Here is a 144,179-nt window from a genome sequence, read left to right as displayed (position 1 = left end):
ACAGTTTGACTGTATAAAGGGCTAAATGTTATACGTGTTCCATTCAGCGTGTGCAAGGAGAAAAATTACAAGAGCAACCTTTGACTTGCGCAGCACTACTGCTGCATAAGCTGTGGCTCTTCTACTTTCTAACCCCTGAGGGGGGGTTAAAGGTGACTTTTGAAATCGGTTCAATTAGGCTTCGGCCTACACTCTGCTCCACCTGCAGAGCCCGGGCTCCAACAACGCTAGTTGCTGTCCGGAAGTGCTGGCTGCACAGAGCCAAACACCTCGCCAATGTGTCAGTGGGGTCCAGCACCGCCAGCTGTTCCCCTGCTGTGTAGCCGGCAACGTGTCCTGCAAAAGCCACGCAGACACAACACACCCAAAGCTGCCGCCTGTGCAGGCTTCGGCCTACACTCCCCTCCCCCTGCTCCTCCTCCTCCTGCTCCTCCTCCTGCTGTCCCTGGGCTCTAACACACCGCCAGTTTTTGCCCAGATGTGCTAGCTGCACAGAGAAAAACACCAGCCAATGTGTCAGTGGGGTCCAGCACCGCCAGCTGTTCCCCTGCTGTGCAGCCGGCAACGTGTCCTGCAAAAGCCACGCAGACACAAGAACTGAAATTGAAGGGAACCTGTCCCCCCTCCCCCAGGCGTTTTTACGTTATCCAGCCACCTTGTACAGCGGTAATGCTGCATGTGTGCAAGGTGGCTCATAAACGTATTCTCCTCGCACATGTGGAACTGAAAACACGTCTGAAATGTGTCCTCTGTGTGACCATTTAACCGTCCCGGGGGTGTGACTTTCCTTTGTAATGACACGCTGCAACCCCCTTGGTAGCGCTGCCCGTCTTCTGGCATCATTGTTTGGCTGGCTGCGCCTCTGCGGCCGCCCTGACCCACACAACGCCCCTCGGTGTCTTATTTATTGGGACTGCGAGGGTGTGATTGATGGGCAGGATCAGTGCATCAGTTCGCCTGTCCCTCCTCTCCTTCCGCCTTCTTCGGACTGTGCGGCTTCATGGCCGTGGCATGCGATAAGGGATCAGATGACGCCGCACAGTCTGAAGCGGGTGTAAGGACCCGCGTGTGAGAGGCGAACATATGTGCTGCGCCAGGCCCTGAATCCCAGCCCCGCAGTGTTTTAACAATGTTAAGACACTGCGGGGCTGGGATTCATGGTCATCGCGAACCGCAACGGCCGACATTAAATGATGTCAGAAGATGGGCAGCGCTAACGGCGCTAGGCCAGGGGATAACACGACAGCGCAGACTCCTGTACAGCAAATAACAACGCTCAGGAGGCTGCACCCAGCACCAAGGTGGGATTCTTGACATCTGTGCTGCGTCTCATTACAAAGGGAACTCTCGCCTCCATTACACAGTTTGACTGTATAAAGGGCTAAATGTTATACGTGTTCCATTCAGCGTGTGCAAGGAGAAAAATTACAAGAGCAACCTTTGACTTGCGCAGCACTACTGCTGCATAAGCTGTGGCTCTTCTACTTTCTAACCCCTGAGGGGGGGTTAAAGGTGACTTTTGAAATCGGTTCAATTAGGCTTCGGCCTACACTCTGCTCCACCTGCAGAGCCCGGGCTCCAACAACGCTAGTTGCTGTCCGGAAGTGCTGGCTGCACAGAGCCAAACACCTCGCCAATGTGTCAGTGGGGTCCAGCACCGCCAGCTGTTCCCCTGCTGTGTAGCCGGCAACGTGTCCTGCAAAAGCCACGCAGACACAACACACCCAAAGCTGCCGCCTGTGCAGGCTTCGGCCTACACTCCCCTCCCCCTGCTCCTCCTCCTCCTGCTCCTCCTCCTGCTGTCCCTGGGCTCTAACACACCGCCAGTTTTTGCCCAGATGTGCTAGCTGCACAGAGAAAAACACCAGCCAATGTGTCAGTGGGGTCCAGCACCGCCAGCTGTTCCCCTGCTGTGCAGCCGGCAACGTGTCCTGCAAAAGCCACGCAGACACAAGAACTGAAATTGAAGGGAACCTGTCCCCCCTCCCCCAGGCGTTTTTACGTTATCCAGCCACCTTGTACAGCGGTAATGCTGCATGTGTGCAAGGTGGCTCATAAACGTATTCTCCTCGCACATGTGGAACTGAAAACACGTCTGAAATGTGTCCTCTGTGTGACCATTTAACCGTCCCGGGGGTGTGACTTTCCTTTGTAATGACACGCTGCAACCCCCTTGGTAGCGCTGCCCGTCTTCTGGCATCATTGTTTGGCTGGCTGCGCCTCTGCGGCCGCCCTGACCCACACAACGCCCCTCGGTGTCTTATTTATTGGGACTGCGAGGGTGTGATTGATGGGCAGGATCAGTGCATCAGTTCGCCTGTCCCTCCTCTCCTTCCGCCTTCTTCGGACTGTGCGGCTTCATGGCCGTGGCATGCGATAAGGGATCAGATGACGCCGCACAGTCTGAAGCGGGTGTAAGGACCCGCGTGTGAGAGGCGAACATATGTGCTGCGCCAGGCCCTGAATCCCAGCCCCGCAGTGTTTTAACAATGTTAAGACACTGCGGGGCTGGGATTCATGGTCATCGCGAACCGCAACGGCCGACATTAAATGATGTCAGAAGATGGGCAGCGCTAACGGCGCTAGGCCAGGGGATAACACGACAGCGCAGACTCCTGTACAGCAAATAACAACGCTCAGGAGGCTGCACCCAGCACCAAGGTGGGATTCTTGACATCTGTGCTGCGTCTCATTACAAAGGGAACTCTCGCCTCCATTACACAGTTTGACTGTATAAAGGGCTAAATGTTATACGTGTTCCATTCAGCGTGTGCAAGGAGAAAAATTACAAGAGCAACCTTTGACTTGCGCAGCACTACTGCTGCATAAGCTGTGGCTCTTCTACTTTCTAACCCCTGAGGGGGGGTTAAAGGTTACCTTTGAAATTGGTTCAAGTAGGCTTCGGCCTACACTCTGCTCCCCCTGCAGAGCCCGGGCTACAACACCGCTCGTTGCTGTCCGGAAGTGCTGGCTGCACAGAGCCAAACACCTCGCCAATGTGTCAGTGGGGTCCAGCACCGCCAGCTGTTCCCCTGCTGTGTAGCCGGCAACGTGTCCTGCGACCGCCACGCAGACACAACACACCCAAAGCTGCCGCCAGTGCAGGCTTCGGCCTACACTCCCCTCCCCCTGCTCCTGCTCCTCCTCCTTCTCCTGCTGTCCCTGGGCTCTAACACACCGCCAGTTGGGGCCCAGATGTGCTAGCTGCACAGAGAAAAACACCAGCCAATGTGTCAGTGGGGTTCAGCACCGCCAGCTGTTCCCCTGCTGTGCAGCCGGCATCGTGTCCTGCAAAAGCCACGCAGACACTTGCTCTTGTACCTTCTGCTCCCCATCCTGGTTCCAGTACCGTCAGCTGGTTCCGGGCAGAGCCTTTGGCTTAGGTGCCTCCCTTTGGTATCCGAGTTCCACCAACGTCAGGTGGTCCTTGGTAGTGCTTTCAGGCACGGGTACCTCCTGCTTAGTAACCGGGTTCCAGTAACGTCAGCTGGTCCTCGGTAGTTCCATTGGCTCTTGGACCTTCGGCTACCCATCCGGGTTCCAGCACCGTCAGCTGGTTCTCGGCAGTGTCTTTTGCTCTTGTACCTTCTGCTCCCCATCCTGGTTCCAGTACCGTCAGCTGGTTCCGGGCAGAGCCTTTGGCTTAGGTGCCTCCCTCTGGGTATCTGAGTTCCACCAACGTCAGGTGGTCCTTGGTAGTGCTTTCAGCACGGGTACCTCCTGCTTAGTAACCGGGTTCCAGTAACGTCAGCTGGTCCTCGGTCGTTCCATTGGCTCTTGGACCTTCGGGTAGCCATCTGAGCTCCAGTTCCATCAGCTGGTTCTCGGCATTCTCTCAGCCTTCTTGTACCTTCTGCTGCATTTCCAAGTTCAAGAGACTAAACACGATGACCCGGAAGACCACCCCTAAGATGACGACGACACCAGAGACGACAACCACCGTGATGACGACGACCCTGGAGACGATGACCCTGAAGACCACCCCGATGACGACGACCCCGGAGACGACCCCGATGACGACGACCCCGGAGACGACGACCCTGGAGACGACGACGACCTGGAAGACCGAGAAGCAGAAGAACAAGAGGCTGCAGAACAAAGAGCAGAAGGACATTAAGCATAACACAAAATATCAGAGCAAAAAATATTATGTAAATTATAAGCAGAAGAAGACTAAGCAGTGTATGGGGGTGAGTCCGTTCCTCCTCGTGGTGCCCCTGGATAAAGCCTGATGCTGCAGGCCAAACTGAACGCGGACAAATGTAACTGTTTTGTGACAGGCAGAACGGAAGGTGTAATCTTCAAACTTTTATAGATAACAACTACGGGAATGCCTGTCACAAATAAGAATATGATGAAGAAGTAGAATATGATGAAGATAATAGTAAAATAAAAAGAATATGAACAATGTAACCCAAAAAATAATAGGTAGAAGATGAAGAAGAAGATGAAGAAGGTGAAGAAGTTGATGTCAAAGAAGCTGATGATGAGGATAATGAAGAAGAAAGCGTGGGAGAAGTAAAAAAGAAGGTGAAGGGCGTGGAAGTAGTGAAACATCAATATCTGACATAAAAAAAAAAAATAACATAGTCAAATTCTTTCTAACGCCGAACGTCATAAAAAAAAAAAAAAAATCCTGCTATTCTATTAGATTGGGCTAAACCTCTGTGCCTTTAATGTCTCCGCCACGTCCCCCAATACATCCTACATTATTCTTAGTTGTTTTCCTTCATGTAGAATGAACCTACAAGTGTATAAAGGGTTTATTTTAATTCCGATATTTTCGTCCCATTGACTTGCATTGGGATCGGGTATCGGTATCGGATTGGATTCCGATACTGTGACGGTATCGGCCGATACTTTCCGATTCCGATACTTTCCGATATCGGAAAGTATCGCTCAACACTAGTATTGATTCTACACCTTTGGCTTGTAATAAACCACAGTTCTGGACGCAAGTGACTATGCGTATGACTCCAGACCATCAGGAGGTGATTCGCTTCCTTGTGTTGTACAATTTACATGATGTTTTGGTGCTTGGATTACCATGGTTACAGTCTCATAACCCAGTCCTTGACTGGAAAGCTATGTCTGTGTTAAGCTGGGGATGTCGGGGGGCTCATGGGGACACTCCTATGGTGTCCATTTCGTCATCTATTCCATCTGAGATTCCGGCATTTTTGTCTGATTATCGTGATATTTTTGAAGAGCCTAAGATTGGTTCACTCCCTCCCCACAGAGATTGTGATTGCGCCATAGATCTGATTCCTGGCAGTAAATTTCCAAAGGGTCGTTTGTTTAACCTATCTGTACCTGAACATGCTGCTATGCGCGAGTATATTAAGGTGTCCCTGGAAAAGGGACATATTCGTCCTTCTTCATCACCTCAAGGAGCCAGTTTTTACTTTGTCTCTAAAAAGGATGGCTCTCTGAGGCCTTGTATTGATTATCGACTCCTGAATAAAATTACAGTCAAATATCAGTATCCGTTGCCTTTGCTGACTGATTTGTTTGCTCGCATAAGGGGGGCTAAGTGGTTCTCTAAGATAGATCTTCGCGGTGCGTATAATCTTGTGCGGATAAAGCAGGGTGATGAGTGGAAAACCGCATTTAATACGCCTGAGGGCCATTTTGAGTATTTGGTAATGCCTTTCAGCCTTTCTAATGCACCTTCTGTCTTTCAGTCCTTAATGCATGATATTTTCCGTGAATATTTGGATAAATTTATGATTGTGTACTTGGATGATATTTTGATTTTTTCTGATGACTGGGAGTCTCATGTTCAGCAGGTCAGGAGGGTTTTTCAGGTTTTGCGGGAGAATTCTTTGTGTGTAAAGGGTTCAAAGTGTGTTTTTGGGGTTCAAAAAATTTCATTTTTGGGGTATATTTTTTCCCCTTCTTCTATTGAGATGGACCCTGTCAAGGTTCGGGCTATTTACGACTGGACGCAGCCTACTTCTCTGAAGAGTCTCCAGAAATTCTTGGGCTTTGCTAATTTTTATCGTCGATTTATAGCTGGTTTTTCTAGCGTTGCTAAACCTCTGACGGATTTGACTAAAAAGGGTGCTGATGTTGCCAATTGGTCCCCTGCTGCCGTGGAGGCCTTTCGGGAGCTTAAGCGCCGCTTTTTGTCTGCCCCTGTGTTGCGCCAGCCTGATGTTTCTCTTCCCTTTCAGGTTGAGGTCGATGCTTCCGAGATCGGAGCGGGGGCGGTTTTGTCGCAGAAAAGTTCCGACTGCTCAGTGATGAGACCTTGTGCGTTCTTTTCGCGAAAATTTCCGGCCGCCGAGCGAAACTATGATGTTGGTAATCGGGAGCTTTTGGCCATGAAGTGGGCATTTGAGGAGTGGCGTCATTGGCTTGAGGGTGCCAGACATCAGGTGGTAGTTTTGACTGATCACAAGAATTTAATTTATTTGGAGTCTGCCAGGCGCCTGAATCCTAGACAGGCACGTTGGTCGTTGTTCTTTTCCCGGTTTAATTTTGTGGTCTCGTACTTACCGGGTTCTAGGAATGTGAAAGCAGATGCTCTTTCTAGGAGTTTTGAGCCTGACTCTCCTGGGAATTCTGAACCTGCTGGTGTCCTTAAGGATGGAGTGGTTTTGTCTGCTGTCTCTCCAGATTTGCGACGTGCTTTGCAAGAATTTCAGGCGGATAGACCTGATCGTTGTCCGTCTGGTAGACTGTTTGTTCCTGACGAGTGGACCACTAGAGTCATCTCGGAAGTTCATTCTTCTACTCTGGCAGGTCATCCGGGAATTTTTGGCACCAGAGATTTGGTGGCTAGATCCTTCTGGTGGCCTTCCCTGTCTCGAGATGTGCGTGTTTTTGTGCAGTCTTGCGATGTGTGTGCTCGGGCCAAGCCTTGTTGTTCTAGGGCTAGTGGGTTGTTGTTGCCCTTGCCTATTCCGAAGAGGCCTTGGACGCACATCTCTATGGACTTTATCTCGGACCTCCCTGTTTCTCAGAAGATGTCTGTCATCTGGGTGGTGTGTGACCGTTTTTCTAAAATGGTTCATTTGGTGCCATTGCCTAAGTTGCCTTCCTCATCTGAGTTGGTCCCTCTGTTTTTTCAAAATGTGGTTCGCTTGCATGGTATTCCGGAAAACATCGTTTCTGACAGGGGTACCCAGTTCGTGTCTAGATTTTGGCGGGCAGTCTGTGCCAGGTTGGGCATTGATTTGTCTTTTTCGTCTGCATTCCATCCTCAGACCAATGGCCAGACGGAACGAACTAATCAAACTTTGGAGACTTATTTGAGGTGTTTTGTGTCTGCGGATCAGGATGATTGGGTTGCCTTTCTGCCGTTGGCGGAGTTTGCTCTTAATAATCGGGCAAGTTCTGCCACTTTGGTTTCTCCTTTCTTTTGCAATTCTGTCATGATTCTCAATGGCGAGAGAACATAGCCCAGCATATATGAGAACTAGCTCTTGGAAGATGGAAACTATACTGACCATGAACTAAACCTGCCGCACAACTAGAAGTGGCCGGGTAGCATGCCTACGTTTTTTAACCCTAGATGCCCAGCGCCAGCCGGAGAACTACCTAATCCTAGCAGAGGAAAAGACAGTCCTGGCTCACCTCTAGAGAAATTTTCCCAAAAGGCAGACAGAGGCCCCCACATATATTGGCGGTGATTTTAGATGAAATGACAAACGTAGTATGAAAATAGGTTTAGCAAAATCGAGGTCCGCTTTCTAGATAGCAGGAAGACAGAAAGGACACTTTCATGGTCAGCAGAAAACCCTATCAAAACACCATCCAGAAATTCCTTTAAGACTCTAGCATTAACTCATAACACCAGAGTGGCAATTTCCGATCACAAGAGCTTTCCAGACACAGTAACGAAACAGCAGCTGTGAACAGGAACAAAATGCAAAAACACACAAGGACAAAAGTCCAACTTAGCTGGGAGTTGTCTAGTAGCAGGAACAAGCACAGAAGGCTTCTGATTACATTGTTGACCGGCAAGAAACTGACAGAGGAGCAAGGTTATATAGCGACTCCCACATCCTGATAGGAGCAGGTGAACAGAGGGGATGATGCACACAAGTTCAATTCCACAAGTGGCCACCGGGGGAGCCCAGAATCCAATTTCACAACAGTACCCCCCCCTCAAGGAGGGGGCACCGAACCCTCACCAGAACCACCAGGGCGATCAGGATGAGCCCTATGAAAGGCACGGACAAGATCGGAGGCATGAACATCAGAGGCAGTGACCCAAGAATTATCCTCCTGACCGTATCCCTTCCATTTGACCAGATACTGGAGTCTCCGTCTGGAAACACGAGAGTCTAAGATCTTTTCCACAACGTACTCCAACTCACCCTCAACCAACACCGGAGCAGGAGGCTCAACGGAAGGCACAACCGGTACCTCATACCTGCGCAACAATGACCGATGAAAAACATTATGAATCGAAAAGGATGCAGGGAGGTCCAAACGGAAGGACACAGGGTTAAGAATCTCCAATATCTTGTACGGGCCGATGAACCGAGGCTTAAACTTAGGAGAAGAAACCCTCATAGGGACAAAACGAGAAGACAACCACACCAAGTCCCCAACACAAAGCCGAGGACCAACACGACGACGGCGGTTGGCAAAAAGCTGAGTCTTCTCCTGGGACAACTTCAAATTGTCCACCACCTGCCCCCAAATCTGATGCAACCTCTCCACCACAGCATCCACTCCAGGACAATCCGAAGATTCCACTTGACCGGAGGAAAATCGAGGATGAAACCCCAAATTACAGAAAAACGGGGACACCAAGGTGGCAGAGCTGGCCCGATTATTGAGGGCGAACTCCGCCAAAGGCAAAAAAGCAACCCAATCATCCTGATCCGCAGACACAAAACACCTCAAATATGTCTCCAAGGTCTGATTAGTCCGCTCGGTCTGGCCATTAGTCTGAGGATGGAAAGCAGACGAAAAAGACAAATCTATGCCCATCCTAGCACAGAATGCCCGCCAAAATCTAGACACGAATTGGGTCCCTCTGTCAGAAACGATATTCTCAGGAATACCATGCAAACGAACAACATTTTGAAAAAACAGAGGAACCAACTCGGAAGAAGAAGGCAACTTAGGCAAGGGAACCAGATGGACCATCTTAGAGAAACGGTCACACACCACCCAGATGACAGACATCTTCTGAGAAACAGGCAGATCCGAAATAAAATCCATCGAGATGTGCGTCCAAGGCCTCTTCGGGATAGGCAAGGGCAACAACAATCCACTAGTCCGAGAACAACAAGGCTTGGCCCGAGCACAAACGTCACAAGACTGCACAAAGCCTCGCACATCTCGTGACAGGGAAGGCCACCAGAAGGACCTTGCCACCAATTCCCTGGTACCAAAGATTCCAGGATGACCTGCCAACGCAGAAGAATGAACCTCAGAGATGACTCTACTGGTCCAATCATCAGGAACAAACAGTCTACCAGGTGGGCAACGATCAGGTCTATCCGCCTGAAACTCCTGCAAGGCCCGCCGCAGGTCTGGAGAAACGGCAGACAATATCACTCCATCTTTAAGGATACCTGTGGGCTCAGAATTACCAGGGGAGTCAGGCTCAAAACTCCTAGAAAGGGCATCCGCCTTAACATTCTTAGAACCCGGTAGGTACGACACCACAAAATTAAACCGAGAGAAAAACAACGACCAGCGCGCCTGTCTAGGATTCAGGCGCCTGGCAGACTCAAGGTAAATTAAATTTTTGTGGTCAGTCAATACCACCACCTGATGTCTGGCCCCCTCAAGCCAGTGACGCCACTCCTCAAAAGCCCACTTCATGGCCAAAAGCTCCCGATTCCCAATATCATAATTCCGCTCGGCGGGCGAAAATTTACGGGAAAAAAAAGCACAAGGTCTCATCACGGAGCAGTCGGAACTTCTCTGCGACAACACCGCCCCAGCTCCGATTTCAGAAGCGTCGACCTCAACCTGAAAAGGAAGAGCAACATCAGGCTGACGCAACACTGGGGCGGAAGAAAAGCGGCGCTTGAGCTCCCGAAAGGCCTCCACAGCATCAGGGGACCAATCAGCAACATCAGCACCCTTCTTAGTCAAATCAGTCAATGGTTTTACAACATCAGAAAAACCAGCAATAAATCGACGATAAAAGTTAGCAAAGCCCAAAAATTTCTGAAGACTCTTAAGAGAAGAGGGTTGCGTCCAATCACCAATAGCCTGAACCTTGACAGGATCCATCTCGATGGAAGAGGGGGAAAAAATGTATCCCAAGAAAGAAATCTTTTGAACCCCAAAAACACACTTAGAACCCTTCACACACAAGGAATTAGACCGCAAAACCTGAAAAACCCTCCTGACCTGCTGGACATGAGAGTCCCAGTCATCCGAAAAAATCAGAATATCATCCAGATACACAATCATAAATTTATCCAAATAATCGCGGAAAATGTCATGCATAAAGGACTGGAAGACTGAAGGGGCATTTGAAAGACCAAAAGGCATCACCAAATACTCAAAATGGCCCTCGGGCGTATTAAATGCGGTTTTCCACTCATCCCCCTGCTTGATTCGCACCAAATTATACGCCCCACGGAGATCAATCTTAGAGAACCACTTGGCCCCCTTTATACGAGCAAACAAATCAGTAAGCAGTGGTAACGGATATTGATATTTAACCGTGATTTTATTCAAAAGTCGATAATCAATACACGGCCTCAAAGAGCCGTCTTTCTTAGACACAAAGAAAAAACCGGCTCCTAAGGGAGATGACGAAGGACGAATATGTCCCTTTTCCAAGGACTCCTTTATATATTCTCGCATAGCAGCGTGTTCAGGCACAGACAGATTAAATAAACGACCCTTAGGGTATTTACTACCCGGAATCAAGTCTATGGCACAATCGCACTCCCGGTGCGGAGGTAGTGAACCAACCTTGGGTTCTTCAAAAACGTCACGAAAGTCAGACAAGAATTCAGGAATCTCAGAGGGAATAGATGATGAAATGGAAACCAAAGGTACGTCCCCATGAGTTCCTTTACATCCCCAGCTTAACACAGACATAGCTCTCCAGTCGAGGACTGGGTTATGAGATTGCAGCCATGGCAATCCCAGCACCAAAACATCATGTAGATTATACAGCACCAGAAAGCGAATAACCTCCTGGTGATCCGGATTAACACGCATAGTCACTTGTGTCCAGTATTGTGGTTTATTACTAGCCAATGGGGTGGAGTCAATCCCTTTCAGAGGTATCGGAGCCTCCAGTGGCTCCAAATCATACCCACAGCGTTTGGCAAAGGACCAATCCATAAGACTCAAAGCAGCGCCAGAGTCGACATAGGCGTCCGCGGTAATAGATGACAAAGAACAAATCAGGGTCACAGATAGAATAAACTTAGACTGTAAGGTGCTAATTGAAACAGACTTGTCAGGCTTCTTAGTACGCTTAAAGCATGCTGATATAACATGAGTTGAATCACCACAATAGAAGCACAACCCATTTTTTCGTCTAAAATTCTGCCGCTCGCTTCTGGACAGAATTCTATCACATTGCATATTTTCTGGCATTTTCTCAGTAGACACCGCCAAATGGTGCACAGGCCTGCGCTCCCGCAGACGCCTATCGATCTGAATAGCCATCGTCATGGACTCATTCAGACTCGCAGGCACAGGGAACCCCACCATAACATCCTTAATGGCATCAGAGAGACCTTCTCTGAAAATCGCCGCCAGGGCGCACTCATTCCACTGAGTAAGCACAGACCATTTGCGGAATTTTTGGCAGTATATTTCAGCTTCATCTTGCCCCTGAGACAAGGACATCAAGGTCTTTTCCGCCTGAAGCTCTAAATGAGGTTCCTCATAAAGCAACCCCAAGGCCAGAAAAAACGCATCCACATTGAGCAACGCAGGATCCCCTGGTGCCAATGCAAAAGCCCAGTCTTGAGGGTCGCCCCGGAGCAAGGAAATTACAATCCTGACCTGCTGTGCAGGGTCTCCGGCAGAGCGAGACTTCAGGGACAAAAACAATTTGCAATTATTTTTAAAATTTTGAAAGTGAGATCTATTCCCCGAGAAGAATTCAGGCAAAGGAATTCTAGGCTCAGACATAGGTGCATGAACAACAAAATCTTGCAAATTTTGTACCTTTGTGGCGAGATTATTCAAACCTGTAGCTACACTCTGAAGATCCATTTGAAACAGGTAAACACAGAGCCATTCAAGGATTAGAAGGAGAGAAAGAGAGGAAGGCTGCAGTATAGGCAGACTAGCAAGTGATTCAATTAAGAGCACACTCAGAACTAGAGGAAAAAAAAAAAAAATTGTAGCAGACTTCTTTTTTCTCTCCTTTCTCAGCCAGTAATTTAACCCTTTTTTTGGGCCGGTCAAACTGTCATGATTCTCAATGGCGAGAGAACATAGCCCAGCATATATGAGAACTAGCTCTTGGAAGATGGAAACTATACTGACCATGAACTAAACCTGCCGCACAACTAGAAGTGGCCGGGTAGCATGCCTACGTTTTTTAACCCTAGATGCCCAGCGCCAGCCAGAGAACTACCTAATCCTAGCAGAGGAAAAGACAGTCCTGGCTCACCTCTAGAGAAATTTTCCCAAAAGGCAGACAGAGGCCCCCACATATATTGGCGGTGATTTTAGATGAAATGACAAACGTAGTATGAAAATAGGTTTAGCAAAATCGAGGTCCGCTTTCTAGATAGCAGGAAGACAGAAAGGACACTTTCATGGTCAGCAGAAAACCCTATCAAAACACCATCCAGAAATTCCTTTAAGACTCTAGCATTAACTCATAACACCAGAGTGGCAATTTCCGATCACAAGAGCTTTCCAGACACAGTAACGAAACAGCAGCTGTGAACAGGAACAAAATGCAAAAACACACAAGGACAAAAGTCCAACTTAGCTGGGAGTTGTCTAGTAGCAGGAACAAGCACAGAAGGCTTCTGATTACATTGTTGACCGGCAAGAAACTGACAGAGGAGCAAGGTTATATAGCGACTCCCACATCCTGATAGGAGCAGGTGAACAGAGGGGATGATGCACACAAGTTCAATTCCACAAGTGGCCACCGGGGGAGCCCAGAATCCAATTTCACAACACAATTCAGGGTTTCATCCGCGTTTTTCATCTGGTCAGGTTGAATCTTCGGATTGTCCTGGAGTGGATGCGGTAGCGGATCGGTTGCATCAGATTTCGGGACAAGTGGTGGATAATTTGGAATTGTCCCAGGAGAGGACTCAGCAGTTTGCTAATCGCCGTCGTCGTGTTGGCCCCCACCTTCGTGTTGGGGACTTGGTGTGGTTGTCTTCCCGTTTTGTCCCTATGAGTGTTTCTTCTCCTAAATTTAAGCCTCGGTTCATCGGTCCTTATAGGATTTTGGAGATTCTTAACCCTGTTTCCTTTCGTTTGGACCTCCCGGCATCTTTCGCTATCCATAATGTGTTCCATCGGTCGTTGTTGCGGAGATATGAGGCACCGGTGGTTCCTTCTACTGAACCTCCTGCTCCTGTGCTGGTGGAGGGTGAATTGGAGTACGTGGTGGAAAAGATCTTGGACTCCCGTATTTCCAGACGGAGACTTCAATATCTGGTTAAATGGAAGGGCTATGGTCAGGAAGATAATTCTTGGGTAACTGCCTCTGATGTTCATGCCTCGGATTTGGTTCGTGCCTTTCATAGGGCTCATCCAGATCGCCCTGGCAGTTCTCGTGAGGGTTCGGTGCCCCCTCCTTAAGGGGGGGTACTGTTGTGAATCCGCTTTTGGGCTCCCCTGGTGGTTGCTGGTGGTACTGCTGATCAGCTAAGTGGACTTTGTCCTTTTGTTTTGTATCTTTTGTCCAGTTTGCAGTTTTTGTTACTCTCTGTAGCTGGAAGCTCTTGCGGGCTGAAATTGCCACTCCTGTGTCATGAGTTGACACAGGAGTCTTAAAGTAATTTCAGGATGGTTTTTGAAAGGGTTTTCAGTTGACCGTGAAGTCCTCTTTTGTATCTTTCTGCTATCTAGTAAGTGGACCTCTCTTTGCTAAATCTACTTTCATACTGTGTATGTCTTTTTCCTCTTAACTCACCGTTAGTACATGTGGGGGGCTGCTATCATCTTTCGGGGTATTTCCCTAGAGGTAAGCCAGGTCTGTTCCTTCCTCTACCAGGCGTAGTTAGTCCTCCGGCTGGCGCGTGGCATCTAGGAAGCCGTAGGTATGCTCCCTGGCTACTGTTAGTTGTGTGGTAGATTTAGCTCACGGTCAGCTTTAGATTCCATCACCCAGGGCTCGTCCGTTATTTTTGTGTTCTGATGTTTCCCTGCCATTGGGAACCATGACAGGCAGTGCTGTATACTGCTGTGTGGGCAGTGCTGTATACTACTGTGTGGGCAGTGCTGTATTCTACTGTGTGGGCAGTGCTGTATACTGCTGTGTTGTATACTACTGTGTGGGCTGTGCTGTATACTACTGTGTGGGCTGTGCCGTATACTACTGTGCGGGCAGTGCCGTATACTACTGTGCGGGCAGTGCCGTATACTACTGTGCGGGCAGTGCCGTATACTACTGTGCGGGCAGTGCCATATACTACTGTGTGGGCAGTGCCGTATACTGCTGTGTGGGCTGTGCTGTATACTACTGTGTGGGCAGTGTGTATACTACTGTGTGGGCAGTGCTGTATACTACTGTGTTGGCAGTACTGTATACTGCTTTGTATACTACTGTGTGGGCTGTGCTGAATACTACTGTGTGGGCAGTGCTGTATACTGCTGTGTGGGCAGTGCTGTATACTACTGTGTGGGCAGTGCTGTATTCTACTGTGTGGGCAGTGCTGTATACTGCTGTGTTGTATACTACTGTGTGGGCTGTGTTGTATACTACTGTGCGGGCAGTGCCGTATACTACTGTGCGGGCAGTGCCGTATACTACTGTGCGGGCAGTGCCGTATACTACTGTGCGGGCAGTGCCGTATACTACTGTGCGGGCAGTGCCGTATACTACTGTGTGGGCAGTGCCGTATACTACTGTGTGGGCAGTGCTGTATACTACTGTGTGGACAGTGCTGTATACTACTGTGTGGGCAGTGCTGTATACTACTGTGTGGGCAGTGTTGTATACTACTGTGTGGGCTGTGCTGTATACTACTGTGTGGGCTGTGCTATATACACTGTGTTCCAAATTATTATGCAAATAATATTTCCTCATATTTTCTCTAAATTACCTATCTGAATTGCAGTCATTGTTATTTTCCAGTCATCTACTATTCTAGTATAATTGCAATGTTTTGGAACAAACTGCCTATGAAAACAGTATCTTTAAAAAAAAAAAATAAACACTCAAAATGCATGTTCCAAATTATTATGCACAGCAGAGTTTTCAACCTTTGTTTTTTAATTTTGAACAAAAAAATGATCAATTGTGAAGTTATAAGCATTATCAGCTTATTACAAAATGAAATCAAACAGTTTTCAAGTGAAAACTTTATTCTAGGTGATGTTACATTTGCACATAGGACCCCTTGTTCGAAAGAAGCTTCTGAACTCTCTCGTCCATTGAATTTGTCAGTTTTTGGATGGTTTCTGCTTCAATTGTTTTGCATGTGGACAGAATACCCTCCCAGAGCTGTTGCTTAGATGTGAACTGCCTCCCACCATCATAGACACTCCTTTTTATGATGCTCCAGAGGTTCTCAATGGGGTTGAGGGCAGGGGAAGATGGTGGCCACACCATAAGTTTGTCATCTTTTATGCCCATAGCAGCCAGAGATGCAGATGTGTTTTTTGCAGCATGAGACGGTGCATTATCATGCATGAAAATGATCTTGCTGCGGAAAGCACGGTTCTTCCTCTAGAACCATGGCAGGAAGTGTTGTTTTAGAAACTCCACATAGATTATGGAGTTTATCTTTACCCGTTCAGGGATCATAAAGGGGCTGACAATCTCTCTCCCCATGATTCCAGCCCAAAACATTACTCCACCTCCTTCTTGTTGGCGCCTTAGCCGTGTTTTCATGGGGTGTGCATCAACCAGCCATCATCCACTCCATCCATCTGGACCATCAAGCGTTGCATGGCACTCATCGGTGAACAAGACAGTTTGGAAGTCAATCTTCATGTATCGTTTGGCCCACTGGAGCCGTTTCTGCTTGTGTGCAGTGGATAGAGGTGGTCGACAGGATGGCTTACGCACAGCTGCAAACCTCTGAAGGACCCTGTATCTTGTTGTTCTGGGGACGTTGGAGGCACCAGCAGCTTCAAAAACTTGTCTGCTGCTATGACAAGGCATTTTTGCAGCTGCTCTTTTAACCTTATGCAACTGCCTGTTGGAAAGAGTCCTCAATTTTTCCTTATCAGCACGCACACGTGTGTGCTGGGAATCAGCTACGTACTTCTTGATTGTGCGATGATCACGATGAAGTGTCTTGGCAATGTTGTTTGTAGTCATGCCTCGTCCTAAATACTCCACAATTTGTTGCTTCTCAGCAGCCGACACATCCTTTTTCTTTCCCATTTTGGCAAAAAATGTAGGCTGCTTAATAATGTGGAACAGCCTTCTTAAGTAGTCTTGCCTTTATTTGGACACACCTGCCAAACTAATTTGCACAGGTATCTGCAATTGCTTTCAGTGATATAAAGAGCCCTGACACACATCACCATCAATGAGTTTAAATGACAAACAAAAAAATTCTAACCTTATCACTCCTAAACTCTTTGTGCATAATAATTTGGAACAGTGTACTACTGTGTGGGCTGTGCTATAAACTACGTGGCTGTGCTATATACTACTATGTGGGCTGTGTGATATACTACTATGTGGGCTGTGCTATATACTATGGGGGTATATTATATTCTATGGGGGAGGCTGTGTTATATACTATGTGGCTGTTATATATTGGGGGTACATTGTACATTATATTCTATGGAGGAGGCTGTTATATACTGTGGGGGGCGTTATTAGATTTTATGAGGGATGATTGCATCATACTCTTTGATGATTATATTCTATGGGGAGGTGGACTGTATTATATCCTGTTCAGGGCTACATTATATTCTATGGAGGGGCTGTATTATATTTATATTCTATGAGGGGTGATTGCATCATACTATATGAGGGGGCTACATTATACTATATGGGGGGGCTGTATTATATTCTATGGGGAGGATACATTATACTCTGTGGGGGGTTACATTATACTCTGTGGGGTGGCTGTATTATACTCTGTGGGGTGGTGGCTGCATTATAATATATGTGGGCTGAATTATACTGTATCGAGGACTATGGGGAATACATTATACTATATGAAGAACTATGGGGTGCATTATACTATGGAAAGTGAATTGTACTACATGGATGACTATGGTGGTGCATTATACTATATGGAGCACTGTGAGGAGTATTATGCTATATGGAGGACTGAGGAGTATATTTTAATATATGGAGGACTATGAGGAGTGTATTATACTATATGGAGGACTATGAAGTGTATAATACTATATGGAGGACTATGAGCAGTGTAGTATACTATATGGAGGACACCACTGTTTTTCTTGTGAAATTCTCAATAAGTTTGATGTGTCACATGACTCTCTTCCCATTGAAAAAATAAAGTTGGATCCAAAATGGTCGACTTCAAAATGGCCGCCATGATCACCACCCATCTTGAAAAGTTTTACCCCTCCCATATACTAATGTGCCACAAACAGGAAGTTGATATCACCAACCATTCCCATTTTATTGAGGTGCATCCATATAAATGGCCCACCCTGTAGAGTCATTACACACAGAGTGATCTATTTCATGCATTTATTTCTGTTAATGTTGATGATTATGGCTTACAGCCAATGAAAACCCAAAAGTCATTATCTCAGTAAATTAAAATACTTTATAACACCAGCTTGAAAAATGATTTTAAAATCTGAAATGTTGGCCGACTGAAATGTACGTTCAGTAAATGCACTCAATACTTGGTCGGGGCTCCTTTTGCATTAATTACTGCATCAATGCGACGTGGCATGGAGGCGATCAGCCTGTGGCACTGCTGAGGTGTTATGGAAGCACAGGTTGCTTTGATAGCAGCCTTCAGCTTGTCTGCATTGTTGAGTCTGGTATCTCATCTTCCTCTTGACAATACCCCAGTAGCGTAGCTACTGGAGAGGCAGAGGGTGCTGTGGCCCCGTGCTCTGAGGGGGCCCACCCAGAGCTACGCTATGTAACTGTATCAGCATGCACATTGCACCGATACAGTTACATTATGCGGCAGAACAGGGAGAATCGATCTCCCTGCTATGCCGCCTGGCCGCTATGGGACCCCTGAGGAGGCGGTGGGGGGCCCTGTGCCAGCAGTGGGCCCCCTGCTCATCATCGCAGGGTCAACTGTATTGGCTGGATGCAGATACAGCTGACCGCAATGATAAGAGAGGGAGCGTTATGCTCCCTCTCCCATCATCTCCCTGTAAGCGTCTGACGTCACCGATGCTGACACTGACAGGGGGTTGCAATGATGTCACGTCCCGGCACCCGCTGTCTGGAGATGAATGGGTGCTCGAAGCAGCGCGGGCACAACAAGGAGGAAGAGAGGTGAGTATTGGATTTATTTATTTTTATCGGGGTGCATTACATTATACTGTCTGCCTAATAGGGGTGCATTATACTGTACTGGCTGCCTAATAGGGGTGCATTATACTATTCAGTCTGCCTAATGGGGGTGCATTATATTATACTGGCAGCCTATGGGGGTGCATTTTACTGTCCTGGCTGCCTAATGGGGACGCATTATACTGTACTGGCTGCCTATGGAGGTGTATTATACTATAGAGTCTGCCTATGGGAGTGCATTATACTTTACAGGCCTATCAGGGTGCATTATACTATACAGGCCTATGGGGAGTGCAATATACTATACAGGCCTATGGGGAATGCATTATACTATACAGGCCTATGGGGAGTTTATTATACTATACAGGCCTATGATAAATGCATTATACTATACAGGCCTATGGGGGTGCATTATACTATACTGGCTGCCTATGAGGGTGCATTATGCTGTACTGGCTGCCAATGGGGGTGCATTATGCTATACAGGCTGCCTATGAGGGTGCATTATACTATACTGGCTGCCTATGGTGAATGCATTATACTACACAGGCCTATAGGGAGTGAATTATACTATACAGGCCTATGGGGAGTGCATTATACTATATTGAGGACTATCTGGCACATTATACTATATGGAGGCTATCTAGCGGGCCATACAGTGTGGGGATTACAGTGAAGGGGCCATCACACAGAGTTGAGGTCATCAAGCAGTTTGGGGGCTACTAAGGGGTCAGTATACTGTGTGGGGGTACATTACAGTGAGGAGGCATCATGTTATGTATAAGAGAGCATCATGCTGTGTATAGGGGAGCAGTACAGGGGGAGACTCGGGACATTATTCAATGTTGTGGGCACTTATTGTTATAGGAGAACTCGGGTTACTGTGACTATCAAAGGGGCACACAGGTCACTATTACTTTATAGGGGGGAAAATGTGAGCACTGTTTTCTAGGGCACTTGCACCCGGCATTACTATATTCTAGAGGGGGTGCTTTAGACTTAAGAGGGCACAGAGAACCACGCAGTAGGTGCAGTAATAGAGTCACATACGGCAGCAGCATTGGGGTATCAGCAGGATGAGGAGTTTGTGCAGGTTGGGAATAGATGGTGATGGGGCTGAAAATATGAGAAGTGAAACGTGTCTTTGTTGTAATCTCTGCAGACGAGTCCTGGGAGGAAGAAGTTGTGTCGGTCTGGGCCAGATGGAAAAGACAGGAAAAGTGAACAAGTCCATCAGAAAGGACATCAGCTGTAAGTTATTATCTATAACTGTGCTGCGATCTCTTATATGTTCTGCAGGACCGGTATTTACCACTGACCATATGGCGGTAATATCAATATTTGTCTTTATATAGGGATTATTTTCAGCAACAGCGCGGTCATCTGCTGAGGTTCTCCTCCACTATTAGGATGCGTCACCCAGTTGTAATCAAGGTTACCTGGTTAGGGGCCCACTCAGAAGCTTTGCCTCCCCTGATCCAAAACCCTAGCTACGCCTCTGCAATCCCCCATAGATTCTCTATGGGGTTAAGGTCAGGCGAGTTTGCTGGCCAATCAAGCACAGTGATACTGTTGTTTGTAAACCAGGTATTTGTACTTTTGTCAGTGTGGACAGGTGCCAATTCCTGCTGGAGAATGAAATTTCCATCTCCAAAAAGCTTGTCAGCAGAGGGAAGCATGAAGTGCTCTAAAATTTCCTGGTAGACGGCTGCGCTGACTTTGGTCTTGATAAAACAAAAAGTGGATCTACACCAGCAGACGACATGGGTCCCCGAACAATCACTGATTGTGGAAACTGCACACTAGACCTCAAGCAGCTTGGATTGTGGCCTCTCCACTCTTCTTCCAGACTCTGGGACCTTGATTTCCAAATGAATTACAAAATTTACTTTCATCTGAAAACAACACCTTGGACCACTGAGCAACAGTCCAGTTCTTTATCTCCTTGTTCTTATCTCGTCTCTGTAAGACGCTTCTGGTGTTGACTATTGGTCATGAGTGGCTTGACACAAGGAATGTGACACTTGTAGCCCATGTCCTGGATACGTCTGTGTGTGGTGACTCTTGAAGCAATGACTCCAGCAGCAGTCCACTCCTTGTGAATCTCCCCCAAATTTTTGGGCACTCAGATCGGAGCGTGCGGCCGCATAGCAATACATGCAGCCACACACTACGCTCCTGAGTGCCGGGTGCAGTGTCGGGTATTGGTGTGCGAGACTCATCCGAGTTTCTCGGATGTGAGTATGAGCCCTTAGAGTACGATCACTCTGGCTTATTTTCTCATATGCGAGAGAATCTGTCAGAGTTTGATCCGAGCGTCACCTTAGTGTGATCCGATTCGCTCACAGGAGAGAATCGCAGCACAAGTGCGGATAAGACGGAAAACTTACGGTAGTTTCTCCATCTTCTCTGTGTGCACACCACAAACTGCAATTGGATGACATCCGATTGCAGTCCGATGTTCTACACACACACACCAATAGACTTGTATGGATGTGTATGATCTGAATTTCAGAGCCACTTGTAGCATGCTATGATTATTTTATCATGATGAATCGGCATGAGAAAATAATGGTAGATCTGATCTGCCCCATAGTATAACATTGAAAACATGGCATAGCACTCCACCATGTTATATGGCAGTGTAAGAAAAGCCTTAATGCGGGGTCACAGTGGTCAGACCTCTAACACTCTTAACGTGATGGTATATCACTTTATAAAATCGCAGTACATTATAGGGCTGACTCATCAATGCTTATACGCCTTTGTCTAGTTTCATGTGTTTTCGAATTCGTTGCTAATCGCAGTATGCAGAGATATTTTTTCTCATGCCGACTCGGTATAAGAAAATAGACGCTAGTCTGCACTGGTCCACAGTATACCATTGGAGAGAGTGCCATCTGATGAACCAAGTTATAGGCTGGCCTCTGTGAGCATACCCTAAAAGTAGTGTCGATTTTAATGAATTTATCGGGCCGGATTTGTCACGCCCTATGCTGCTCAAGTTTCACCCACTTGGTAAAGCTGGCCTGGACTAGCGTAAAAACTCTCAAAGTTGCAAATATTTTTGCGCAATGTCGAGTTGCGTCAACATTTCAAAAGTTTTTTTAGGCCAAAAAACTGGTAAAAACACCTTGTTGGACTGTGCCCATCTTGGTGAACTTGCACATGATGAATGAAGCCCAGTGTGGATGAGGAGGCCTCAGACTTCCCAATCTGGGCGCTGTTTTTATAATAACAGACTCGGGTTTCTGCCAAGCCAAATATTTTGTGTTATAAGTCGTTCATGTGCAATACCGCATATACAGAGCTGCGTGGAGTATTGTGATCTCGGCCAGGTTATCTAAGGATAATGATTCATGGGATGTGGAATTTACCTTCTGTAATACTAATATAAATACCATTATCCCCGGTAAGCATCGTCATTGAGCATTGTCTTCTGGAGGTTCATCAGATATCATTTGGGGTCAGGTCAAAGCGGCGATTATTACTGGGCTACTGCTTTGATGATATACTGGAATGAAGGGTGACTACATAGTTTCTGCCCACCAGCCAGGACCAGCGTCTCCTGTCTGAAGTGTTAGGGTCCCCCAGCAGGCTAATTGGCTTGTATAGGATCAGGCGGCCACCAGCGCCTATTACTTGTACAAAGGACCGCTTTCTGTATAGTATACAGGACTCAGAGCTGTCCTCCTCCCCCAACAGGGTATAGACATATTGTAAATGCCTGAACGCATCCTGGTGGCAAGAGCTAATTACTAAAAACTAGTCAAGGCAATTAAGAAGTAGCCACATGTCACGGTCACAATGTGCAGCCTTTCACGGGTAATAAAATTGGTATAAGAATGAATAAAGATTCAGCATTGTGCTCCCTGACTTGCTCGCTTACCCCCTGCATGGTAATTCAGATGGCTATTCTATCATGTCTGGAGCCTACAGCGGGGCTTAACCCCAAATCCTATTAACACTGAGTTGCCAAACTCCTCTGATGAAAGTGCTGGTGTAAAATGCCCCATCTATCACCGTGCCCATCTGGGGGATACATGTAGCGCATCATTATACACTTTTCTCTATATTTACACCAGTTCTTTGTCGGGTTATTTTTGACCATTTTATTGCCACAAATTTGGGGGCAACTTGGTGCGTCACAAGCCAATGTTCGGTTATTTGAATACCAAATACTAAAGAAGTGGCCGGGAATAGGAGACAGAAATAGAAAGATGCCCCTGAGAAAAGGTACGAGCAACGAGAAATCAAAAGTGACCATGAGAAATGGAAGTTGTGAAAAGGATCCAGGAACAAGGATAAGGCCACGATCCATTGTTGACTATTTAGTTTTTGGTTTTTTTTGCATCAGTATTTATAAGTCAAAACCATTTTAATTTTTCATTTTTACATACATTTTTTGTGCGTTTTTATAGGGGACTTGTCACGTGAAAAAATTCTATTAATCTGCGGATGTGGGGTTAATATGCAGATTAAAGACCCCACTGCTGGGAGGAAATGAACGTTATTCTTCCTGGTAGCATTTTCTTTTTAGGCATGGGGGTGGCGCTGATGCGGGTTCTATCACCGCTCTGTGAATAAAGAGTAATGGCTGTAACCGCTCCCCTGGCACTGACTGACAGTAGCCTAGCATTAGAACTTGCTATCAGTCTATACAGAGAGCGGTGACTGAACCTGCGCAGGCGCCGCTGCTGTGATTGCAGTCTGAACGCTGCCAGGAAGACTAAAGTTAATTTTCTCCCGGCAGCGGGGCTCTCAGTGCCGCACCGAGCAAGTTCAGAACACTATTAACGTGCAGAATTACCCCAGAGCCAGATACTAATAGCTTCTCTCTTTGCTACTTTCAATGGGACATTGGAAAACGGAGAGACACAGAAAGAGAAAGTGGTTGGCACATGACTAGGAATGGGTGGACCGGTGGAAGTTCGGGGTCTGGTGCCTGATCCAAACTTTTTAAAAGTTTGGTTCGGGTACCAGAACAGTACCTGAAGTTTCACCAGAACCTGAATCCTATTGAATATAATGGATTCCCGAACTGCTAAGATAAAAAAAATCTCTCTCTCTCCTCCATGCCACCATGGACTTACCCTGACCTTCAGCAGACAGTCCGTATTCAGCATTCAGGCCCAAACTGTACCTGTCCGGTACGAAGGTTGATCATTTGTCTTTGGGTTCGCCTATCTCTACACATGACTGCAAGTATGGAAACTGCCTATGAGCAGCCACGTGATGACACCTCTCTCATGCGAGAGAATCAGGTCGATTATGTTAATGTCACTCGGCTCAAACTGTATCGGAGTTTATACAATTGTCAACTTTTTGTGCAAAACATGCAATTTTTTTTAACGTGGTCATGATCAGATATTGATATTTGTTCCAAGCCAGATTTATGTATTATGACTAGTGATGAGTGAAAGTGCTGGGATAAGGTGTTATCTGAGCATGCTCGGGTGCTATCTGAGTATCTTGGGCATGCTCGAATAATATATTTGAGTCCCCGCGGCTGCATGTCTCACAGCTGTTTGCCAGCCGCAACACATGAGGGGATTGTCCAACAAACAATGAGACATGCAGCCGCGAGGACTCAAACATATTATTCAAGAACGCCAAAGACAATCAGTTAGCACCCAAGCATGCTCAGATAACACCTCATCCGAACACGTTTGCTCATCACGAATTGTGACTTAAAATATAAAGACTTGCATATAAAATATAAAGACTCCAGCAAAGGATTAGTTAAAGGTGAAGTAACATTTCTAGACAGAAGTGAAATACTGTTGTATCTTAAAGGGGTTGTCTCAAATTCATAAATAGGTAAATTAAAAATCCTCTGTGCTCTCAAGAACGGAGGGTATTTTACATTTTACAGTGTAGACTACTGCAGTCACCTAGGCAAGGAGTGCAGCACAAGTTCTAGGCTCCATTCTTTACAGCCTGCGTGCGCCACTCCGAAGGTCGGATTGCTGGATGTCGCCAGATTCGGTCCCACTGCGCTGGTCTGAACTATGAATCTTCAGCAGTGCATCCCTCCTGACACTGCATCCTGAGACAACCCCTTTAAGATGCACCAGGATGATCAAACAACGTGCGACACTTTGATAAATTTGATGCAAATAATTCTTGCAACCATCAGGAACAAAGGCTTAAAATAGTCGTCTCATAGTAATTTCCCCCATAACTTTCTGCAGTCTGGAGCACAGGCTGGATTAGTAAATCGGCCCAATGTGGCGTCTTTAGAGTCAGCAGTGGTTTTTTTATATAAATGTAGCATCATCCTGGTGGGTATAATGCTTTTTTTCCCAGCAGGAGTTGATTTTTTTTTCTATAGCACTTGAAAAAACACATAAAAAATAACAATACTAAAAAAAAAAAAATCACCACTTAAAAAATTAATGGAAAAATACTGAAAAATAAATCTGCAGACCCCCAAAATGTTACAAAAGCGAAAACACTGGATACGTCTCTTTATCAATATATCACACTGGATATGAAACCAGCGATAGAAGGGAATAAAAGGGTATTGCAGAGGTGTATGGGGGTGCAAAGGGGCAGGACAGCTCCCACAACTAAGAAATAGAGCAACATTGAGCTGTCACCTTGTATTCATATCAGCTGCGATCACATTTTACAAGTTGTACCTATCTCTGGGCTTTTTGCCCCCCTCAGCCATCTTGCACATCCTCCACTACCTTCTTTGTTTATTGCCTACGCTGAGCTCCCGCGCTGGCCGTAGACATGCACTGCGCATGCGCACACTGTCCTGAGCGTTCTGTCCACATCAACTGGACGGTCCCTGTGTTGTTATTCAGTTTGTCCCACGTAGGCTTCCGTACGGTTTCCCGGAAGTGTAACCATGGAGATTCTGGGAAGTTTATGCCGGGGGGCTACAAGATGGAGAAATACCAGAAAATCCGGGTGGTCGGCAGAGGAGCCTTCGGGTGAGATTCCTGAGCTGCTCAAGCGGTTTTGATCTATTCAGTCGTAGTAGTTGTGTCCGGCTCCTCCCTGCACGTGTGTCACGTGGTCCGGGCCCGTTCTATCCCGTGCTGCTCTGTTCTTAGACCGCATTACCATATACACACTGTTCAGGAGCAGCTGACTATTGTGTGTCACTAGCACCCCAGTCACCACTGGTGACAGGTAACAAGTGCACTCCTAATTAAAGGGGATTTCCATCCTAGGGGGATAATTCTTCGTTTTTGTGTAAATTCTTGTACTTCCTGCCCAAAATTAAATTTTTTTGTAAATTTAGTTTCATTATAAATGTTGCATCACTTGCCCCCTGCAGCCTGTGTGCGGTACTGTCTGCTGCTGGGTGCACAGGGAGGTAACCGAGCACCTGTCAGTGATGGAGAGTCTGCGTCTTCTGTCTTTTTTACTGCGCTTGTAAAAGCTAAACAGTGCAACAGCTGTAATTTCTAAAATAACTTCTTGCTCCAAATGCCTGCATATAAAGAGAACCTGTCATCGCTATTTAATCTGTTAATGTCAAGGTATGGCCATATTGGCGCTGTTACTGTTGTAAAAGAAACCCGCAGCCTGGTTCTTGTTTAATCTACCATAGAAATCGACATCTCCGCATTGCGCACATTCATGTCCTGGCGTTCTCCAGCAAAATGGCGCCGGAGGTGGCTCATGCTCAAATTCTCCTCCGGCGGTCTCCAGCAAACTGCTTGGATTGAGAGAACCGAGATCTCAATCTGCACATTGGGTTAATCTGAGCATCCACCGCCTCCAGCGCCATTTTACTGGAGAACGCCAAGACATGAATGTGGGCAAGCGCCGCCTGCGTCAAGAGCTGCACTAGTGCGAAATGTAAAAATGGAGGCTCCTACAAATGCGGAGGGACCCTACCCACAGACCCGCACCGATGCACGAAGAGGATATTGCACCAAAACTTCTAAGGTGAATTAAACAAGAACCAGATGCGGATTTCTTCTTTACAGGTATGTATTATATCAGTATAACCGCGCCATTATGTCCGTACCTTTACTTTAGCAAGTTATATATTGATGACAGGTTCTGTTTAAGTAAGAAAAGAAAAAAGTATCCCCAAAGAAGTACAGCCCCTTACTGTCTAGGTCTACCTATGTTTTATTTGTTCTGATGCATTGTAAATGAGAAATAACGTAACTTGGCAGTTGTCTTGAATAAACGTTTCCTATTGTTTTATATATCCCACAGCTCCTATGCAGGCTTAAGTGTTTCCATGGTAACAATCTACAGACAAACCTCTGTAGTCTCATGCAGCAATCATTCTCCCTCATGTTTCCTCTCCTATAGGCTCCTTATTACAGGCTGATCATCAGCTGGAGGAATGTTCTCTCCCATGCCTTTTATGTGGACAGTAAAATCATTGTTTGTCGGCAGCGTGTTTATCGCTGTGCGTTCAGTGCTGCGTACTTTTCTGCAGCTTTTCCTTTGTACATTCCCCTAGCGCGTAGACATGAGCGGATTATCTTTACTGCTGTATGTAGATGAAAAAGCCATTTTACTTAAATCTGTGTTTTATGTCAGAAAAAATGAGCCAACATGATTAATTCCTTAAAGGGAATTTGTCAGCAGGTTTTTTGCTACGTAGTCTGAGAGCAGCATAAGGACAGAGAAAAGACCCTGATTGCTTCCATGTGTCACTTACTTTGCTGTTTTACTGTTTCAATACAATCAGTGTTTTATCAGCAGTAGATTATCACTACAGGACAACTGTCCTCCTGCCAGCTAGTCCAACCACGGCCCCCGCTCTGTCACTATGCAATGTACACAGAAATCTGTGGTGTGGGTTGTGTGGTTATACACTGTTCAACAACTGAGCTCTGCTCGATCCACAGCAGGAAAGCCTGTGACTGTCATAACTGCTGCACCCAGAAAACTAAAACACATCGCTGGAATCAGGTTCTCTGCCTCAACATCATGCTCCTATCAGATTACATAGCAAGAACCTGCTGACAGATTCCTTTTAACGACCTCCCATAGTGTAGCTATGGCCGGTGGTTTGTATCCCAAATGTTCTGCGTTAACTTAAGCAGGAAAGGTCCTAAGATCAGAGACAGCCAGGAATCCTGAGGGTTATCACCGCTTCTGTCTTCTCTCTTTCAGTCTTCATAGCGCTCAGTGAAACCACAGACTAGATCCCCTAAATAAACTCAGAACTTGAAAATAAATAAAGGCACCCTAAGAAAATCCGGACTTCAGACTAGATGCCACAATTAAATGTGAACCCCAGATCAGATGCCTGCAATAGAAATATACCCCAAACCAGACCCCTCATTGTAAACCTCAGATCAGACATCTGAGATGAGTATAGACCATGAGACATGCAGACTCCCTCCCGTCCTTTTCTAAAGAAACTTCAGACCAAACATTGGAAATATAGACTCCAAGATACCCTAAAGAAATTCTGATTGCACTTTAAAGGGAACCTGTCACCCCCAAAATCGAAGATGAGCTAAGCCCACCAACATCAGGGGCTTATCTACAGCATTCTGTAATACTGTAGATAAGCCCCCGATGTATCCTGAAAGATGAGAAAAAGAGGTTAGATTATACTCACCTGGGTGGGCGGTCCGGTCCGATGGGTGTCGCGGTCCGGGGCCTCCCATCTTCATAGGATGACGTCCTCTTCTTGTAGTCACGCTGCGGCTCCGGCGCAGGCGTACTTTGTCTGACCTGTTGAGGGCAGAGCAAAGTACTGCAGTGCGCAGTGCCGAAAAAGGTCAGAGAGGCCCGACGCCTGCGCACTGCAGTACTTTGCTCGGCCCTCAACAGGGCAGATAAGTACGCCTGCGCCGGAGCCTCAGCGTGAAGACAAGAAGAGGACGTCATCGTAAGAAGATAGGAGGCCCCGGACCGGACCGCGACGCCCATCGGACCGGACCGGGACCACCCTGGGTGAGTATAATCTAACCTCTTTTTCTCATCTTTCAGAGCACATTTCAGAATGCTGTAGATAAGCCCCTGATGACGGTGGGCTTAGCTCATCTTCGGTTTTGGGGGTAACAGGTTCCCTTTAACCAGCCCCCCCCCCCCCCCCCCGCCATTTAAAATGACTTATGGTCACGTTCCCATGGATACAAATCCCCTTTTAAATAGGTTCCCAATTTTTGTATCCTCAGACCAGAAGCACTGTACTTACTCCAGATCAGACCCCCATCTTTACAGCCCCCTGTATTTACAGATCCTATACTAGACTCCAAGTTATACAGACCCCAGACCAAACATACAAATACTCCATTTGCTTTCGCACTTCTTATTCTCTTACACCACTGCAGACAACATGCCAGCACCAGGACATTTTCTGCAAAAGCCCCCAGGAATGAAGAGAGTAGAAGCCATAAGTGGGGAGTTTAATTGTAAGAACGTGCATCACCTGAGATATTTGCCCCTTCTCCCTGGAGTCTCGGAAATTTCTCCTTTATTGACAAATTATTTTTATTGAGATTTTACAACATTTTTAATATTAGGAGTGATGCAAGGGAAGAGGGAAGGATAATTGGGAGGGGGTAAATAGGAGACAATAATTGGGGAATACACCAAGCAAACAGCATAAATAAGTCACTAAGAAGTAATGTTTTCATAATGAGAATGTAAAAGATGCTTTGGAGTATTATAATTGTTACTTGGATATTATTAATCTCTCCAGACATTCAGGTAGAGTTGACCAGTATGAATTAATGCAGGATTGAGACTCAGTATGTGACGTATTCTGGTCTTTCCACAGGATCGTGCACTTGTGCTCGAGAAAAGCCGACCAAAAATTAGTGATCATCAAGCAGATCCCCGTGGAGCAGATGACTAAAGATGAGCGCCTTGCAGCACAAAACGAATGTCAAGTTTTAAAGCTCTTAAATCACCCAAACATCATTGAATACTATGAGAACTTCCTGGAAGACAAGGCCCTTATGATTGCTATGGAGTACGCTCCAGGTCAGTACCACAGGTGGCTGCAGTGGCCACGTGCCCGAGTGATGGAAAATCACTGTAGGATTTCCTAAATTCTTCATTTACACATGGAATCCTTGTTATAAAATACAGCAGTATCTCCATACATAAGAAGAGAGCGCTTACTATATGTACATGCATACGTCTGCTTATGTATCAAAGATTACGTCTACTGTACTTATAGATAATCCTCAAAAATGTAAAATATGTAGTGCGGCTCCTGCCCTAGACAACCCCTTTAATTCTATATCTATGCAGGATTTTGACCTCCAACTGAAATAAATTTATATTAACGTTACCACTGAATATTCCACCTAAAAACACCATGTTTAAATGTGGAGGTTCATTATAAGCCTTACTGATTAGTTATAAGGAAACAGAGGTTACCCTGGATCTCAGCAAACCCAAAATCCCCACTGCTGCTTAAAGCAACAATAGCAGTGCAATAAATGGGAAAACACGGCTCAGGGGGTGAAACCAAGTTTTGCATCTTTGCCCTCATGGGTTCCACTTCAGGCCTAATTCACACGTCTGTGGTTTTTTGCATTTTTTTGCATACAACAAAAAACAGACCACTTTTATATCAGTGCATGAGCCAACTTTCATCTGTTTTTTCTCCATATTTCAGTTTTTAGCATCAGTATGGCATCCATTTCCCTTGCAAGCAAAAGGCAATTTCAAAAATGCTAAATAATGGACAGCACTCAGGTGTCGCACAGATTCGGTCAGTATCTATCTCGCCTGACTGTCCCATACTCAGGAACGCTCCCTCTGTCGGGTACCTCTGTGTTCTCTATGACAAAGCCACTTACAGACGACTCTAACGACTTATCTCCAGGAGAACAAAAGGATCGACGGTCCGAAATCGAATATAGATGATGTCAGGGAAAAGTCGGTGGAGGGGGACGCATACACATTAGTTTGTCAGCCAGACCTGTCGCTATCGGCGGGTCCTGCCCAAGTTAATGTAATGTATATAGGGGCCTTTAGTCTCTGCTGAGAGGCAGCTTAATTTGCCCCTTTAAACTTTTTATGGGCTCGACTTTTTCTGGAAGCAGTAAGTGTCATAGTGCTCTCTGTTTTGCGTAGTTATTGCTTGTAATCTGATAAAATGACCGAAACCAGTTGCTTATGTAAATCCAGGTCAGAAACCAGAATGACTCATATTATTGACAGAGGGAAGGACATTGTTTTGGAAGACAAATGCCGCAATAATTGCAGGAATGTGGCTTCATCTGTTCTCATAATGACAGCTCGGCATAAATGATCTTTTTCTTATGGACATTGTAACCCATGAAACTATTCTTTTCTATACATTACATTATAATGACCTTTTCACTCATCTATCCATCAATATAATGCATATAATACTACACACATAGTAGACTTTCTGCATTTTATAGTACAGTATTTCGCAGGTTTACTATGGTTCACACATAGTTATGGTGATTGCTTTTTTTTTCACATTAATGGGGTTGGCATCAGAGACGAGCTATAGAGAGCCCAGCCGCTGTCATATACACAGACAGAAAAGGTTCCCTGTGTAGGAACAATATATGGGCCCTTTGCAGCCCAGAGCTCCTAAATATGCAAAATTACACCTGCTTTGGAGGTATAAATGGGCCCAGGTTGCAGCAATGCTATGTCTGCCCCTGGTCAGATGCCATATCAAGCTCTCAATTCATCTAATAATGTTTTAATGTCTATAAACAGTTTATTTCTGGAAATATTAGACAGTGCAGAATCTCGATGGTGGCACAGGATTGTCAACTGTGCCCTGCGAGATAAGTGCTGCCAGAGATGTGCCTGTAAAGATGTATGCTTTTCATACATGTTTATGGCACATTCAGTTGGGATAACTCTCTTATGTGGATAGCTTCATTTATGTGTTAGATTATCATCATACCGTTCCATAATTATGTTACGTGATCTCCTGGGCAGTAGTGACTGGGAACATTTGATATAGAAGGTGTAAGGACCGCTATCTATGTCGGCGATATGTCCCGAATGGTAATTAATGAACAGAAAGACAGAATGTGATTGACACTTGGCAAGTAACGCTATATTATGTGTCTTGTGCAGTTTGTAGGACAGTGCGGTCGTGAATTAGTTCTGGATTTCACTGTATACGTCATAATATTTAGTATTTCTGATTTTTCTTCGTCCCTGTAGGCGGCACATTAGCTGACTACATCCAGAAACGCTGTAATTCTCTGCTGGATGAAGATACTATTCTCCACTTCTTTGTCCAAATTCTCCTAGCCTTGCATCATGTGCATAACAAACTCATCCTCCACCGAGACCTGAAAACACAGAACATCTTACTAGACAAACACCAGATGATTGTAAAGATTGGCGACTTTGGAATTTCAAAAATTCTCAGCAGTAAGAGTAAAGCCTACACGGTGAGTAGACCGAGACACAAGATTTATCGAAGAACGAAAAAATGCAATATACATTTTTAGTAAAGTAGAATTGATTCCTGTCCATGGGAAGATGTCCTTGTGCCCTGAAAGTTTAGCAAGACGTACGCTGGATCTCAACTAAGTATATGAATCAAAGGATTCTAAAAATATCCACACCTTTCTACAATATCCTTGTCTGAAAGAGGGTTTGTCCATTCTTCATTTTCAGGAAAGCTTTGTTCTCCTGGCTTCCTGATTGATGGTGGATGTTGCACTCTTTTTGATTGACAGTTCGGACCCTTGGCATGGTTGTGCCGCTGGCCCGATCTATGCTGTCTGCCAAGCTGCACGGAGAGGCAGCTTTGCGTGTGCTGCATTGGAATAGTGCAGGTGCACAGATGCTGGCCAGATCCATAGTTTCTGCCAGCATCAGAACAGCACTTGCAAGCTGTTTAGCAAAGAGTTTGTAAGCACTGCACTCCTTGTGTGGGAGACTGGCCACCTATGATAGCCTGGAGCAGTGGCCGGTAACACTGGCATTTGGCAAGAAGCAGTAAACTTTAAAATCCCTCAATTCTCTAGAATGTAGAGGACTTTTAATAAGCAGTAAAATGAAAACTTGCTTGTTTTTAACAATCATTTAGCAATTTTACTCTACAGTACCCCTACAACTTAAGTGACTGTCGACCCAACAAGCTATCGCTCTCGACTTCTCAGCTCATGAATACCTGTCTTGGCTGAGTATTCTTTTAATCTGTACTGAAAAAGCAAAAAGATCAGATCGGGCATTTAAAGGCAAACTTTCTAATGCTTGTCGTCCTCACTAAGATCCGTAGTGGGAGAGCAGTGAGACCGCCATACACATCAGCTTGGAGGTCGGGCCCTCCAAAATTGTCAGGTTCAGTCTACCTAAAAGGGGTTGTTCAAGTTTGGCACTAAAGTCTGCTGTCTCTCAATTAGACTGCAGACATTTTAACCCTTAAATCACGTGCCGTCTGTATTTTCTGGCGCCGGGTGCAATGCCGTGCATGTCTAGTCGGAATGTGCTCAAGAGTACACATATCGCATACTTGCAGACACATGAGAATTGTGCACTGTGAGAATTCACAAGTCAGCATTCATACAGAGTGTGATGTAGAAATACTTGGCACTCGTATAGGTGTGTTCAAGAACTTATTTATTGAGTGAAGAAATTCCAGAAATAAATGAGACGTTTTGGTTTTCCTAATTACTGTGCATTCATATAGAGTGACTGCAGACTTTTGTTGCCGAACCTGGACATCCCCTTTAATCCAATGTGTATATGAGCCATTACTCTTCCTTCACAAAAAGCATTGGGGTTGACAAGTGCCTTTGCAAAACATTGTGGGACCCCCTCAAAATCAATGTCAGATCAGCTTCTCCGCATTGCCAGCACTGCATGAAGATTAGCGGGACTTTACTGCACATGTTTTTGACTATTGTGACTATTTTTCCATAAAAAAACCTCGTGGCACAAATGTCATTAACTTTTGCAAATTGGATAAGTGGTTTTCTATTTTAACATTCTTCTTAAGCATTGCCACTTTTAGGGTGTGCCATGTAGGATTTGCAGCCCCCGAAAAAGAAAAGAGAACTTTTTTTTTCCTTTTCATTATTTGTCTCTCCGTTATTTTTTTCTTAATCCAAAAACTGTCTGGATGCAGGATGGACAAGCAGTTTCATTTAGGGTATTTGGTGAGCACTTTTTTTTTGTCAGCGTCTTTGCACGCTAGTGGAAAAAAAAAAATGTCATGAATTTTTGTAATTTGTCACTGCATTTTACAAGCTTTTATTCTGTTACAATTTTACTTTTTTTGCTGCTTTTCAAGTTTGTATAGAGAGGCTTATGGAGAACACCAGAAAAAAACCAAAACAAAACAAAAACAACAAAAATGCTAAAAAACAAACAAAAAGAAGACAGTGGTGCAGATTCAGTTAAAGGGGTGTTCACATCTCCAAGATCCTATCCCAATATGTAGTGAATGTAATAATAATAATATTAGCAAATACCACCAATTAGAAATGTAGTATAGTTCTTCTGATGCGCTATGTCTTTTATCCCATGCATTGCAGTAGCTTCGGCTTCCAGGGTTACGACCACTCATAGTGACAGTTAGTTAGCTGTTAGTAGTGGTAACTATGGATACCAAAACTACTGCAATCCACCTCACATGGGGTAAATGACAGCGAATCAGAAGAACTATACTACATTTCTAATTGGAGGTATTTGCTAATATTACTATTATCACACCTACTACATATGAGGATATGATCTTGGACATGGGAACACCTCTTTAAACTGTCTAATTTTAACCAGTTGTGAGGTGTGGGCTTTGTGGCAGACACGGGTTCACACACAGGGAGGGATTCAGTTTGTCTGTTCAAAACTAACGGGTGGTTTATTAAATGTCCATGAACCGTTTGGTTAACAAAATAAAACAGCCTCTTCTGGGTTCAAAAAGATATAACAGAACAAAAATGGAAAGTAACCAGACCAAATAAAGCACGGGCCCACCTGTTTAAATAGTAGATCTTCATTCTCAGACTAAGCAGGGTCTGAGCAGCACATACCAGGCCTCCTCACCTTGCACACACACAGACAGCGTGAGACCACACTAGCTGCCTTAAATCGGACATTCTAAGATCTGGACTGGAGGTAAGTGAGCAGCCGATCCCATTCAGCTCTTTCAGCTGCTCGTAAAGCCCGGGCCCATTCATACACCGCTCAGCACTGTGTGCTGGAGTCTGCTTCTCCAGGTCCTACATCACCGAGGCTTTGGCACCTCAGGGACACATACCTCCCATCCACAAGCTGTCCAGCTGCCACCTTACACATTGTTAACATGTTTCTCACAGTGGTTCATGCTGGATGATGAATTTGTTACACCTTTGGACTGTTTAGTCTAGGGGTCGGCAACATTTTTTGTGCAGTGAGCAGATTTAAAGAAAAAAAAAGTTGTCCTCGGTGTGCCATGCTTACGTCATATAACACATACTGTTAAGGCACTTTATGAGATTGGGTTGGCTGACTACTCATTCAGAGCTTGTACATTTTATTTGGACACCTGAAAGGGGCGGTACCTTTATAACTTAACCCCTGAGTGACCACCAATACGTCTTTTAACTGACCTGAGATATAAGAGAATAGCCTCCCCATACAGGTGACACTCCAGCAGCTGTCGGCTGTACACTACAGCTGACAACTTGCTGCATCAGCCACGATCCGTGTTGGCACCATCCATATCTGTTTAACCCCTCAGATACTGCTGTCAATAGTGACTACATCATATAAATGGTTAACTGAGTGTGGGGGCTTCTTCTTTATCCCCATCGGCACCCTGAGATCATGATTGTGTCGTCCTGGTGTTTGACATGGCAATTCACGAGCAAATAGAGTCTGACGGCTGTTGTAACCTGTTCAGAAGTTAGTGACATTTAGGTGGTAAAAATACAATTTTTCTTTCTTGTCATGTCACTTTGCACTAATTTCTGAAAGTCACCTGAAGGGTAAACTATATGACAGCAATTTTCAATGTCAAGGGGTGCTGTTTTTAACCCCTTCATGACCTTGCCGTTTTTTGCAATTCTGACCAGTGTCCCTTTATGAGGTAATAACTCAGGAACGCTTCAACGGATCCTAGCGATTCTGAGATTGTTTTTTCGTGACATATTGGGCTTCATGTTAGTGGTAAATTTAGGTCGATAATTTCTGAGTTTATTTGTGAAAAAAACGGAAATTTGGCAAAAATTTTGAAAATTTCGCAATTTTCACATTTTGAATTTTTATTCTGTTAAACCAGAGAGTTATGTGACACAAAATAGTTAATAAATAACATTTCCCACATGTCTACTTTACATCAGCACAATTTTGGAAACAAATTTTTTTTTTGCTAGGAAGTTATAAGGGTTAAAATTTGACCAGTGATTTCTCATTTTTACAACAAAATTTACAAAACCATTTTTTTTAGGGATCACCTCACATTTGAAGTCAGTTTGAGGGTTCTATATGGCTGAAAATACCCAAAAGTGACACCATTCTAAAAACTGCACCCCTCAAGGTGCTCAAAACCACATTCAAGAAGTTTATTAACCCTTCAGGTGTTTCACAGCAGCAGAAGCAACATGGAAGTAAAAAATGAACATTTAACTTTTTAGTCACAAAAATGATATTTTAGCGAAAAATTTTTTATTTTCCCAAGGGTAAAAGGAGAAACTGGACCACGGACGTTGTTGTCCAATTTGTCCTGAGTACGCTGATACCTCATATGTGGGGGTAAACCACTGTTTGGGCGCACGGCAGGGCTCGGAAGGGAAGGAGCGCCATTTGACTTTTTCAATGAAAAATTGGCTCCAATCTTTAGCGGACACCATGTCGCGTTTGGAGAGCCCCCGTGTGCCTAAACATTGGAGCTCCCCCACAAGTGACCCCATTTTGGAAACTAGACCCCCCAAGGAACTTATCTAGAAGCATAGTGAGCACTTTAAACCCCCAGGTGCTTCACAAATTGATCCGTAAAAATGAAAAAGTACTTTTTTTTCACGAAAAAATTATTTTAGCCTCAATTTTTTCATTTTCACATGGGCAACAGGATAAAATGGATCCTAAATTTTGTTGGGCAATTTCTCCTGAGTACACCAATACCTCACATGTGGGGGTAAACCACTGTTTGGGCACATGGTAAGGCTCGGAAGGGAAGGAGCGCCATTTGACTTTTTGAATGAAAAATTATCTCCATCGTTAGCGGACACCATGTCGCGTTTGGAAAGCCCCTGTGTGCCTAAACATTGGAGCTCCCGCACAAGTGGCCCCATTTTGGAAACTAGACCTCCCAAGGAACTAATCTAGATGTGTGGTGAGCACTTTGAACCCCCAAGTGCTTCACAGAAGTTTATAACGCAGAGCCATGAAAATAAAAAATAATTTTTCTTTTCTCAAAAATGATTTTTTAGCCCACAATTTTTTATTTTCCCAAGGGTAATAGGAGAAATTGGACCCCAAAAGTTGTTTTCCAGTTTCTCCTGAGTACGATGATACCCCATATGTGGGGGTAAACCACTGTTTTGGCACACGTCGGGGTTCGGAAGGGAAGTAGTGACGTTTTGAAATGCAGACTTTGATGGAATGCTCTGCGGGCGTCAGGTTGCGTTTGCAGAGCCCCTGATGTGCCTAAACAGTAGGAACTCCCCACAATTGACTCCATTTTGGAAACTAGACCCCCAAGGGAACTTATCTAGATGTGTAGTGAGCACTTTGAACCCCCAAGTGCTTCACAGAAGTTTATAACGCAGAGCCGTGAAAATAAAAAATGTGTTTCCTTTCCTCAAAAATATTTTTTTAGCCCAGAATTTTTTTATTTTTGCAAGAGTAACAGGAGAAATTGGACCCCAAAAGTTGTTGTACAGTTTCTCCTGAGTACGCTGATACCCCATATGTGGGGGTAAACCACTGTTTGGGTACATGCCGGGGCTCGGAAGGGAAGTAGTGACGTTTTGGAATGCAGACTTTGATGGAATGGTCTGCGGGCATCATGTTACGTTTGCAGAGCCCCTGATATGCCTAAACAGTAGAAACCCCCCACAAGTGACCCCATTTTGGAAACTAGACCCCCCCAAGGAACTTATCTAGATGTGTGGTGAGCACGTTCAACCCCCAAGTGCTTCACAGAAGTTTACAACGCAGAGCCGTGAAAATAAAAAATCATTTTTCTTTCCTCAAAAAAGATGTTTTAGCAAGCAATTTTTTATTTTCACAAGGGTAACAGGAGAATTTGGACCCCAATATTTGTTGTACAGTTTCTCCTGAGTACGCTGATACCCCATATGTGGGGGTAAACCACTGTTTGGGTACATGCCGGGGCTCGGAAGGGAAGTAGTGACGTTTTGAAATGCAGACTTTGATGGAATGGTCTGCGGGCGTCACATTGCATTTGCAGAGCCCCTGATGTGCCTAAACAGTAGAAACACCCCACAAGTGACCCCATTTTGGAAACTAGACCCCCGAAGGAACTTATCTAGATGTGTGGTGAGCACTTTCAACCCCCAAGTGCTTCACAGAAGTTTATAACGCAGAGCCGTGAAAATAAAAAATAATTGTTCTTTCCTCAAAAATTATGTTTTAGCAAGTAATTTTTTATTTTTGCAAGGGTAACAGGAGAAATTGGACCCCAACAGTTGTTGCCCAGTTTGTCCTGAGTACGCTGGTACCCCAAATGTGGGGGTAAACCACTGTTTGGGCGCACGTCGGGGCTTGGAAGGGCGGGAGCACCATTTGACTTTTTGAACGCAAGATTGGCTGGAATCAATGGTGGCGCCATGTTGCGTTTGGAGACCCCTGATGTGCCTAAAACAGTGGAAACCCCTCAATTCTAACTTCAACACTAACCCCAACACACCCCTAATCCTAATCCCAACTGTAGCCATAACCCTAATCACAACCCTAACCCCAACACACCCCTAACCACAACCCTAACCGCAACACAACCGTAACCCTAATTCCAACCCTAATCCTAACCCTAATCCCAACCGTAACCCTAATCCCAACCCTAACCACAACTGTAACCCCAACACACCCCTAACCCTATCCGTAACCCTAACCACAAGCCTATTCTTAACCCTATTTCCAACCCTAGCCCTAATTCCAACCCTAACCCTAAGGGTATGTGCCCACGTTGCGGATTCGTGTGAGATTTTTCCGCACGATTTTTGAAAAATCTGCAGGTAAAAGGCACTGCGTTTTGCCTGCGGATTTACAGCAGATTTCCAGTGTTTTTTTATGCGGATTTCACCTGCGGATTCCTATTGAGGAACAGGTGTAAACCGCTGCGGAATCCGCACAAAGAATTGACATGCTGCGGAAAATACAATGCAGCGTTTCTGCACGGAATTTTCCGCACCATGGGCACAGCAGATTTGGTTTTCCTTAGGTGTACATGGTACTGTAAACCTGATGGAAAACCGCTTCGAATTCGCAGCGGCCAATCCGCTGCAGATCCGCGGCCAATCCGCTGCGGATCCGCTGCCGATCCGCGGCCAATCCGCTGCAGATCCGCGGCCAATCTGCTGCGGATCCGCTGCCGATCCGCTGCGGATCCGCGGCCGATCCGCTGCCAATCCGCTGCAGATCCGCGGCCAATCTGCTGCGGATCCGCTGCCGATCCGCTGCGGATCCGCGGCCGATCCGCTGCCAATCCGCTGCAGATCCGCGGCCAATCCGCTGCGGATCCACTGCGGATCCGCGGCCGATCCGCGGCCGATCCGCTGCGGATCCGCGGCCGATCCGCGGCCGATCCGCTGCGGATCCGCGGCCGATCCGCTGCGGATCCGCTGCGATCCGCGGCCGATCCGCTGCGGATCCGCGGCCGATCCGCGGCCGATCCGCGGCCGATCCGCTCTGTGTGCACATGCCATAACCCTACCCCTAACCCTAACCCTACCCGTAACCCTAACCCTACCCCTAACCCTACCCCTAGTTCTAACCCTAGTTCTAACCCTAACCCTAGTGGTAAAAGAAAAAAAAATATTTTCTTTATTTTATTATTGTCCCTACCTATGGGGGTGATAAAGGGGGGGGTTTTTATTTTGATCGCTGTGGTAGAACCTACCACAGCGATCAAAATGTACCTGTAACGAATCTGCCAGCCTGCAGATTCGGCGGGCGTACTGAGCATGCGCCCGCCATTTTCCAAGATGGCGGCGCCCAGCGAGGACACGGCCGGACACCGGGAGGCTCGGTAAGTATGAGGGGGTGGGGGGGGGGGGTGGATCGGAGCACAGGGGGGGGGTCGGAGGACGGTGGGAGCGGACAGGAGCACGGGGGAGCGAACAGGGGGACGGAGGGGGGTACCTGACAGAACGGACGACTGGGGAGGAGATCGGGGGCGGTGGGGGGGGCCAGTACATGATTTCCAGCCATGGCAGATGCTATTGCAGCATCGGCCATGGCTGGATTGCAATATTTCACCATTTTCATAGGTGAAATATTGCAAATTGCTCTGATTGGCTGTTGCACTTTCAACAGCCAATCAGAGCGATCGTAGCCACGTGGGGGCAAAGCCACCCCCCCTAGGCTGAAGTACAACTCCCCCTCTCCCTGCAGATCGGGTAAAATAGGAATTAACCCTTTCACCCGATCTGCAGGGATGCGATCATTCCATGACGCCGCATAGGCGTCATGGGTCGGGAAGGGGTTAAAATGGTATGACTTTTGGGGAGTTTCCAATATATATAGCAACCCCAAAGGCACTTCAAAGCTGGATAGTTCCCTAAAAAAATAAATTTTGTAAGTGTCCTTGCAAAAATGAAAAATTACAGCTACATTTTGAAACCTCCTAAAATGCTAACAAAATAAAACAGCATTTTAAAAATGGTGCTGATGTAAAGCGGACATGTGAGAAATGTTACATATTAATGTTTTTCTGTAGCATGACTATCTGGATTAAAGGGATAATCATTCAAAGTTTGAAAATTGCATTTTTTGTAAAATTTTTTGTCAAATTTCTGCTATTTTTTGTAAAATATATATATATATATATATATATACAGTGGGGCAAAAAAGTATTTAGTCAGTCAGCAATAGTGCAAGTTCCACCACTTAAAAAGATGAGAGGCGTCTGTAATTTACATCATAGGTAGACCTCAACTATGGGAGACAAACTGAGAAAAAAAAATGCAGAAAATCACATTGTCTGTTTTTTTATCATTTTATTTGCATATTATGGTGGAAAATAAGTATTTGGTCAGAAACAAACAATCAAGATTTCTGGCTCTCACAGACCTGTAACTTCTTCTTTAAGAGTCTCCTCTTTCCTCCACTCATTACCTGTAGTAATGGCACCTGTTTAAACTTGTTATCAGTATAAAAAGACACCTGTGCACACCCTCAAACAGTCTGACTCCAAACTCCACTATGGTGAAGACCAAAGAGCTGTCAAAGGACACCAGAAACAAAATTGTAGCCCTGCACCAGGCTGGGAAGACTGAATCTGCAATAGCCAACCAGCTTGGAGTGAAGAAATCAACAGTGGGAGCAATAATTAGAAAATGGAAGACATTCAAGACCACTGATAATCTCCCTCGATCTGGGGCTCCATGCAAAATCCCACCCTGTGGGGTCAGAATGATCACAAGAACGGTGAGCAAAAATCCCAGAACCACGCGGGGGGACCTAGTGAATGAACTGCAGAGAGCTGGGACCAATGTAACAAGGCCTACCATAAGTAACACACTACGCCACCATGGACTCAGATCCTGCAGTGCCAGACGTGTCCCACTGCTTAAGCCAGTACATGTCCGGGCCCGTCTGAAGTTTGCTAGAGAGCATTTGGATGATCCAGAGGAGTTTTGGGAGAATGTCCTATGGTCTGATGAAACCAAACTTGAACTGTTTGGTAGAAACACAACTTGTCATGTTTGGAGGAAAAAGAATACTGAGTTGCATCCATCAAACACCATACCTACTGTAAAGCATGGTGGTGGAAACATCATGCTTTGGGGCTGTTTCTCTGCAAAGGGGCCAGGACGACTGATCCGGGTACATGAAAGAATGAATGGGGCCATGTATCGTGAGATTTTGAGTGCAAACCTCCTTCCATCAGCAAGGGCATTGAAGATGAAACGTGGCTGGGTCTTTCAACATGACAATGATCCAAAGCACACCGCCAGGGCAACGAAGAAGTGGCTTTGTAAGAAGCATTTCAAGGTCCTGGAGTGGCCTAGCCAGTCTCCATATCTCAACCCTATAGAAAACCTTTGGAGGGAGTTGAAAGTCCATGTTGCCAAGCGAAAAGCCAAAAACATCACTGCTCTAGAGGAGATCTGCATGGAGGAATGGGCCAACATACCAACAACAGTGTGTGGCAACCTTGTGAAGACTTACAGAAAACGTTTGACCTCTGTCATTGCCAACAAAGGATATATTACAAAGTATTTAGAAGAAATTGTGTTTCTGACCAAATACTTATTTTCCACCATAATATGCAAATAAAATAATAAAAAAAACAGACAATGTGATTTTCTGGATTTTTTTTCTCAGTTTGTCTCCCATAGTTGAGGTCTACCTATGATGTAAATTACAGACGCCTCTCATCTTTTTAAGTGGTGGAACTTGCACTATTGCTGACTGACTAAATACTTTTTTGCCCCACTGTATATATATATATATATATATATATATTTATTTTTTATTTATTTTTTTTTGTAAATGTATATTTTAATTAATAGAACTTGGAATAATAATAATAAATTCCACAATTGGAGGTGTTAAAAAAATGTTCCTGTGCTGAAATAATCTTGTACATGTGCCCCTGCTGTGTACTGTGCAATGGCTGTGTCTGACAGTACAGGAACATGGTCTGATCATACCACAGCTCCTGGGCAGGGGAGGATGCAAAAGAGAAGATACAGACAGGACAGCAGGGGATTCCAGTATATAGTGATTATTATTCATTATCCATGCGATTATAATAGCATACATCCTGTTGATTATGGTTACTGTGCTCACATCAATTTACTGATTAGTTATGCATTATTGAGTCAATGCAATATTGTATTTGAGGCTATTTATTATTTATGCAACTAATATCTTTGGTCCTTTTTCTTATTTTAGATGTCCATATCACATAAAATGTACTACTTGTGCTCGATTTACTGCTTCCAAGCCTATTTATTTGTCCCAGCTAATTGTTATCTGGGATATATAGATTTGGATTTTGACTAGAGATGGGCGAACCTGAACAGTAAAGTTCGGCGTCCGTACCGAACACCTACTGTTTGGATACGGACACCGAACATGGACTTCATCAGGAGGTCCGTGTTACTGTTCGGGGTCGGCTGCCCGAACACCAGGTGTTTGTCACGCTATCATGGGCATGACAGTGTGGCAAATACCGCTTCTGATCGGTGGTGAAGTCACTCTGTCAAAAAACAGCGGGAGTGCTCAGCTTTGATCGGAGGTATAAATTTTACCAGCGGTCCATAGTGACAACTGATTCGACTACAGCTCCCATCATCCGACACCTGCTGCCGCAAATAACAGTGAGAGGAGGAGTGGATGATGGGTGTATTCATTAGCCGCCTCCTGTGCTGTAAATAAATAATTAAAAAATGAAAACCCCGGTTAGGTTCCTCTGTATTTTTGATAACCAGCCAAGCAAAACTCACAGCTGCGGGCTGCAACTCTCAGCTGTCAGCTTCAACAAGGCTGGTTATCAAGAATAGAAGGGTCCCAACGCAATATTTTTTAATTATTTAAATAAATAATTTTTTTTTAAAAAACGGCGTGGGGTCCCCCCCATTTTTGACAACCAGCCTTGCTAAAGCAGACAGCTGGGAGCTGGTATTCTCGGGGTGGTAATAAGCCATGGATATTGCCCCTCAATGAGGTCACGGCAGCTCAGCCAGGCTGGGAACGCAGCCTCAGTGACCGGAGGTATCCTCGATGACATACGCCCGCCATTTTTTTCCCGGAAGAAGACGCCGCCAGCCGGGGGACTTCATGGTGGGATGCAGGAGGGTCCAGGGACACCGGAGGGTATTGGGGGGGAGGGGATTTCTCTCACATCAGAGGAGAGAGAAATTAAATAGGAAATCGGACCTTTTTTTTTTTTTGCGGTTACTGTTATTCCATTAATAATGGCGATCACAATACTGGGGTCCGCAAAAACCGGGGTAGCTGAGAGCCCGGAGAAATTCTGACGCTGGGTGGCGCTATACACTTATTTCATAAATACCCTTAACTGCCGCTGTTAAAACGCGTATCGGCGGTCGTTAAGGGGTTAACTGATCCGAAGTTCATTTCAGTGTAATAGCAATCATTGTTCCATCTGTTCCCCTCCCACCACAGTCATGATTAATTAAATATGTCTGTTCTAATGTATGCTTTTAATTGTGGCCTTTGTTTAATTAAGCAGCCATCTTTGAGTCATATCCTTCAAACCTTTTGCCTTTTCTTAATACTTTTTTCAGTGTGCAACATAATTTAGAACCTGATTGTAAATATAGTGCCATCTTTGGGCCAGATTGTCCCTAGCCCAGCCTCGGCCACACTTGATTTTGGAATTTTCAAATTAAACCTATTTCGGAAATTTACAGTTTGCAAGCATGGTATTATATCTCTGGGGTTACTTTAGTGATAAGGATTGCCAGCTTAGTACACAGTCTGGTTGTTGCTGCTGCTGTAAAAGCCCACCTACCTGCTCCTAGCTAATCTCTGCAAGATTTCATATGACCACTGCAGCCAGTCACAGTATGCAGCGGTCACATAGGATAGGACTTCAGTGCAAGAGGCCAGTTTGTGAATTCTGCTGTCTGTTCACATCTTCAGCACATTCTTATGTCCTACATGTATGCGACCAGGGCATTCACGATGACGTTCCATACACAACGCTATGTCCTGTCTGTACTGCTATCACCATTGTGATCAACCGTTGGCAAATAAGACATCATATAGACGATGTAAATAGGATGTAGTTGGGACTGACTTTTATAAAGGCTCATATTACACATATAGAATGAATGTAAAATGGGGGCTGCATGCCCAGATGGGGAAGAAAAAAATCATTGCTTTAAATTCCCGTCTGTTGTCAATTTAGGCTCACGCTCTAAATATAGAGTTGTATTTTTCCACTAGAGTTCGCTAAATCCTGTTTTTGTTCTATATTAAGCTGGCCACACACGGCGCAATACTGCGGCACGAACGGCTATCAGCTGCACCACAGTCCAGAGTCCCTGCACATTAAAAGGAACATGTAATCAGAGAAAGACCCTTTATTTTGTTCAAGTTTTTCTGATAAAGTAAACCTGTCAGCAAAAAAACAAAACACAGTTTTCCTGTAGCCATAGTGGTAGTTTGCAGCTAAATATTGTTTTAAACATGTTCTGCCGTCTAATAAGTGCAGCTGCAGGGTGAAAATGAAGTTATATTCTCCCTGCAGCCGCTTGCTTCCTGTCATCGGGGCGGGGCTGGAGCAGTGAGCATTTGTCGCACTCTGTACAGTAAGCACGATGTAATCACTCACCCTGCTCCTTGACTTCAGTGAAGGAGCAGAGTGAGTAATTAAAGCACGCTCACTGTATAGAGTGTCCTGACTGATCACTGCCCCCTGCACCTCCTCGATAACAGTAAGCGAGCGGCTGCAGAGAGAATATAACTTCATTTTCACCCTGCAGCTGCACTTCCAATTTGAATTCTGCGCTTGTTTAAAACAGTGTTTTAGCTTCAGATTTCCACTGTGGTTGCAAGTAAATATCTTTTTCTCCTTCGCCTCATTGGGGGACACAGACCGTGGGTGTTATGCTGCTTGCCACTAGGAGGACACTAAGTGATACAAAGAAAGTTAGCTCCTCCCGTGCAGTGTACACCCTCCTGCTGGCCCTCAGCTAACCAGTTCTTGCTTAGTGTCTGTAGGAGGCACTTGGGTCTGTTTTCAGACCCCAACTTTCTTATTTTAATTTTAACTTTTATTTTTCTGTAAATTTTTATTTTTTATTCAACGGAGTGAAGGGGGCGACGGATCCTTTTTTATAGGACCCGCTCTCCCCCGAACCAGCAACAGGCGAGCACGGCGAGTATACCTCCCCGTCCCTCTCCTGCGACGCTGGAGCACGCCAATTTTTACTGGGGCAACGGGTTTCCATCTTTGGTCCCGATCTCCCTTCCCCCTGCAAGACGGCGAGCACATAGAGCCTGCTCTAATGTTCCTCTCCGGGGGCCCGACATACAAGGCCCACATTACATGGCGTTGCATACTTGCGGCAGAGCCCAAAGGGATTACAGAAGATGATGAGGATGGAGCGCGCAGGGACAGGGGGACCTGCATTACCGGACTGTTTGTACATCAGGAGTTCCCCTCCTGCGCTCCGGATCGCTTTGCAGCCGCGCCGCCGCACACCGCCGGGCAGGCCGGAAATTTAGTCCCCGGTTTTTCAGCCGGAGTAGGCCGCAGTGGCCTCTATGGGGTAGGCGCCGGCGGTACTTGCGGCAGAGCCCCTGGGGAGAGGCGCCGGCGGTCGGGGAACTGCGGCGGTTAGCGTCGCTCCATTGCGGCCGCCGCGCATCGCCAGGCAGGCCGGAAATTTAGTCCCCGGCTTTTCAGTTGGAGTAGGCCGCAGTGGGCAGATCCCTCCCACAGCCGTAACCCCACCCCCTATATCGGCGCTTCTCGTCTGGGACGAGAGGCGCCCTGCAGATCTCGGGGGCCATTCTTCCTCACGCTGCCTGCGTGGTAGATGCGGTCCTGGGGGTGCCACTGGCCGGTACGCCAGCGGCAATCATTCGGCGCGCGGCCCGCCGACGCGCTCCACCGGCAGGCTCCATAAATTTAGTCCCCGGCTTTTTCAGCCGGACTAGGCCGCAGTTGAAATCCCCTTCAGGGGCGAAGGTGCCTTCACGGTCCCGATGGGCTGAACTTCGTGGATGTACAGAAGCTCCTCTCCATGGTCCGGGCAGCCCCCACTGTCCCACCACTGTGAAAGCGGATGGCACAAGGAGGCGGATGGTTCCTCTCCACCTCCCTAACAAGAGGGATGATGGATTGAGGTTTATTCCTCTATCCCTGCACCGTCCACGCTGCAATACCCGACATCCGCGGCGGCTCCATGCCGGGACGCGCACCGTTGGTGAGTGGATCCTGCCAGCGATGGGCTTCTGCAGCGGGATATTCACAGGCAGTCTCAGGCTTCCCTGTGGCCCACCTCCCTGAGGTAACGCTCCAGCCGGCTACAAAATTTAGCTCCTGGCTTCGGCCGATGTGTAGGCCGCATCACCAGAAGCGCACTGTGGCGCCTTAAGGCGGCTCTGCCTTTTTTCCTGGCGTTTTTCGCCTGGCACGGAAGCGCTCAATTTTCTCGAGCAACGGGTGACCACCCCTAACTTCTACGCTGGCGCCGGCTGCAGAAATTTACGCCCCGGCGTGGGCCTATTCATGGAAGTCTCGAGGCTCCGCCCACGTCGTGCCTGTGGCTCCGCCCCCTGAATTGGCGCTTCTCGCTCGCTGCGAGATTTTACCTAAACCCGCATGACCAGTATTCCTGGTCTTAAAGTCACACGACCAGTATTCTCTGGTCTTTAACCCCTTAGTGACGGAGCCAAATTTTTGAAATCTGACCACTGTCACTTTATGTGGTAATAAAACTGGAACCCTTCAACAAATTCCAGTGATTTTGAGTTTGTTTTTTCGTGACACATTATACTTTATGATAATGATAAATTTAGGTCCATATGTTTTGTGTTTATAATAAATATCAGAAATTTGAGAAAAATTTAAAAAAATTAGCAATTTTCAAACTTTGAGTGATTATCCTTTTAATCCAGAGAGTCATACCACAACAAGACATTAATAACTAACATTTCCCTAATGTCTGCTTTACATCAGCACCATTTATAAAATGTTCTTTTATTTTGTTAGCATTTTAGGAGGTTTAAAAATGTAGCAGGAATTTTTCAGTTTTTCAAGGAAATTTACAAAATGTATTTTTTTAGGGACCTATCCATGTTTGAAGTGCCTTTAGGGGTCCTACATATTGGGAAACCCCCAAAAGTTATACCATTTTAAAAACAGCACCCCATGACATATTGAAAACTGCAGTCATGTAGTTTATTAACCCTTCAGGTGCTTTTCAGGAATTAATGCAAAGTAGCATGACAGAAATGAAAATTTGTATTTATAGCACATAAATGCCGCTAACTTCTGAACAGATTACTACAGCCGTCAGACTCTAAAAGCCCCGTCTCACTAAGCGATTTACCAACGATCACGACCAGCGATATGACCTGGCCGTGATCGTTGGTAAGTCGCTGTGTGGTCGCTGGGGAGCTGTCACACAGACCGCTCTCCCCAGCGACCAACGATCAGGGGAACGACTTCGGCATCGTTGAAACTGTCTTCAACGATGCCGAAGTCCCCCTGCAGCACCCGGGTAACCAGGGTAAACATCGGGTTACTAAGCGCAGGGCCGCGCTTAGTAACCCGATGTTTACCCTGGTTACCAAAAAAAACAAACACTACATACTCGCCTTTCGGTGTCCAGGTCCCTTGCCGTCTGCTTCCTGCTCTGACTGAGCCGCCGTACACTGAGAGCAGAGCGCAGCGGTGACGTCACTGCTGTGCTCTCACTTCTCACTGTACGGCCGGCAGTCAGTGAGAGCAGGAAGCAGACGGCAAGGGACCTGACGGACATCAGAAGGCGAGTATGTACTGTTTGTTTTTTTTTACATTTACGCTGGTAACCAGGGTAAACATCGGGTTACTAAGCGCGGCCCTGCGCTTAGTAACCCGATGTTTACCCTGGTTACCAGTGAAGACATCGCTGGATCGGTGTCACACACACCGATTCAGCGATGTCAGCGGGGCCTCAACGACCAAAAAAAGGTCCAGGCCATTCCGACACGACCAGCGATCTCACAGCAGGGGCCTGATCGCTGGTACGTGTCACACATAGCGAGATCGCTATGGAGGTCGCTGTTGCGTCACAAAACTTGTGACTCAGCAGCGATCTCGCTAGCGATCTCGCTATGTGAGACGGGGCCTTTAGGCCGCTGTTTGGTCTTGAATTGCAATGACAAACATCAGGACCACACAATCATGATCTGAGGGCACCAATTTGGATAAAGAGGAAGCCCCTAAACTCTGTTAACCATTTATATGATGTAGTCACTATTGAAAGCAGTATCTAAGGGGTTAAACAGATTTGGACGGTGCCAGCACTGATCATGGCTGATACAGCAAGTTGTCAGCTATAGTAGACAGCTGACAGCTGCTCCATTGTCACCTGTATGGGGAGGCTATTCTCTTATATCTTAGGTCAGTTAAAAGGCGTATTGGCGGTCATTAAGGGGTTAAGGCACGTGACCAGTATTCTCTGGTCTTAAAGGCACGTGACCAGTATTCCCTGGTCTTAAAGGCACGTGACCAGTATTCCCTGGTCTTAAAGGCACGTGACCAGTATTCCCTGGTCTTAAGGGCACGTGACCAGTATTCCCTGGTCTTAAAGGCACATGACCAGTATTCCCTGGTCTTAAAGGCGCGTGACCAGTATTCCCTGGTCTTAAAGGCACGTGACCAGTATTCCCTGGTCTTAAAGGCACGTGACCAGTATTCCCTGGTCTTAAAGGCGCGTGACCAGTATTCCCTGGTCTTAAAGGCGCATGACCAGAATTCCCGGGTCTTAAAGACACGTGACCAGTAAGTATCCCCTGGTCTTAAACGCACACAGTATTCCCTGGTCTTAAAGGCACACGACCAGTATTCCCTGGTCTTAAAGGCACACGACCAGTATTCCCTGGTCTTAAAGGCACACGACCAGTATTCCCTGGTCTTAAAGGCACACGACCAGTATTCCCTGGTCTTAAAGGCACATGACCAATCCGAAACTGGTCATAAATGAGGAGCCCTCTGCCGCTGATCCCAGTTTATCCCAGTGTAATAGTTCCCTCAGTCTAAACTCCCTCGTAGAGCTTTTGCCATCCAGTCTGGATATGCGATTAACTGGACAGAAGCCTCTACGTGGGACGATATGCCCGGTCTAATTTTTAAGGGCGACAGGCACTTTAAAGGGCGCCGGTCTCCCCACACCATCAACAGACGGGCACAAGAAGGTCGCCTCCAGGTATCCTTTTCTGCATCCAGGCCTAACGCCAGACAACCTGTCCTGTCCACCCGGAGACCTGAACTCTGTGGATGTACAGAGGCACCCTTTTTCGGGCGTCTGAGCACCCCCCTCTGCATCACCACTATTTAACAGAAGATGCAAGAAGGCGAATGTTCCCTCTCCACTTCCCTGTTAAGAGGATGGTGGATCGAGGCTCCTAATTTTTAACTCTGCAATGACCTGCTGGAAGCAGCGGCGCATTCTGCCACTCGGCAGATTAACCGGGTACAATCTCCTGTGGTTTACCTACCAGTATCCCTTCCCGATATGTCCTCAATTAAAAATGCCACGATCTGTCAAATAGCAAATCTGGTTTGTTCCGTTTTGCGGCTACGGGTCCAGCCCTCTACCCTCCCTAGCCGCCGCATGGATTGCTAGAGCAACGGTCTCCTGCCTGGAGACCTTAACTACTTTGATTCACACCAGTAACGAAGGATCGTACGTTCCCACAGCCCCGACCAACAGGAAAGGGTTGTCCAGGACAGTCTAGATCTAAGGGATCTTGGTTCCTAAAAGGGGACCGAGAAGTAGGACCGATCCCGGACCTCAAACTTCTAACAATTTTTTCACAAGGTTCTTCTTCTTCGAATGGAGTTCCTCCGCTCAGCCATTACTTCAACAGAAAAAGGTTCAGTTTCTGGCACCCATCGACATTCGGGATGCCTATCCTCTTCAAAAATTTCTTTGCTTTTCCATTCGTGAACAGCATTTAACTCACGACCTTGTCCTTCGGCCTTGCTACCGCACCCAGAGTGTTCGCAAGGGTCATGGCGGCTGTCATCTTGCACCTAGAGGCGTGGCCGTCCTGCCCTGTTTGGCCGACTGTTTACCCGCCCTTGCAGGACTACGCTAAGTCGTCTATATCACTTGCGATACCCTCTCACCTGGGCTGGTGGCTAGACTTAGACAACTTCTCATTTCCAGCCCAGCAGATATCCTTTTTGGAGGATGATCCGGTACTCTTCCAGAAAGGTGGTAAATCTCCCTCCAGACAAGGTCATGGTTTTTCAACAGGCGCTCGCGCTCTTGCTCACTCATCCCCTCATTTCTTTCGATTTGCTGGGAGGGTTCTTAAAAAAACAAAAAAAAAACAAATCAAAATGGAGACGATAATGGAAGCAGTTTCCTTCGCTCCGTTAGTTTTCAGCAAGTCAAGCAGCCTTTCAGACGATAGTCTCCGAGCTCCTTCTTCATCCAGGGCTTTTCTCCCGTTTCCATGGTTACTAGTAACTTCCAATGCCAGTCCTCCCGATCGTTGCTCTGGAGATCTGAAAGGTAGTCCTATAGTAGGTCCACTACCTTATGGCGGGTCAACCCATCCGAATTCAATTGGACAACGCCACGGCTGTGTCATACGTCAATCATCTAGCGAGTACCCACGTTCAAGCACCATGGCCAAGGTACCTCACATGGGCCGAGATCTATCACTCGGTGATCTTGGCAGTACATATCCCAGGAGTAGAACTCTGGGCTGCGAACATATTTAGCCGTCAGGGTTTCACCTCAAGTGAGTGGGAACTTCACCCGGAAGTCTTCCATCAGACCTGCCTTCACTGGAGCTCTACAGTTGTAGTTCGGATGGCGTCCTGACTGATCGCCTGTGTACTCGAGTTCGTTGTTTGGCCTCGAGATCCAAGAGCCATCGCACTGCATGCTCTGGTTATTCCGTGGTACCAGTTTCCACTTCCAAAAGCTTTTCAGAAGCAGAAAGGGCCCCAGTGATCCTCGGAAATCCGCACTGACCACGTCAGTTCGCTTGCGGAGCTGGTAGCTTTCTGTCTTTCTGCAACAAAACTGCAAGTAGGGACCACCTCGCAGGATGTTTTCACATGTAGTTCTTCCCTATTCTATTAGGGAAGGTCGCCCCCTTTTTTTCTCGGCGATATCCTCATCCTGACGAGTCTTCGGTGCTAATGGGTCTTTTCAGACTTTTTTCCCTTATTTCCTTCAAGGCAAGGTTGTCCTCAGGCCTTCCCCGTCCCTAGTTACCAAGGTGGTATTGTATTACTACTGTCATGAGGGCATAGTTCTTCCCTCATCTCTTTTGGCACCAGTCCACAAAATGGAATGAGTTCCCCATATTCCGGACGAAGCGAGTGCTCTGAGTAGGTACGTCTTGAGGACGGCGTCCTTCCGAAGGTTGGACACTGTATCTTGGGTTTCCTAACGGCAAGAGGAAGGCTTCCTGACGTTTACAGGAAGGGTTTGGCCGTCTTCATCGGCCATTTAACCTGGTGTATTCCTTTCACCATTCAGAAGTCCTTCCGTGTTAGATGACAGCCTATCCCCCTGTCTATCGTGGGTTCTAGGCACCAGGCGTCGACAAGACACGCCTGCAAGCTTGCGGATTCGTCCAGTCCGCATGCATTCTTGAAGCATTATAATTCCCAGACTTCCACAGATGTGACTCTGGGCAGGCGGACTCTGCAGGCCGCGGTGGCGCACTTTTAAGTAGCAGTTGCACAGGGCCTGATCTGACGTTGTCCCCACCCAGGGACTGCTTTGGTACGTCCCACGGGCTGTGTCCCCCAATGAGGCGAAGGAGAAAGAGAGGGATTTTTGTGTACTCACCGTAAAATCCTTTTCTCCGAGCCAATCATTGGGGGACACAGCTCCCACCCTGGTATTGGCTTATGCTTGTTTTTATAATCCGATATGCTATACTCTCATATATAATATGACATGCTGTAAGCTAATATGTTGTTACTGATCTCCTACTGCTTTCTGCACCGAACTGGTTAGCTGAGGGCCAGCAGGAGGGTGTATACTGCAGGGGAGGAGCTAACTTTCTTTGTATCACTTAGTGTCCTCCTAGTGGCAAGCAGCATAACACCCACGGTCTGTGTCCCCCAATGATTGGCTCGGAGAAAAGGATTTTACGGTGAGTACACAAAAATCCCTCTTTTTGTGCTGACAGGTTCCCTATAAACATATTTTTAAAGATTTTTTTTGTATTTTTGTAACTATTTTAAAATATCCCAAATCTTGTAGTTTGCACTGAAGTGCTGATATTCTGCCAGCCTACTTTTTTTTAAAAAATTTCCTGTAGAAATTACATCCAGTACATCCATGTGACCATTGTAACTAATCACTGGCCGTGCATGATTGTATCACCGATAAGGTCTGTAATTGGCAGCAGTGATCACATCCACAATAGCAAATCATTGCAGGAAAATAATCAAGGACTGGAAGAGACTCCCGGAGCATTGGTCCAGACGGGACATAGGATTTATACAGTGAGACAGGATTGCTTCCTTATTTTGGAATATTTCCTGCAGTTATTTTCATTGTCTTAACTCTTTTATAATTGTTTTAATAATTTACATTTCTGTAAACATCCATATGGTCACATTTGCATTTGAAACGCTGTTGCAAATTCTGACAAATTTGACAGGAAGAAAAGCGCTGGTTGCAACAGTTGACAGCATAGCCCCAATTTATTAAGATTAGCGTTTTGTGAGAATCATCAAATTCCTTAAGAGGTACATGCCATTTAAAAGGGAGGATTTCACCTATCAGACTATTTATATGTGCATGTAACTCTTTCAAAGACGAGTTCAGCAATATCTGTACATGGCCAGCTCTTCCCTCTTCTACTGATAAATCAGCGTTTGAATTGATATGTAAATTAATCTAAAGGGCTATGGTAGATCTGAAACCTCTGTCACTCCAGCTCTATTCCATGCCTAGTGCTGCCTCCTCCTGCTTGACTGACAGCTCCTTTGCCTGCCATCACACAGCACAGAGGCTCAGAGGCAAGCAGGAGGAGGTGGGGAATAGAGCTGGAGTGACAGAGGCTTCAGAGCTACCACAGCCATTTGCATATCAATTCAAACACTGATTTCTCTGTATTGTAGGAAGTACTGGCCAGTTACAGGTATTGCTGGATTTGATAAAGCTACATACACACAAAAATAGTTTGGGAGGTGAAATCCTGCTGACAGATTCCCTTTAATGAATCTGATGAATCTGGCACATTTTATCAGTGGTAACATTTTTGTTGTAACAAATGCAGCCAATTTCAATACAATCAACAGGAAGGTGAAACCAGCCCCCATCTCCACCCCCCAAAAGCCGAAAATCGCAAAATTGATGAATCTGGTCCCGTGACTATTATAAGTAACTGCCAGGCGACTTTGGTATCAGAGCTGTGTCTTGGGGTCTGCAGTTCTATAGAGGATTGGGCACACAATTTGTAAGATGTAGAGGATCTTGTGTAGAGCAGTCCGTGTGGTTTGTCCTGTTGGCAGTGGCGGTGAATAGGTTTCCCGGCTCAGCTCCGATTATACCGTGACTGACGTACTGGCCGTATGTGCTGTCTCCTGTATACGGATACTCTCCTTCACCGGTAACCTGAGCTGCACCTCCCCTTTCACATCAGTTGCCTCTTATACCTTTTAAGCTTGTTATTTTTTAGCATGCCACATATTTTCAGTGTGATTTCTCTGTACAATTCTTACATGTCCATTCCTCAAATTTCTCATGGTTTCACCCAATGCTGAAGAAACCTAATACTGCTGGGATGTATAACTGTCATATGCAAACTGAGAAGGTCATTATTATTTCATTCTAGAGGTAAACACGGTGACATGTAAGTGTTGTGACTATATCTCCTAACACCCGGCAAGAAAATCTGTATCTGGATGTGCAACATTGCAGTCAGCCGAGACGCAGGGATCCATGTACGGGTGCTGAATCAGACACGTAGAATTGTATCTAGAACCCACCACCACAATAATACAGCAGGGGTCATTGACTACAGCTTAATTCGGTGTTTTCAAGACTTTTTGGCTTTGGTGTATCACTGGTGAAAAAAAGTACTTTTTATAGATTACCAAAATGTAATGTGCCCCATATTTATTCTGATCTTATATAGCACCATTAATCTCGCTTGAATATAAAAAATGTAAAACAAATTGTTCCAGGAATATAAAAAGATACACTGGCTTTTCTCTTCTGCAGGCATTACGTTTCTCTGTTCACCCCTGCAAAGTAATCAGGAGCAAGCGTTCTTAGAAACTCCTGCTGTGCCCATTCTAATTATGTTGTATATATTATATTATAAGCCTCTGTAAAAGGACCTAGAGTGTTAAGAGCAAGTCTGGATGTTTTTCTGCCCAGTACTCAGTTTCAGTCGAGCTTGTTGTACTTTGCTCCTCACGTCAGGACACTTCCAGAGGCTGCCACTATTTCCCACTGATAAATACACATTCAGATGTCTCGTGCCGCCGTAATGACCTTTAGGTTGTAGTTTTAGCTTGTTTCACAGTTGAAGCTGAATTTGCAGTTTCAGATACAGCTAGATAAGTAAATAGCCTCTTCATAGAGGAAAAGTCTGCCACTTATTGAAAGTCGGAATCCTAAAAGTCAATATTGACCTTTCAAGAGCCTTGTCACATGACTTAGGATAAGAAGCCAAACCAACAACTCCATTTGCAGACATGTATGTTTCAGGTGTTTGCCCCTCATCAGTGTAAAGCAGGTGAACTGATTTGGCTAATATTGAACTGATTTGGGTAATAATAATATTAGCAAATTCCTCCAATTAGAAATGTAGCATAGTTTTTCTGATTCTCTAGGTCTCTTTCCTCATGTTCAGGCATTGCAGGACCTTAGTTATCCATGGTTACGACCACTAGCTAACTGTCACTGTATCAGTGGTCGTAACCATGGATACCTAAGGTACTGCAATGCACTGCAGGGGGAAAGCGACAAAGCGAATCAGAAAAACTATACTACATTTCTAATTGGAGATATCTGAAAAAATTATTATTATTAATATTACACCCACTACTTATTGGGATAGGATCTTGGAGATGGGGATACCCTTTTAAGTTCTCTTCTTGGAATTTAAATATGCATGGATATTTTAAGGGTCATTATTGACTTTTAGGCTGCAGTCGAACAACAGAGACTAGATCAGAGGTGGAAACACAGCGCTGGACCGTGAGAGGGTAAATAAAGTTTAGTTTGTTTTTTTTACCAAGTAACTTGGAATATGGCCAAAAGTTTCTTGAAACTGGGCAACCCTCTGAAAAGATGCTGAAAAGGATTCTGGTCATTGTACATATCAACTGAAAGTTTGGAAAGTGTACAGATAGAAATTAATCAAAAAGTTGACAGGTCTGGATAAGAAAAACACTTCTCAAAAGTGTGGATTTCAGAGATGATTTTATTTGCGTAGTTGGAAAATCCCTTTAAAATAGAAAAATCCTACTACAAAAAGTCTTAATACCCTCATCCTCAGCAAAAGACCAGACATATCCAACTTTCATGGTCCAAGAACGGGTCGCAATGTTCGGACTGTCGCTGATCTCTTGACCCAAACTCAGAATCCTCATAGGCTTATACGAGGCTGATGAGTTCTGATCAGGTGACATTCAGCTTGTCAGGACATGGCAGTCCGCACCTAGACCTTGAACGTCACACATGTGAACCCAGCGTAATTGTGCCTGTTCACAATCTGGTCCTAGTCAGTCCTTATTACTTTTCCACCTCTGTAATTACTTTATTTCGGATAGCAATAAAATTCTGTACTGCAGTTATGTAACCATCTATTATTGAAGACTACACATAGGATCCATTGATTCGTGTCCTGTGGTCATGGCGAGGATCCATGTCTACCTGCTATTTGTACAGAGAGCTAATCCTTTTTCTCTTTTGTATTTCCCAGGTTGTGGGAACCCCCTGTTACATCTCCCCAGAACTGTGTGAGGGAAAACCCTATAACCAGAAAAGTGACATTTGGGCTCTTGGCTGTGTCCTGTATGAACTTGCCAGCCTTAAGAGGGCATTTGAAGAAGCGGTAAGAATTATCTTAACCCTTGAATTTATCCCTCAAATCTTTAGATCCAGATTACAGCTTCAGTAAGTAACCATTTTATTAGTAAATGACTATTTAAGCAAGTGCTTATAACTTTAGCTAGGTAGATCTCAGTATGGATATTCTCCAGAATAAGATTAAGAGATCTAAGGATTTATCTGGGACCATTAATTTTAGATTTGTGGAGTTCACCTCTTGACACTCCCGACGATCAGCTATTATTATTTTATTATTTATTTATATAGCACCATTAATTCCATGGTGCTGTACATGAGAAGGGGTTACATCAAAATACAGATATCACTTACAGTAAACAAACTAATAATGACAGACTGGTACAGAGAGAAGAGGACCCTGCCCTTGCGGGCTTACATTCTACAGAATTATGGGGAAGGAGACAGTAGGTCGGGGGTTGCAGTAGCTCTGATGGTGTTGAGGTGGCCGTGTGGTCATTACAGGTTGTAAGCTTTCTTGAAGAGGTGGGTTTTCAGGTTTCTTTTGAAGGATCCAAATGTGGTGGATAACTGGACGTGTTGGGGCACATTATTCCAGAGGATGGGGGATATTCGGGAGAAGTCTTGGAGGCGATTGGGTGAGGAGCGAATAAGCGTGGAGTAGAGAAGGAGGTCTTGGGAGGATCGGAGATTACGTGAGGGAAGATATTGAGAGATTAGTTTGGAAATATAAGGAGGAGAAATGTTATGGATGACTTTGTAGGTCAGTGTTAGTAGTTTAAACTGGATACACTGGTAAATTGGGAGCCAGTGAAGGGATTTGCAAAGAGGGGAAGCAGGAGTGTAGCGAGGAGAGAGATTAATTAGTCGGGCAGCAGAGTTCAGGACGGACTGGAGGGGTTCGAGAGTGTTTGAAGGTAGGTCACAGAGGAGGATGTTGCAGCATTCGAGCTGGGAGATGATTAGGGTATACACAAGCATTTTGGTAGAGTGAGGGTTGAGGAAAGGATGGATTCTGGAAATATTTTTGAGCTGGAGGCGACAGGAGGTGGCGAGAGCTTGGATGTGCGCGGTTTAAAGGACAGGGCAGAGTCAACGGTTACTCCAAGGCAGCGGATTTTGGAGACAGGGGAAAGTGTGATTTCATTTATTTTGATAGATAGATCAGGTAGGGAAGATATGTGAGATGGAGGAAAGATAATTAGTTCAGACTTGTCCACATTGAGTTTAAAGAAGCGAGAGGGGAGGATATGGCTGATAGACACTCTGGGATTCTGGAGAGCAGAGAGGTGACATCTGGGCCAGAGAGGTAGATCTGAGTGTCATCGGCATATAGATGGTACTGGAAGCCATAGGACCTTATGAGTTGTCCCAGGCCGAGTGTATAGATTGAGTAGAGTAAGGCTAAGTGCACACGTCGCAGAATTGCCACGGAAATTTTCGCGGCAATTCTGCAACTCCTGCCGCGGGTATATCGCATCAATAGTAAAAGATATAATGTTAAAAATAATAATAATAAAAAAAAGAGTTGTTCTCACCCTCCGAAGGCAGCCGATCTCCTCAGCGGCTTCCGTTCCTATAGATGCTTTGTGTGCAGGACCTGCGATGACGTCACGGTCACGTGACCGCGACATCATCGCGGTCACGTGACCGCGACGTCATCGTGACCGTGACGTCATCGCAGGTCCTTCACACAAAGCATCCATGGGAACGGAAGCTGCCGCGTGCACCGCTGAGAGGCGGGAAGACTCTGGGGCCATCAGAAGGTGAGTATATCACTATTTTTTATTTTAATTCTTTTTTTTTTTAACAATTATATGGTGCCCAGTCCGTGGAGGAGAGTCTCCTCTCCTCCACCCTGGGTACCAACCGCACATGATCTGCTTACTTCCCGCATGGTGGGCATAGCCCCATGCGGGAAGTAAGCAGATCAGTGCATTCCTAGGTGTGCGGAATCCCCGCGATTCCGCAAATTTAATGAACATGCTGCGTTTTTTTCTGGAATGCGATCCCGCTCAGGAAAACAACGCAGCATGTGCACAAAAAAATGTGGATTGCATTATATTAAATAGGATGCTTAATGTTAGCGGTTTTTTTCGCGGTTTTATAGCGTTTTTATAGCGAAAAACCGCGAAAAATCTGCTACGTGTGCACATAGCCTAAGGGTCCTAGGACAGAGCCTTGAGGGACACCAACAGAGAGGGGGCGAGATGAAGAGGTAGTATGGGAGTAAGAGACGCTAAATGTGCGGTTGGTAAGGTATGAGGAGATCCAAGATAGGGCAAGGTCTTTGAAACCAAAGGAAGAGAGGATCTGTAGTAGGAGGCAGTAGTCAACTGTGTCGAAGGCAGAGGACAGGTCTAGAAGGAGGAGTATAGAGAATTGTCTGTTAGCTTTGGCTGTAAGTAGGTCGTTAGTAATTTTGGTCAGGGCAGTCTCAGTGGAATGGTGGGGATGGAAACCAGACTAGGTTGTCGAAGAGAGAGTTAGATGCAAAGTGAGAGGAAAGTTCAGTATGGACGTGCTGCTCAAGGAATTTGGAAGCAAATGGGAGCAAAGATATGGGGTGAAAGCTGGACACAGCGCTTGGGTCAAGGGATGGCTTTTTGAGGATAGGTGTGAATGTGACATGTTTGAAAGCAGAGGGGAAGGTACCAGAAGTTAGTGATAGGTTGAAGAGATGGGTTAGGGATGGGATTAGTGTGGTGGTGAGGTTTCAAGGTGCCATTGTGTTCTCATTCAGCCTCTACTCAAAGGAGGGGAGAATGCACATCATAAACAGAGAGCATCTTAATCATCGGGTCAGCGAGGGTGCCCACCGATCTTATAGTTGTGTCCTATCTTCAGACTGTAATGTAGTTCATTGGACCACCAGTGTGAAAATAAAATGCCACATTAGCCCCAATCTTTCTAGGAATAGGTTGGGTCTTTCTGGTCACACCCCTCCAATCAGTAGATTATGGCATTCCCTTGGGATATGCTATTACTTTTTATACTTGGAAATCTCTTTAAGGTTGGGTCTATATTTTCCTATTCACACTCCTGTTAGGAAGCTCAGACACAAGTCCTGTGAAAATGATGGACATCAAACAAAAACCAAATGGGCCCAATAAAAGTCATCGAGGTTTGTCTGGTTGCATTTTTTTGAAAAATGGACTCCAAACAGCAAACACCAGTGTGAACCTAAACTAACTACTGAAAATGCCAGTATAATAATGTCTGAAAAAAGACTTAACTTCTAATATACGATAAGTATTATTAGGGTGTTAGGGTTTTCCACTACTCTGACAACCCCTTCTGAATTCCTTTGTTTCCCCCAGCAAAATAATGACACCTATACTCACCTCAGGTTCTGGGCCTGCTCCAGTGGTGGTGGCGCTGGCTCTCCTGACATTATATGATCCCTGTGGCCAATAAGTGACCGCTTCATTCTCCCCTCCTTCAGACAAGTCAAGACATCCAGAGTAAGGTCTCATACCCATATGCGAGAAAAAAATATCAGGACCGAAAAAAACAACGAGTGGCATGTGAGTGTCATGCGATTTTTAAGCGCAACATCCGTATGACAAGCGTATGCAATCCGTGTGCAATGCGACTTTAACATGAGCTTTTACATACAGCAGTTCTCTGTCATTTACACACCTTTTTAAAACAAAATATTCTTCAAAACACACACATATATATATATATAGATAGATTAAAAGCCGGCAAATGATCTGCCACGTACAGTAATCATAGAGTAACAGGTTAGAATGGAATAGATATATGAACATAGAATATATATATATATACACACACACTCACTGGCCACTTTATTAGGTACACCTGTCCAACTTCTTGTTAACACTTAATTTCTAATCAGCCAATCACATGGCGGCAACTCAGTGCATTTAGGCATGTAGACATGGTCAAGACAATCTCCTGCAGTTCAAACCGAGCATCAGTATGGGGAAGAAAGGTGATTTGAGTGCCTTTGAACGTGGCATGGTTGTTGGTGCCAGAAGGGCTGGTCTGAGTATTTCAGAAACTGCTGATCTACTGGGATTTTCACGCACAACCATCTCTAGGGTTTACAGAGAATGGTCCGAAAAAGAAAAAAAATCCAGTGAGCGGCAGTTCTGTGGGCGGAAATGCCTTGTTGATGCCAGAGGTCAGAGGAGAATGGGCAGACTGGTTCGAGCTGATAGAAAGGCAACAGTGACTCAAATCGCCACCCGTTACAACCAAGGTAGGCCTAAGAGCATCTCTGAACGCACAGTGCGTCGAACTTTGAGGCAGATGGGCTACAGCAGCAGAAGACCACACCGGGTACCACTCCTTTCAGCTAAGAACAGGAAACTGAGGCTACAATTTGTACAAGCTCATCGAAATTGGACAGTAGAAGATTGGAAAAACGTTGCTTGGTCTGATGAGTCTCGATTTCTGCTGCGACATTCGGATGGTAGGGTCAGAATTTGGCGTAAACAACATGAAAGCATGGATCCATCCTGCCTTGTATGGAGCATCTTTGGGATGTGCAGCCGACAAATCTGCGGCAACTGTGTGATGCCATCATGTCAATATGGACCAAAATCTCTGAGGAATGCTTCCAGCACCTTGTTGAATCTATGCCACGAAGAATTGAGGCAGTTCTGAAGGCAAAAGGGGGTCCAACCCGTTACTAGCATGGTGTACCTAATAAAGTGGCCGGTGAGTGTATATATATATGTATATAATTATTTTTTTTTTCTTTTTTTTTTTTCATCTCACACCCATTGACTTGCGTTGGCGAGTCTCATCCGAGATTCGCAGCATGCTGCAATTTTTTTTGCTCAGTTCGATTTTGGCTGGGAAAAAAATCGCAGATGAGATGTAGCCCATAAAATAACATTGGTCAGAGTGCAATACGATTTTTTTTATCGGATTGCACTCATCTGTATTTCTCGCAAATGGGTATGAGCCCTAAGAGCAAGAATTATGTTTGTAGGAGAGACCAGAGGGAAGCCAGCGCTGCGCTGATTGTCTGCAGGGATTGTGTGACATAATGTCACCCAAGCCCCAGGGAAGCCAGTGCCGACACCATTGGAACAGCGCCGGCACCAGAGGTGTTATTATTTTACTGGGGGGGGGGAGAACAAAGGAATTTGGAAGGGGTTGTCAGAGTAGTGGACATCCTCTTTTAAGGCAGTCTGTCAGCACGAAATGTTCAAACCATGCCCAACACCTTGTGAGGTGAGGTACAAAGCTCAGATTTAAATAATTTCATTAGTCTCCATATACTTTGCTGCATTTGCAGGAAATTGTTATTTTTATTCAAGTATGCTAATGAGGGGCTGGGTGTATTTTGGGTGTGGCCTAGGAGTTCAGTCATAGGTAAAAATCTCTACCCTTTTCTGACTTCTGTAAAGCAATACCTTTTGGTCAAAGAAGAGGAGGCATCGACAGCTGCAAAATAATTAACAATGGCGGTTCACTGAACTGCTCGGCTACGCCAAGGGTGCAACAGGCACCTCATTAGCATCTTTGAAGAAAAAATTATTTCTGGCAAATGCATCGACATATTTGGATACAAAGTGTATGATTTTTACTAGAGCTATGTATCACACAAGGTGCTGTGCTTGGTTTGCACCGTCATTTTGTAATGTTACACTAAATGTACCGCCGATTTACAGGAGTCTGGCTCACGTTTTGTTATGATTTTGGAGAATTAAAAAAAAAAAGGCCACATTGGATGCAGTGGGGAAACTTTTCTACAAGTTTTTATTAATCCCCTTTAGTATTAAATGGAGAAAGAAACGACTAGGAATATTTAGAAACACAATTCCTGGCCTAGGTCTATGTGACCTTTTTACCACTATCTTTTTTGTTTTTTCTTTCTGACTTGAAACCAAAAACCTCTACAAGGCTTGTATGATGGTTTCTTGTTCATGTAGACAAACACCCATGTGGCATAGTAATAATATATTAATATTGAGCAGAATTAATTTCAGCCTTTTGGTTCGGCCTCCATCACAGTCATGGTCTCTCATGTGGCCACTTGGGAAAATGAATTGCCCACCCCTGGTATATATCAATCTGCCCAGCTCCTCCTGCTTCATAACCTGCTGCCCATAGATTGCACTACATTTCCAAGATTTTAAAATAATAAAATATTACGTACCTGTTCAATTCTCTTACATCAATGACTTCACTTCCATCATTCACGTGCTAACTACTGCATCAGTAATATCACCGCGACGTGTTGCACATCCAACTTGACCACTTTGGTGAGTGATTGGTTTCAAGGATGACATGGACGATAGATGTGACAGCATCACTGAAGGACTAGCAGGGCAGACAGAGCAATAGCATTGTAAGAGCAGGTGATAAAATATATATTTAAAGCTCAATTTATTATTTTAACTCAAATTCAGCTGTTGACCCCTTTTTTAGAGATCTCCGGCAAATCCACTCAGGTGTGCTCGTGGGAGGAATGCGTAAGAGCCCATCAGCAAAGTCCACCTTGTTGTCTTCCTAAGCCATTCTTACAAGCAAATTTTACCCTTCAGCTTTACCTGCGGTTGCTACTTGACATCCTTCTTCTCTCTATTATGACAGCCATTGTACTCTATAGGTGGCCATGCTCATAATTCTAAATACTGCCAAACGGCAATTTCATTAGGACTAGTCAACCATATAATGTGGATTAGATGCTTGGCCCCATTTGAGTAAGACCCACAGCAACACAGCACACTTTATTACAGCCTATCGGGTCATAAGGACGAGAAGTAGCCAATACAGGATATATTTTCTGACTGGCAAACTTTTTTAAACAATTGATTTCTAGCTTTGAGAAAGTACTACAATAAGACTTACAATCGAGCACAGGTAATAAAATATTAAAATAATCTTTCCCAAAAGTAAAGTGGATAACACACATTAACTAAAACCACATACGACAATACAGACAAGGTAAATTAACTGAAGGTGGAGGAATATAATGCAAATGTTATGATGTCAATTTATAATAAGGAATGAGCCAGAAACCAAGACAAAATAATTAATGAAGTAGAAAATCCTATAGACCTTGTAATTGATCATAAAGTGTTTGGTTCATGATATCCCTATCTATGAATATAATAGTCAAAAAAGTGCAGAGTGCTAAAGTATGAATGTATAAATACAACAAATAAAGAGCCATTGCAAATAAAAAAACAGTTCTTATGTCCAAATATACGTGAGTAAGCCAAACTCCTTCTAGGAAAGAGTGAGAGGTGAGACCGAGGTAGATCTTTTTGGTAAAGTACATAATTTTACTGTTTACCGAAAACCAGTACTACAGTCAAATATGGTGGAGGTTCCAAGATGTTTTGGAGTTGCTTTTCTGCCTCTTGCACTGGGTGCCTTGACTGTGTGCAAGGCTTCATGAAATCTTAAGATTGTCAAAAGATTTTGAGTCCCAGTGTAGTGCCCAGTGTTAGAAAGCTTGGGTTGCGTCCTAGGTCATGGGTCTTCCAGCAGGACAATGACCCCAAACATATTTCAAGGAGCACCCAGAAATGGATGGATGCTAAGCCCTGGAGAGTTCTGAATTGGCCAGTAATGAGTCTGAATCTAAATCCCATTGAATGCCTGTGGAGAGACCTTAAAATTGATGTTGGGAGAAGGCACCTTCAAATATGAGAAACTGGGAGCAGTTTGCAAAAGAAAAGTGGTCTAAAATTCCAGTTGAGAGGTGTAAGAAGCTTGTTGACGGTTGCTGCAAACGATTGATTGCAGTTATTTGTTCCAAACGGTGGGCAACCAAATATTAAGTTGACAGTGCCAACAATTTTGGCTGGCCCATTTTGGGTGTTTTGTGTGAAATTATGTCCAATTTTCATTTTTCTCTGTTTTTTTGTGTTCCAATGCACACAAAGGAAATAAATATGTATATAATAAAACATAAGAAATTGTAATAATTTTATGGAAGAAATACTTTTTTGGAATAATTTCAAGGGTACCAACACTTTTGGTAATGACTGTATAAATATTGTCTAGCAGCTTTGGCAGTTAGCAGGTCAATTGTGATTTTGACTAGTACAATTTTGAAAGAGTGGGGATGAAGGCGGTCGGATTGTAGTTGGTGCGTTTAATGAGAGATGAGAGGAGAGTTTAAGGTGGACATGTGGTTCCGGGAATCTATATATACATATATACAGTACTGTGGAGAAGTTTTTGGGTAGTTATGGAAAAAAATACTGCAAAGTAAGAACGCTTTCAAAAATAGAAGTGTTAATAGTTTATTTTTATGAATGAACAGCATGCAAAGTGAATGAACAAAACACCAATCTAAATAACATTATTTAGTGTGACTGCCCTTCAAAACGGCATCAAGACTTCTAGGCACACTTGCACAAAGTCAAGGATTTTGTAGGATTATTGTCAGGTCATTCATCAAAATTTACTTCACTGCACATCTGCTTTCTTCTCATTGTGCTTTCTAAAGGTACCTTCACACTGAACAACGATAACGATAGCGATCCGTGACGTTGCAGCGTCCTGGATAGCGATATCGTTGTGTTTGACACGCAGCAGCGATCAGGATCCTGCTGTGACATCGTTGGTCGGAGCTAGAAGGCCAGCACCTTATTTCGTCGCTGGATCTCCCGCTGACATCGCTGAATCGGTGTGTGTGACGCGGATTCAGCGATGTCTTCACTGGTAACCAGGGTAAACATCGGGTTACTAAGCGCAGGGCCGCGCTTAGTAACCCGATATTTACCCTGGTTACCATTGTAAATGTAAAAAAAAAAAAACACTACATACTTACATTCCGGTGTCTGTCGGGTCCCCCGGCGTCCGCTTCCCTGCACTGTGTCAGCGCCGGCCGGCCGTAAAGCAGAGCACAGTGGTGACGTCACCGCTCTGCTTTAGGGCCGGCGCTTACACAGTGCAGGGAAGCGGACGCCGGTGGACCCGACAGACACCGGAATGTAAGTATGTAGTGTTTGGTTTTTTTACATTTACACTGGTAACCAGGGTAAACATCGGGTTACTAAGCGCGGCCCTGCGCTTAGTAACCCGATGTTTACCCTGGTTACCCGGGGACTTCGGCATTGTTGGTCGCTGGAGAGCCGTCTGTGTGACAGCTCTCCAGCGACCACACAACGAAACAGCGACGCTGCAGCGATCGGCATCGTTGTCTATATCGCTGCAGCGTCGCTTAATGTGACGGTACCTTAAGGCTCAATGTGGACAATACAAAATTAATTTTCTTTCCAGCATGTTACTCAATGCCTCTACCTAATGCATCTATCACAATAAATGACATCATGCTTTTCCCTGACTCACAAGTTCACTGCCTGAATGTAACCTTTGACTCTGCTTTGTCTTTCAAACCAGATGTCAAAACCTTTACCAATCCTTGCCTCCTCTAACTCAAAAACAATTCCCAATTGCAGCCTTTCTCCCAGTTCCCATGGCCTCATCTCATGTTTTGACTACTGCAAAACCCCCTTAGTTGGCAACCCATCTTACGCTCTTGCACCCCTCCAATCTGTCTTTAACGCTGCTGCCCGATCTATTCACATCTCCCCTCACTACTCCTCCTCTTCTCCCCTGTGCTAATTCCTTTACTAGCGTTCATTTACCCACAGAATTCAGTTTAAAATCTTATTGTTAACATAGAAGCTGGTCATAGTCTGTCTCCTCTATATACACTCCTCAACATTGAAATTGCATCACCAAGAAGGAAAAGTACTGAGTTATGGAAATCTCAGAATAGCTAGACATATTAATGATATGCAAATGATGAAACAATGAAAACAAAATTTTCAAATACACACACGAGCCTCGGCTGCTATCAATGAGTTTACTATCTATTGTCTGAGGAATGTTCTGCCACGCTCAATGCAGTTAGGCACACAAATCATCAATATCCACTGCCGACACCTTCCTTTGTAATTGTTTACCAATAATTTCCCAGATATTCTCAATGGGAGACAAGTCCGGGGACTCTGTAGGCCATGGGAACACATTTAGGCCACATAGGCTGCTCAGTGGCACGAGCAACATGTGGTCTGACGTTACTTATGACTACTGGGACACTTTGGAGCAATGGTCGTACTACTGAATTAAAAACCAAATCACTGAACTGCTGAGCTGTTAGTGTACGTTGAATGAAGACTAAAGGGTCCGGCTACTGCACATTTTGCAATCTTATGCCATGATCCTGGGAGTAAGACAAATATAACATTCTCTTGTTTAGGCCTCTTCATGGCATTGTCCATGTGGTCACCAGACCAGTTTCTGGTTCTCATTGTATCAAAAAAGCATGACTTCCTCAAAAGCAGGAGATACCTCCATTGCCATCTTGCTTTGTACCATGATAGTTTTTGAGAGCGATGGAGTGAGATCAAAGGAGTACCTTTAGATGGACTCTGGTTCATAGCCCAGTGTCATTCAAGCGCCTACTAATGGTTTGTGTAGACCTTTTTGACACCTTAGATTAAATTATGAGACGTTCAGTTTCACTTGCAATCCATAATGGATAAATTGAGGAGCTAGTGATATGGCCATTTCTCCAACGAGTCCCAGGAATTGTTTTTCCACATGACAAAGCCAGTCCACATGTTGCTCGTGCTACTGTGAACAGCCTACGTAGCCTAAACATCCTACAATGGATGTAATGTCTCCAGACTTGTCTCACATCATGTACATCTGGGACGTTAATGCTCAGCAATTGCAAAGAAAGCTGCCAGCAACGGATCTTAATGATTTGCTGCCCAAGTGCCTTCGCCATGGCAGAACATTTCTCTGACAACCATTCATATCCTCAATGATAGCAGCCAAGGTGTGTAGTGCGTGTATTTCTACATGTGTCACTCATACTCGATGCTGAATAAATCAAGATATTTAGAAATTTTTGCTTCCATTTTTTTCATCTTTTGCATATCATTAACACAGGATTGATGTCATGACTTTTCCTTCTTGGTGTTGCAATTTTAATGTTGAGAAGTGTCTCTATTACCTAATCTCCAGATACCTTCCTGGGTTGCTTTCACAGTATGTTCTGGGTCATTGTCCATCTGTACTGTGAAGCGCCATCCAATCAACATACACTTCAGAATTCATCTGTCTGCTTCTGCCTCCAGTCACATCATCAATAAAGACTGGTAACCCAATGCCACTTTAGATCATGAGCTATTCTAATCTTTCTCCATACTTTCTTCTTCCCATCATTCTGGTACAGGTTGTTCTTAGTTTCATCGATCCAAAGAATGCTTATCCGGAACTGGGATGGCTTCTTTAGATATTTTGAAGATGTTTTTTGGCAAAGTCTAATCTATTTTTAAGGCTGATTAATGGTGTGCACCTTGTGGTGAACCCTCTGTATTTGCTCTTATGAAGTCTTCTCTTTATGATAGACTTAGATACTGAAACACCTATTTTCTGTAGAGTGTTATTCACTTTGGTGGATGTTAGGAAAGGGTTTTTTTTCACCATGGAAAGAATTCTGTGATTATCCACCACTGTTGTCTTTGTAGATGTCCAGGCCTTTTTGAGTTCCCAAACTCACCAGTGCGTTTTTTTTTTATTTTGCAGAATGTACCAAACTGTTGATTTAGCCACTCCATTTCTGCTATCATTCTGATGGATTTCTTATTTTTTTTTCAGCCTAATGATGGTCCGTTTTTCTTCCATTTAGAGCTTCTTTGATCACAGGTTGTAGGTTTCACAGCAACAGCTTCCAAATGCAAATGCCATACCTGGAATCGGCCCCAGACCTTTTACATAGTTAATTAATGGTGTATTAATGAGGGAATAACCCATGCATCCCATTAAAGAGGTTTTGAGATAATCGTCTTTTATTTTGATCCCTTTAAAAAGAGGCAGCTGCATATTAAAGAGCTGTAATTCATAAACCCTTAATCCAACTAGGATGTGAATACCCTCAAATTAAGGCTATGCTCACCCTGGCGTATAACGTGGCCTAATGATATCCGAAGTTTTATCAGATACCACTTGGCCCAATGTTATTCTATGGGGCAGTGCATATTTGTGATTATTTTCTAATGCTTATTTGGCAAGAGAAAATAATCACAGCATGCTGTGATTGACTCCGATATTCAGATCACACGCACCCATACAAGAAATATCGGACTGCTCTCAAATGTCATACCAGTGCAGTCCGATGTACCCTCACAGAGACCATGGAGAAATTACATTCTCCTTCTTCTCCACAGCTGTGCTGCGATTCTCTCATGCTAGAGGATCAGATCACACTCCGATGACCCTCGGATCAATTTCTAATAGAGTTTTGAGCCAAGTGTCATTAGCATAATTGGCCTAATTTTCTCACATGAGAAAATCTACGCTACTGTGAGCATACCCTTAAAATGAAAGTCTACGTGTTAAACCCATATTGATTATATAGCTGTATCTTGAATATGTTTTGGTAACCAGCTAAAATGCCAATTGGCATTGGCACCTGATCATTGCTGTATGATAGGACAAAAATGCTCCTCTGCCTAGCAAGACAAATGTATTATAAATTGTAGGTAGGTGGTCCTGTTAGAAGTTTGTCTTACTAAGCGCTGATTGGTAGCGCGTTATATAAATATCCGGCTGCCTCTCACCCTGACACCCCCCGGAAGAAGCTGGCGGCGAAACGTGCGTCAGGGTGAGTGGACTCCGAACAAACTCAGAGCACCTCCGGTACAGGTAATGTTTACATTTATAATGAATTGATGGGACTATTGGCGGTTTGGCTGTGGGAAACGATGATAATATAATCTGTATTAGCCCTGCACTTGGATATGAGGATATTATATCTACCGCTTTACTGTATCACATCATCTACTTCACATGGCTGAATGTCACTTTGGTGGACCTTGATAAGCATTTTATTTAGCGGTATCCCTGCCATTACAAGTCCAGTCCTAGTTTTTCATTTACATATATAAGGGAGCATATATGTTGATCATATAGTATTTTGTATTATTGCATTTATAGCATAGAACTGTGGGGCCTCATAAATTGCATCATATAGGCATAGCAGTACTATTGTGTCTGCATTATGATTGTTAATGTAGAATATCCCTTGTATTATTAACTTTAGTGCATTATTGGTGTATTCATTTGTTTGGTGTCCTTTAACAGTAATTTTGCTTTTAAATTGGTTTTATACATTATTGAATAAAAGTAAATTTTTATCTTTACTTGGGATCTCTTCATATTTCCATAAACACTGTGTAAAATGGGAATTGTATGGTAATGATTGGGGATCTCTGTTACAGCATGGTGATCCACAGTGTTACCCTTTGGATTTATCTCCTGTTACTAAACAGCTGGTATAGTGGTGTAGGCCACTAATAGTCTTACAAAGCAGCTGAAAGAATAATAATTGATATCCTTCGCTTCGTTTTATACCGTTGACTTACCTATTATGTTGCCGATGGCTATTTAGTGACTAGTTATGTCACAATGTACTACAAAGTAATGGAAATGTCAGATAAAGATTGCACTAAATGAGAAAAGTTATCAGATTGGTGAGCATCCGACACCCGTCACCTCCACCAAATAGAAACAGCCTGATGCCAAGTGTGAACAGAGGTGGACACCACAGGATTGTCAACACTCTATAGTGGCCGCTACCGTGTCCTGAAGATCTGTTCCTATTTTTTTAATAGGAGCTGATTGGTGGAATGTGCCGGTGTTGGATCCTCACTAATTCGATATTGACATATCAAAGTTGTGGACAATCCCTTTTAAGTAACTATGTGATGCATTGGGGCTGAACTAGTTTCTGGATTCACCTCCGCTGTTTTCTTTTCTAAATATTCCCTAATATATATTCTAATGCATTGTACAGAATTTACCTGCTTTAGTGCTGAAGATCATGAGTGGGACATTCGCCCCAATATCCGACCGATATAGTCCGGAACTTCGACAGCTCATACTTAGCATGCTCAACTTGGACCCTTCCAAGCGACCGCAGCTGAATGAGATCATGGCTCACCGGATCTGTATACCCGCGCTTCTCAACCTGTACAGTGACATTGGCAGCGTCAAAATGAGGTTAGTACCGTAAACTGCAAGTGGATGGGCATTTCTTGTAATACTACAGCTAAGGTGTAGAAACATTTCTGTAGGCTAAAATTGAGGTGTACGTCTACTGTTGTAAATTGGAAGTGCCGAATTCTCACAGAATGATGTGGAGTAATGGTGACGGGTCTTGTGAAGGCCTCATTTATCAAAACTGTCTAAAAGAACATCTGTCTTTCTTGCCCATAGTAACCAATCACAGCTCAGCTTTCATTTATTAATCAGGTCTGGTAAAATGAGAGCTGTGAGGTGATTGGTTGCCTCAAGCAACAAAACAGACTTTCTTTTAGACAGTTTTGATAAATCTGCCTCATTCATGTCTTTGGATATGACTTTGTACAGAAGATACAGGCGAGTACATCACTGATCAGACTAAGGCTAAATACACAATATTTACATTTAGCAAATCAGTTAGTGATTTCTGTAATTAGAGTTGTTCTCTTTATCTTCTCCATTAGGCCCAGACCACCATGTCTCTTTCTACAGCCACGATTTGTCTCTGCAAAGTTTGTTGCCCTGACATCTTAAGTTTCTTATTTTTTTCCAAAATCCTCCCAACTTTTTAACACAAACTCCTCAAACTGGTGTCCTTGTACATTCATCCTTCTGTTAACCCCAATACTAAATCATCCATGAGTTAGGACTACTGTCTGTATAGTCCGAAACGCGTAGTAAAAGCTCAAATATATTTTTTCTAGTACTATAAATGTCCTGTTTTATCTGAATTCATAATAAAGTTTTTGCACATTTTTGTATCCAAAAAAGGGCTGGAATCTCCGTGTAATCCTAATACTGTGCCCCCATATTCCTTAGTGCAAACATATTGGTGTGATTTATATATTTACCCCATGCCAAACGTATAGTGTTACTTCAGAAATGTTTCTAGCAGAAGTACCCGTATTATGCTAAGTTGTTGTCACAGAGGGCTCCCTATAGTAATAGTGCCAACACTGTGCCAGCTGCTCCTTAAAGTGCTCCCTAAAGTAATGGGAATTACTAACAAAGCCGGTGGCATGCAAACACTGCCGCAGCATTCACTTTCATCCATCTCCAGAGGACACAGATAAAGTTGAAAGTTGCGCCTGAACTGCTTCTGAAAATTAAGATAATTCACTGAAAAAAGTAGCAAATCCACAACAAATAACTGAAAAATTCTATCCTTACCAAATGCATGGTTAAAATACCAGTGTACCGCAAGATGTAGACATAAGTCACACAGATACAGAATACTGATGAACATTCACTCCTGTCATCCATGGGGGTGAGGATGGATGTTCAGCATTATATATGCACACAGATAAAGCTTGTATAGGGTATCAGTCACTGTTACGTGTAGTGCACCACACTGACAACAGCTTATTAGTGGTCCTTGTGCTGCCTCCACCATATACCATCCTACTCCACCATATACGGTATCCTGTCTGCATTCTACTGTAAATTGGTTTTCTTACCATGTATTTATATGTGGGGCTTTTTTTCTCTGCAATGCGTTTATCTATTTATGACCTGGACTTTATATCGCTTTTTGCCATTTCCACCAAGAAAAGGGGAGTGATTCGATGCCAAGTTCATCTGGTAGTGGCTGTTTTTGTGCATAGAAGCAAAGTTGGGGACATGATGTTATCCAACATGCCGTAGAATCATAGAAAGTTAGTTCGAAGGGACCTCCTGGGTCATCTGGTCCAACCCCCTTCTCAATGCAGGATTCACTAAACCATCTCAGACAGATGTTTGCCCAGCCTTTGTTTGAAGACTTCCTTTGAAGGAGAACTCATCACCTCTCGTGGCAGCCTGTTCCACACATTGATCACCCTTCACTGTGAAAAAGTTTTTTTTTATATCTTAACTGTATCTTCTCCCATACAGTTTCATTCCATTGATTCTAATGTTCCCATGTGCAAATGAGAATAATGATGATCCCTCTACACTGTAACATCCCTTCAGATATTTGTAGACCGCCTTAGCCTTCATTTTTTGCAAGCTGAACATTCCCAGGTCCTTTAACCGTTCCTCGTAGGAAATACTTTGCAGTTCGCTTACCATCCTGGTAGCTCTTCACCCTCACCATCTCTCTGTTTATGGATAGAGTGAATTTTTTTATTCCTTCGATGGCACCATGAAGACAAGTTGACGTTACGTTTGCTTTCTTAGAGAACACAGATGCAAAATAGGAATCTAAAAGTTTGGCCTTCTCAACATCATTTTTGACCACTTCACCCTTTTTATACTGTAAAAATCCTATAGCATATTTGACTTTTCTTTTGCTTTTGACATACACCCCAAATCTTTTTTTATTATTATTATTTATTTATATAGAACCATTAATTCCATGGTGCTGTGCATGAGAAGGGGTTACATACAAAGTTATAGATATCGTTTACAGTAAACAAATTTACGATGACAGACTGGTACAGAGGGGAGAGAACCCTGTCCTTACGGACTTACATTCTTACTGCTTTCGTCTCCCTTGCAAGCCTTACTTCATTACTGGCTTTAGCTCTTCTATCTCTTACCCTGCATGTCCTGCAAACTGCATTATATTCTTCTTTAGATATGCCGCCTTCTTTCCATTTAATATACATTTCTTTTTTCCTTTTTAGCAAGTGATTAAGTTCTGTGTTCATCCACCCTGATCTCTTTAAATTCTTCCAATTCTTCCTTCTTTTTGGGATTGTTACCGATTGTGCAGTGAGAATTTCATTTAGCAAAATCTCCCATCATTCTTGAACATTTCTGTCATTTAGAACATTCAACCATTGGACCTTTCTTACCCTCTTTCTGAGTCCATTAAAATCTGCCTTTTTGTAGTCAAACCTTAATGCCTGAGTCCTCGCTGGTCTTTCTCCTCTTGTAATCCAAAATTCGAAGAGAGCATGATCTGTTATGACCCCAGTGGACAGGGTCTCAGAGGAACGTGTAAGTCTGCGAGATTCAAAAATCCAGCTCATAGGGCTGTGGTAACTGGGTTGACCAAATAGCTACTCCTAACGCCAACACTAGAAGTAGCCGGGGATCATGCCTACGGTGATCGCTAGATGACTCGCGCCAGCCGGAGAATCTAACTACCCCTAGGAGAAGAAAACAAAGACCTCTCTTGCCTCCAGAGAAAGGGACCCCAAAGCAAGATACAAGCCCCCCACAAATAATAACGGTGAGGTAAGAGGAAATGACAAACACAGAAATGAACCAGGTTCAGCAAAGAGAGGCCAGCTTACTAATAGCAGAATATAGCAAGATAACTTATCTGGTCAACAAAAACCCTATAAAAATCCACGCTGGAGATTCAAGAACCCCCGAACCGTCTAACGGTCCGGGGGGAGAACACCAGCCCCCTAGAGCTTCCAGCAAAGGTCAGGATACAGATTGGAACAAGCTGGACAAAAATACCAAACTAAACAAAAGCAAAAAGCAAGGAAGCAGACTTAGCTTGAAATACAGGAACCAGGATCATAGGACAAGAGCACAACAGATTAGCTCTGATTTCCACGATGCCAGGCATTGAACTGAAGGTCCAGGGAGCTTATATAGCAACGCCCCTGAACTAACGGCCCAGGTGAGGATATAGGAAAAGACAGAAGCTCCAGAGTCAAATCACTAATGACCACTAGAGGGAGCAAAAAGCAAAATCACAACAATGATCGCTGCTTCCTAAATTCCCGGCCACCTTTACTTCCTCAATCATATCCTCCACTGTTGGTAAGAATTATGTCCAAGAGTGCAGATCCCCTTGTTCGCTCTTCTACCTTTTGAAAGATAAAGTTGTCAGCAAGAGAAGATAAGAATTTTCTGGACCCATTACTTTTGCCTGAGAGAAATTCCCACAAATATCTGGATAGTAAAAATCTCCCTTCATAACTATGTTGTACTGTTTTGAGACATCTGATGTAAAAACAGTTCAGCCATAGCTTCACTCTGTCCAAGTGGCCTATAGTAAACACCTACAATAATGTCCTTTCTGTTCCTCTCTCCTTGAATTCTTACCCAGACAGTTTCTACAGAGCTACCAGTCTCTGAAGCTTGGATCTCTGTAGAGATATGCATTTTCCTAACATACAATGCAACACCTCCTCCTTTCTTTTTAATCCTGTTAATGTCCTGTCATTCTTAATCCTGGCATTTACCATAAAGGGCTCTAAAGAAACTCTCCATATAAATTATTGTTGGCTGGTTCTGACAAAATCTGACACATGCACTTTTCTGCTCTGACTATAGGCTCATACAGACGATCGTATTATCTATCCGAGTGTGATTCGACAAAATATCGGACGAATGTTAGTGTATGGGGCTGTGCACATATCGGAGGAAAAAAAAATCGCTGCGTGCCAGAGTTTCATATGATATTCAGATTATTCAGATCGCACTCGGCCATGCAAGTCAATGAGCTTGTAGGAAAAATCGGACCACGCTTAGATGAAATTAGAGTGCAGTTCGATTTCCGCAGCGAATGCAGAAGATGGACACTTTTTTTTTGTCCATCTTCTTTTTACGGCCGGAGTCACACTACAGCGAGATACGGCCGAGTCTCGCAGGTTAAAAACAAGCTCTGGCACCAGCACTCCGGAGCGGAGCGTGCGGCTCCATGTATTGCTATGCGGCCGCACGCTCTGCTCTGGAGTGCCGGTGCCAGAGCTTGGTTTTAACCTGCGAGACTCGGCCGCATCTCGCTGTGTGTGGTCCCGGCCTAACTGAGAGAATCGGACCACGCACTGACCACGCACTGACCACGCACTGACCACGCACTGACCACTCTCTGACCACTGTCTGACCACTGTCTGACCATGCACTGACCACGCACTGAACACTCTCTGACCACCTTCTGACCACTCTCTGACCACTTTCTGACCACGCTCTGACCACGCTCTGATCACAGTGTCATTTGCATAATCGTCTGATTCTCTTGGATGAGAGAATCTATGGCTGTCTGCCCCCAGCCTAGCAGGGGATGGTTTTTCTCATGCGAGCTCTTTATGCACTCCATTAAAATGTGGTCAGTGGCAAAAGGCTGCAGTCGTGACTGCTGCAGGACATATAACTCATCGGAGAATAACAGTGTTAGATATTTTTCTTTTGCTGGAATACATTCTATAGTTCTGCGTCTATAGAAGTAACACTAGTTGTCATCTGGCAATGACTACATCCTCCCACAGTTTAGTGTGTATTGGTGTGGGGAGTGGGATGTGTAGGTGGTGTTTCCCATCTTTATATGTCACGGCTATTAGGACGTGCTGTGATGATAATTGCCGGTAAGAAATCATGCACCTGGTTATATAGCCTTACTTTTCTATGATTCATGTGAAATGACTTTTACTTATACACGCTGCATTCATTACGTGACTCTGCAATGTCATAGCTGACATTATGTTCTGTAAACTGTGCCTGCCGAATTCATGACCGTGCTTCTTACCCCACCTGTACCACCTACCTAACACAGTCACAACGATATTGCTTTTACTCCACAAATATGTCACCCACCATCATCCCACATTCACGGATTGTGAGATCACAAAATGTACCAATTATGGTCCTTTTTCTTCTATATAGTGATATTATAGTCTGCAGCACCGTGCAGAGATTGTCATTCTAACTGTAGTACCAACTCTGCGTAAATCAGAAAATCACATAATTTAAGCAATGAGATGTATCCTAGTAGAAAGAGATTAAGAGGTTACTGAAACTTTTATTATTGTTATTTATTATTATAGCGCCATTTAGTCTATGGCGCTTTACATGTGAGGAGGGGTATACATAATAAAAACAGGTACAATAATCTTGAACAATACAAGTCACAACTGGTAAAGGAGGAGAGAGGACCCTGCCCACGAGGGCTCACAATCTACAAGGGATGGGTGAGGATACAGTAGGTGAGCTGAACTTTTAGATCAGTTGGTTCCAACCGCTGAGACCTCCATGATCACCGAAAAGTGGAACGCCTGTCCTCTGAATGGAGGAGCTGTGGGCATGATCGGACGCTGCTTAATCATTCTCTATGGGTCTGCAGGAGATAGCCCAGTACATGTGCGAAGTCACTCCATTCAACTGGGGGAGACAGAGGTACCCCCCATAGGAACTACTATCAAATGAACAAGCTAATTCACAAAAAAGATAACTCATGAACCTACTGACAGTGACAGTTTTAGATGTCAGCCATCAATAATGATTACACAGGTCTGCGACTAAAAAGCTGTTTGATTATTTTCATCTAATTTCCATGTATTTTGGTGTGCTGAAAATGAAAAAAATATTGAAAATAATCCTGGATGTCAGGATTTGCCACAAAATGCAAAATTCTCTTCAAATTTAGTATATTTTTCTCAATTTTTGGTATTTTTTTTTATCTTAGGGTTTTGAAAGTCAAAATTACTATTAATTAATTCACATCAATGCATTGAAGATATACAATGCCAAAAAAATATAACTTTCAAAGAAAATAACTTTCAGAGTGAGCTAATGAAACCAGCATCAACATGTTGCAAGCTGAACGAGCAGGCTCTGACATGCCCGGGCTTGATTCAATTGTTTTATCTTGGTTCTCGCCTGTTCACACTTTTTCTTCTCAGTTCGTGTTAGCTTGTCATATGAGTTGAAGTTGAAGGAAGGTGTGTTCGTCGGACCAGACATTAGAAGGCTTATAGCTGATCAAGAGTTTATCAGTACCATGACGCATCCTCAAAAAGAAGGGTGGTTTGCATTTAAAGAGGTCGTAGAGAAATTTTTAGGCAATAACAAAGACCCTGACTACAAAAAAATCGTCGGACGAATGCTGAAAGCATTTCAAGGTTTAGGTTGCCTGATGAGTTTGAAAGTGCATTTCCTCCATTCCCACCTTGACAACTTTCCTGAAAATTTGCGAGCTGTGAGTGAAGAGCAAGGTGAACGATTCCACCAGGACATTAAAGTGATGGAAAGAAGATACCAGGGAAGATGGAGCATTACAATGATGGCAGACTACTGTTGGACGCTTCAGAGAGACATTCCAGATGCTACTCACAAGCATAAATGTACCAAGAGAAGCCTCACAGGGAAGAAGAATCGATTTTAGTGTGTGTTAGTGAGCTCATTGCAGTTAAAAAATGATTTTCATGAAACATTTGTAATAAAAAATTAATTTTATGAGTCTATTTTCATTTATTTTGAGGTATTGTCTTATTTAACATAGTTACTTAAATTGTCAGAAAACGTGATGTCCTATGACAAAACGGAGGTCATTTTCGGATTCAGCGCGCTTAAAAACATAAAGATTACGTGGAATAACCAAAACAGCTCTTGAAAAAAATTTTTTTGCAGACCTGTGTTATGAAATGAATTCTATACTTGACGGGTCATGCACACCTCCCCAATCTGGTGTATGTACAGGTCTTATTCTAATTAATGGGATACATTGCTGGTGCTCGCTGAGCGTCAGAAGGTCCCTTCCCAGCGCCCAGTTGGGTTTATAGAAGAGTTGCTTTCATCTTAGTAAGTCATTGCGTATCACTAGGATATGTCATAATTGAATGGTCACTTACGGTCTGACCTCTAGGACCCCACCAAACTTGAGGATGAAGGGGCTGCTTTAGCTTGGCGACTCCTTTTCATATATTTTTTTTCTTGCCCTGGATAACTCTTTTTACAGGAACCACAGCCGACTCCATTCGCTCACATAGAGCTGCATCGCTCTGGTTTGTCTTGTACAGAGAAAAACCAGAGCTGGGTACACCAGCAGCGCCACAGCCTCTTTATTCTCACAGTTGTTGGGGTGTGGGGGTCCTAGAGGTTGGATTCTGCGCCATCATCCTAGCCATAGGCCACCACGTACCCATAGAGGAATATCCCATTAATCTTGTTGCAGAGCTGTAGAGCGACACACGTCTTGCTCCCTTTTTGGTAATGGAATTGTGCTAGCATTGTGTGTCAATGTTCACATTTTATTTAAATGTAGGTGATGAGTCTGGGCCTCCCTCAGTGACCGGTGCTACCAAACTAAAGCCTGGACGTTCAATTTCTGTAGAGCTGAATAACTATTCATTACGGAGTCTGAAGGGGTTTCTCTTTATAATGTCTTTAATCTGAATGAATGAACCTTTTTTCTCTGTAGAGTGGAGAAGCCTCTGGCGTCAATGCCTGCGGTAACTCGTGGACGGCCAGCTGGCCGGATCCCCAGCGCCAGATCCCATGGTGAGGATTTCCAAGATTGATCTCTATTATATTTCATTTCTTACAAATGTTACTTCATAATAATGATGTGTAGATGGATTTGTTATCTGGTGTAAAATGTCATGCGGACAGCTCTACTGTTCTACAGATTCTTGGTAGACCGAACAGATTGAGGGTTGAGGGTTCTTCCCAGAAGGTAATAAAGGAGATAGCATTTCTATGTTGGCATTATGTGGTGTAGATCCTAAGAAAGACCATAGTAATAAAGACTATTATTTGTCATCTACCAATCACATGAACCAGCATATGACTAGTTTAACTTCTTCCTGACACATGTTCTGCTATATACATTTTATGTCGGGTCCCTATCATTGATGCAGACTCAGGAGCTGAACCTGCATCTTTCCCAGCAGATACTTACTGAGTTACACTACCATCATAGAATTTTTTTTTCCCCCAAATTTGTTTTCACCATGTAGTAAAAAAAAATATACATACAAGTTTGGCATTGCTGTAATCGTATTGACTTTGGAGAATTATATTGACATATCATTTTTACCATACAAAGTATATCGTAAAAACAAAACCCAAAAAACTAACGATTTGTGGCAAGGTAGGGAAACCGTTAGACCTTTATTAGTGTCAACATCCCTATCCTATTTACGTACCTCTGGTTACAAGCCCCCCTTTTCAAACAATATTGATTAATTAAAGTTTTTTGTATAGAGTAGGAGGGTCATTTCTAAAGTGTTTTTAACAAGACTTGTAGGCCATGCAGTGCTACTCTTGGAAATTAAGTATGCAAATTTTTTCTTCAGAGAGGAAGAGGACTTGAACTCTTGAAGAAGTAATCGTAAAAGTCAATATCAACTCTTTAACGGGTCTTGCCACATGACAGGATAAAAACAAAACCAGAATCATAACTTTCAGACGTGTTTTGGAGTGTTTCCTCTCCTCAGTTTAAAGTATGAGATCTGATTTGGCTAGGTGAGAGGCCTCTGACTGTGGTCTAAAGGGTAAAGTTGCTCTTTGTGGAGAGTAGCATGCCAGGGTAAGAAGACTTATAGGTCGTGCAAGGCTCCTCTGGGAAATTAAATATGTAAATTGCCTTTTCAAAGAGGAAGAGAACTTTAACTCTAGTGCCACCTCTTGGAAGTAGCAACTAAAAGTCAATATTGACCCTTTAACGAGCCTTACCACATGACCTAGTATAAAATCCAAACCAAAATCTCAGTTTTCAGACACAAGCCCATACATGTCATACAGCCAAATCAGATCTCATGCTTTGCACTGAGGAGGGGCAACATCCTGAAACATGTGTCCGTAAGTTCAGATTCTGGGTTGATATTTGTCCTAGGTCATATGGCAAGGCTTGTTAAAGGATTGATATTGACTTTTAGGATTGCTACTTCCAATAGCTCGCACAAAAGGTATTTGCATATGAAGTTTTGCCAGAATGACACGTTGTAAATTTGCTGAGAAATAATAATTATTATAAAAATTATTTTTTTACATGCAATTTCTCTGAGGTGGATGATGGTTCTCTGTACTACAGGTGGTGATTTATACATGTTATACGCGGTCTCAGCAGTAGAATATGACCATCTGGGCGCCCATAACTCAGTCTTGTACCAGCCGCTGCTTGTTTCTTTGTGGTGTTCTTCTGATTCTGAATTTATGTAATATTTCCTAGAAGCTACTTAGATATCATTTGTCATTCCTGCGAACATCCTATACCTTGTCTCTACGTTGATACAGATTGGCCGCTCATTAATTTAACATGACAGGTGCCTATACTGAGCCAAAGGCAGCACATTCCATTATTTCCCATTATTACCGGGTTTTGCCAGGACTTGTTGTGCTGGAGCAGAATATTCGGAAGTCAAATGTCATGTGTGTGTTGATTTCTTCTGATCAGGTGGCCGTGTGGGGTATTATCCTGCAAAGCCTGGTATTCCTCCCCCTCTGTCCTCTGTCTACACTTGGGGTAGTGGGATCGCCACTCCCCTCCGCCTGCCAATGCTGAATACAGAGGTGGTCCAGGTGTCAGCGGGCAGAACACAGAAAGCCGGAGTCACCAAATCTGGGAGGATTATCATGTGGGAGGTGAGCATCATGAACTCTGACCCACGGTACATGCAAGATACATGTCCTTCATGTAGTAATAACAAGGCCATGGTAATATTCCTAAAAATGGGCAATGGCTGAGATGGTGACTACTCCCATGATCTAAGTGGGGTATGATTTCATTACTTTCTTTGGGGCACATATGAGTTTTTGTGAACTTTTGCATTTTTTTTTCTGCTGTTAGGAACTTTGCAAAAATATTGTTCCGTTTTGTATAAGCAGCTCCTATGCAGCTTGAACAAAGGAGGCAGATGGGAAAGAGTAAGGCTCTGTTCATGAATCATGTTTTGAGGTATAGGGGCAGATGGGAGGGAGTAAGGCTCTTCTGATGGCTCATATTTAGAGGTATGGGTGAAGATAGGAGGGAGTAAGGCTCATGGCTCATTTTTGGTTACTTGGAGGTATGGGCGCAGATAGGAGGGAGCTTCCAACCAAACAGTCTCAGATGTAGTCTACTGCGCACATCAACTAGTGACTTCCTTTCTAAAAGCAAAACCTGTGCCCCTCTGCATAGTAAAGTGTAGTAGACAATGCTTTCCCATACATTAGAAAAACAATTATGTTACACATTCCCCAAACCTATGCCAAAAGGACTATAGTTAGTCTTGTGCTGGGTGTATGGAATATATGGGCTGTCAATAATCCCAAATAAAGTTGAGCAAAATAATTTACAGGACCTCGGTCTTGGTACATCAGTAGTCTGTGGTCACCAGACCAAATGCCTGCAAACCTCTTATTCCCGGCTGCCATCTCCGGCGTCTCATCTGATTAGTAGGCCATGCATGCGTCACACCAGGACATGATGACATTACAGGGCATACTAATCAGAAGAGGCACCCGGGATGCCGGTAGGTAGTAAGAGATTCGCAGGACTTTAATCCGGGGGTCACAGACTACCGATGTGACCACTCTGCCAGGGACATGCTAATCTTTTTACACAATGCATACTTCGACATAGTTAAAAATGAGATGGGAACAAATATGAGATGATTATCAGCTCTATGCAAACTTTTCCATATGAATTGTGCTCTGTCAAGATAAGGTGCAAACTTACTGAATCGATGTAATGAAGAATTATAGAAAAAGTAGGAATCATCCCAATTACAGTAGCTGTACTGGACTGTCTACATATTAATTGCAGGGTAATCTCTTCTTTTATCTATGTTTCATACTACTAATAGGAGATTACACAGTGATTGATGCCGCACAGAAGTGATAATGAGTGCTGCACTTAGCAGATTGTTGTATTAATATACATTATATAAATATTGCCGTCATATGAATGTTGTGAGATTCAGCACAGAAACATAGACCTTGAGACCCCCTCCAGCAGCAATTACAGAACAGTTATTTTAATACCTTTATAATCCAGCCTATCCACAAACAATTGACTTTGCAGAAGACTAAATAATCCTGCTAATTGGTTGTAGCCTCTATACCATCATATGTCCTTTATGTCTTTAGAACTTACATTTCATTCATCAACCGATCTTTCTTCATGATCCTTTTAGGCCCCTCCAATAGGTGCTGGAGCACCTTCCCTCCCCGGCTGTACGGAGCATGCACAGCCTCAATTCATTTCACGCTTCCTGGAGGGCCAGTCTGGAGTCACCATAAAGCATGTGTCCTGTGGCGACCTGTTTACTGCCTGTTTGACAGGTGTGATAGAAAAATCTATGTGATATGTCTCTCTTGCTTCCTCTAAGATACATCATTTCTAATAGTCTTCATAGATATTAGGCAGAATTCAGACGTGTATATAACACAAGTCTGGACCATGACTTCAGGACTGACCGCAGGTCTTCTGACCCGAACTCTTCAGCGTAATATAAGCCTATGAGGATGTTGACTTTGGGTCAGGAGGCTCCCATTCAGTACGGAAATCGAGGACCACACTCAGACCATGATATACGAATATCTGAATTCGGCCAAATTCAGAGTTTGCCATTCATTTTTCAGAATAGAAATGAGAAAATAAAATGTAAATGATTGTTTTCATTCAGGCTTTCATCTTTTTGCCAGACAGGGGTATCATCATGACATTTGGCAGCGGGAGCAATGGTTGCTTAGGACATGCCAATTTTAATGATGTCACTCAGGTAAGGTTTATTAATTTTATTATACTGTTGATTTAGCTAAAGACATGAAAGGTCACTTAATGGTGATCTCGTTCCAGCATCCACTTTAAAAGAAAAGACAGTGATTTGTGCTACAGAGAACCCAAGGAGGGATTTTTATCAATACTGGTGTAAAGTAAAGCTGAAGGAACCAAAGCCATTCCACCTCTGATTACAGAGACAAAGTGGCAACCCAGTGGTCAACTACTCCACTTTTCCTTAGCATCAGTTTTAATAAATTTGCCCACAAGTCCCCTGCCAGCCATCTTTTCCCCAAGCTCCCTTTTATTTAGCAATTTTATGTTTGTCCAGCATCTTTTTCTCCCAGGCAGTTGCACATAAGCAATCACAACCACGATTTACTACATATATGTTCAGTGAAGTTCAATAACAGGTGCTGTCACCGTCACACTTTTCTTGGCACAGATAGTACTGCTACCCTGTCTCTGTGTGCTGAATCATACTGCACCCTATCTCGATCAGTTTTTCAGTGCTGAATAAAGAAAGCTGGACCACCCTTATAGAGAAGCCGGGGAGTTTAGGCAGGACTGCTTGGTTAAGAGAATGAAAGCTGGATAAGTGGATTTTAGTGACTTAAGTAACAGCAACTCCATTTACTTCTATGACGTTCCCTCACATGGTACCTTATTACCGAGGTAAAAACTAGAGTTGATGAAAATCGATTTGCAGGACCTGGACCATCAGCCATGTCGGTAATCTGTAGCCACTGGGTGGGAGCACTGATAACCACCTCTTAGGTGAAGGAAGCTCCTCTTTTGATTATCTGGCCTGGCGTGATGTCACATGTGGCACATGATGCAACAATGATGTCAAGCCAAACCAGCTAATCAAAAGAAGAGACCCAGATGCCATCAGGTAAGAGGCAATTCCCAGGGCTCCCATCCAACTGCGACAGAGTGACGGATGTGGCCCATGGTATGGGTCCTACAAATCGATTCTCACCGACTCTAGCATTATCCCATGTACATCCGACTGAGCCCTATTCTCTCGTTGAGGTACAAAGGCTAAATGCCGTATTTCTGCCTACTTGCTTGGCAGGCACCATATTGCTAAAATAACGGCATATGCTACAGATTGCAAAACAAGGACAGGAACGTTTGCAAACTAGAAACAACTAATTAATAAGAAATGCTTCTCTTGGAGCTCATTCACAATGACAGCTTGTTTAGGCGAATGATAACGGCACAGTTACATATTGCTACATTTACAGGCAATATATTACTAAGCTTGCCAATGGATTTTCTGGCTGCAGTTCATAAGATGAATAATAAAAAAACTTCAACATTTATAATTGAAACCGCAGATTGTAAATGGTTGTACACATGTTGACTACTGCATGTTAATAACAAATCCCTAATCTCATAGGGTCGCAAGAACAGATGAGCAGATCGATTCGCGAGATTCCCATCCAGCATCCAGGTAATTGGTAATTGGCGGCTAGAGGGGAGGTCTGCAAACCTCTCACTTTCCGGCATGGCATTTCATTAGTCAGGGCTGTCGCAACTTCATCTGTGCAATAGATGACATAGCGCCAGCCCTGGCTAATGAAAAGCCGTGCTGGGACGCCAGAAGGCAAGAGATTCGCGGGCCTTCCATCCAGCCACCAGGTACCACTGACCTAGAATCTGGACCTGAGTACCGCAAATTGATTCTCTCATGTCTAATAACAAGCTATGAAACTGAAGGAATTACTAGAACTTTTGTGATTTTGTTCAGTGAGTCTTATTTATATAGACTCTATTGAATCATTTCATTAGATTAAACACATAAGAAACAAGAACATTTGCTTTGTCATTGATTTATAAGTACAGTAGTGGCCAAAAGCTTTGACATTTTCATGTTTACAAAGTTTTCTTCTTCAGTTCATCTTGGTGGCCTTAACTTTAGATTGTTATGAAGAGTGATCAGATCAATTGCAAAGTCATTCCTTGCTGTGATAATTATCTTAAAGGGAACCTGTCACCCCCAAAATCGAAGGTGAGCTAAGCCCACCGGCATCAGGGGCTTATCTACAGCATTCTGTAATGCTGTAGATAAGCCCCCGATGTATCCTGAAAGATGAGAAAAAGAGGTTATATTATACTTACCCAGGGGCGGTCCCAGTTCTGTTCTGGTCCGATGGGCGTCGCGGTTTCGGGGCCTCCCATCTTCTTACGATGACGTCCCCTTGTTGTCTTCAGGCTGCGGCTCTGGCGCACGCGTACTTTGTCTGCCCTGTTGAGGGCAGAGCAAAGTACTGCAGTGCGCCGGGAAAGGTCAGAGAGGCCCGGCACCTGCGCACTGCAGTACTTTGCTCTGCCCTCAACAGGGCAGACAAAGTATGCCTGCGCCAGAGCCGCAGCCTGGAGACAAGAAGAGGACGTCATCGTAAGAAGATGGGCGTCGCGGTCCGGGCCTCCCATTGGACCAGAACAGAACCGGGACCGCCCCTGGGTGAGTATAATCTAACCTCTTTTTCTCATCTTTCAGGATACATCAGTGGCTTATCTACAGCATGACAGAATGCTGTACATAAGCCCCTGATGCCGGTGGGCTTAGCTCACCTTCGATTTTGGGAGTGACAGGTTCCCTTTAATCACAAAAACTCCATTTCTACCGAATTTCAACCCTGCCACAAAATCACCTGCATACATCATTTCAGTGATGTTCTCTTTAGCTCAGGAGAAAGTATGAATGAGGACTAGGTAGGTGATATCACTTTGTCATGGTGATAAACTACTTGCTTTAATTGGGGGCTGGTGCTTGAAATCATTGTCTTCTTTTGTTAACCATGGTTACCTACATGGAAACACAAGCAGTATTCATTGCTCTGCATCAAAGGGGTTTACAGGCAAGGACATTGCTGCTTATAGGATTGCCTTTAAGCCAACCATTTATTGGATCCTCATGAACTTCATACAAAGCAGTTCAAAGAAGGCTTACAGTGTACCCCAAAAACATCCAGCAAGTGCCAGTGCCATCTACTAAAGCGGATTCAGCTACGGAGTGATTCAACATCAGTGCAGAGCTTGCTCAGGAGTGGCATCAGGCAGGTGTCAGTCATCTGCATACACATTGAGGCAATGGCTTTTAGAGGCTGGTCTCAGATCAAGATGGGCAGCAAAGATGCCACTTCTCTCCCAAGGACAGGCTGACATTCTGCAGGAAGTACAGGGATTTGGACTACAGAGGACTGTGGTAAAGCTATTTTGTTTGATTAAGCCCCCTTCAGTCTGTTTGAGACATATGGAAATTTGATTGTCCAGAGAAGAAAAGATGAGCTCTAGCACGAGTCCTGTGTTCTGCTGATAGTAAAGCATCTTAGGACTAGCCAGTGTGGGGTTGCTTTTCGTCTAAAAGAGTGGGCTCACACATTTACACTTGAAACCAGAAGTTTACATACACTATATAAAAAGACACATCTGCATGTTTTTCGCAATATCTGACCTTAAATAAGAATAAACCTTTCCTGTTTTAGGTCAGTTAGGATTACCATAATTATTAATATTTACCAAATGCCAGAATAATGAGAGAGAATGTTTTAAGGCATTTTTATTACTTACTGCCAAGTCAAAAGTTTACATACACTAAGGTTACTATGCCTTTAAACAATTCTGGACTGCCCATATGATGTCATGTGTTTGCAAGCTTTTTTTTGGCAACATCTCAATTAATTAAGTCTGGCTTATCCTTTAGTAATATTTATTCTGAGTAAATGTCAGATATTGAGAAAAACATGCAGATGTGTATTTTTATATAGTGTATGTAAACTTCTGGTTTCAACCGTACATAAGACTACTGTCATAAATAAATATTAGTGTCTAAACATCCTCCAAGAGCAATTTCTTCCAATGACCCAGAAGGAATTTGGTAATTTAACAAGGCTTTTACCAGCATGGTGGAGCACCACTTAAGGCAAAAGTGATTTCTAAGTGGCTCAGTGAGCAAAACATTAACATTTTGAGTCCATGGCTAAGAAATTCCTCAGATCTCCATTCCGTTGAGAACCTGTCGTCAATCCTCAAAAAGATGGAGAAACAAATACATAAATTGTTATAAGCTCCAAGTACTGATTACACAAAAATGGGTGGTCATCAGTCAGGAAGTCAGGATTTGGCACAGAATATGATATCCAGCAAGCTAGGCAGGTGACTTGCAAAAGTCTTGGAAAAAAAGAGACAAAACGGTATATCTTTAAATAAACTTGATGTATTTGTCGATAAAAATGTAAAAACGTATTAAATGCTTATAATAGAGATAACAGAAAAATATCTAGAAACACTGAAGCAGCAAAGTTTGTGAAAATAAAATTTGTGTCCGTCCTAAACCTTTTTGCTGTGACTGTACAGTAGCTTGTACTAATGGTATGACAAAAATTAATCAAATATTTCAATAGTACAACAGTTCAAAGTATAATATAATATTAATTTCACTTATATAGCACCATTAATTTGCACATTGAACTGCCAGAACTGCACCGCTCCATCTAAGGTGTAGTGCCCGTTCCCATGTAGTGCAGCTCAGCTCCTATCCTCAGCACCTGAAATCAGCCACTACACTGTGAACGGAGCAGCTCTGTTCCGGCTCTGTTCACTGTTAACAGCTCATCAGTGGGGTACCAGATCTTTATATTGATGACCTTTCATAGGGATAGATCATCAGTATCTTAAGAGTGGCCTATTGAGATGCTGTAGGGGTTTGGTGTGGCTTCAGAGTACATATAAAGCAAACAAACAGCAAAGTATACTGTACTAAGGCATTGTTATAGAGAAAAAGGAAGGGAAAAAATATGCCAGACAGAGAACAAATAAATCTTTATTAAAAAATCATCAAAAGACATGGAATAAAAATAGATCCAAACAAGGAAAGCAAAAAGGGTGGGTATGAAGTACAATGGATGGTTGCACCAATAAAAGTCTATGAAAGAATGGATATGGTAGTAGTCCAGTGGGAATAATCAAGTTGATTTCAAATAAAGTGCAAGTGCAACATGACTATACAGCCCAACAACCTGGGACAAATCATTTGTAAAAATATATAGTAACCATCAGCTAGCTGAAAAAAATATAAAAAGTATCCATGTATAAATATATGTATAAGTAGATACATTGAAGTTGAATAGTATATCCATGAATATGAGCAAAATTGCCAGTGTATGAATTTAAAAAAAACACAAGATTTCAGCTAGCTGAATGAATACTGACAATATGAATGCAAACAATAAGGTTCATAAATACAACACTTATTAATGAAAATAGAAACTAAGTGATCACATGGAGACAAACCTGGTAAGTAAACCAGGTGAGTCTATGTAGATTATGAAAGCTACATTGGAGCAAACCTGAAATCTCAATTAATATATTAGGTTTAAAGTGGCAGTCTAAGAAAATTGATAAACATGTCATGCTAAATTAAATGGGTTGTCCGGTCTCAAGTTATTGATGACCCATCCAGTGGATAAGTCACCAATATGAAATTGGTTTGGGAATTGACACCTGGGACCCTCGCTGATCAGCTGTTGTAGGGTCCGACGGCGGCCTGTAGAGCATAAGTCATTTCCACAATTTTTTCTTCTTTTACTCACTAGCAGGACAGTATTACTTGGTGGGACCGTCTGATTGAGAATCCAAAAAATCCCTGTTGTGACATTCTGAGATTTGATTTATAGAGGAAATATGAATTGAAAATGTATGAGACACTCTTTCTCAAACAACCTGTCCGACAGAGATGCCATTAGTTTTGGTATAAATATGAATAGGAAATAGCAAATCAGAAGATTACACTGTTTCAGAAGATGTTTTTACTAAATGGATGTGAGACAGGTAAGACAGCAATGGATGAGTGTTAATCTGCAAAGCAAATGTAAAGTTGCATTGGCATCAAAAGTCCATTTCACTGACTGTATCATTTGTGGTCAATAAAAGTCTATTAAAATGCATCTAAATCCACAACAAAGAGACTTGTCACCATTTCATCTGTCAGATATTAATTTTATGGCCCAATGCTTCTTTCACAGTGTAATCAGCAAAAACAAAGGCACTTACAAGTCAGTATGACTACTACACTGGACTGTAGCATGTCTTGAGCCCGGGCCAGTTACTAATTCTTGTTAGGGCACTGCTGTGGGTAAAGGGTTGGCCATCTTTTGGTTTTCCACCTACCGTATTTTTCGGACTATAAGCCGCACCGGACCATAAGACGCACTTAGATTTTAGAGGGAGAAAATAGAAAAAAGAATTGAAGCAAAAAATGTGGTCAATTCTGTAATAATATCCCTCATCCTGGTATATATATGTATCCAATACAGGTATACATGGCCCCCTCATCCCAATCATGGTATACATGGTCCCGGTATCCCCACTCTGGTATACATAGTCCCCTCATCTCATTCTGGTATGCATGGCTTCTCATCCCTATCCTTGTATGCATAGCCGCCTCATCACTATCCTGGTGTGCATTTCTCCCTCATCACTATCCTGGTATGCATAGCCCCATCAGAAAAACATCAATTAAACCCTTAAACCATTCTATTTACCTTCCCTGCGCTCCCTCACAGCGTTCTGTTCTGATGTCAGCAGCTGCTTTATGCTTGTAAGCAGCGCATGGCACTGACGTCATGCGCTGCTTACAAGCCGAGGACAGATGCCAGAATACTCACTGCTCCCAACACCCGGGACTATGGGCATGTAGGGCAGTGAATATTAATTTATTTTTAATAGCAGGCAACCTGTTAGCCTCAGGTGCCGGCTTCCTGCAGCTGCTGGGCGATCACGTGTGCCCGCTATTAAAAAGAGTGAATATTCACTGCTCTCCACATCTATAGTCTCTCCCACCTCTCTGTTCTGGCTTGAGTGCATAAAGGTGGGCAGGACTATGGGCGTGTGTAGCAGTGAATATTAATTTCTCTTTAACCCCTTAACGATCGCCGATACGCCTTTTAATGGTGGCAGTTAAGGGTACTTATTCCTCAGCGTCGCTTTTTAACGGCGCTGAGAAACAAGGGTATAGCACTCCCCAGCGTCAGAAAATCTCCGGGCAGCTGATACCCCGGAGAACATGATTCAGGTCGGTTTTACCGTCACCAGTGTTGCGATCACCGTTGTTCGCCGAATAACAGCGACCGCAAAAAAAAAAGTCCGATCTCCCATTTATTTCTCTCTATGATCTATAATACCAAAAGAAAGAAAAATGGGGCTCCCTGAGCTCCCCCGTACCTCCGGTGTCCCCGGACCCTTCGGCTCTGTCCCCCAGTCTTCAGCGTCTTCTTCCGGGAAGAAAATGGCGGGCGCATGTGCAGTGCGCCTGCCGAGATCTGCTGTCAGACACCCGGCAACAATAGGAGATTTTTCCTATTGGTTCATTTTGATCACTGTGACAGACCCTATCACAGTGATCAAAAAAAAAATTTGTAAATCAAACCCCCTTTTTTCACCCCCCTTAGTTAGGTAAAAATAATTAAAAAAATGTATTTGTTTACATTTTTCCATTAGGGTTGGGGTTAGATCTAGTGTTAGGGTTGGGGTTAGAGTTGGGATTAGGGTTGGGGCTAGAGTTAGGGTTAGGATTAGGGTTAGAGCTAGTATTAGGGTTGGGGCTAGGGTTAGGGTTGCGTTGGTGTTTCGGTTATGGTGTTGGGGTTACGGTTGTGGTGTGGTGGTTACGGTTGTGTTAGGGATACAGTTGTGTTGTGTCTGGTTACAGCTCCAGAACTGCAATTATTTCCTCTCCATGTGCTTGTCTATAGCTTAAAGGGAACCTGCCACTAGAAAAAACGCTATTGGAGATCAATAGTGTTATAATGCTGTCCGGCACCTTCACGTAGCCAAATGCTAAGAGGAAATGAACTTTATTCTCCCCAGCATCGTTCCTGTTTCAGTCACGGGGGCGATGCTGGAGTGGATTCAGTCACCACTCTGAGTATAAAGAGTGGCAGCTGTAACCTCACCCCCCTGACACTGACTGACAGCCGGCCCACTCACCCCCCTGACACTGACTGACAGCCGGTCCATTGCAGATGGAGTGTCAGTGAAGGCTGGGAACACAGTTACAGCTGCTCTGTATACTCAGCGGTGACTGAACTAGTGCCAGTGACACCCCATGGCAGAAATCCCGCCCCCAGTTCTGACTGACAGCCAGCACCAATGCAGAGGCAGTGTCAGTCGAGGTCGGTGGCGCGATTACAGCCGCCACTCTGTATTTTCAGAGCAGTGACTGAAACTGTGCCCCCAGCCCTGAATGACGCTCCCTCTGCATTGGGCCGGCTGACAGTTAGTGTGGGGGGGTGAGGCTACAGCTGCCACTCTTTATACTCAGAGCGGTGACTGAATCCACGCCAGCATGGCCCCCGTGACTGAAACGGGAACGGGGAGAATGAAGTTATTTTCCTCTTAGCATTCAGCTATGTGCAGGCACCGGCCAGCATTATAACGCTACTGATCTGCAAATTAACCCCATATCTGCATGTTAATAGTTTTTTTTTTCCGGTCACAGATTCCCTTTAAGCTATAGACAAGATAAGCACATGGAGAGGAAATAATTGCAGTTCTGGAACTGTGCTGAAACATGATAGCAAGTGAAGACGGCAGCATCCTGGATGCACATAGAGCTCACATCCAGCCTGTATTACAGGGAGAGACAATCCTACATGAGAAAAATCTGAAATTTAGATCAGGCTACAAACTTCTTATCAGTGGTCTGAAAGTGATTTAAGAAATTATGTGCAGACGGACACTTAGTTGTTACTTTTAGTTAGTAAAATTGCACTAACATGTAAAATAATTTTCTCCATATCAAAGTTGTCATAGACTCTAATGCAGTACAAGGATTACTACTGCAGCTTTTGTCAGCACAGTATTACTTAACAGCTAAGACATGTTTGGCAATCTGGTAGCTAAGGATACTTGGCTTAAGAACTTTAGCCTATCCAATATGAACTGCTACGTGATCGTTCTTTACTTATCCAGTCTCCGATTACTTTTGGTCTTCTAGAAACATTGCTATACAAAAGTGTCAGTAATGTTTGTCTTATAAGCTGTGGATTCATTCTATACATAAATGATAAAATCATGTCTTGGCGTATGCTTTTACTGCGGTATTATTTTAACTAGTGCACATACTATAACAAAATGGTTGTTTTCAGTGCATGAAATTTCCAGATCAGAAAATGTTTGGTTAGCTGAGCAATTTTATATGAGCGATACATAAGCAACAAAAATACATGCTAATTTTAATTATTTTTAATTATCTTATAATTTGTTTAAACCATTTTAGACCTTTCTCCAAACTTGACACCCTTTATGTGCTTACATGCTTAGGTTGTCTTCTTTTTCTATTTTTTTCCTTAAAGCTTCACAATTTGCTCTTGGTATCTCATGGTAAGCTTGTGTCTTGACATTATACTAGTTATGGACAATATGATGACCTTTTTATTAATATATTTTGCATGTAAATTGTTTCTTGACACAACTAATCATGTTGCAGTTGTCACTTTCTGCTGCACATTGGACTATAAAAGCCGAGGTCTGGTGTTGGCCTCACACTTTGACCTCGGTCACAAGTTATGGTTAACGGTCAGCTAATTTTATTTAACTAGGCAATACAGAGAGTAGTGGTGAACGTACCACCTAGGAGAGGTAGCTATCCTATAAGGCCGTGTCTGACCCTTTAACATGTCTTGCAGCAATAAATTCCAAACCAGAATCTCATCTACAGACATACTGTTTCGGTGTGTTTGCCGCTCATCAGGGTATCTCAGAGTCTGACTGATTGAATATGACACCATTGAGGAAACATGGGGGGAAAAAATGGTTGTCTTTAAAGGGAATCTGTCAGTCAATTGATGCTGCCCAAACCAATGGCAGCATGAATAAGAGCCTGGATGCATGATTGCAGCCAGGTTTGTTTTTCTCTGAACGCTCTGTCATTTCAGAGAAAACAGTTTGAAGAGCCGGACGGCCACCATAAGAATAGCCGAGAATAGTCCAGTGCAGCCCACGCATGGCTTCTCCCCGCATCGTTCTAGTTGATTCACAGGTCTCTCCCAAAGTACACACATGAAAGAGATCTATCAATCAACTAAAGTGCTAAGGATCTTCAAAGTATGTTTTCTTTGAAACTCCAAAATGTTTCAGAGAAAAAAACGTGGCTGCAATCATTAAGCCAGGCTTTGATTTTTGCTGCCCTTGGTTTGGGTAGCATGAATCGTTGGACAGGTTCCCATTAAGGAGACTAGCTAAGTATGAGGTCTTATAAACAATGATACATGGGGAAAAATAATGCAAATCAGCCCTCTTACAACAAAATGAATTATCTTTCAAAACACTGCTTCAGACAGGTGGGAACTCAAAAAAATCAACGTTCGATTCTTTAATGAGCTTCCAACATGACCAGTGATAAATACTAAGCCAGTAACAGCAGTATACAGACAGCCTGCTCATCCGGTATTTTTGGGGTGCACTAGTTTTCCCCTTCGTTACCTAAGTGTTTCATACTTAGCCAGCCAGATTCATACTTAGCCAGCCAGATTCTGCTCTACACTGATGAGGGGCAAATATCTCGAAACAAGCTGTCGCTAGATGACTTTGTGACTTGGCATTTATCCACAGTCTTGTTTCAAACCATATTAATCTATTGGATATTGACTTCTAGAGTCCAACATGTATTAAGATAGAGCGCACACACCAACTGTAAAACCAATCCTTATTGTAATCCATTATAAGCAAGTGATGAATAGACTGTGAGAAAGCAGTGTGCCCATTAGGCGATGGCTAGATGCTTCAACGGGCCTGTAAAGGGGTTTACCCAAATTGACTATCACCAGTGCGCACACCACTTTCTCCCGCAGCCTGTTCATCACTTTTTGTTAATGGATTACAATAAAGAAGATTTTTTTACAGTTGCTGAGTGCCGCTCTATCCTTCCACTTGTTGGATTTATATTGACTGCTGAAGCTCCTGTACATAGCTGAGCTCCTCCGTTACTGAATAATACTTTGTGTAAGCAAGTAAGCTTTCATATCAAAACTCTGGATTTTACCAAGTGGCCATCATAGTTGAAGTTTTGCTATTATACTGACTTATGTGGTCCTGGGTGGTCCTATATCTCTTTTAGATGGTATTTTGAGAGAACTTAAAATCCCCATTGGCATTTGGAGTTTGTGTCCTACTTGTCTGTTACCCAAAATCTGATGTACAGGGGTGTAGGTATTAAACCTCTCAGGTAGCCGCATGGATACACTTGGCACAAGGTTTTATATCAATACAGCATGTACTTTATTGTCCATCATAAACTTTACAGCTCCTAAACAAAAACAGCCTTTCTTCAGTATCAATGGGTAACATAAATATTCCTTCTCTTCAGGCAGATTACACAGTATAAATGTAGCGGCCTCAGTATTACCAGCAGCAGCTTCCACCTGTATTCAATGCGTTCACCAAATAAACATCTCTCTGTTTGGCTCCAGCACACTTCTCTATGCAGAGCAGACTAACCTGTAGCTTTGTCTTTCTCCAGTCTCAACACACTCCACACTGCTGAGCTAACCCAGCTGCTGTTAATAGGCCTGTAAACCCCAGACTGGATCATGGGACTGACCTTTCCCTTCCAGGTTCTTTTGGTTACTTAAAAAACCCGGATCCAAAGTCCAGTCACCTTAAACCCTCTCAGTAACCCAGTGTTACTAGTGCAGCTGATATTACCGACACATATGTACCATTCAGGACCTTACCTCCTGCTTTCCTACAGTAGGTAAGCTTCTGTTTCAATGGCTGCATTCAGAGGAACCTTGAATCCTGGCCGTCTAACACATTAAAGGAGATAGCCGGGACTTCAACAGCAAGGTAATTGCTATCTTTCTGCCTCTTGTGCCCTGCGCCTTTCTCTGCTGGCACAGAGCGGTCACAGACTTCCACTGACGTCACTTCCTGTTGAATGGGCGGGACTAATAGTGTCATGCTGATTGACAGCTGGGTCTGCACTGCCTAATTGGAAAGCCTTCTGTCAATCAGCATGACACCAGTAGTCCCGCCCTGTGAATAGGAAAAGAAACTGCTGCTCTGTTTACAGGGAGTAACTGAATCTCTGTCAGGAGTGGTCAATGACCGGCGCCAGGTACAACAGGCAGGTAGTTGCCTCTGTTAGCAAATACATGCCCTTTTTTACGTCCCGGATATCCCTTTTAAATGTTGTAGTCAATAGTCACAATGCCATCATCGTCCATTAGCACTCCAAGATCACGATCACTTGACTCATATTAGCAATATTTTGCAGATACCTTTGTTAGGCCCGTATAGTGACCAGTGAGGCAGCTCTTACATCTATGTAAAGAATAAATGTAAAAGTTCATATACCGGATTCAATGGGGAAACTTTTGGGGGACTGAGGAAACTATTGATATGGTTTTCTGATAGGACGATAATCAGTGGCTCTAATGATGAAAGATATACATTAGCTTTTTGATAAGATCCTCACGTTCGATTTCCTATGTTTTCTCCCTCAGCCCAAGATAGTAGAAGCTCTCCTGGGTTATGAGATAGTTCACGTGTCCTGCGGGGCTTCACATGTTCTTGCTGTTTCGAATGAGAAAGAAGTGTTTTCCTGGGGCCGCGGGGACAATGGTAAGTCTTGTTGTGACCTCTTCCACATACCGTAAATCTGTGTAAATAGCTTGACTGTCTGACCCTGTGATTACATACAGGTCCTGTACTTACTCCTGTGCACACCACTGTGCACTGTGCAGAAGCTGTAACCTTTGTACAGGTAGAGCGAGATCTTCTTGGTTTGGTTTACAAGGCACCAAAAGGCACTTACATTAAAACTTATTAGCACATTTTTCTCACAACAGCTAAGCCCTTGCAATGTGATACATTTTAATATTGCAAACATTTTGGAATCCAAAATCGGTTTCTGGTGCAGTTTTATCTATTGCTCCTTTGTCCTTTGGTAGCATTATTTTTTTTCATTGTTACCTCAAACTTAATAATTCTAGAAGTTACTATCTAAATCAAAACCCAAAAGTAAATGTCAAAGAGGGACAAAATATAACAAACCACAACCCCACTAAAATGGTAAACCTATAAGATATACATTTAAAAAAAAAAACTCCAAATACCTAAAATTGTATTAATTGTATGCAAAACACACCAATGAGAAAGGAAGCAGGTAAGGGGGGACTTACTTAAATCTATATATATAGAGAAAGAGGAAGGTAGCCAGATACTTGTAATCTCCTATCCCTAGTCGCCCTAGTAGGCCCTTTCTAACTGCGGAGGTTGGCACCCGACTGTAGGCTGTGGACTGAAAAAAATGACCTTTTGCATGCCTCATCTGGTAACCCAAAAGAGTGTTAGCCAGAGAAGAGAGTGTGTGAGGGCATAGCATTAGTATTCTAGTAATAAAAAATCCATCCAACCCATTTTACATATATGCACCAAATCCATGCTATTATCTCTGATTTGTTACGTGGTACTATCTGCCGCAATGGAGACTTGCTCAGAAAGAGCATCTCTCACTGATGGACCTAGTCTTTCTACGTGGACGACCATTGCTTTGCTGTAATCCTACAAGTATGGCCAGACATGACTTCGTCCATTGGTAACAGCTGGGGTGTTAAAGGGAATCTGTCACCCCAAAATTCGCCTATAAGCTAAGGCCACCGGCATCAGGGGCTTATCTACAGCATTCTATAATGCTGTAGATAAGCCCCCGATGTATCCTGAAAGATGAGAAAAACAGGTTATATTATACTCACGCAGAGGCGGCCCTGGTGCGGTCCGGTCTGATGGGCGTTGTGGTCTGGGTCTGGTGCCTCCCATCTTAATATGATGACGTCCTCTTCTTTTCTTCCTGCTGCGGCTCCTGCACAGGCGTCCTGTTCAGGGCAGCGTAAAATAATGCAGTGCGCAGGCACTTGGTCTCTCTGACCTTTCCTGGCGCCTGCGCATTGCAGTACTTTGCTCTGCCCTCAACAGGGCAGATAAAGTACGCCTGCGCCAGAGCCGTGACAGGAAGATATTGATGACATATCCTTAGGACTGATGTGGTGCTCCACTCTGTACACTGTGTACATCCATCCACTGCCAGAGCTAATAACAGCTGATCGGTGGGAGTCGGACCCCCAACCTGATATTAATGACCTAAGGATGCCATTTATTGTCTCAAGCAGATTGCTTTTTGTAGTAAAAAAAAAAGGGACATGACTTCATGGCATCTTTTCTCTAGGATTTATGGTACAATGCATCACATAAATACAATTGAGACATTTCGCAGTATCTTGAGGCAACACAGAATAATTATGCAATGGCTCACATTAACCATATGGATGGATTTATTTTATTTATATAGTTTTTTTTAAAATTACATTTTACTACTGATTGTGACGGGATATTCTGCACTTACCTGACATTCGCTTTGTGGCTTTCTACTACACACTTGCCTCCCCACTTTAGAATATTTTCTCTGTACCATTCAGCCCTTTTCTTACACGGCCATTCAAGAGGATAACTCGCTGTGTCCCACAAGATCAACTCCTCAAATCCTTTAAGCAGCTTTCAGCATTTTAGTCATCTGATTACCTCCAAATTTTTGGATTACCGTACTTCAAAATGATGTTAAGATGCAGTAACTTATTGCCTTTTTTATCTGGCAGAATGCAGCAAGACCTTTTTTTTTTTAAGCCAGTTTCAGATGATCACATTTTTGGTCTATGTGCTGTCCTAGTTAATCACGCACTCACACTTGTGGGATCCATTGGTCCAGTGAACAGTTCTCCAAATGGCACTGACTCTGTTCTAAAAGGCTGTCCCTGTAATGAGTACTCAGGCCCCTCTGTTATCTTTATTTAGTTTTAGCTCTCCTTCAGCCCCCTGTGGAAATCCTCATGGTTTGTTATTATTTACGTCCTGAACCTCCTGCAAGCTCTCTCTTTGTGCCTCCAGATCACATTTCCCAAGACGCAGAGCTGTAGCTGTTCCACATGTCCACCCACTCCATTACAAAGTACCATGCTGAGACTCATATACAGTCTCAAGTTGGATAAATTCCTGCACACGGTTTCTCCTCCCTAACATTTCTCCCACTTTACCAAGTATGTTCTATTCTGACACTCTCCTGTGGTCAGTATTGGTACATTTGCTGACACTGGCGTATACAGGCTTACTATAGGGAACCAATCTATATATATAAAACTCAAAATCTGTAGAAGTCTGCTCTATACAAATCCACAGTTCTCGCCCGATTTGGGTGAAATTTGTCACGCCCCCTCTCCACCCACAGGAGCAGAATACTGCGCACGTTACATCTCGCTAGCATCCCCCGTCATGAGATTGGGGCCCCCGAAGTTAGGCCCTAAACATATAACTTTATAACAAAAACCGACACTGTGGATGTAATTATTAGTAGAAAAATCCCTTCTTCTGGACGTGCCCATCGCACTCCAACGGGGAACATAAAGGGGCACAACTCCCTTACAAATATAAACCTATAAGCTCCAAAGAGCATAATGCCCCATCTCAGAGAATGGATAACAAGAACAATGTAGCTATAATTACCGTAGTAATCTTTATTAGCAAAATACAAACAACATAAAACAATGGGTATTGAGGGTAAGGTGCGAACACAGACATAGATATGCACACAATAGAAAAAATGTGTAAGGGTGCACTTGCAGGACCATATAAAGCCTGCAGTGAGTCACATAAAATGGCACGGTTGACAAAAAGGATATATATATATACACAAAATGGTAAAATGGGGAAGGGAGACAGTGGTATTGAACCAAGTGGTCAATAACCCTCGTATAGGAATACCCCCTGTCTACACTAACTCCCACCCATATTGCAACCTGCCCAGAAGAAAAGTAATATGGCTAAGCCATGGACTCAATAGTGTGCTTACCCATGTGTGCCGTCTATGCCAAGTGTCCTCACAGATAGCCCCGACGCGCGTTTCGCGTTTTAGAGCTTCCTCAAGGGGCTGTGTGGATCATAGTGCGTGACCAGTTTTATATCATCGCTGCAGCTGTTTACTAATTGCCGCATAAAAGTTTGCGGCGCATGTGGGCGGATGCACCCGCCGGCACAGCGCTCCTTCCGGCTATCCCAGCGACGCTCAGAGGGGAGGAATAACTCCATGACGTCACCGGATCTGAGCGTCGCTGTTACTGGAAGCCATTGGGGGCGCGGCACGGCCGGGAGTCCACTGCGCATGCGCACTACTGAAGCGGCCATTTTTGACCAGGGAGAAGATACTGGCACAATAGAAGAATGCAGGTAACCCTAAACATATAATGGAGAAATGTGAAATCTGTAGTATCCCGCTCTATACAAATCCACAGTTCTTGCCCGATTTGGGTGAAATTTGGCATGCCCCCTCTCCACCCACATGAGCAGAATACTGCGCATGTTACATCTCGCTAGCATCCCCCCGTCATGAGATTGGGGCCCCCGATGTTAGGCCCTATACATATAATGGGGAAATGTGAAATTTGTAGAAGCCCGCTCTATACAAATCCACAGTTCTTGCCCGATTTGGGTGAAATTTGGCATGCCCCCTCTCCACCCACATGAGCAGAATACTGCGCATGTTACATCTCGCTAGCATCCCCCCGTCATGAGATTGGGGCCCCCGATGTTAGGCCCTATACATATAATGGGGAAATGTGAAATTTGTAGAAGCCCGCTCTATACAAATCCACAGTTCTTGCCCGATTTGGGTGAAATTTGGCATGCCCCCTCTCCACCCACATGAGCAGAATACTGCGCATGTTACATCTCGCTAGCATCCCCCCGTCATGAGATTGGGGCCCCCGATGTTAGGCCCTATACATATAATGGGGAAATGTGAAATTTGTAGAAGCCCGCTCTATACAAATCCACAGTTCTTGCCCGATTTGGGTGAAATTTGGCATGCCCCCTCTCCACCCACATGAGCAGAATACTGCGCATGTTACATCTCGCTAGCGTCCCCCTGTCATGAGATTGGGGCCCCTGAAATTAGGCCCTATACATATAATGGAGAAATGTGAAGCTGAAAGTAAAAGTGCTGAGGGGAAAACAACAGTTGTGACTGACAGGGACGGATTGTAGCGACGGTGCCAAAGAGTTGCTGCCAAAGGGGCCGCACCACCACACACAACACACAAACATCTCACAAACACCATACAAACATCACACATACACCAACCCACAAGCACAACACCACACAAACACCAGACCACTCTAGACACACACAACACAAACACCCCATAAATGCCACATGCACACACACACACACACACACACACACGCACGCAAGGACCACACACGCAGCAAACACACTCAGATGGATGCACCCTATGCACACGGACAAACATTACTGAGCAGCAATATTGGTCAGGCGGAAAATGCCTCATGGTAAGATTGTCATTATTGCTTACTATACAGGGATTTTTTTTTTATCACTGAAGCTGCTGAGGTAAAGTGAAAGCTGAGCTCTGATTGGTTGCTATGGGCAACTAGACAAGTCTGCCTGTGAGGCGGTTTTCATTACTGAGATGTGAGCTCCTTCAGGTCATAGTAATACTGTGTGAGGGCTGCTCTGTATTTACTATTCATCCTATTACATCTCTTATCAGTGTCAGGTGAATACTAAAGGGTCATAATACTAAGGACAGTTTTTTAAAATGCCGCCCAAAAAAGACCATCTATTGGGCAAGTTCATCCAAAAGCGTCAAAGAGCCGAGACAAGTGAACAACGTGACTCGCGGCTTGAAAAGAAACAGGGGAAAAAAAGTGGTAAAAAATTTGCTGTAGCTCTCTGAAAATGTCAATTTCAAGGTGACACTGAAAATTTTACTTTAGCTACCATAACCAACAATGTAACATATTTTCTACAAGCGAAGCTACGGGTATTCTTCTAGTGAATCTTATAATATAGTCATTTATTCTAATATGATCAGGCACTCTGAAATCTCCAACTCTATTCTCTGTGGCTAAAGTCACATGCTGATAAGATTACTTGTTCTGTGTGGAGTCTGCAATATTCGCTGTGCACCTCCCCAGTCACTGTAAACTTGCTGAGGATCACAGATCACTCCCCCCATGACATCACCATCCAGCGCACCCCACAGAGTAGTGCTATAAACTGACTGTAGAAGGAAATAAGGAGCTGGGGGTCACATCACCGCATGTAACCGGTCAGGAACACCGCAGAATTTTAAGAGCAAGTAAGGTATGAAGTTTCTTCATTCTGATAGGGTTTGCAATGCTTTAATAATCTGTGTGTCCAGAATGCTCCTTTAGCGCGGTCCTATGAACTTGGCCTTAGACACCTGGGTTAATTTAAGACAAAGGAACAGGGACTCATGAGAAAACTTTGTGTATTCAGCACTGGGAAATATGTAATAATAAGAATAAGTTGATATTTTATCTTTTGCAGTAAATTTCTTACTTTCCTTACGACAGGACGGCTTGGTCTTGGGAACCAGGAATCTCACAATTCTCCTCAGCAGGTAGTCATCCCACAAGAATATGAACCACAAAAGGTCGTATGTGGCATTGATAGTTCTATGATTCTGACCGTGGGCAACCAGATCCTGGCCTGTGGCAGTAACAGGTTAGTGAATCCTAAGAATAAATACACAGTTTGAAAATAATGATATTGACAATGTACTATCTGTAACGAAAGATAGCTGTAGGCCAATATATTCTGCTCTGTCAGCTGATGATTGCCCCCATTAACACAAACTGTTATTACTTCTGAGATTTTTTTCCAAAATCTGTTGGACAGGATAGAATATCAGAAGCAGATCAGAGATAGAGGGTTAATGTCGATTGTCTGTATTCATAAATGATGGTGATGGACAGGATCGCAAGGTCACTAATAAGAGCATCACGAATGATATATGAACCAACAATCTTAGTCCTGATATATGATACCAAAGCTTAGTCCTGAGCCATTGTCTTAAAAGAAACATTTACGTTAGAATTTATAAGGGATGAATATGCTATGCCCGTTTCACCCCCCTCTACAATAACACTACTTTTACTTATCTTTAGCCCAACACTTGCGTCACATCTTTATAGCACTTAAAATTGCAGCATAAATTAAGATACGGTACTTCCCCCAAAGTTAATTCTGTCCCTGCCTGCACCCAATGTAAGCCAGACCCCGCCTGCACCTGGCTGTCGGCCAGGACTGAACCGCACAGTCAGCGTTACCCACTGACAGCTGTCCCTGCCTCACAACAGTGCTCTAACTCCCTTCTTAACCCGAAACCTGGGTGAAGTGCCATGATTATATCTTTTGACAACAACCATAACCTGACCCCCCTCATTTACAGTACTTTTACCTATGGGAAGTCGTGTGTGGGACAGTCAAAAACCAATCTCAAATCTCCGTACCTGACTGCTTATTTTGTACACACCAATCTGTGCCCTTTTTGCTCACCTTTACTAGCTTACCTACTCCCTTCCTTTTCCATCTAAACACTACTCTCTGTTGTGCCACCAGAAACCCAATACTTGTTTATAGCCCCAACACTGTCTTCCAATGCCATCTTAGCCTTTACAAACTTATCACGGGTAACATCGGAGAGATCACCAGTTTGTCAGGGAGATGCAGCTTTACTGCCTCCAATCGTCAGGGCAATTACGCAATTGATGAATGATGGACGAGGCCATGACTGCTTCCACTACTAGTCCTGTTATAGGAGAACTCATAGTGAGCGACTGGTATATCCACCTCTGATTCTTGCTCATGTAATATATACACCGTATATATATATTTTTATATATATATATATATATATATATATATATATATATATATATATATATATATATATATATATATATATATACAGACCAAAAGTTTGGACAAACCTCATTTAAAGATTTTTCTGTATTTTCATGACTATGAAAATTGTACATTCACACTGATGGCATCAAAACTAGGAATTAACACACATGGAATTATATACTTAACAAAAAAGTGTGAAACAACTGAAAATATATCTTATAGTCTAGGTTCTTCAAAGTAGCCACCTTTTGCTTTGATGACTGCTTTGCACACTCTTGGCATTCTCTTGATGAGCTTCAAGAGGTAGTCAGCGGGAATGGTTTTTACTTCACAAGGTGTGCCCTGTCAGGTTTAATAAGTGGGATTTCTTGCCTTTAAATTGGGTTGGGACCATCAGTTGTGTTGAGCAGAAGTCTGGTGGATACACAGCTGATAGTCCTACTGAATGGACTGTTAGAATTTGTATTATGGCAAGAAAAAAGCAGCTAAGTAAAGAAAAACGAGTGGCCATCATTACTTTAAGAAATGAAGGCCAGTCAGTCCGAAAAATTGGGAAAACTTTGAAAGTGTCCCCAAGTGCAGTTGCAAAAACCATCAAGCGCTACAAAGAAACTGGCTCACATGAGGACCGCCCCAGGAAAGGAAGACCAAGAGTCACCTCTGCTTCTGAGGATAAGTTTATCCGAGTCATCAGCCTCAGAAATCGCAGGTTAACAGCAGCTCAGATTAGAGACCAGGTCAATGCCACACAGAGTTCTAGCAGCAGACACATCTCTACAACAACTGTTAAGAGGAGACTTTGTGCAGCAGGCCTTCATGGTAAAATAGCTACCAGGAAACCACTGCTAAGGACAGGCAACAAGCAGAAGAGACTTGTTTGGGCTAAAGAACACAAGGAATGGACATTAGACCAGTAGAAATCTGTGCTTTGGTCTGATGAATCCAAATTTGAGATCTTTGGTTCCAACCACCGTGTCTTTGTGCGACGCAGAAAAGGTGAACGGATGGACTCTACATGCCTGGTTCCCACCGTGAAGCACGGAGGTGTGATGGTGTGAGGGGTGCTTTGCTGGTGACACTGTTGGGGATTTATTAAAAATTGAAGGCATACTGAACCAGCATGGCTACCACAGCATCTTGCAGCGGCATGCCATTCCATCCGGTTTGCGTTTCGTTGGACCATCATTTATTTTTCAACAGGACAATGACCCCAAACACACCTCCAGGCTGTGTAAGGGCTATTTGACCAAGAAGGAGAGTGATGGGGTGCTACGCCAGATGACCTGGCCTCCACAGTCACCAGACCTGAACCCAATCGAGATGGTTTGGGGTGAGCTGGACCGCAGAGTGAAGGCAAAAGGGCCAACAAGTCCATACGAGTAGCAAAGAAAAGGCAGCACTCACCGATCCTTTACAAGAGGTAACTTTATTTTCTGAACTTACATAAAACTCTTCACGGCCGGGGGTGCAGATGAAAAGAGTGCGGCAAGCCTGACGACGGCCGTTTCGCGCCCACCTGGCGCTTCCATCTGCACCCCCGGCCGTGAAGAGTTTTATGTAAGTTCAGAAAATAAAGTTACCTCTCGTAAAGGATCGGTGAGTGCTGCCTTTTCTTTGCTACTCGTATGGACTTTGTGATGTGGTTCGGCTGAAGCACCCGGAATCCGACGGTCACACTCCCATCGTAGGTGAGCAGGATTGGTTTTCCTCTTTGGCGGTGGTGCGGTAAGCTGTGCTTTCTATTACTTAAAAGGGCCAACAAGTGCTAAGCGTCTCTGGGAACTCCTTCAAGATTGTTGGAAGACCATTTCTGGTGACTACCTCTTGAAGCTCATCAAGAGAATGCCAAGAGTGTGCAAATCAGTCATCATAGCAAAAGGTGGCTACTTTGAAGAACCTAGAATATAAGACATATTTTCAGTTGTTTCACACTTTTTTGCTAAGTATATAATTCCACATGTGTTAATTCATAGTTTTGATGCCTTCAGTGTGAATTTACAATTTTCATAGTCATGAAAATACAGAAAAATCTTTAAATGAGAAGGTGTGTCCAAAATCTTTATTCATTACATAGTGGAATGTGTTGAGAACAATGAAACCTAAAAATTATCAGAGTAAATCATGACTAATATCCCACAGAGGTCTGGAGTTGGAATGATGCTCAAAATCAAAGTGGAAAATGAAGTTACAGGCTGATCCAACTTCAGTGGAAATGCCTCAAGACAAGGAAATGATGCTTAGTAGTGTGTGTGTGGCCTCCACGTGCCTGTATGATCTCCCTACAATGCCTGGGCATGCTCCTGATGAGGCAGCAGATGGTCTCCTGACAGATCTCCCCCCAGACATGGACTAAAGCATCCGCCAACTCCTGGACAGTCTGTGGTGCAACGTGACATTGGTGGATGGTGCGAGACATGATGTTCCAGATGTGTTCTATCAGATTCAGGTCTGGGGAACAGGCGGGCCAGTCCATAGCTTCAGTGCCTTCATCTTGCAGGATCTGCTGACACACTCCAGCCACATGAAGTCTGGCATTGTCCTGCATTAGGAAGAACCCAGGGCCAACCGCACCAGCATATGGTCTCACAAGGGTTCTGATGATCTGATCTTGGTACCTAATGGCAGTCAGGCTACCTCTGGCGAGCACATGGAGGGCTGTGCGGTCCTCCAAAGAAATGCCACCCCACACCATTACTGACCCACTGCCAAACCTATCATGCTGAACAATGTTGTAGGCAGCAGATCGCTCTCCACGGTGTCTCCAGACTCTGTCACGTCTGTCACATGTGCTCAGTGTGAACCTGCTTTCATCTGTGAAGAGCACAGGGCGCCAGTGGCGAATTTGGAAACCCTGGTGTTCTGTGGCAAATGCCAAGTGTCCTGCACGGTGTTGGGCTGCGAGCACAACTCCCATCTGGGGACATCGGGCACTCAGACCATCCTCATGGAGTCGGTTTCTAACCATTTGTGCAGACACTTGCACATTTGTGGCCTGCTGGAGGTCATTTTGCAGGGCTCTGGCAGTGCTCCTGTTCCTCCTTGCTCAAAGGCTGAGGTAGCGGTTCTGCTGCTGGGTTGTTGCCCTCCTACGGCCCCCTCCACGTCTCCTGTGTACTGGCCTGTCTCCTGGTAGTGCCCTCAGCCTCTGGACACTACGCTGACAGACACAGCAAACCTTCTTGCCACAGCTCGCATTGATGTGCCATCCTGGCTGAGCTGCACTACCTGAGCCACTTGTGTGGGTTGTAGAATTTGTCTCATGTTACTACGAGTGTGAAAGCCCAACCAACATTCAAAAGTGACCAAAACATCAGCCAGAAAGCATTGGTACTGAGATGTGGTCTGTGGTCCCCACCTGCAGAACCACTCCTTCATGAGTGTGTCTTGAAAATTGCCAATAATTTTCATCTGTTGTCTATTCCATTTGCACAACAGGATGTGAAACTCACTGTCAAACAGTGTTGCTTCCTAAGTGGTCTGTTTGATTTCACAGAAGTTTGATTTACTTGGAGTTATATTCTGTTAAGTGTTCCCTTTATTTTTTTGAGCAGTGTATATGTGTGTGTGTGTGTATATCTATATATATGAGGCATCGTGAATACTCACTAATCCCGCCCCCTGCACAGTAGCTCCGCCCCCCACCACATCACCACACATAATCCTGCCCCACACCCCATTACCACACACAATCCCGCCCCCACCACATTACCACACACAATCCCGCCCCCCACCACATTACCACACACAATCCGCACATCACCACACACAATACCGCCCCCCACATCACCACACATAATCCCGCCCACCACATCACCACACATAATCCCGCCCCCCACCACATCACCACAGATAATCCCGCCTCCCCAACATATCACCACACATAATCCCGCCCCCCACCACATCACCACACACAATCCCGCTCCCTCACCACATCACCACACATAATCCCGCCCCCCCACATCACTACACATAATCCCGCCCCCCCACCACATCACCACACACAATCCCTCCTCCCACCACATTACCCCACATAATCCCGCACCCCACCACATTACCACACATAATCCCGTCCCCCACCACATCACCACACATAATCCCGTCCCCCCACCACATCACCACACATAATCCCGCCCCCCACATCACCACACATAATCCCGCCCCCCTACATTACCACACGAGGTTCCGTCCCCACACATTACCACACGAGGCTCCTTCCCCACAATTACCACACGAGGCTCTGTCCTCACACATTACCACACGAGGCTGTGTCCCCACACGAGGCTCCGTCCCCACACATTACCACACGAGGCTCCATCCCCACACATTACCACACGAGGCTCCGTCCCCACACATTACCACACGAGGCTCCGTCCCCACACTTTACCACACGAGGCTCCGTTCCCACACATTACCACAGGAGGCTCCATCCCCCCACATTACCACACGAGGCTCCGTCCCCACACATTACCACACGAGGCTCCGTCCCCACACATTACCACACGAGGCTCCATCCCCACACATTACCACACGAGGCTCCGTCCCCACACATTACCACACGAGGCTCGGTTCCCACACATTACCACATGAGGCTCTGTCCCCACACATTACCACACGAGGCTCTGTCCCCACACATTACCACACGAGGCTCTGTCCCCACACATTACCACACGAGGCTCTGTCCAAACACATTACCACACGAGGCTCCGTCCTAACACATTAACACACGAGGCTCCATCCCTCCACATTACCACACGAGGCTCTGTCGCCACACATTACCACACGAGGCTCCGTCCCCCCACATTACCACACGAGGCTCCGTCCCCACACATTACCACACGAGGCTCCGTCCCCACACATTACCACATGAGGCTCCGTCCCCACACATTACCACACTAGGCTCCGTTCCCCCACATTACCACACGAGGCTCCGTCCCCCCACATTACCACACAAGGCTCCATCCCCACACATTACCTCATGAGGCTCCGTCCCCACACATTACCACACGAGGCTCCGTCCCCACACATTACCACACGCAGCACTTCCTTACTATGTAATTCATCCACTTCAGCAAAGGTAAACGTTTATTTAATTGTATCTGCATTCTCCCAAACAAAATGAGCCAAGAAGAGTCGCCAGAGCCTCCATCTCACAGGCCGCAGAAAAATCCGGACAACGATGCAGTAGTTGATCGACAACAATATCAACTAAATCGTAGGATTGGTTATCAACAACGAACACCTGAGCAGATTGATAAGGACAGAGAGAGATATCACAAGGTTTATATCAACCAAGTGACAGAAAGAAGGGAAGCTGATATATATAACCAGCGTCAACGGAAACTGCAGATTTGTAATGATTATTATTGTTATTAACTTCATTTTAAGTTAATTTACCACCTGCGTAAGCGCTATTGAATGTTGTCATTATTTACCTTAGTTTAATCACCAGCAGCGTTAATTAGATAGCAATGAGTGTGCCGAGCGTTAGCTGGCTGGAAACAGCTAGTGTATACAGTCATGGCCAAAAGTATTCACACCCCTGCAATTCTGTCAGATAATACTCAGTTTCTTCCTGAAAATGATGGCAAACACAAATTCTTTGGTATTATTATCTTCATTTAATTTGTCTTAAATGAAAAAACACGAAAGAGAATGAAGAAAAAAGCAAAACATTGATCATTTCACACAAAACTCCAAAAATGGGCCAGACAAAGGTATTGGCACCCTCAGCCTAATACTTGTTTGCACAACTTTTAGCCAAAATAACTGCGACCAACCGCTTCCGGTAACCATCAATGAGTTTCTTACAATGCTCTGCTGGAATTTTACACCATTCTTCTTTGGCAAACTGCTCCAGGTCCCTGATATTTGAAGGGTGTCTTCTCCAAAATGCCATTTTTAGATCCCTCCACAGGTGTTCTATGGGATTCAGGTCTGGACTCATTGCTGGCTACCTTAGAAGTCTCCAGTGCTTTCTCTCAAACCATTTTCTAGTGCTTTTTGAAGTGTGTTTTGGGTCATTGTCCAGCTGGAAGACCCATGACCTCTGAGTGATACCCAGCTTTCTCACACTGGGCCCTACATTATGCTGCAAAATTTGTTGGTAGTCTTCAGACTTCATAATGCCATGCACACGGTCAAGCAGTCCAGTGCCAGAGGCAGCAAAGCAACCCCAAAACATCAGGGAACCTCCGCCATGTTTGACTGTAGGGACAGTGTTCTTTTCTTTGAATGCCTCTTTTTTCTCCTGTAAACTCTATGTTGATGCCTTTGCCCAAAAAGCTCTTTTGTCTCATCTGACCAGAGAACATTCTTCCAAAACGTTTTAGGCTTTTTCAGGTAAGTTTTTACAAACTCCAGCCTGGCTTTTTTATGTCTCGGGGTAAGAAGTGGGGTCTTCCTGGGTCTCCTACCATACAGTCTCTTTTCATTCAGACACCGACGGATAGTAAGGGTTGACACTGTTGTACCCTCGGCCTGCAGGGCAGCTTGAACTTGTTTGGATGTTAGTCAAGGTTCTTTATCCAACATCCGCACAATCTTGCGTTGAAATCTCTTGTCAATTTTTATTTTCCGTCCACATCTAGGGAGGTTAGCCACAGTGCAATGGACTTTAAACTTCTTGATGACACTGCGCACGGTAGACACAGGAAGATTCAGGTCTTTGGAGATGGACTTGTAGCCTTGAGATTGCTCATGATTCCTCACAATTTGGTTTCTCAAGTCCTCAGACAGTTCTTTGGTCTCTCGTGTCTCCCCTTTTCCTCATAGTTTGTAAGCTTGCGAGCAGGGCCCTCATTCCTCCTGGTATCTATTTTGAACTGTGATTTCTGTTATGCTGTAATGTCTATTGTCTGTACAAGTCCCCTCTATAAGTTGTAAAGCGCTGCGGAATATGTTGGCGCTATATAAATAAAAATTATTATTATTATATTTGGTCTGCTTTCTTTTCTCCATGCTCAATGTGGTACACACAAGGACACAGGACAGAGGTTGAGTCAACTTTAATCCATGTCAACTGGCTGCAAGTGTGATTTAGTTATTGCCAACACCTGTTAGATGCCACAGGTTAGTTACAGGTGCTGTTAATTACACAAATTAGAGAAGCATCACATGATTTTTCGAACAGTGCCAATACTTTTGTCCACCCCCTTTTTTATGTTTGGTGTGGAATTATATCCAATTTGGCTTTAGAACAATTCTTTTTGCGTTTTTTCATTTAAGACAAATTAAGTGAAGATAATAATAACAAAGAATTTGTGTTTGCAATAATTTTCAGGAAGAAACTGAGTATTATCTGACAAAATTGCAGGGGCGTGAATACTTTTGGCCATGACTGTATGTATATATATATATATATATATATATATATATATACCCCAGTACAGTCACTGACAACTCCACACTAGCTACCACGACCAATCATTTTTACAGGCTGATTGGGCACCAGTTACAGGTAGGGTATGGCTTTAGAGGTGTTGCTTACAGAGCAAGAGGAACAGAGCTATTAGATATTATATATATTGAATCCGGAAAGGTAGGCGTTGTTTATGAAAAATATACAAAGATATTACAAAATGGGGACAAAGCAATACGATGTATACAATCTATAATAACTATATTTTTATCACAGAAATGACTCAGAGCTTAGTGGAGGGAGGTACTCCTTAGGAAAAGGGACGGAACCCACAGACACTTGTACCTTCCAGGACTGACAAAATACAAAAATCCAAATTCTGCTTTCTATTAGATCAAAGTTACGCCCACATACCCCCCTTGGTGAGCTAATATGGCGACTGGTTGTGGGATGTGCTAGGTCTGTTAGAATTTTATAAGATCCCTAACTTTCAGGATATCTTTGCCCCTGGAGGTCCCAGGTAGTAAATATTGTTGTCATGTTTCCTATCGCAATTTTACCTTCCTATACAGATGAAACATGGCATGAATAGCATCATCCATCTGACCAATATTAAGTTGAAGGAGTTAGAATGACCTTACAGTGATGTTTATGAATGTGTTATGTTCGTCCCTTTGCTATGAAGCCGAAAATATATCTCCCATAAATATCTGAATTGATGCAAACCCCAAATATTCATCACTGACCACTGGCTTCAAACTGTCTCATACAAGCCCTTTGAATAGAGGAAGGTTTAGTGTCTAAAGCCCCCGTCTCACTAAGCGAGATCGCTAGCGAGATCGCTGCTGAGTCACAAGTTTTGTGACGCAACAGCGACCTCAGTAGCGATCTCGCTATGTGTGACACGTAGCAGCGACCAGGCCCCTGCTGTGAGATCGCTGGTCGTGTCGGAATGGCCTGGACGGTTTTTTGATCGTTGAGGTCCCGCTGAGTAGCACACATCGCTGTGTTTGACACCTTACCAACGACCTCGTTGACGACTCAGACACTGAATCGTCATAATAGCTCCCATGTGACATCGTTGTACAGGTCGCTACAGGTCGCTGGTGAGATGCCAAACAGTGAGATCGCAGCAGCGATCGTTGGGAAGATCTCACTCTTTGACATCTCACCAGCGACCACATAGCGACGCAGCAACGATCCCTGACAGGTCGTATCGTTGTCGGGATCGCTTTAGCGTCGCTAAGTGAGACGGGGCCTTGACTCTCAGATCAGATCTATTATGTAATTATTTAGTCACTGCAGGGCTTACCTACATCGATGGAGGTTTAAATGTCCGCTCTCTTTCACTTCCCCAGTTATAATTAATCCGAGGTGTTCAGTGTGAGAGTGATATGTTTCCTCCTCGGAGATGAATATGGATTTTGATTTTTCTCTTTGACAAGCCTTTATTTTCTAATTTTCCTATTTAAACTACCTATTTCCCAGATTTAACCCCCTAAATGAATCTAACTAAGCATGGCACCTCATTGACCCCCTTTGACGTCTAATTTGGAACCGACTCAGCATTTGTCACTCTATATACTGTATGTTGACGACCCTTCAGATCTCCTGGAAGTGTCACAAATTGATAATCACAGACAGTCAGGTTTGGAGGAGATCTGCTATCAAACAAGCAGGATGAAGTGCCTAGAGACAAATGACAAGTTGGACGCTGTGATTGATGGCTTTCTACAAACCGTTGACATGGATTGCTTGGTTTTGCCAGGTTTAACAAGCTGGGCTTAGATCAAATCGTATCTAGCGATGAACCCCCTCCAGAGGGTCAAGTGGACGAGGCCTACACCTTCACTGCTGTACAGTCAGCACCTCTGAAACAAGAAGCCATCGTGTATGCTGATGTGGGCACTTCCCACTCTGCGGTAGTAACTGGTAAGTAACATTTATATTACTGAGTGTGTAGGAAAGTGAGAGCGACGCATGTTTACAGGGGGATTTAGTGTGTATACTCACTCAAATGACCAACACTTTTTCTTTGGTCAATGCAAGGAAAGTTTTTCCAAAGCTATCATTAGTGTTGACTTACTATTGTATAAGCAAACACAAAGAGACATGTGAGATGTGACGGGAATTTGTGAAAATACCTCTTATTCAGCTGCTCTTCTTTTTCTGTCTTTCAGCCTTGGGTCTGTGTTACACCTTTGGTAGCAATCAGCATGGACAGCTGGGCACTAGCTCCTACCGGTATAGCAGAGTGCCCTATCTTGTGAGTGCGCCACAGGAAATAAAGGTCACAATGGTGGCATGCGGCGATGCCTTCACTGTAGCTGTATGTACAGGTGAACTTATTAGTTTATTAACTCAATTAAACTTACTCTAGGAATTTTCCTGCATAGACCTACATGTCCATGACACCGTTATCCCCACAGCTTTTCTCCTATACTTGGTTATTTTCCATCACCTAGCAGAGTACATTACGTGGTTTAGCTTGTTATTTAAAGATCTCCTCCCGGAGTTCCTGTTTTTGGGTTTGCAGGTCATGTTCACTAACTGGTACACTAAGGCCCCTTTCACACATCAGTTTTTTGCTATCAGCCGCAATCCGTCGAATTTTGAATAAAACGAATCCGGCGACTGATGTCGCCGGATCCGTTTTTTTCTCATAGACTTGTATTAGCGACGGATGGCCTCACGTTTCATCTATCGTTCGCCGAATCCGCCGAAAATTGTTTGTCAGGAGACAACGGACAAAGTAAAGTTTTTTGTGTACGTCGCCGTCCATCATTTGCTGAAATGTAATCCAATGGGTGCCGGACCCGTCAAATGACGGAATCCGGCGACGGATTCCGCTTTTTTAACTGAGCATGCTCCGATATATATAGGAGCCAACTAGCCAGATCCGCTAGTCGGATTCGTCGAAAAAACAAATCCGTCACATCAGTTTTTCACAATCTGCGACGGATCCATCGAGCCATCGGATTGTGAATGACGGCAAACAAATGATGTGTGAAAGGGGCCTAAAGTAGTCACTTTTGTTTAAAGAAACACCATATACTCCCTTTACAGAGCATGGCTCGAATGACATTGGCTACGGGGCTCACGTAGCATAACAATCAGCAGGGCTCACTTTCCTCAGGTGAACTTCACATGAGCAGAAGTAAGAGCAGCAGCCCAATAGTGGACGTGGCTTGGCTTCAGGGTAAACGTGGAAGAGCTTTTTTTTGTTTGATCCTATAAATGTAAATGGACATTGTGTAATGCTTATTTTACCCTATGGGGGCACTGCGGGGAAATTGAACACTTACTATCATGTTTTCCTACAAATTACATTTAATTGTTTGAGGTCCCAATAACATTTTGTCATCTGCTTATTGTCAGTAGAAAGTAACAAGTAGGTATTGTTCAAAGCCGAGGACCGTGACTCAAACGTGTCCTGATGAGGACTAACTTGCTGTTAGGGTATGTGCACACATTCAGTATTTGCAGAAGAAAAATCTCCTAAAAATAATGAAGTGTGGGCAGGAGAAACGCTACCCCAAATACATGTTGTTTGCCTTTCCACTTCAGACGCATTCGCATTTCATGTAGTAGCCGATGACGTTCACCGCTGTGTACCAACACACTCGCATTACTCACCAGAATAACATACGACCTGCTTGTGGACCATCCTCCCATCAGTAAATCATGGTGGAGTCTGGAATATATTCTGATCACTTTTTTTATAGGGAGTTGTAAACATCATTCTAAAGAGTTTTCACCTATTTACTGCAATTTTTTTTCTCATGAAACAAAGACATATCAATAGAATCTGACCTCATTTAATGATCATTGGGCTCTGACCTCTGGTACCCACTTTTATTTTGAGAAAGAAGAGAAGCCGTGCTGGTGTAGCACTGTCCTCTTTTCTGTTACACACATGGAATGGCATTACAGCCCTATGCAAGTTAGTGAGGGATAACTGTACTTTCCATCAAAGCCAGGGGCTCAGGAACAAATTAGAAGGATATGTCGCATTAGTTCAGAGGGCAGATCCCCACCGATCATAGAGTGATGGCATATCCTATCTAAATGGGAGAGAAGCTGACACCTAGGATTGTTACTAAATTGTCCTCATAAGCAGAAAAGTTTTCTCCCTGACTCTATAGAGGATAGTCTAATGAAATTACTGTATAGACTGTTTTATAATTATGTTTAACCAAGCTGGAAAAGGGAAACACAAGAAATATCAAGAGTGTAATACCATTAATAGGACCTGCATCTTTCTTGAGCTCGGTGCAGGACCAAGTGGTGGGACCAATGATCTCCATATTTCCCAGACATATACCGACTGGTGTAAGAAGAACCAGGGATGCTACACAATGGTAGACAAGGCCCTGACCCTATCTATGGGTGTCTGACCATTGGGACCTCCACCATTCGTCAGTACGGGGCACTTTTATTCCCGTTATAGCTTGTGCCCCACGTGGAGTACAATGGGTTCTCCAGTCTCATAGAGCGTGACTAGAGGAGCACATGGGCTCTACCGCTCCATCCTAGTGGGGATAAACGTGCCCTGTCCCGATGAGGGTCCCAGCAGTCGGAATTCCCAAGTTATTACCTGACCTGTGGATAGGTGATACCGGAATCCCCCTTTAAGGACAAGCACTGGGTGTATAATGAATATGTACAGAAATAATGCCCTCTACAAAGAAGTATATTGCATACATGTATACTATATATGTGTATATATAGGAGAGCTTGTTGTTTTCAGCTGCGAGACGTCCGGGAAAGAAGGAAACTAAGCCGTACCATAATCCCTGAATAACACAAGCAGATGTTTTCTTTGCAGATGGCCAAGTCTTCACCTGGGGGAAAGGAGCCAGAGGACGATTAGGACGCAGGGATGAGGGAATTGGGGTCCCCAAAATGGTCCAACTTGAAGAGAGTCACCCCTACACTGTGACATCCGTGGCCTGTTGCCATGGTAACACGCTCTTAGCTGTAAAACGTAAGTATGCCACAAGTGCCTAAGCTGGTATCAGTATGCACGAGCTCGGTCCAGCAGGGACGTTCTGCTGTGCCAGGCTTCCTGTCAGTGACGCTGATTGCAAGGAGCCATGAAAACCATTATATATGGATTCCGCCTCAAATCCGGTAATCATAATCTGGTGCCATTCTCTGAGTAAGAAGCCGGCTGTGAATAGAAGTGCTGGCAAAAGTCCAAGCAAGGATGTCAAAAACTATGTGAAGAATGGAGGGCTTTTCCACTGACATTTCAACTATTCGAGCACTCTGGAGCCTCTGGTAGGAGCGTATACCTCGGGGTATTTTAGATTGTGTGAGACATCAGTGCTCGTTCCTTACACAAGGTCCTCTCAGGCTGTGATTTATAGTCCCTGTTTGAGTCTTGAAAGGTGCATTGATTCTCACAGCCGTGCCAATTTAGCACATATGTCCAAGACTAAATGTTCCCATCGCTGCCCCCTCCAGACCGTCTGTTTTTCATCCTATTCTATTGACACGTTTCTGTGGTTAATTATATTTGTGAGCAGCTAATTGAGTTCTTTTTTTAGTTTGTCGGCCTTCAGTACAGACAACCAAGGCAGATCATACAATATCTACAGTCACCAATCGAGGTATAAGGCTCATAGACCTTCTGGTCTCAATCATGTTAATAATTCCTATTTAAAGGAGTTTTTTCTTGTTAATGGGATATTCTCTAAATAGGATAAATTCAGCAATGGGGACCACAAGGACCTGTACTGGGAGCAGTGGGGACCACAAGGATCTGTATTGGGAGCAGTGGGAAGCACAAGGATCTGTACTGGGAGCAGTGGGGACCACAAGGATCTGTATTGGGAGCAGTGGGAAGCACAAGGATTTGTACTGGGAGCAGTGGAGACCACAAGGATCTGTACTGGGAGCAGTGGGGACCACAAGGATCTGTACTGGGAGCAGTGGGGACTACAAGGATCTGTACTGGGAACAGTGGGGACCTCAGTGATCTGTGCTGGGAGCAGTGGGGTCTAAAAGGATCTGTACTTGGAGCAATGGACACCACAAGGATCTGTACTGGGAGCAGTGGGGACCACAAGGATCTGTATTGGGAGCAGTGGGAAGCACAAGGATCTGTACTGGGAGCAGTGGGGACCACAAGGATCTGTATTGGGAGCAGTGGGAAGCACAAGGATTTGTACTGGGAGCAGTGGAGACCACAAGGATCTGTACTGGGAGCAGTGGGGACCACAAGGATCTGTACTGGGAGCAGTGGGGACTACAAGGATCTGTACTGGGAACAGTGGGGACCTCAGTGATCTGTGCTGGGAGCAGTGGGGTCTACAAGGATCTGTACTTGGAGCAATGGACACCACAAGGATCTGTACTGGGAGCCATGGAAAACACCAAGATCTGTACTGGGAGCAGTGGGAAGCACAAGGATCTGTATTGGGAGTAGTGGAAAGCACAAGGATCTGTACTGGGAGCAGTGGGAAGCACAAGGATCTCTACAGGAAGTAGTGGAGAGCGCAAGGATCTGTACTGGGAACAGTGGGGAGCACAAGGATCTGTACTGGGAGCAGTGGGAACCACAAGGATCTGTATTAGGCCCAAGTCTTTTTAATCTTGTTAATAATGAATTTGTGGATGGGATTGAGAGTAAAGTGTCAGTCTTCGCTGATGACACCCAACTATGTAAGATAATAAAAGCTGAGCATGACAGTACAATATTACGAAACGATCTGGAAAAGATGTCTGCATGTACAATCACATGTAAGATGAGGTTTAATGTTGATCAATGTAGAGTAATGCACCTCTGTGCTAGTAATCCTATTGCTGCATATACATTAAATAGAAATATATTAAGGAGTAGGAGAAGCAGATGAGCAGCAGAATTCAGGGTCCATCAGCAGCTACAAAGCAAGCAAGATTTTAGGGTGTAGTAACATAGTAACATAGTTAGCAAGGCCGAAAAAAGACATTTGTCCATCCAGTTCAGCCTATATTCCATCGGAATAAATCCCCAGATCTACAGTATGTCCTTCTAAAGAACCTAATAACTGTAAGATACAATACTGTTACGCTCCAGGAAGACATCCAGGCCTCTCTTGAACCCCTCGACTGAGTTCGGCATCACCACCTCCTCAGGCAAGGAATTCCAGATTCTCACTGCCCTAACAGTAAAGAATCCTCTCCTATGTTGGTGGAAAAACCTTCTCTCCTCCAGACGCAGAGAATGTCTCCTTGTGACCGTCAGCTTCCTTGGTATAAACAGATCCTCAGAGAGGTACCGTATTTTTCGGACTATAAGACGCACTTTTTCCCCCCCAAAAAAGGGGGGAAAATGGGGGGTGCGTCTAATAGTCGAAATGCAGGCTTACCCGTTGCGGCAGAGGTGCGGCGGCAGACGTGCGGAGATGAGGCGCAGTGAGCGGGGTCCCTTTCCCCGGTGAGGTGATGCAGCAGCCCGGTAATGCAGCAGAGCCGGGTGAATCCTGTTGTTACCGGTGGTGGCGGCCATCTTCCGGAGGCCGCGCGTGCGCAGATGGAGCCTCTGCTTCCCGGGGCTTCAGGAAAATGGCCGCGGGATGCCGCGCGTGCGCAGATGGGGATCGCGGCGGCCATTTTCCTGAAGTTCTTAGCTTCAGGAAAATGGCCGCCGCGATCTCCATCTGCGCACGCGCGGCCTCCCGCGGCCATTTTCCTGAAGCCCCGGGAAGCAGAGCGCTTCATCTGCGCACGCGCGGCCCCCGGAAGATGGCCGCCACCACCGGTAATAACAGGATTCACCCGGCTCTGTTGCTTACCGGGCTGCTGCATCACCTCACCGGGGAAAGGGACCCCTCTTACACCATACCTCCTCATCCCAGCGCCTCCTCATAACAGCGTCTCCTCATCCCAGGACCTCCTCATCCCAGGGCCTCCTCATCCCAGCGCCTCCTCATCCCAGCGCCTCCTCATCCCAGCACCTCCTCATCCCAGTACCTCTGCCGGTAACCACTGCTGCCACCCTCCCATGGACATCAGGCCATGGCGTCGCCCACCTAAGCAGGACGGGACCCTGCTCAGGTGCACGCCGTACCGCATCACCCCACCTCTGCTGACACCATGCCTCCTGTGACCCTGCTCTGCCACTGCCAGCCCTCAGGTAAGATTCTGTAAATTCGGACAATAAGACGGACCCCCATCTTATAAAAAATCTTTTTTTCTGCAATTTTCACCCCAAATTTGGGGTGCGTCTTATGGTCCGGTGCGTCTTATAGTCCGAAAAATACGGTATTTGTATTGTCTCCTTGTATACTTATACATGGTTATTAGATCGCCCCTCAGTACTAAAATCTTTATCTTTTAGTGTACTAAAAGATAAAATCCTGTGACGCCAATGTGTTATTGCCAGTCTATAAATCACTTGTAAGGCCACATCTAGAATATGGGATCCATATTTTAAAAAGTTTGTTTGGAGGTCAGAGTCAGTCCAAAGCTGAGCAGCTAGATAGAAGAGGCCTTCCATCCATGTAATAATGAGAGTTTGGAAGAGGCTTGTTTAGCTTAGGCTAGGTTCACATTGCGTTAATGTGTGCACGCTAACGGACAGCGTTGCAATTAACGCCGTGCAACGGGTCCGTTAGCGTGCCCATTGACAGCAATGTGAAATTTCCCTCTAGCGCATCGCAAGTGCGTGCCTCTTTTCGGCTCGCGCTAGCGATGTGCCGTTCCTTTGTAGCGCGCCTCGGACGCTGCTTGCAGCGTCTGCGGCGCGCCCGAGGTCCGTTCCCCGCTCTCGCAGATCGGGGATCTGCGAGAGTGGGGACGTTAACGCGACCCCTAACGCGGCCCCTAAATCAACATTGCGTTAGCGCAATCCGCTAGCGCTAAACGGATTGCCCTGACGCAATTGCCCTGACGCAATGTGAACCTAGCCTTAGAAAAAAGATGCCTCAGAAGAGATCTCGTACGTGATCAATACAAACGACTGGTACATGACTTATTCCTTCCAAGGACCCTGCAAAGGACAGGGAACATTTCTTACGCGTGCAGGAAAGCTGATTCCAGCAGCTAAATAGAAAAGGATTCTTTAGAGATAGAGCAGCTATGCTGTGGAATGCCCAACTGCTACAAGATGTAGTAATGGAAGACCCAACAGCATTAATAAAAGGGCTGGATGATTTCTTTACAACAAATGGCATTGTAGTATATAAATAATCCAGTGATAAATAATGTGTAACTGGTGGAGAACGTGATGGACCTAGGTCTTCTTGCAACCTATGTAACTATACCCAGGTGCATACAAGCCCACAGGGGCTGCTGTGGTGGTGGGAGAGAAGCATTCATTATGACAGTGTAAGGCTGAGGCTACATGACAACTTTGGCCATGAGATAAGGACCCTTTCCCACGGTGTTTTTGTACACTTTGTTGGTTGTGTCTCCCTCCCGCAATCCGGGGTTCAGATGTATGCACCGACAGGGCCGTAGGTTACAATGGTGCCGATAGAGCCAATGAGCGCTCAGCCGTGCATCATTTTTGGGTGTATACACCTACTGGAGGTAGACACCCAGATGCAGTCTACTATGTCTATGTGTCCGCCTCCAGTAGGCGTATACACTCGAAAATGATGCACAACACAGCACACGTTGACCCTGTCAGCACCATTATTTCTATGGCACCGTCAGCGCATACGTCCGAATCCTGTTTTACCTGGGGTTTGGACGCAAGCCCCAACGGGACCAGTGAAAGTGGACAGAAACAATGTGTGAAAGGGCCCAAGTCACTCAGCCAAAGATCACCGCGTAATGAAAGTGAATGGGATCGTATTAGACTCTAAAAATTACAGCACCACCACTGACAGTCAGTGTGACAGTCATATTTAAGGAGTGACATCTTTTGTCGGTAATATTTAGCATATTTTTAAGGAAAATATTCAGTACAAAGAAAAAATGCTTGCATATTGACTACTGCATATTGATTTTCTTCTTTTTTTATTTTAAGGGAGGGGGATTATTGAATTTATTGTACATAAACTTTTCTCAAGCTGAGTAGAAAAATGGTCACACTAATACTAGTGACCCAAACGTATTATAGAAGCCTGGACAGGCGGACTTATTTAGCGGCTGTTCCCTTATAAGACGGGCCTTAGCAGTCATTTCTGCATCTCAAATCGTAGGCGCTAATTTTGAGGACATATTTTAAGTGTAACAATTTTTTTAAGGATAAATTCTGAAGTGAATACATAATTTTATGCATTCATGTAGTAATACATCCAGTGAAGAACTCTATTCCTATTATTTCATTTTTTGCTTTGTTTTGGGGGTGACACATTAAATAATCCGTCTTGTTTAGAATCAGCGGTGGTTTATCTCTCCCAGAGACAAGCGGTCGATACAGGGAATCATGAACCTCTCAGTCTACTTGTTAGTGATATCAGTGTCCCATGACTTAACGCCACAGTGGGAAATATCTCCTCCTCGTGTCCTCATCAAGTAACAGCTTGTTTCCATTATTCTTACAGCCGGCATTGAAGATGTTTCTGTGTGAGAGAAGAACGTCAAGAGAGATCAGATCATTTGTCCACGAGTCAAATTCTGTATATCCCAATTATTTGTTACACAACGATCCAACCAAAATCTATGGCTGCAACAAAAAGGCAAGCCAAGATACTGAAAATTCTCAAGACTGCCATATAGTAACCAGCGGTTATGAGCCTGGTTGCTTTGTGCACTTTGAAAAGAGGTTCAACCGACTATAAAGCCGTGTTCTCACGTAAACTAAACAGTGCGTTTTTTCATGCATTTTTTGTACAGAAACTCCTATCATTAACAGTTAATGCAAAGTGGATATGATTTTATGAAAGACCCTACGCTCTGTATATATGCAAGAGTCTGCCTGGATCCCAGAAACTCACTCAGCTTTTATGCACTCACTGGTTACAAGTAAACCGGTCACAGGTGAGGATGTTCCCTTTAGTAGCCATTCAAACCCATTGGTGTCAGCTTCTGTGCATGTTATCAGGCCAAAATCACCAGGGTATGTGAACTTTTGATCAGTGTCATTTGGATGTTTTGGGTTGTCATTATGATTTAAAAAAAGAAAGCACAGTAGTTTGGCAATAGATAGCATCACCCAACCACTAACCATGAGTGGAGAAAGTTTTGGTGTTATCATTCATATTTTCTGAAAAAAGGCCAAGAAAGCAAAAATTCTGCCGGGGTATGTAAACTTTTGAGCACAACTGTATATGCAACTTACAATTTAGAGGGAGCCGGTGTCAGGCCATGACGCGGAGGGGCACTGAAGTGGCATAAAATGAGTGGGAAGCTCTGTACATTGCAGCTGAGATCTCTGCATTGTGCAATATGCACATTCCTATATGTAATGCACATTGCAGAAGTCACTGGTGGCCATGCCTTGCTGAAGAAGCCGGCCAGGGATATGGCAATAAAACAGTAATTCAGTTCAGAATATACATCATAAGGAAGGTGATCAGAGTTGGGACAAAATATCAGGGAAGATCAATGATGGAATGAAGTCAAAACCAGATGGGAAAAAGAAAGAAAAATATCAGTTTCACGTTGGCCACAGCAGCACAGAAGAGGCAGATGTTTCCATTTTTCTGCATTTCACTTGTTACCTTTGTTATGTAAACAAGGACACATGGAGCAGAGGGTGAAGGGCTTGATAACCGCTCTTTTGTGGTACCTAAATAAGGGGGGGGGGGGGGCGCCATACACATTACACAGTGCGCAATTTTTAGGCAATTTGCATTTCTGATGATTAATTTTATTATTGAATAACTACAGCACTCTCAGTAAATCTAAAAAGGTTAATAATTCTAAAGCCTTAAAGGGAACCTGTCGCCAACCCCCGGCTTTTTTAAGTAAAAGAGCCACCTTCTGCAGCACTAAGGCTGCATTCTGTGAAGGTGGCTCTTATGCTTGTGCTCCATAATAACACTGAAATATTAAGTTTTACAAATTGCGCGCCATACCTGTATTCTGCCCGGGGGGCACGTTTTTCCCCCAGACTCAACCGCCTCCCAGCCGTCAATTGTCCCCTCAGTGCGCCGGGCGCCGCCTCTTCTCTTTGTATTCACGTACCCGGCATCTGCGCTGTGCTCTCATACGACTCGTCTGCACTGCAGCGTCAGAGTGATCACAAGCTGACGCTCAGACGAGTCCTATAACGCTGGAGGAAAGAGGCGGAGGGAGATGGGGACAGCCGCAGAGACTAACTGCACATGTGCCAGATTCCCAGCCCCGCAGTGTGAAAACAGCAGAACACACTGCGGGGCGGGATCACTAGATCAGCTGATGGGACTTGCAGGGCAGCGCGCACGGCGCATGCCATAAAAATGAGAGCATAATGCAGGTGCCGGGTACGTGAATGCAAACAGAGGAGTCGGCGCCCGGGGCACTGAGGGGACAATTGACGGCTGGGAGGTGGTTGAGTCTGGGGGAAAAAACGTGCCCCCCGGACAGAATACAGGTATGACGCGCAATTTATACAACTTAATATTTCAGCGTTAGTAGGGAGCACAAACATAAGAGCCACCTTCACAGAATGCAGCCTTAGTGCTGCAGAAGGTGGCTCTTTTACTTAAAAACGCCCTGGGGGGGGAAGTGACAGGTTCCGTTTAATATTTAACAAAGTAAAAGTGAAGTTTTGCCTTTGTTCGGAGTATATCTATGTGTGCAGAATTATTATGCAGTTAAATGAAAAATGTACATTTTCCCATCTCAAATGTTTATTTTCATCTGTTAAAGGGAAAATAATAACCAAACAACTCAAAATGTACAAAAACACATTTGATATTTCACAAAAAATATTAGGGATTACTATAACCCCTATTCTTTTCAATAAGAGTCATAAGCTCCTTGGACTCTATGGAGTCAGTTTCTTAATCTGCTGACGATCACCTTTTTTGGGCAGCACCAACTACGGCCTCCCAGACACTGATTAGAGAGGTGACCGTTTTCCTTCACTGTAAAGCTCCAGTTTAATAAGGGTCCACAAGTTCTGAGTAGGGTTTAGGAAGGCCGAGGAAGGGGCCATGTCTAAGGCCTTTACTGGCAGCCAAGCCAGCATTGTCCTACATAAAAATCATGGTTTTCTTGAGAGCTGCAGACTTTCTTGTGTACCACAGCTTGAAGAAAATGTCTCCTAAAATCTGGCAGTAGGTTTGATAGTTTATTTTGAGTCAATCTTTTGTTGAAAAAGGCCCAACTAGCTCATCTTCAATAATACAAGCCATAGCAGTGCCCACCTCCACCTTGCTGGCATCTGAGCAGATGTAGAGGTCTGTGCCCATTACTGATCCAGCCATAGATTCGTCTATCTGGACCGTGAAGAGTCACTCTCATCTAATTAGTCTAAAAACCTAGGTAAAATCAGTTTCTTGGCCCAGTCTTAACGTTTCCACTTCTGTGTCTTGCTCAGTGGTGGTCGGGTCTTGGCCTTCCTTACCTCGGTTTATCTCTGAGCACTGAACACCTTGTACTTGTGGACCCCCCCAGGGAGGTAGCAGTTCTGGAATATGACAGCACTGGAGGATAATGGCTTCCTGGTCGCTTCTCATTTGATTCTCTTCAAACCTTTGGCAGTTAATGTGGGCCTTTTTTCCTTAACATGTTTTTTGCGCCCCTGTTAAATATCTACAACAAAACTTTTGATGATTTTCAAGAATGCTGCATCCCTTTGTAAGACATAACAATGTTTGACTTTTCAAAGTCCGATAAATAAAATTTTTTGGCCCATTTTGCCTTAGGAAATCAAGTTGCCTAATAATTCTGCACCCCTTGATAAAGGGTGTTGATATCCTTAAGCCAGTAGTATGGCATGTGAGCACTGAGACCAATGATTGGCTGCAGCAGTCACATTTTGGCTATTTGTAAACAAAGGCCTGGAGAACTGCCACTGTTTCTGAACTGGATGGAGGGGGGCATTATGTGAGTATTATTGATTTTCATCGTTTTCCAACATTTGCTGTTTTCATTCATTTTTTTTTTGCTGGGTAAGCTCTTTACGTCTAACCTTACATATAAATATAAATGTACATAAAAAAAAAAGTAATTTTGCAAATATTTGGTATCTTGTACTGATCCAGTGCTAGAGTCCAGGACCTGCATTCTGAATGACGCTGGCTTCAGAGCAGAAATCTTACAACATTTCTTGCTTATTCAAGATCTGAATAGAACATTTGCTCTTGCAATTTTCTTTCTGGAAAGTGTTCTCTTTAGTTCGAGCATTGTGCAGCCATCTGATGCAGGAAAACATTATGAATGAAACTTTTAGGTGAAAGTTTGACAAAAAAAAGGTTTGTTGACTTTTTTCAATGATCCTTGGGGCTGTCAGTTTGTATAGATACCTTTAGGCCTCTTTCAGACGTATGTTTTTCATGTCCCTGTTCTATCAGTGTTTTTCAAGAATAGAATACATACCCATTATAGTTTATAGGGCTGTTCACATAGCCTTGTTTCTTTGTGGACTATGTGTCCGGAAAAAAACCCACAGACATAACTGTTTTTTATTAGTGTCATGGATGAAAATTACCCATTCAAGTCTATGGGTCTGTGAAAATCACTGACAGCACACGGATGACAATGGAAAGGAGAATCTTTACAATATAGGTATGTATTTTTCCATACATGAAAATCATAGTTTGTAAAAACTGATCAAACACTGACGATCAGACTTTTTTTTTGTGTAAGTGAAAAAAACCTGATTTCTGAATGAGCCCTAAGGGGTAGTTGTACTGACCTGAATCTTGTCCAGTGCTGGACCCCCTTATGTTGTATCAGAATGTACAGTACAGACCAAAAGTTTGGACACACCTTCTCATTTAAAGATTTTTCTGTATTTTCATGACTATGAAAATTGTAAATTCACACTGAAGGCATCAAAACTATGAATTAACACATGTGGAATTATATACCGTATATACTCGAGTATAAGCCGAGATTTTCAGCCCAAATTTTTGGGCTGAAAGTGCCCTTCTCGGCTTATACTCGAGTCATGATCGGCGGGTGAGGGGGAGAGAGGGCATACTCACCTAGTCCCGGCGCTCCTGGCGCTCCCCCTGCCCGTCCCACGGTCTTCGGTGCCGTAGCTCGTCCCCTGTTCAGCGGTCACGTGGGATCGCTCATTAAAGTTATGAATATGGACTCCACTCCCATAGGGGTGGAGCCGCATATTCATTCCTCTAATCAGCGGTAACGGTGACCGCTGACCGAGGAAGAGGCTGCGGCACCCGGAGACCAGCTGACCGGGATAAGGAGCCAGGGACGCCGGGAGCAGGTAAGTATGTCATAGTTACCTGTCCACGTTCCACACGCCGGGCGCCGCTCCGTCTTCCGCGTCCTCTTGCTCTGACTGTTCAGGTCAGAGGGCGCGATGATGTACTAGTGTGCGCGCCGCCCTCTGCCTGAACAGTCAGTGCGGAGAGACGCCGAGATGGGACGCTGAGGAGCTGCGGGCAGCAAGAGAGGTGAGTATGTCATTTTTTTTTTTTTATTGCAGCAGCAGCATTATATATTGCACAGATTTCTATGGAGCATCTATGGGGCCATACTGAACGGTGCAGAGCATTATATATGGCACAGCTTTATGTGGAGCATCTATGGGACCATAATGAACGGTGCAGAGCATTCTATATTGCACAGCTTTACGTGGAGCATCTATGGGACCATAATGAACGGTGCAGAGCATTATATATGGCACAGCTTTATGTGGAGCATCTATGGGACCATAATGAACGGTGCAGAGCATTATATATGGCACAGCTTTATGTGGAGCATCTATGGGACCATAATGAACGGTGCAGAGCATTATATATGGCACAGCTTTATGTGGAGCATCTATGGGACCATAATGAATGGTGCAGAGCATTATATATGGCACAGCTATATATGGATCATCTATGGGACCATAATGAACGGTGCAGAGCATTATATGTGGCACAGCTTTATGTGGAGCATCTATCGGGCCATAATGAACGGTGCAGAGCATTATATATGGCACAGCTTTATGTGGAGCATCTATGGGCCATAATGAACGGTGCAGAGCATTATATGTGGCACAGCTTTATGTGGAGCATCTATCGGGCCATAATGAACGGTGCAGAGCATTATATGTGGCACAGCTTTATATGGAGCATCTATGGGGCCATAATGAACGGTATGGAGCATCTATTTTTATTTTTGAAATTCACCGGTAGCTGCTGCATTTTCCACCCTAGGCTTATACTCGAGTCAATAAGTTTTCCCAGTTTTTTGTGGCAAAATTAGGGGGGTCGGCTTATACTCTGGTCGGCTTATACTTGAGTATATACGGTACTTAACAAAAAAGTGTGAAACAACTGAAATTATGTCTTATATTCTAGGTTCTTCAAAGTAGCCACCTTTTGCTTTGATGACTGCTTTGCACACTCTTGGCATTCTCTTCATGAGCTTCAAGAGGTAGTCACCGGGAATGGTTTTCACTTCACGGGTGTGCCCTGTCAGGTTTAATAAGAGGGATTTCTTGCCTTATAAATGGGGTTGGGACCATCAGTTGTGTTGAGCAGAAGTCTGGTGGATACACAGCTGATAGTCCTACTGAATAGACTGTTAGAATTTGTATTATGGCAAGAAAAAAGCAGCTAAGTAAAGAAAAACAAGTGGCCATCATTACTTTAAGAAATGAAGGTCAGTCAGTCCGAAAAATTGGGAAAATTTTGAAAGTGTCCCCAAGTGCAGTGGCAAAAACCATCAAGCGCTACAAAGAAACTGGCTCACATGAGGACCGCCCCAAGAAAGGAAGACCAAGAGTCACTTCTGCTTCTGAGGATAAGTTTATCCGAGTCACCAGCCTCAGAAATCGCAGGCTAACAGCAGCTCAGATTAGAGAACAGGTCAATGGCACACAGACTTCTAGCAGCAGACACATCTCTACAACAACTGTTAAGAGGAGACTTTGTGCTGCAGGCCTTCATGGTAAAATAGCTGCTAGGAAACCACTGCTAAGGACAGGCAACAAGGAGAAGAGATTTGTTTGGGCTAAAGAACACAAGGAATGGACATTAGATCAGTGGAAATCTGTGCTTTGGTCTGATGAGTCCAAATTTGAGATCTTTGGTTCCAACCACCGTGTCTTTGTGCGACGCAGAAAAGGTGAACGGATGGACTCTACATGCCTGGTTCCCACCGTGAAGCATGGAGGAGGAGGTGTGATGGTGTGGGGGGTGCTTTGCTGGTGACACTGTTGGGGATTTATTCAAAATTGAAGGCATACTGAACCAGCATGGCTACCACAGCATCTTGCAGCGGCATGCCATTCCATCCGGTTTACGTTTAGTTGGACCATCATTTATTTTTCAACAGGACAATGACCCCAAACACACCTCCAGGCTGTGTAAGGGCTATTTGACCAAGAAGGAGAGTGATGGGGTGCTACGCCAGATGACCTGGCCTCCACAGTTACCAGACCTGAACCCAATCGAGATGGTTTGGGGTGAGCTGGACCGCAGAGTGAAGGCAAAAGGGCCAACAAGTGCTAAGCATCTCTGGGAACTCCTTCAAGATTGTTGGAAGATCATTTCCGGTGACTACCTCTTGAAGCTCATCAAGAGAATGCCAAGAGTGTGCAAAGCAGGCATCAAAGCAAAAGGTGGCTACTTTGAAGAACCTAGAATATAAGACATATTTTCAGTTGTTTCACACTTTTTTGTTAAGTATGTAATTCCACATGTGTTAATTCATAGTTTTGATGCCTTCAGTGTGAATTTACAATTTTCATAGTCATGAAAATATAGAAAAATCTTTAAATGAGAAGGTGTGTCCAAACTTTTGGTCTGTACTGTACATCCACCAAAACATCATAACATGGTTGCCGGCACTGTGGTCCGTTGTCCTAGCATGGTTTAAAAAATATTCTTCTGGCTAGCAAATGTCCTTGGCATATGACCAGAACGATTCTGCTTGCTGGGTAGAGGATGGATGTAAATGATGATTGGTCCTTCACCGGCAATCCTTACTATTTAACAGTATACAGGCTTTGCAGTTTTTGCTCTTTCTCCATGCCCAAGGTTATATAAGCTGCCTCCTCACTAGTTTCTTCAGTATAAATGCACATGACATGTCTCTGGATGATGCCTGATCCGAACTCCCACCAGAGACAGCAGAGGACGGAGGGAGAGGGAAGTCGCAGTGCCAGCATTCTAAGACGCAGCCCAGAGGAACTATGGAGAAATATAGAAAAGGCTTTTATTTTATAAAAGGTCATCACGCAGCATTAGAAAATTGAATTGTTTTATAATCTCAAGATGAAAGAAGCAAATAATATTAAAAAAAGTAGGTCAGTGAATTTTGGCAGATGAGCGCAATGTTCAGTTGAAGGATCTGCCCTCTGGGGAAGGGTGGGTACGATACTAACAGAGGGTTAACCCTCTATCTCTTGTAGGGGGAACCACACTTGAACTTTCAATGAGTAGATTCAGTTAGAAAATGTCTTCCTGATGTGATGACTACATATCCCTGATATTTGTGTCCACTTCATAATATACGTAGAATATTCAACACATACATGTAATTCATGGCATCCTATCCTAAACGCTGTATGGAGCGTGGTAGGAGATCTAGAATGATGGGTGAAAGTGTTCGCTGCAGATGATATATACATGCAGCCACATAGCGATACATGTTATTACCATGGTCACTCTAAATATTTTTATGATATTATGTATTAGGTCTACACTTGCAATCAAAATGATTCAACCCCAATGACAAATAAGATTTATTAGTAAAATTTGTAAACTTTCTGCTCTTTGCAATAAACCAAACAACTAGTTCAACAATAACTACTCTAACAAGTGTTTTCTCAAACTTCATCACAAAATACCACTTCTGCAGTCTCCGATTTATTGAATACCTTCAGGACAAGTGTGTTTAGTACTTTGTAGAGCACTCTTTCGCTGTTATGACCAGCTGCATAGGATACATAGCCAGACACCAATTTCAGGCAGTTTTCTAAAGAAATCTTAGCCCATTCATCATGGGCAGTGACCTCCAGGTCACTAATGCTCTTGGGTTTGTGTGCTTCAATTGCCTTATCCAAATCCCATCAAAGATTTTCTATGGGGTTCAAGTCAGATGACTGTGACAGCCACTCCAGAATCTTCCAAGACTTCTTCTAAAACAAAGCCATGGTGGTTATTGTTCTGTTGGGAGGTCCAATGACAACCAAGCTTCAGCTTCCTCACAGAAGGCGTGATGTTTTCTCCTAAAATTTCAAGATACTTAATTGAATCCAATATGCATTACACACGCTGCAGGTTTCCAGAGGTAGAGGAAGCAAAGCAGCCCAGAACATCACCGAGTCACTACTATGCTTCACTGTAGGTAGTGTGTTATTTTCAACTTATGTGTCTCCAGTCATACTCCTAATCCATAGGCCCTAAAACTTCCCATTTCATTTTATCAATCCATCGATCAGAATATCAAAATGTATTTTATTTATTTATTCTAATTCTATTTTTTTAGTAAATTGGTACTTTTGTGTCAGTACATCTTAGCGTTCGGGCATGGAGATCTTCAGTGCCTGTTGCCACCAAATCTTATTTCTGCAGTCACTTGAGGGTTTTTGACCACCAGCCTCCTCAGGTACCTGATGGCATCCGTCGATTAATTTCCAGGGGAATGATTAATTTTGTTTGCAATTGAACATATGGCTTCAGATTTTATGCAGTGCATAATTCAAAACTTCAAAATTTGATGTTTGCATTGCACCAACATATTCTGCAGAGCACTGACCTGTGTCCTCAATGTGACTGGCAATCTAAAACTACTTGGAACCAATTTGATCAATTCATTTAAAGCAATTAACATATCAATATGATGACTTTTTGTAAGCAAAAGATAAAATATTTGAAAAATTGTAGATGTGTATACCATCTAATAGTCGTGAACAATCTTCCCTAGAGGCCACATAAGAGACCCTGACTGTTGGAGAGGGCTGAACCAACCAGCTGAACTTAATTCTGCTTATTAGTGATATTTTAGATTTGTATCACTTTATACGGAGCAGAATTAAGTATGTTGAGCAGCAGCTACTGTTAGTACATGTTACGATAGGGATTATTATAACATGTACTCTTACCTGTAACATCTAATCAAAAAGATTTAATGTACTGCTTTTTATGAATTAAACTGCTTGTTATTCAGCCTTATAGAGAACCATCAGGATTTTATAAAAATCGCAGATGTGCACTGCCCCATAGTATAACATTGCGCCGAGTGCTTTCCGATAAAACGTGTTATACACTAGTATGAGAGAGCCCTAATGCTGAGCAAATCCTTTCTTGTAAAAATCTGCTGTTTTAGAGAAAGTCATGTTTGATATTCTATGCTAATGAGTTACAGGTGTAGGGTGTACTGAATTTGCGCACAGTAGGCTCGATGTTATGACATCATTGTGCCCTCTGAGCAGAGAGTCAGGCAGACTGAATGATGGAACAGGGAACCGATGTGAGATGCCACTGTATTATAGTGGTTGTCTAGGACAACCCCTTCTCATCCTGAATGTTTGGCCCCGTTAAAACAAAAATACTTGTACTCGCCTCCCATATTGGTGCCGTTCCAGCAGTGTCGGCACTTGCGTTTCGGGGGGCTCACATGAGCCCTGTGCCCAATCAGCACTGGTACCTCTGCGGAGGTATAAGCAATCAACAGGAAGTCAGGGCTGCGGCTGCCGCTCGCTCCCTCTTGGTTATACGTCCGAAGGCGGGGACAGTGAAGTCTGCACTGATTGGGCAGAGGGCTCACATGATGTAACAACCTCACATGAGCCCTGAGAACACGAGGGACGGTACCACTGGAATGGCGTTGGCACAGGAGGAGAGTATAAGGGTTTTTATTTACGGGGGCAGAGATTCAGGATGATAAGGGGTTATTCTAGTAGTGGAGAACCTCTCTAAGCTTTTTGTCTGTGGTCCAGGGGCCGCACTTTGCCCAGGTCTGCCGTACAGGACCATATCATTGACTCAATCCCTTTTTCCCCAGTGTTCAGTGTAAATTTGCTTTTAGTGCCATAGTACAATGTACATATTAACAAGAGATAGCACCATGTCTGCTATTAGGGCAGGCCCACAAACAGCAGACAAGGTAATCCACATATGGTACATAGCTGTTTGCCATGAAGCCCCTGCAGATTTCACCTCTCCTACATTTGCTATGTGCACACTTTGCCGATTTGGGTGCAGAATGTTCAGCACAAAATCTGCATCTCCTGGCAGAAAAACGGAGGTGCAGATTTGATGCGTTTTTTTTTGTGGATTTTGTGCATTTTTGTTGCTGATTTGCTGCGGATTTTGTGCGGATTTCTATAATGGAAGGGTGCAGAAATGCTGCACAAAAGAAGTGACATGCTACTTCTTTCAATCCGCTGCGTTTTCCATGCGGAATTTTCCGCACCATTAGCACAGCATTTTTGTTTCCTATTGATTTACATTGTACTGTAAATCACTTTGCGGATCTGCAGCGTTTCTGTGCGGAAAAAAACGCTGCAGATCCGCAGTAAACCCGCATCGTGTGCACATACTCTAAGGGTTCGCTCACTCTAGCAAGTAAAAATCAGTCCGGTTCTCATGCAGGAGAGTGGGACGATTTTTTTCTCACCAGTCATCCGTGTACAATCTGTTTTTGTACTCCGTAGCTATTAATCTTTTACATGAACATTTTAGAATTTCCTATGTTACAGAATTGAATTGTATCCGTAAGAACCAGATGCCATACTGATTGTCCATATGACATGAGATTTTTTTTTTCTCATGCCGAATACAAGTGAGAGAAAAAATACACAGATCTGCACTGCCTCATTGAGTAACATTGGTCCAAGTGTCATCTGATTATTTTACCGGATTGCACTTGTCCGATTTATACGTTAGTGTGAGCGAGCCCTAAGGGTAAGTTCACACTGGGCGTTTTTTCAGCATTTTTTACTGCAGCAAAACCCGATCTCTTATCAGGAAATAAGCTGCAGAAAAAAAAAAATCATGTTTTTGTTCTGCTTTTTTGGCATGTTAGATTTCTCTTGGGCATGCTGATAAAGTTTAGTGTTGAAAAAAAGTCCTATTCTACAGAATAAGGTTTTGGCACAAAAAATGCAGCATTCATTTCAAGGGGTGAAAAACGCTGCAAAAAAACGCTGAAAGAAGTGACATACTCAATTGTGCTAAAAAAAACAAACAAACATGCAAAGCACAAAATCCTGATGGCAAAAAAAAAAAACAATATGTGTGCATGAGATTTCTGAAATCTTGTAGACTTTACTGGCACTATAAAACTCAGCTGAAAATTTGCATTAAAAAAGTGCTGCAAAAACGCCTAATGTGTACTTAGCCTAAAAGTGGTAAATATTCACTATGAAAATACAAAACAAATCCGCAACAAGTGGAGCAGAATGCAGATTTGTAAATCCTCGTATCTCTTCTTAGTAGAAAATATCCACAGTATGTAAATGAAGAAACCCTGGTAAAACCAGCAGCAATCTGCCGCATGTGAGTTCATCTTACAGACGCCTAGCACGCCACGTGATTACTTCGGACTACGCCGGGTCTGTCTCTGGACGTTTTCTTAACAAGAACACTCGAGAATCATAAACACTTTTCTGTCTGGGATTCTATCTCCTAATACTATAATGACAAATGTTCAGGGCAGCCATGAGCTAATGGCCCCACTGCAGCCCAGACTGAGTGTCTGTGTCAGTACAGCAATGTTCTAATTACTTTCTTACCCTGTTATTTCCCAGCTCTCCATTTCCAGCTGTTTATTTGGCATCGTGAAGAGATGTACATTGTGAGATGCCCTGAAACCTGCTCATGTTATATCAGCAGCCACATTTCGTGCATCCATCGTGTCATGCATCTGCTGTACAGCGCATATACAGTTCATCCATTATCGTACACAGTCAAATTGCTACAAGTAGGACAAATAAATAAACAATAGATTCATAAATTGTTCTAGGGTTGGACTGGGGCCCACAGTGGGAATGGACTCTAGGGGCCCACCCTACAGCTATATGCAAATACCTGTTATCCGTGTTATAGTGGAACGTCGACTGTCAAACACAGGCACCGCCATAAGTGGGATGTACAATTACAGTAGTTTGCATAAAAGGGTACTTTGATGAAAACAAGTTAACACCGATCCACAGGTTAGGTAGGTGATAACTTATTGGCCGGTGGAATCCGACCATTGGAATCCGCAATGACCAGAAGAATGGGGAACTTTTATCCCTCACAGGACACTTTTATCCCCATTTTAAAATGGAGCTGCATATAGGATGTCTGACCACAGCTCCACTGCTTCCCGAAAAAGTCAAGTGCAGCCCCTTAGGGGATGAATAGATCAGTGGTCAAGTCGTACATGCTGCTCCGTACTGATAGGGATAAAAGTTGCACATTCTGCAAATTGGTGCAGGTCCCAGCAGTCGGACCTTCACCAATCTGTAACTTATCACTTATCCTTTGGCCACGTTCACATGTCCAGTATTTGTAAGCCAAAGCCAGGAGTGGAAAAGTATAATAGAAACATGTCACTTCGCGTTAGTGCCATCCGTTAAACGGATGCGTTAACGCTGATGCACAAAAAATTTTTTTTCTTCAATCGCGTGAACGCATGCGCTGACGCATGGTACCATTGCGTTGGCATGCATTAGCAATAGAGGTCTATGCACAGCGAACGTGTCCGTTCGCTTTGCATTAGCCCTAACGTACCCGAAAATGCTGTAGACGGCGTTCGAGGGTGCGTCACAAAGTAACTCATTATCACTAATGCATGCCGATTTTGACATGCGTTAGGATGCGTTACAATAATGGAAGTCTATGGGCGCATTAACGGATCTGTTACATAGAGTTAATGCTGCTAAGTAACGGATCCGTTAAATGGATCACCCAAACGCAATGTGAACCTAGCCTTACAAATGCTTAGACAAAATACTGACCAAATACTGAATGTGAGAACATGGCCTTAGGATAGGTGATTACTTATTTTTACTGTAGACCTTCTGTAAGTGCATATTTGCTACTGTGTACTGTAATAGTCACGTGACAGAGCGGGGTTAATGTCCAAGTATTTATCTCTATTAGAAATCAAGAATCTTCCCCTTGTTGATATCAGAGAGAATAAGTGACCTCCATTCACAACACAATCCAGTATACCAAGAGCAATAATACCACATATAAGAAACAAATACCGCCACACTGTGACCAGACTACATATTATCACTGTTATGGACTGACTTGGGTTGGAGTAGTGGAATTGCAACCATTAGGGGCAGCACCGACAGGTAGCGTAGTCAGGAATAGCCAAGGAGTCGGTACACGAAGCAGCAATATAGTTTGAAGGAGAGGCATGTAGCATAGTCAGGGATAGCCAAGGAGTCGGTACACAGGAGCAGCAATGTGGTTTGAAGGAGCAGCATGTAGCATAGCCAGAGATAGCCAAGGAGTCGGTACACGGAGCAGCAATGTAGCATAGCCAAGGCATTGGTACACAGGAGCAGTAATGTAGTTTGAAGGAGCAGCATGCAGCGGAGCTTGGGATAGCCAAGTACTTGATACACGGAAGCACTAGTATAATTTTAGAATGAAGGAGCAGGTGAAAAGAAGCTTGACTAGAGGCTAGTAGCTCAATCATCTCTCAAGGAGGGGAGTGCAATGCCAGGTTTAATTAGGGTGCTCAATCAGGGTGGAGATAGTCAGGAAGTCATGGTGGAGACAATAAGAAACACAGGTACAAGTATCTGGATTAGTACGGAACTGTCCCGCTAGTTGAATAGCTCAGAACGAAGAGCCGCCTGGTGCACAAGAGCTTCTGGGTTCGAGTCCTGACAATCACCATACAGTGACCGAATAATACAACATGCAAGGAAAAAATACTGCCACACCATGACCAGATCACATATTACCACCACATAGTGACCGAATAATACTGCATACAAGGGACAAATACAGTCATACCATGACCAAACCACATAGTGACTGCATAATGTCACATACAGAGGGTTAATACAGTCACATCATGACCTAGCTACATAGTGACCGAATAATACCACATACAAGGGATTAATGCAGTCACATCATGACTAGACCACATAGTTACCGAATAATATTGCATACAAGGAACAGATATCACCACATCATGACCAGATCACATATTACCACCACAGTGACCGAGTACTACAATACTGATCATTGATAAAAACCACAATACTAATAACACTACCGTAATATTGCCACTGGTGACATTTATACACAGGAGTTCTGTATATAGTGTCAGTGTACATGTAATACAGTGATCACCAGTGATATTAAAAAACACAGGAGCTCTGTATATAGTATACTGTGTATAGTGTCAGTGTACAAGTAATGCAGTGATCACCAGTGACACTATACACAGGAGTTCTGCATATAGTGTACAGGTAATACAGTGACTACTGGGCCCCTATGTCCACTACCTTTCCCCATCACTGTCATCGGGCTCCTCTGACTCATGGGCCCCACAGGGTGTGTTCGCTCCCATTTGCCCAGGACCCCAGCACTTACCTGGGTTTGCAGAATGGTGATGGCAGCCCTGGTAGTGGCGGTGGGTCTGGTCTGCATGCACATACCTGCACGTGCCTCTGCCTCCTGTGCTTTTATAGGGTCTGCATCCTTAAAAAAAATGTATTCTTCTTCCTCCTCCCATTGGGGACCCACTGGGCATTTCAACTGTGTCCTGGTGAGCCAGTCTGACCCTTAATTGGTCATTTTATTGATTAGACTCTAATTAGAGCATAATTGGTTTTGCATTTTGGGTCAGTGCAGAAAGCTTTTTGCACAAGCCGATCAACAGAACAGTCTTTATTCCCAATCATTGGAAAGGTGGTGCAGTGTCCACAAGGAGTTTGTATGTTCTCCCCATGTTTGAGTGGATTTCCTCCGGGTTCTCTGGTTTCGTCCCACTCTCCAAAGACATACTGATAAGGAATTTAGATTGTGAGCCCCAGTGGGGACAGAGATGATACCTGCAATGTGTCATTGAATATGACGCTGCTGTTGTAGGTATGCAAGTAAAATAAATTGTCTAGTGTAAACATTTTTAGCAAGTGAATGATCAGACATAATTTATTTGATTGCCATAGATAGCCTTTTTTTTTTGCTGAACCAAAATTTATGTTGGTAAGTGTTATGCACAAATAATCTAAGGGAATCAGGCACTACCAAAATAATGGGGAGTGCACATTGCATAGTAAGGGAGCATAGCAATTTATAGAATACTGTCAATACTATTGTGGCACATTGTTTTGTGCAGGTTTTTAATTTGTATATATTTGGTATTTTTTGTGTATTTGAATAAAAATGTTGATTTTTTTTTTGCAATGTGCCTGCTCTTTTCTCTATATTTGGTAGGGGTTGTGCTGTTGGCAATAATGTAGAGGGTTTGTACAGTGTTCGAGAAGCAGTTGTGACGTGGCGCAGCCTGGCAAAACACCTCCAATTCGATGCAAGGGCATTATTCGCCTTTGTGGCCAATGCCATTATTGATCAACAAAACAAATACTGATAAAGGGAAAGAATCTTCTATGATATATTAATGTTACAATGGATTGTCCTGTCTGCTATTATTGCTGCTACTAATAATAAACTATTGCATCAATACTTTTTACTTCTAGTAAATTCCTATTTGTGTTTTTTGGAAAAAGCTGATGATATTCAGCTCAGTTTGACTTTTTACTCCCTTTGTGAGATATTTTTTATTTTCGTATCTTTGGAACTACAACAATGTTTTGTTTTGGCTATGGATCCACACTGATATACAGCAAAACAGGCTCCAAAGTGGGGAAAAGTTCACATATAAAGCCCAAGAAACAGCTACTGCATCCAAAATGCCAATTTCCTTACAACTGTGCTCTAAACAGATCAGCTCCAGTTGTTTTGGCTGCTTAAATGTAAATGTGAGTTATGTAACATGGCAGCTGCAACATTCAGAGAGGAAGCATTCCCTGCTCATAGCGGAGGCTGCTGTTTAAAGACTGAAATACTAGTTGGGCATCATCCTCATCTTAATTCCTGGTTTATTCTACATCTAAATAAATAGAGACTAAATGGGGACGTACTGGTCAGAAAACGACCTATTGTTAAATCATTTTTTTTTTCATATCACGTTTCTTTTTTTTTTTTTAAATAAAATTTTTACACTGGCCACTAGGACTTTTTTTTAGATTAATGGATTATTATCTTCTCGTTGGACAGGTGAGGAATATGGTTGGTTATTTGTTTTACTCTTTTACAGGGGACATGGGCATCGGAGAATTTTCTTCACGTCTGGGACAGGTGAGGGATATGGTCGCTTATTATCTTAATTTTTTACACATGACTTGGGCTTCAGTGGATTAAGTGTCAAGGTGAGTATAAGTTATCTTTTTTAATGAAAAATTAAAAAAAACAATCAGTGTCTTTAGTTCATATAAAGGACTTTATTCAGTTTTTTTTTTTATTTACAATATGACTATGGGGTTAGTAATGAGGGCGTCTTATAGACCCCATTACTAACCCCTGGGTTTGATGTCAGCTGCCAATACAAAGGTAATATCAACCCCAATACTATTACCCCACTTGCCAATGCACCAGGCCAAGTGGGAAGAGCAAGGTTAAGCGCCAGAATTGGCGCATCTTATAGATGTGCCTTATCTGGGGCAGCTGAGAGCTGATGTTTTTAGTCTGGGAGGGGGCCAATATCCATGGCCCCTTCCTTGGCTATTAATATCCCCAGCTGTCTTCCTAGCCTTTGATGGTTATTAATTATAAGGGGATGTCATTTTTTGGAGGGTCCCCCATTTTAATAAACAGTGAAGGACGCTGGGTGATAAAAATCACATGCCACTTGCATGACACTCATCGTACTTTTCAGAAAGAACATCGGAACGATCTTTTTTTTAAAAATTTTTTTTTTAACAATGATGGGTATGAGCGCTAAGGCCAAGTTCACATGTTCAGTATTTGGTCAGTATTTGTAAGCCAAAACCAGGAGTGGGTGAAAAATACAGAAGTGGTGACGTTTCTATTATACTTTTCCTCTGATTGTTCCTCTCTTGGTTTTGGCTTACAAATACTGAGGCAAGAAACTCACCAAATACTGAACTTATGCACATGGCCTTATTCCCCTTCCAGGATGAGTTTACAGGGGTTTCCTTATCAGCAGAGACAGGATTACAATGACAGGTAAACAGAATTGTAGATGAAGCTAAACAGGCACCAGCCCATCGGTGCGATTCACGAGCCTCCCTCTATTTGAATCTTAAACAGTGGCGCAGGAATCTCAGTGGTGCTCAGCAGGACTAAGTCATTGTGTCCACATGAAGAGAAAGAAAAACGGCACTCACCACAGATCCTGGAATTAAATAGTATTTTAATTGAAAAATAACAGGACATCCATGCGATGTACAGGAGATATGTGCAGGAGATAGGTGGATGACGACCGTTTCGCATTTCCACAGCGCTTCTACAGGTCCAAATAAATCTCAGTAAGCTAGTCCAATACATCTTCCCTGTGTCATTTCTCATTATTAGACATTGCTTAATTTATGGACATCTATGGTTTGATTTCTTTGTGTGGATTGGGTTGTTGTTACCAACATCTTGTGAGAATTTCATGTCAATAGCACCTTTACAAATAAACTGCTCAAAAAAATAAAGGGAACACTAAAATACCACATCCTAGATATCTCTGAATGAAATATTCCAGTTGCAAATTTGTATTGCATAGTGGAATGTGTTTAGAACAATAAAATTAACAATTATTAATGTAAATCAAAATGAATATCCCATGGAGGTCTGGATTTGGAATGATACTCAAAATCAAAGTGGAAAATGCGCATCCTGTTATGACCCCAATGGCAGAGGGTCTCAGAAATAATTACTAAGTCTGCAAACACAAAAACCAGCTCATAGGGCAGTGGTAACTGGGCTGACCATATATCTAATCCTAGCACCACAAATAACAGCAGCCGGGGAACGTGCCTACGTTGATTCTAGACGTCTCGCGCCAGCCGGAGAACTAACTAACCCTAGAAGGGAAAAGAAAGACCTTTCTTGCCTCCAGAGAAAAGACCCCAAAAGTTGGATACAAGCCCCCAACAAATAATAACGGTGAGGTAAGAGGAAAAGACAAACGTAAGAATGAGCTAGGTATTTAGCAAAGAGAGGCCCACTAGCTAATAGCAGAATATAGTAAGATAACTTATATGGTCAGCAAAAACCCTATCAAAAATATCCACGCTGGAAATTCAAGAACCCCCGAACCGTCTAACGGCCCGGGGGGAGAACACCAGCCCCCTAGAGCTTCCAGCAAGGTCAGGAATCACAGTACAAGCTGGACAAAAATGAGAGCAAGCAAATAACCCAAAAAACAAAGAAGCAAGACTTAGCTTAATTTTGCACGAACCAGGACCAGCAGATAGGAGCAAACAGAAAGGATCTGATTACAACGATGCCAGGCACTGGACTAAGGATCCAGGGAGTTTATATAGCAACACCCCTGGACTAACGACCCAGGTGGGTGCAAACTGAGGGAAGAAAATCCCAGAGTCATATCACTAGTAACCACAAGAGGGAGCCAAAAAGTCTAATTCACAACAGTACCCCCCCCTTAAGGAGGGGTCACCGAACCCTCACCAAGACCACCAGGGCGATCAGGATGAGCAGCGTGAAAGGCACGAACTAAATCGGCCGCATGCACATCAGAGGCAACCACCCAGGAATTATCCCCCTGACCATAGCCCTTCCACTTGACCAGATACTGAAGCCTCCGTCTGGAGAGACGAGAATCCAAGATCTTCTCCACCACGTACTCCAACTCGCCCTCAACCAACACCGGAGCAGGAGGCTCAGCAGAAGGAACCACAGGCACAACGTAGCGTCGCAACAAAGACCTATGGAACACGTTGTGAATGGCAAACGACACCGGAAGATCCAAGCGAAAGGACACTGGATTAAGGATTTCCAATATCCTGTAAGGACCGATGAAGCGAGGCTTAAATTTAGGAGAGGAGACCTTCATAGGAACAAATCGAGAAGACAGCCACACCAAATCCCCAACACGAAGTCGGGGACCCACACCGCGGCGGCGGTTGGCAAAACGCTGAGCCTTCTCCTGTGACAATTTTAAGTTGTCCACCACATGATTCCAGATCTGCTGCAACCTATCCACCACAGAATCTACCCCAGGACAGTCAGAAGGCTCCACATGTCCCGAGGAAAAACGAGGATGGAAACCAGAGTTGCAGAAAAATGGTGAAACCAAAGTAGCGGAACTAGCCCGATTATTAAGGGCAAACTCAGCCAACGGCAAGAAGGTCACCCAATCATCCTGATCTGCCGAAACAAAACACCTCAAATAAGCCTCCAGAGTCTGATTAGTTCGCTCCGTTTGTCCATTAGTCTGAGGATGAAAGGCAGACGAGAACGACAAATCAATGCCCATCCTAGCACAAAAGGATCGCCAGAACCTGGAAACAAACTGGGATCCTCTGTCAGACACAATATTCTCAGGAATGCCGTGCAAACGAACCACATTCTGAAAGAACACAGGAACCAGATCGGAAGAGGAAGGCAACTTAGGCAAAGGCACCAAATGGACCATTTTCGAAAAGCGATCACATACCACCCAGATGACAGACATACCCTGAGACACCGGGAGATCAGAAATGAAATCCATGGAAATGTGTGTCCAAGGCCTCTTCGGGACAGGCAAGGGCAAGAGCAACCCGCTGGCATGAGAACAGCAAGGCTTAGCTCGAGCACAAGTCCCACAGGACTGCACAAACGACCGCACATCCCGTGACAAGGAAGGCCACCAAAACAACCTAGCCACCAGATCTCTGGTGCCAAAAATTCCCGGGTGACCTGCCAACACCGAGGAATGAACCTCGGAAATGACTCTGCTGGTCCACTTATCAGGAACAAACAGTCTGTCAGGTGGACAAGAGTCAGGTCTACCAGCCTGAAATCTCTGCAACACGCGTCGCAAATCAGGAGAAATGGCTGACAAGATAACTCCCTCTTTAAGAATACCAACTGGTTCTGCGACTCCAGGAGAGTCAGGCACAAAGCTCCTTGAAAGAGCATCAGCCTTCACATTCCTTGAACCTGGTAAATACGAGACCACAAAGTCAAAACGGGAGAAAAACAATGACCAGCGGGCCTGTCTAGGATTCAGGCGTTTAGCAGACTCGAGATACATCAAATTTTTGTGATCAGTCAAGACCACCACACGATGCTTAGCACCCTCGAGCCAATGACGCCACTCCTCAAATGCCCACTTCATGGCCAGCAACTCCCGATTGCCAACATCATAATTCCGCTCAGCAGGCGAAAACTTCCTAGAGAAGAAAGCACATGGTCTCATTACCGAACAACCAGGGCCTCTCTGTGACAAAACGGCCCCTGCCCCAATCTCAGAAGCATCCACTTCGACCTGAAAGGGAAGTGAGACATCAGGCTAGCACAAAACAGGCGCCGAAGTAAACCGGCGTTTCAACTCCTGGAATGCCTCCACGGCTGCAGGAGCCCAGTTAGCAACATCAGAACCTTTCTTGGTCATATCCGTCAAAGGTTTAACAACGCTAGAAAAATTAGCGATAAAACGACGGTAGAAGTTAGCAAAACCCAAGAACTTCTGAAGACTCTTAACTGACGTGGGTTGAGTCCACTCATGAATAGCTCGGACCTTGACTGGGTCCATCTCCACAGCAGAAGGGGAAAAAATAAACCCCAAAAAGGGAACCTTCTGTACTCCAAAGAGACACTTTGAGCCCTTAACAAACAAAGCATTCTCACGCAAAACCTGAAACACCATCCTGACCTGCTCCACATGTGAGTCCCAATCTTCAGAAAAAAACAGAATATCATCCAGATAAACAATCATAAATTTATCCAGATACTTCCGGAAAATATCATGCATAAAGGACTGAAACACTGAGGGAGCATTAGAGAGCCCGAAAGGCATCACCAAGTACTCAAAATGACCTTCGGGCGTATTAAATGCAGTCTTCCATTCATCTCCTTGCTTAATGCGCACAAGGTTGTACGCACCACGAAGATCTATCTTGGTGAACCACTTGGCACCTTTAATCCGGGCAAACAAGTCCGACAACAGAGGCAAAGGATACTGAAATTTAACAGTGATTTTATTCAGAAGCCGATAGTCAATACAAGGTCTCAAAGATCCGTCCTTCTTGGCCACAAAAAAGAATCCCGCACCAAGAGGGGAAGAGGATGGACGGATATGCCCCTTCTCCAGAGACTCCTTGATATACGAACGCATTGCGGCATGCTCAGGTACAGACAGATTAAATAATCTTCCCTTAGGAAGTTTACTACCTGGAATCAAATCTATGGCGCAGTCACAGTCCCTATGAGGAGGCTGAGCACTGGATCTGGACTCGCTGAATACATCCTGATAATCAGACAAATACTCAGGAACTTCCGAAGGAGTAGAGGAAGCAATAGACACCGGCGGGGAATCAGCATGAATTCCCCGACAGCCCCAACTTGACACAGACATAGCCTTCCAATCCAAGACTGGATTGTGGGTCTGTAACCATGGCAGACCCAAAACGACCAAATCATGCATTTTATGCAGAACAAGAAAACGAATCACCTCCCGATGTTCAGGAGTCATGCACATGGTTACCTGCGTCCAAAACTGCTGTTTATTTTCCGCCAATGGCGTAGCATCAATACCTCTAAGAGGAATAGGATTTACCAACGGTTCAAGAACAAAACCACAGCGCTTGGCAAATGACAGATCCATAAGACTCAGGGCAGCACCTGAATCCACAAACGCCATAACAGGGTAAGAAGACAATGAGCAAATTAAAGTCACAGACAAAATAAATTTAGGTTGTAAATTACCAATGGCGACAGGACTAACAACCCTTGTTAGGCGTTTAGAGCATGCTGATATAACATGTGTAGAATCACCACAGTAAAAACACAATCCATTCTGACGTCTATGATTTTTCCACTCACTTCTAGTCTGAATTCTATCACATTGCATTAAATCAGGTGTCTGTTCAGACAACACTACCAGAGGATTAGCGGTTTTGCGCTCCCGCAAATGCCGGTCAATTTGAATAGCCAGCGCCATGGAATCATTCAGACTTGTAGGAATGGGGAAACCCACCATCACATTCTTAATGGCTTCAGAAAGGCCATTTCTGAAATTTGCGGCCAGAGCACACTCATTCCACTGAGTAAGCACGGACCATTTCCGAAATTTTTGGCAATACACTTCAGCTTCATCCTGGCCCTGAGAAATAGCCAGCAAGGCTTTTTCTGCCTGAACTTCAAGATTGGGTTCCTCGTAAAGCAATCCGAGCGCCAGAAAAAACGCATCAATATTTGCCAATGCCGGATCTCCTGGCGCTAGCGAGAAAGCCTAATCCTGAGGGTCGCCCCGTAAAAAAGAAATAACAATTTTAACTTGCTGAGCTGAATCTACAGATGATCGGGGTCTCAGAGAAAGAAACAATTTACAATTATTCTTGAAATTCCTAAACCTAAATCGGTCTCCAGAAAACAGTTCAGGAATAGGTATTTTAGGTTCAGACATAGGACTACTGGTAACAAAATCTTGTATGCCCTGCACACGAGCAGCCAGCTGGTCTACACTTGTAATCAAGGTCTGGACATTCATGTCTGCAGCAAGCACAAGCCACTCAAAGGTAAAGGGGAGAAAGAGAGGAAAAAAAAAAAAAAAGAAAAAACTCAGAATTTCCTTTCTTATTATCCCACTTCTGCAATGCATTAAACATTCAATGTTGGCCTGGCATACTGTTATGACCCCAATGGCAGAGGGTCTCAGAAATAATTACTAAGTCTGCAAACATAAAAACCAGCTCATAGGGCAGTGGTAACTGGGCTGACCATATATCTAATCCTAGCACCACAAATAACAGCAGCCGGGGAACGTGCCTACGTTGATTCTAGACGTCTCGCGCCAGCCGGAGAACTAACTAACCCTAGAAGGGAAAAGAAAGACCTTTCTTGCCTCCAGAGAAAAGACCCCAAAAGTTGGATACAAGCCCCCAACAAATAATAACGGTGAGGTAAGAGGAAAAGACAAACGTAAGAATGAGCTAGGTATTTAGCAAAGAGAGGCCCACTAGCTAATAGCAGAATATAGTAAGATAACTTATATGGTCAGCAAAAACCCTATCAAAAATATCCACGCTGGAAATTCAAGAACCCCCGAACCGTCTAACGGCCCGGGGGGAGAACACCAGCCCC

General features: G+C 44.2%; 1 protein-coding gene across 1 annotated transcript; it reads left to right on the top strand.

Annotated features, from left to right (window-relative positions):
* The first annotated feature begins 23,485 nt into the window (after nt 1-23,485).
* Nucleotides 23,486-121,671, top strand: NEK8 (NIMA related kinase 8). The gene is made up of 15 exons (XM_077294343.1): nt 23,486-25,509; nt 29,289-29,494; nt 31,682-31,914; nt 56,252-56,383; nt 70,169-70,374; nt 78,476-78,555; nt 80,453-80,640; nt 82,173-82,320; nt 82,684-82,760; nt 95,275-95,392; nt 101,216-101,366; nt 111,677-111,840; nt 112,089-112,247; nt 114,737-114,895; nt 120,390-121,671. The coding sequence occupies exons 1-15, from the start codon at nt 25,307-25,309 to the stop codon at nt 120,413-120,415; spliced, it is 2,250 nt and encodes a 749-aa protein (XP_077150458.1). The 5' UTR covers nt 23,486-25,306; the 3' UTR covers nt 120,416-121,671.
* The last annotated feature ends 22,508 nt before the right edge of the window (nt 121,672-144,179 follow it).

This window comes from Ranitomeya variabilis, chromosome 3 (genome assembly GCF_051348905.1).
Source record: "Ranitomeya variabilis isolate aRanVar5 chromosome 3, aRanVar5.hap1, whole genome shotgun sequence".
Lineage (NCBI taxonomy): Eukaryota > Metazoa > Chordata > Amphibia > Anura > Dendrobatidae > Ranitomeya > Ranitomeya variabilis.
Note: the sequence above shows the minus strand (reverse complement) of the source record. Positions and strands in the feature narration are given on the sequence as shown.

Excerpts from the sequence above, each read along its gene's own strand:
- NEK8 (XM_077294343.1), top strand. The coding sequence starts at position 25,307 with ATGCACTGCGCATGCGCACACTGTCCTGAGCGTTCTGTCCACATCAAC. Across the intron at positions 31,915-56,251 it reads GTAAGAGTAAAGCCTACACG|GTTGTGGGAACCCCCTGTTA; the intron begins GTGAGTAGACCG and ends TGTATTTCCCAG. Across the intron at positions 111,841-112,088 it reads CCACTCTGCGGTAGTAACTG|CCTTGGGTCTGTGTTACACC; the intron begins GTAAGTAACATT and ends TCTGTCTTTCAG.